General features: G+C 43.9%; 2 protein-coding genes across 2 annotated transcripts; one reads left to right on the top strand and one right to left on the bottom strand.

The window, feature by feature from the left end:
- The first annotated feature begins 21,076 nt into the window (after positions 1 to 21,076).
- Positions 21,077 to 108,899, top strand: LOC147885922 (uncharacterized). The gene is made up of 15 exons (XM_087396374.1): positions 21,077 to 21,153; positions 21,296 to 21,429; positions 27,993 to 28,141; positions 28,244 to 28,414; positions 30,059 to 30,186; positions 30,326 to 30,479; positions 31,184 to 31,458; positions 34,125 to 34,249; positions 35,325 to 35,368; positions 35,484 to 35,615; positions 35,711 to 35,788; positions 44,214 to 44,296; positions 44,429 to 44,551; positions 95,206 to 95,266; positions 108,497 to 108,899. Exons 1-15 carry the CDS (start codon positions 21,098 to 21,100, stop codon positions 108,677 to 108,679), a joined length of 1,896 nt encoding a protein of 631 aa, XP_087252500.1. The 5' UTR covers positions 21,077 to 21,097; the 3' UTR covers positions 108,680 to 108,899.
- LOC147885923 (uncharacterized) lies at positions 97,700 to 99,866 on the bottom strand. The gene has a single exon (XM_087396979.1). The coding sequence runs from the start codon at positions 98,894 to 98,896 to the stop codon at positions 97,700 to 97,702; it is 1,197 nt and encodes a 398-aa protein (XP_087253105.1). The 5' UTR covers positions 98,897 to 99,866.
- Positions 108,900 to 121,896: the final 12,997 nt, after the last annotated feature.

Genomic DNA, 121,896 nt, shown 5'->3' on the forward strand with positions numbered 1-121,896 from the left:
AAGAAATCAGGACCAAAGGCTAGAGGCTAAGCATGGCAACGCTCGAGGGCCATAGAGGAAAGGAGAATGTGAGGGCGAAACATTATCATGGGAGGGGAAAAGGAATTAGAAGGGGAGGGAATGAAGAGGGAGACTATGACACAAGGGGAAAGGGAGAGGGGGAAGAGAAGCATGTACATGATGGGAGGAGGAATGTAAAGATGGAGACATCAATGGAAGAGGACCATGCTTTATTTTAAAAGGAAGAGAAGGGAGAAATCAAAGTACTAGCTAGGTGGCTTTACAAGAATGAGCGTGTCTCATCAAGGAATAGCCCCCTCCTTTTATAGCCAAGAGAGGGGGTCTCTCCCAATAAATGGATCCTCCCACATGCATGGTGTATGTGGAAAAGTCTCCCATGTGGGCTAGGCGGTTACGCACTCTCAATTGTGTGTGACAACCCTTTGCCTCAATTTTCCACATAAATCAAGCCTCATATCTCAAGTCTATGATACTCCCTTGGTCTTTCCCCAATTTTATAATATGTTCAAACCTCTAGGAGGACAAGTGGAGGGTTGGCACAAGGAATCTTGCCACCTCATCCTACTTTACCCATTATTTAACTTGCTCTCTTGGACCTTCTATACCTCCCCCACATGAGCCTATCCTATATGGAGGGAATAACCCAATATAATATCCATCTCCACCTATTTTATATTACTTCTCCCATGGACTTTGAGCCATATCTCACTAAATGCAGCCTAGGTGGAGAGGTGGCACATGGAGGAGCCATGCCACCTTACATTTTATAATATTACTACCATGGATTATGTACAACACACCTTATGGGTCCTCTTACGTGGAAGGGTGGCACATGGTCATGCCCTGCCACCTCAACCCTGGGCCCTATGCACACCATATATTATTATAATATTTCCACACATACAAACAGACACACATATTAATGCCTTTTTCCTTAGACAAATTTATCCATAACAGTACTAATCAATTGGAATTTCTATGTTAAATATGCTCAATGCCCCACCCTGCTGGTAGCCAGTAGTGGTCCAAGGTGCTCAAGTTGTAAGGCCCCCATATGAGGAGAAGCCATGTGTGAGCTCGAGACACTGGATGTGGATCCTGACTTGCATGTCAGATGAGGTCTATTAATGAGACCGTTGATGGTAGAAAGGTGATTGTGTGGGAGCCCCTTATTCTTGTTGGGGCCTAGTGGGGGCCAGTTGGCCCCTAGCTGGGGGGTCCCAGGGGGGCCAACGGCCCCCTTGGTGGGGGTTTGGGGGCAAAAGTCCCCGAGGTGATGATATAGGGAATATTCCTTTAATATTCCATGGATGACTGGTCGGTTCCACCGACTAGGTTGATTAGTTGGCTCCACCGACTAGGTTGACTGGTCCAACTACATTGATCTGACTATCGCTCTCATAGCTATAAAGAGGAGACCTCCCTAGTCCATTGTATCAAATTTCAATTCACCATACATCAACAATAATGATAATGTAAAATAGATCAGCACAACAGATAGGATTTACATGATGGATTCCATTTAAGGAATGTGATCTACTTTGGATTACTATTTGGAAAGTCCAATTACATGGTATAGCTGCACATTTACTAGTTATCGTTTTGCATACAAGTGTTCTCACAGAGTACGCACATGGATTCAAATTGTGTAAAATGTTTTGATATATTATACATTTCTAGAGTTTTTTTAAGTATTCTTGTAAGAGTTTTCCTAGAGGCATATGGTCAACGCGTGTTCTGTATGTACTTGCAACATTCGGATGTCTGTTTCATGTGCTTTGGAGTAGTCTCACAAGGGATTCCTCAAGTGGGACATGGAAGTAGTCCATGGGGTTTGCATACAAGTTTTCTTACATGAATTTTATCTCTGTGTGGTGATAATTTGATGTAGACTCTTCATATATTTGTAGAGTTTGTATATGCATGCCATGTGTTCCATGTATATTCCATGTGATTGGCAACAAGCTATAAGTGAAAATAGCAAATGATGTGGGTTGAAGTTTGTGTGAGTTGATTTTAAATGACACATCGAATTTATATGATGAGTGTTTCTTGGAACATGTAAGTCTACTTTGAATTATTCGACAATAACATCACCCATTTATGGCTCCACTATTAATAAATACATTGGTAGCAAAGATGGTACAATTAGAGAGGAGTGCTTTTGATTACATGCTTGGTAATGTCATTTGCATAGATGCCAATGATGAAGAGAGAATAGAACTATGTAAGAAACTTGGTTTGCATAATATGTAGAGACAATAGAGTTTATTGAGCATAGATAAAAAGCTTTAACCATTGATGTCTACTCAGCTTATATGGATGAGTTTGTCGTTGTTTCTCTTAACGGTGCATTAAGACTACTATAGCTGGTGCAATTTTGTGTAGCTTTTATACAAACAATGTCAAATTTGAATGTACTAAAATAAAATTCGCTTCCCAATAATATTGGAATTTCCTACTAGTATATAGTGGCTCTTGATTTGAAATGTTGCAAACTACAATATATTTACTATTGAGATGTTGTAAATAATTTGTTTTGATTTACATGAGTGACAATTCTATGTCACTATTAGTAATTGATGTGAATTTATTATTAGTGAAACTTCACATGTTACTTATATAAGTAACACTACATTTAAAGGAAACATATTAGAAATTGACTTGCAATAATACTATTAATATATCCTTGCTAATATATAGTGAATTTTTTGGTGGAGTGTTGTAGGCTTAATTTTCTTTATTCAATAGACATTAACTGTTGAAATGCTGCAAAAAAATTATATTTGTGTAGTACTCAAACATATCTACTAGTGAGAAACAAATATCAGACATAGCAGCAGAGAAAAGAACAACAACTAGTTTGGAAAAGATAGCTACTCAAACATCAAGTTTTGAGTCACCCACTAGCGTAAGAGGAGAAAGCAGTTATACAATACCAAGTAGCAAGTTGCAAGTTATAATGATTAAGGAAATAATTCTAAACATGCAAAGAGTCATATTTGAGGGACTAATTTTAAATCATTATGACACGTACAACAACAATAAGAATTCATCATATATCAACATAAATGGTCTTACAACAATTACACTGCAACTCGATAAGACCTCATTACTAAACACGAGGAACTAATTAGGCCAAGAAACTATGTGAGAATTCAAAGCTTCTTGATTGCTAAGAAAAAAGCTGAATGGGATAAAGGTGATTTATGCTTAACATTGAAATTAACTGGAAGCACAATTATTACACTGTTGTTGCTAGGACATACGATTTACTTGAGCTTCTAAGAAAACACGGCAATAGAAAATATATTACAAAACTCCAGATCCATATCCAACTACCACAGTTGCAGTTGCAATTTTAGAAGATGTTGGAACACATGAGAGTGAAAGTATTTCAACCCACTGCTTAAAAGTTGCTAAAGGAACAAGTGTAGATGAATGCATGATTGTAAGTACTTATTCTACAACATTGTTTTTCTCCCCCCTTCTTCTCTCCTCCCCCCTATAATTAATAAACAAGAATTCCAATTACTTTTGCTTCTTCTTTTCAGCCCCCTCATTTTCCTATTTTGCATGTAGTTAACATTTTACAATGACCATGATCACATCAAGGATGAAATGCTTTCTGTATTAAATGATGGGCGACCTTCCCTATACATGATAAAGAATGTGAGAATAAGGAAGTATACCACAAAGATGCAATTGCAATTTGTAAGCTACTAAATAGCAACCTTAGTAAATAACTCTTTCAGCTACAGTAAAGCGATTGATTGAAGTTTACCAATATTACATAGGTTAAGAAAGAAACATCAAATATGTAAGGGGACAATAGAACACAAATTTTTGTCCTACCTAGTGATCTAAAGTACACATACATCCCTTTTTTACACCCACCATGTAAATCCTATATGTTACTTGAAATCAACACACGAATTTCAACCCATGTCAATGTCTATTTCCACCTACAGCTCCAACATCAGTTGCTACTTTCACATCGATTTCTATTTCCATCCAAAACAATGTACCTTTTGAGAAAACCCTTTGATTTTACATCGATGTCTATTTCCATCCAAAATAATGTGCCTTTTGAGAAAACCCTTTGCAAGAATACCCAAAGCACATGGAATGCATAGGTACAAATTTTGAAACTTCAACAGTGTAAACAATGCACACTGACCCCATGCTTAAAGCAACACTTTTTGTGTAGTTTCTATGTCCCTTTGAGCAAACTCTTTCAAGACTACCTCAGAGAACAAAAAAATTCCCAATGTGAATAGTTTAAATAAATGTGAGTGTGAATGTGTGTAGCATTAGTAGCATAAAATAGAGTGTGCAAGGGCCCAAGGTTGAGGTGGCAGGGCAAGTCCACATGCCACCCTTCCATCTAAAAGGACCCATAAGGGTTGGTGAGCATCTTGGTGAGCATCTTTTGTTGAGCTTGCCCAAAAATGGTGAGCATACTCTCTCTCTTCTCTCTTTGAATGTCTACTTCCCTCTCTCTAATTGTGCATGTACTATATCTTCTTCTCGACTCCCCTCTATCCATTCTATCCACTAGTCCACTCTTTTTCTCAACTCCCCTCCATCCACTCTATCCACTCGTCCAATCTTTTTCTCAACTCCCCTCTATCCACTCGTCCCTCAATTCAACCCCCCCTTCTCTCTCTCTCTCTCTCTCTCTCTCTCTCTCTCTCTCTCTCTCTCTCTCTCCCTCCCTCCCTCCCTCCCTCCCTCCCTCCCTCCCCTCTCTCCCCTGCCCCCTCCCCCCCGCTCTCTCTCTCTCTCTCTCTCTCTCTCTCTCTCTCTCTCTCTCTCTCTCTTTGAATGTCTACTTTTCTCGCTCTCATCTCACATGTACTCTTTCTTCTTCTCAACTCCCCTCTATCTCCTCGTCCCCTTTCACACCCTCACTCTCCACACCCTCTCCCTCCATGACTCTATCCCTCCACCTCTCTCTCTCTCTCTCTCTCTCTCTCTCTCTCTCACTCACTCACTCACTCACACACACACACTCTCTTTGAATAAACTCCCCGTTATCTCCTCACCCCTTTCACACCCTCTCTCTCTCTCTCTCTCTCTCTCTCTCTCTCTCTCTCACACACACACACACACACACACATAATGTGGGTTGCTTTTGCACTTCTTGGGAGCTGCCATGTGCCCTCCCTAAAGCAGATGTACTAGAGGGTTTCTTTTTGTCCCAAAGACCTTTTGGTCTCTAGTGGACGTTAATAGACTCTCTCTCTCTCTCTCTCTCTCTCTCTCTCTCTCTCTCATGCATAATTGCAAGAGAAGGGTGCAAGAAAGCTCTTGAATATTTTTGTTGTGAAGTAGGTCAAGGTCTAACTATGGATATATATAAAAGATGAAAATAATCATATGGAGAAACATAGAGATTGGAATGGTTTATAAGTAAGATGTTGATCAATTATGCTAGTAGGCATTGTTGGAGGTGGTGGCCTTCACCCCTCAATTGAGCTAAGTGGAGCATGGTTTATTAGCAGATGTCATGCTGTCGGACTTCTAAGGGACTCCTGGCATTGGTGGGATTTAGCCTCAAATGCATTAATGTGGCCTTGATGGCCTTGGATATATTGGCTTGATTACCTGTCTCTCTCTCATCCCTCCTGGGACCTTTTGGGGGCAAATAGAGGTATGTGTGGCTAGGAGGCAGGGCATCGGGACCCCCTACAGTTGACGATGTCCCTGGGACATGTGGCAACCATGCATGCTACCAACATGATATCAAATTAGGTGTTCCCTTCCGCCACAGGACTGTGGTAGATTTTTGTGCAAAGAATTGGAAGTAATAGGAGATTCTATACTTATTATAAAGCAAATGCAAGGGCATTACAAGACAAGGAGTCCTCATACGTGAGCGACACATGTCAATTGCACGACTATGGCAGATGTGCTATCATGTTTTGGGGTATGACCTTAAAGTGCGACTCAATTTGTGTTTCTCAGCAACGATGATAGCTCTTGATGACTCCCTGACACGTGTGTTCCCTCGTGTGTCCTTTGGCAAATGTGCTAACCATGTGGCATTTGGTGGTCGAAACTTGGATTGAGGCGCTCCAAAAAGGAAAATTACTCAAAATTTTAAGATCTTTCTGCTCATGTTATTAGATTTGATATTTGAAATTAAACAAGAGGTCCTTTTTAAACTATTATTGGCCACATATGTGGCCCAAAAATCACACCATGTAGAGGGGGTTCCCAATCCCACTTCCTCCTAGCCATTGCCTCTCTCACTTACCAAAAATGCCAGTGAGATTATGAGAGATGATCCATAAGTACTTTTAACTATACTGAAGCACCCCATGCTTATGGGATTAGTCTTTCCTTTATCCACATGTTATATAGTGCCTCGTCGAGGCATTATTCCTTCAAATAGTTGCCTTACCTTATTAGCCACACATATATTTACTTATTCCTTGTGAAGGGGTTTGTGCCACACAACCCATATTCCAACCTCCCCCCCCTCCCCTTATGGTTCAAACACTTGAAACAACATCCTGGCCTTGAAATACCGGATCTTGGCACAACAAACTGAACTCCCCACAAAGGTCAACCCATCACATGGATACAAGATCCGAGCAACAAATATAGCCGCTCTTGCCAACACACGTGGACTACACAGTCCATCAATCCTATGTTAGCCACCTTAAAAGTTATGCCAATCAATGCTGCCTCAAACTGCCTTTCTATTGCGAACAAAATCAGCCCATAATCCTACTCTGATGCAAACACATCTATTTACAAACGTATCTACTTTGTTCTTTTAAGAGTGATGGGTCTTCATCAAAATAAGCACATGTTCATCCATCAACCTATGCTCTCAATGAAAGAGGTGGTTATGGCGCTATGCTCTCAATGATAGAGGTGGCTATGGCACTATCTTGTGAGCGAACATACCCATGACTAAGTGTGAATGATAATAGAAAATCACAATGTAATTCAAGGAGAGTTTTTGGAATGTGAAGTTGTGACTTTCATATCTATGCAAGACTCCATAGTCTAATATCTTAAGAAATACAAGTTCTCTTACATTTCAATTTCTACTCTATACCACATCGTTCATGTCTGAAGTTTGCTTCAATATAAGTTATCTCAAGTTTCAACTATAAGTCAAATACATATTTTTAAGTGATAAATTTTCAAGATTCATTACAATCCTTAAATGTGAAGGTGAGATTTAATAAAATCATGTGTTTGGAAGAGAGGACAAAGACATGGAGAGTGCTAAGAGAATAACATAGTGCAATAACATTGACAAAGAAGACTAATAATTTCTTTCTATGGGATGTGATAGCGAGAGAGAAAGAGAGAGCGCAATAAAATGACAAGAAAGGCTAATTATTTTTTTCAATGGAAAGGTCACACACACACACACAACACAATAACAATGACAAGAAAAACTAATAATTTATTTCAATAGAAAGGGGGTAAAGAGAGAGAGAGAAATCCTGATACAATGAGCTGTGGTAGTGGAGCTACTAAATGAGCATCCATACCAATGCAAAATGCGCAGAATGGCAATACTAAGTCCTAAGTACAACATCGTCATGTCGATGGTTGACTATATATCAATCTTAGCATCATCATCAACATCATCATCATCAGCAGCAGTAGCAGGATATCAAGATGGATGAGGCAGTGGAGGCATGAAGTCGACAATAGAGTACTGTCGGCCACTCAAAGGTGCAGTCCTGGCATGTCTCCTAGTTGTAGCTCTGCGTCTGACCAGGGCTACTGTGAGCCCCTTTGGTCGAGAACTCCGACTCTAAACAAGGGGATGTCCCCAAGTGTGATCTGTGTGAGGACCCTCTGTCTCAGCTGTCGGGTCACAGGCTCCGAGTCACGATCATGTCAAGGCATTATCTCGTGGGGGTCCATGTGATCTGGTTGAAAGAACTCTGTGATAGAGCTCTGAGAGGGATCAATCGAGGAAGAAGCTTGCACCTCATGAATGAAACTTGCCAATCATCGCTGGTCTCGTTAGGAGAGGAAACGGGCCAAAATCCCATAGCTATCTCTGAAGAGGCAGTAGAAACACCCTTAAATCTCATAGTAAATAGGACACCTGCAGATGAAATGATCCTCTATCTCAACCTCTTGCATGTCACATAGTGTGCATATGCGCCTCTCCTTGGGTAGTTTCTCTACTCTGCCGCTCTTGATGCGAAGTCTGTGTGAAGAGACTCGGAACTGCCCAAAAGAGATCCTCGAGTGGGGTAGGTGAATCTGCATGTATCAATGAAACCCTCCACTGTGATATGTAAGAAGTGATCTTTGTAGGAGCTAAGCTTCACTAGGAGGTCACTCAGTCCCAACCAGGTCTAAAATGTGTGTAGCTATAGTAGATGCTCACGGATAACCTAGTTGACCTCGTGTGATAGGAGGGGAGAAAATGGAGCATTCATGATGTACTAGAAGGGAGGTAGTCTATCCATGTGGGGCCCCAATTTCTCAAACCATCTCTTTGTACATGCATACCAGCACCTCTGGTCCCCTCCTGCTGCAAGTGCCATAGAAGAGGATAGAGCTGCGTGCTATGCCCCGAGGTGTAATCCCCATAGTCCTTAACTCGGTACAGATACGTGATGACCTAAAATGCAGCATCTAGTTGTAAAGGGGGCGACCCAAACTTAGCCTGAATGATCTAGTGAGGAGTGGATAGCTTACCATGAATCATCCATGATAATATGAGAACCTATAGCCACTCCACACAGGCCCACTCTGTATCCGACAAGTCTAGCCCCCAACATGGGCTGTCATACATCCCCGCTAGGCAAACCAAGAAGTCAAAAAGCAACCCCTTGGTGCGTGGATCCTGAAAGTGCAAGCGGAAGCATTTCCTCTCTAGTCTGGCCAGTGAAGCATACCCTCTACTCAAGCATGCCTGCATCGCAGGTCTCATAGTGAAGCTGGGTCCGAAGAAGATAGCCCCAAGATAAGTGTATGTTGAAACTATCTCAACAGGTGACCCCTCAAATGTGAACTGCTCCAAATGCATGATGGCTCGAGATGTATTGAAGATCATGACCTTGGTTTTACCCCGGTTGACCTTCAAATCATGAGACTCACAAAAGGATTGTAGTGCGTCTAGGTGTCTTTGGAGCCCCTCAGCCGAGGAAGACAAGAGAGCCACATCATCTGCATAGAGCAATATTTGGATCAACCTGCCTGCAAGAGAGCAACCTACACCCCCCTGTATCTGCATCACTGTCTCAAGCTCATCAATGTAGAGTCCAAACAATGTAGGCGATAAAGGACACCCTTGTTTGACCTCGATAGTGCTCATGATCTCGTTTATCCACCCAAATCATCTTGCCTGAACTCTGCCTGAAACTCTCTCATAAAGTGCCATGATAGCCCAAATGATCTCCTGATCATAACCCAAGTCCTGTAGGCACCGTATGAGGTGGGATCTCAGAACTATGTCAAATGCCTTGCGGAAATCCACAAAGCAACAATAAACCCTCTGCTTCCATGCCCTCGCCTCCTCAATGATACATCTGAGCATGAGAATGTGGTCCATGGTTCCATGATCACTCCGAAATCTGGCCTGTTCTATTGCTCTAAGTCCTCAACACTCTGCAAATTTCATAACCTCACAGTCAAGTACTGATGCATAAACCTTGGACATGACATGTCCAATCATAATGGTCCTATAGGTCTCCGAGCTCATGGAATCCCCTGCCTTGTGGATGGGTGAGATAGTGTTAATGGTCCAGGTGCACAGAAACCCTAGACAAACAACATCATTAAAAAGCTTTGCTAAGATTGGGGCTAGGAGGTTAATCCCATATGCAATGAACTCAGTGCATAACCCCTCATGATCCTTCGCTCGAACATTATGAGGTTTCATTATGGCATCCTTACCTTTCCTCTAGTGAAGAGGGTGCAGGATGTGGGGCGGGGCATGTGTGAGAGATTAGGGACTAGCTGATTTGGGACGTCATAAAGTGTGCGTGCATAATCAAACCAAATTTGGGTGTCAGTGAGTGGTGAGGGGGACCATCCTTTTAGAAATCTTCGCCAAAAGTCCTTACAGTTGTTACTAAACAAAATGTTCAATAGCTCCTCCTCGTTCCGATGAACGAAGTCTAGTTTCTTCCTCCGTACCAGTCTACAATACTCGCGTAGCAAGTTTGGTGTGCTCAGAAGACTGTTTTTGGTTTTGAATCTGAGCTGCTAGCATAAAGCCTTACACTCATCATCGTACCAACTATTATAGGGTACGGTCCCAGGGGTGGTGGGTAGGTGGAGCGGGTGGTGTGGGGGAAAGAGTGAATGGCAGCCTCGTGTCAAGGGCAACACGATCCTCTAAAAGGGGTATGAAGTCAATATAAGCGAGAAGTATGTGCAGATGGCCAGAGTAAGAAGGTGAGTGTTCCCGATCAAAGCGTATATCATGGTAGGTGGAGTAAGAGGGAGGGAGGGAGGGAAGGAGGGAGGGAGGGAGTCATAGTGCAATAAAAATTACAAGAAGAAAATTGATTTCTATGGAAATGTGACAAAGGGACAAACGGAGAGAGAGAGAGAGAGAGAGAGAGAGAGAGAGAGAGAGAGAGAGAGAGAGAGAGAGAGGAGAGAGACACAGACAGAGACAGAGACAAAGAGAAACGTAGAGAGAGAGAGAGAGAGAGAGAGTAAGCTCATCATTTTTGAAACACTCACCAAAACATGGTCACCAAAAAAATGCACCCCTATCATGTGCATGAGGTTCATGATGGTGCTTCTTTAATTAGTGTGTTAGTCCAAATGTGGTCCAATGGTGTTTCATGTTTCTTTGACTTCCACCATCATTTGTTGTAGGGTTCATTGTGTTTAACATGTCAACATTAAATTCACTTACTAATATACTTTGTTTTTTAAGTTATTGTGAAAAAATTGAATGAATGTTTTGTAGTATTTTGTTGTGGGCTATACATATTAACATTATCAATCTTTCACTTTGTGTTCAACAATATTTTTCAAATATATTTTTCTTCCATTAATAATATTTTTCAAATACATTTTTTTGTTTGTCTCTAGAATATCTTTTGAAGCTAGATCACTTTATGTTGTCTAAAATCTTCTATTATTGACATTGTTTTCAAATGTACATGGGTAAATAAACGTTTCATGACAAACAACATTGTTTTTCTTGATCTTGTGCAACATCCTTGCCTTATAATAATTGATATCTGATGTCATTATTTGCATGGTGTATTTCAAATTTAAAGTCAAATGTTTCAATAAGCATGTAAACATATAAGGGGATCAATAGGAGAGAGAGGATACTCCTATTGGGCTGTTCTTTGGAAGAATCACCCACCTTTCTGCTATGTTGGCCACCGAGGATCACTCCAGATGGCCTTGCTGAGCCTCTAAGTGTAGTCTTAAGTATCTTGATGTGAGCCAATCGCCTTTGGAAAATCAGTAAACATCATGATCTTTAATATCTCTATGGCAATATACATCTTGGCCTCTTGTTGGCCAAGGCCTCTCCCGGGGTTGAGCAATTGATAAGGCAAGCATTCAGCTCACAATAATCATTGATATATGAGAGACCCTTCTTCACACAGCCATAGTTCCTATGGTGGTTCTATGCTGAAGCCAAAGAACCAACATTATTACTTGCTTCTTCGAGATCATCCAAACTTTCCTCTTCCATGTGCATGACTAAAGGCTTAAAACACACTAGCAAGGTCAGACATCAAAGGCCATGATTAAGAAGTGGTCTTATGAAGAAGTCTAGCCTATGAAATAATAAGATCATAGAGGAGCCGATATTAGCATGTTAAATTTATGCTATCAGCTCCTATAGTGGAAGTTTGATGCCCGTAACCTTTGTGGGATCTTGTGGGAGGATAATTTAGTAAAAAAGGGTAGTTCATGTGCAAGAAAGGATTGCACATTGTAATTATTGATCAATCTAATATACTCAAGGTACTCCAGTTTGGATCTATAGTAGATCCCCACACTACATGAGTGATGATATGCATTTTAGCCACTAGCACACTAGAAAAATACTATGTACATGTGACTACATACATACTAGCCACTAGTACACATGAAAACTATTATCAGCAAAGCATAAAGACACATATAATCACTAGTACACAAGAAAACTATTCTCAGCAAGCATAAACACACATATAATTAGATATTGCAATACATGTGAAGTAAGGGAACAAAGGATTATGCTCTCTAGATTCAGGCAAGACCATTGTATTGACTTAATCCTCCACATCAACAAAGATAATGAAAAAGAGATCATAGAAGGTAATCTATTATTAGTATTTTGAAACAAGCACATTGCAAATATGAAAATATGAGAGTGCATTATTCACTAGCATTTAATCGGATCTTTGTATTGCCTAACTCATGAGAACTACATGAGTGTGGAAAGCAAAAATCTTAGGAGAAACTATAGAATTCATGAATGTGAAATGCACATAGAGAAAAGACCTCGGGAGCAATGTAACAGTAATCCATTGCAAACTCTCTCTCTCTCTCTCTCTCTCTCTCTCTCTCTCTCTCTCTCTCTCTCTCTCGTCATGAAAAATGATAGTGAGACATGAGTTGTCATTTGCAACAGGCTATTTTGAATTTTCACTAGTCTTGAATATTGATAAATTTAATAATCTTTTGGAGACAGTAATGATGATTATTTTTACAACTTTTACAAAATAAGCATAGTTTCAAACTTCTTTTAATCATATGTGTACACAAAGGTACCCGACAATGAAATTAGTCAAAGGCAAGAAGCGACGGGCAAGATTGTGCAGTTTTTAGAATATTTCAAGATTATGTCTACTTTTGGTTGTTGTAATGATTATCAAGACATTGTGTAATATATCATCTTGCAGTTCACTAGGTGTTTATCTTATTTAAATGATCTACATTTTGGTGAGGTCTCCTAGAATTTGGGTGCCATGTCACCCCACCACATCATTAAGGTTAACGATTTGGATAGGTGTAAGGTTTTGAATTTATGGTGCATCCTTCATCTATTTCTCACATGGTTGAGTGCGATTGGTTTGAGCTTCTCTATCCTCTTTTTGCTCTCACAAACACAATTTTATTGCCCATCTCCCTTTGTCTCATTATTGATTTCCATTGGAATGAGAAAGAGATCAATTCTCACCTTACCTATAACAAAAGTAAACACGTTACACGATTGCAAAGTCCGTGTTGGCATAGGGAATTTGTCTAGTTGGTGGTGTTGTATAATAATGGAATGTTGCTCTCTTTTCCAGTAGTAGCCACACAGTTTGGTTTGGGGTAGCACTATTGACCCTTATGGCATTAACTTTCTCAAATGATTTGTAGATTCCAACCTGTCCCTACACTGGAAATCTTCCACCATCTCAAGGATTGGGCATTTTTTTCGGATGATCTTGCCCGTCGCTTCTTGCCTTTGACTGATTTCATTGTCGAGTGCATGATTTCTTTGATCATAATCTTTGTTGAGTGCATGATTTCATTATGTTGCCATAGTGGTGAGTTACATAGAGTGCATTGATAATGTCTTCCCAGCTAGATACTTTATAGAATTGTTACAAGCTGCCAAATAAATGGATTAGTTACCTTTTTGTTGGGTTGTAGAGGAGACACCTCAACAATGATTGTGGATCATTGTTGCCTTGTGCCATATGATGATTTTGATTGCATATCCAGTAGATTGTTCATTTTGTATTATCAGTGAGAAATTTGAAGCTGTGAGAGTGAAATTCTCTATTTCCACGGAGAAGTAGAGAGCAAGTCTCGTGATGCAATTACAAGGACTATTTTCCCTAATCCTCTAACATAGAAAAGTAGGACTTGGTATACGTAAGTTTTCTTTTTCCTTTTGGACCATCTTAGAAGAATATACCATTGTCACATTTTGCCATGATGAATACAATTTATTTGAATATGTTTACTCATTGATGATTAAGTGCATGACACACTCTTATGGCTTTGTTATGTAGGAAACTATGATCGAGTTATGCATTGAAGAATTACCTAACTCTTCATTAGGTAGGAAACTATGATCTAGTTGTGCATTGAAGAATTGCTACTTGTTGGAGACTTGGAGTTGGCATTCCATGAAATTCAAAAGGGACCTAATTTTAGCACGTAGGAAGGTTTCTATTTCTAACAGTGCTTGTTGTGTACATATGCCAATGTTGTCATGACAATGTTTGTTGAATGATATCTTTAGGCATTGGAAGTTTGCCGTAACCCTGGGGGGGTCACTCATAAACATGTAACATAGCACGTTAGTGCACGTAGGGGCATTTTTTTAATAGGGGGACTTACATGCCATTTACATACATGAGGGGATTTATAAAATAGGGACTTAGTGTACTTCATATGTGTATATTTATGGAGGGGTGTCTAAATTTTAAGATGGAAAAATGTATACATGCAAGAGGGGGCTAATCAATTACATGAAGAAATGTAAAAATTAAAGAATAGGGGTATTTTAATAGATGCTTTCTCGCATGTGCTATGTGGGTTTTATGAAGAGTGACCCCCCCCCCCGAGGCCCCGTAACGCAAGCAGGTCCTCAGGATTACAAAAGATGAGTATTGTTCCAAATAGCAATCATTGGTACTGCAATGCCTTGAGCATGACATTATTTATCTTCTTCTAGTAATCCTCTTGCCAAGCATGTGGATTGAAATGATGAATAAGTGATGTCACGAAAGGCTCTCAAATCTTCATAAAATGCACCACCAAAATTGACATTCTCAACTAGTAATGTTCACCCCCCTACATTCAATTTAAAAATAAATAAAATTTGATGGTGGGATGAAGTTGGGCCACTTCACATGGTTTCCATTTTCTATCACCTAGAAGCCAAACCCAATTGATCAAAAACTACTTTGTCAATGTGATATGATATATATAAAATTTCATATTCACAATGGCTTAAACATCATTATTGTTAGAAACATTAAATATTTGTTGGTTTCATAAGTATGCTTATAACCTTTGGATATTTGGATTTTCATCGTGCAAGTGAAAGTCAATATATGCCACCATGAGATAAAGGGTCCATCAAGATATCATTGGATCTCATTCATTGACTCTATATATATGTAATCATTGGCTCATTGTATGTGTGTCATAATTTTTCATTGTAGTTGGATAATTGCAAGATCAATACCTATTTATATATGTATATAAATCTCTCTCTCTCTCTCTCTCTCTCTCTCTCTCTCTTTCTCTGTGACTAATTTGCATTGATACTTTTACATCCTATGTCACCCTTCTTTTTTAGCATTATGCTAAAACATATGTCGTACCTTCTACATGATTCATCACTTTTCTTTTGAGCATTATGCTAAAATATATTAGCATTGACCTAAGTATTTTTGTATGCCATACATTCTAGATCAGTTATTTTCCCTCTTTGAAGTTGATTTCTCTTGGTATGTTTATTCCTATGAAAGAATACATAGAAAATAGATAAAACGTAATGGAAGGGAAGAATTTGTACCTCCATGTCATGAAGAGATCCCTTATGCTTGTGATTAAGAAGACTTTTCCTTCTATTACTATCACTCACCTTCGTGCTTATGCTAGTACAAGGAGACAAAGAGATGTCCAGATTGTGGCACAAGAGGTCTAGACATATTGGATACTCAGCTATGTGAAAAGAAGATATGGTGGATGGACTTCCACAATTTGCAAGTAAACAAGAGGTTTGATGAGTTGCATGGAAGGCAAGTGACACTGGGAACTCTTTCCCTTGGCCCGATTTTGGCCATTATGCAACTCAATCAGATGCCTTGTATCCCTCAACCTAATAAAGTCATCATATTGATGAGGATCAAGGCAAGAAGATTTGTCAAATGTTTGTGAATGGCTACAATTTATATGAAACTATTCAAATTTCAAATTTTGAATTATTAATCCAAGACTCTCCCAAAGAAGAACCATTAACCAGTCACGGTGAAAGTAGCCTCTTCTATTTTAATCATTTGTTATTGAGAGGAAAGGGTATGCTTACTTTATTAGCACTAGGGTAGCAAGGACAAATTTGTGACATGTAACCCTTGGACCAATTTTGGACATCACCCAACCCAATCTAATTGCCAAGGATTGCTCAACCCAACCACATTGCCATAGTGATGATTGATCCATATAAGGCCCAAATTGTGAATATTTTTGGAACTCCATGTTCCATATTCCATTTTTGGAACTCCATGTTCCATTTCTAAGTGGAATACAAGTGGCACCCCCCCCTCCCCATTCTCATGCAAATGAGCCCATACAAAATGATGGGGTGTGACCTTTTCCCCCCCTTCCCTACATCTCCATTTATTGCTTGCCCTCTATCTCTCTCTGCACTAGTACACATCATGGAAAGAAGTTGGATTTAAAATCAACACTGAGTGATTCCTTGGCAATATCTTATTTCTCATTTCTTCTATCTTCCACTACAAGGAGCATTGGTTGTAGGAAGCAACCTCCACCACTCTATCTTTTTCTAACATGGTGAGAATCTTGGAAAAGAAGATCTCAGTGCAAGCTTGTAGAAATCATTTGCTATGTCAAAAGGATAGGTTCCCTTGAAAGAAGAAGGGTGACTCAGCTTTGAACAGATGTACACTTAGACCTGCATTTCCTTGTCATGTGATAAATAATGAGCAAACCACCAACCTAGTCAACATGTCATGGGGATTTTGAGGTGTCACCGAAGAAGAGCTCACCTTCTCCTAACCCTCATTTCAGAGCATACACTTCACAATGCCATCCATGGATGTCACCTCCGTATCTCCCAAATTGCATCTCACAATTTTCTCCACAAGAAAAGAACACGAGGAAGAGCGAGAGGAGAGAGCATGAACGTTGTGAATGGCGAAGGGAATGAAGGCATGGAAGCAACAAGGAGGAGCAGACACAAGACACCAAAGCTTGGAAGCAAGAGAGCTTGTATTTCCACAATGCAGAATGAGCTCCAAAGCCAAAAACTTGTCATTTATACATGACCCTGGTAGCCAAGATATTCCATGTGACACCTCAATCGATACCCTCACACTCTTTACAAATATTGGCCCATTTGTATGAACGTAGTCTTAAAAGATTGTTATAATTCTTAATTCCACTCGATCGAAACATTTTAGCATATCCATTCCTTTGTTTCCACCAACTCATCTGCACTCAAGCTTCCAATCATGTCAATAACAATCAATTGAATGAACCATCATATCCCAACACAAGTAAGCTTGATATACAAACATCAAGATGTACAACCAACAAATAGATCAAATTGCACATCAATCACACTAGCAATATTACTATTAACATGAAATTACCCACAGTACCAACTATCTAGCCTAGCAAAACATAGATTCAATTAAGCATCCTCAATTAAACCTTGCAAAATGCATCCTTTGAAACCCTACAACGTCTTGTGTGGTTCTATGGATCACTATGCAATTAAAAATGATAACAAAAATGGATTTTTGTAACATCCCTCTTGCTTAGGGTGCAATTGACCTTCGTTGTGTGTTTGACTTTATGAGTCACTAAGTGAAAGACAAGATGTGAAGACCAACTTGGATATCCATCAAGTATCATCACTGTGATGATAAAAAAGTTATTTTTTGAGATCTTCATCAATCAATACATGATGATATCTCCTAATTGGAACGCATGAAAGATCTCTAAATTGGAAATTATGAACTATCAGATAGAGGATTATGAAAGATCTCTAAACTAGTATTATTATCATATTGTATCAACAAAAAATTCCTATACTACATCAATCATGGTTAATTTGGTATACGTCCAAGCAGTGTTATTGTTGAGTTCCTTAGCATCTATATCATTCCATGCCCATATGGCATTGACAAAACAACAAAGACAAAGCTTAATTTTTGACTATTACCCTTATAATGCGACTATAATAAATGGCATATATTAATTTTTGGACAATAAAAAATATATGTATATAATCATACTTCAAGCCTAATATGTCAAATTAATGTCTTGCTAGTTAATAACTAGGGGGAGTCACTCATAAATATGTAACATAGCATGTTAGTGCACAGAGGTAAGTTTTTAATAGAGGGACTTACACAACATTGACATGCATGAGGGGATTTATGAAATAGCAACCTAACGTAATTTATAGGTGTAGGTTTAAGGAGGGGTGTCCAAATTTTAACATTGAAAAATGTATACATGCAAGATGGGTTTAATCAATTATATGTAAAATTATAAAAATGAAAGAATAGGGGTATTTTTCATACATAATCGCTCGCACATGCTGTCTGGGATCGATGAAGAGTGACCCCCCCTAGGGCTAATAGCAATTCGACATTCATGTTCTTTTTCAACTAGTAAATGCATATAAGCTATTATTGAGCACAACCATCCTTAACATGTTCTTGAATCTTTGTCAACAATATTCATATATGCAATGTCATAAGGAAGCATTTGAAAGCTATGCTTTAATGTAACATTCATGTCTCCCACTCTTGCTCAATTTGAATCATTCATATGGTTTTCTTCTCTTCATTTTTGTACAAACCTCATTCGGTTCTATTCAGTATAATGAATTCCGTGAAACATACTATATGTAACCGACAATGGAAATAATAGTAAACTTTCTCATCTCAAACAATTGAGGATTACAAAGTTGGCATCTACTCACACAAACTATGCGTACAAAAATTTAGTAGGTACATCATCTTAGAAATACCACAATATAGATTTAATGCTCTTCAAAAGGTATATAATGTGCTCACATATGTTTTCTTAAGTGTAAAAGGATTTTCAAGTTTCAATGAAACTCAACGATGGCTTTGAATTATCCAAATTTCTAAAATCATCAATCCTATCATTTGGATTTTTTCATCTCTATCAATAGTCTTGTGTTTGATTTTCTTCATGCTCCATCAATCTTTGCAAAACAATACAACTTCAATAACCAATGATCCTATCATTTGGATTTTGTCACCTTTATCATTAATCCTATGATTAATCCTATCATTCGGATTTTTTCGTCTTGATCCTACTATTTAATCATTAATCCTATCGTTTGGATTTTATCATCTTTATCCTAATCATTAATCCTATCATTTGAATTTTTTCATCTTTGTCAATAGTCTTGTGTTTGATATTCTTCATGCTTGATCAATCTTGTTAAAACAATACAACTTCAATACTATTGGTTCACCTAGAGAGTCCTATGTCCTTTATACATTATCATATATTATTCTTCTTCTCATATATCTTGTAGAGCCATATCTTATTCATGCTCAATCAATCTTGGCAAAACAATACAAGTTCAATATCATCGCTCCACCTAGAAAACCCTATGTCTTTTATAGATCATCATATCTTATTTTCTTCTCGGATCTTGTAGAGTCCTTCTTCCATAACCACCTTGTTTGCATCTTTGGACTTAATGTTCACGTTGTCCTCATTGAAGATGACCCTTATGTTGCTTTTAGCTAGCCGATTGACAAAAAATCAATCACTACAAAATCAATACATTGCAATACTTTTGTCAAAAGCGCCACAAAGTTGGCCCTACTATCCTAGAGCTAATAAAGTGAGGGACTTATTTCATGGAGGGAAAAAATATTATTAATTTCCCTTATGTTGTGCAAAATGGGGGAAATAGAAGAAAATGACACTCCATGCTCCGGATCGCCTTGTGCTATATTTGATGTGACACTTGTAGAGCCCTCTCTCATTGATGTGACATTTCTCTAATTTTCCCTTTGATATTATGTGATGCACCTAGGGAAAACCTCCAACATCTATGCTCTTCCAAGGGAAAAACATCCAAATAAACCATCTTGACTTCCCCTCTCTTTCCTCTCCATGACATAAGGGGACATAAGCTCATAAAGATACCCTCTCCTCTTCATAACAATCATTTAATAAAAGCAAAGGTCGCTTTTTGCTTCAATAGTTAATGTGTTTTATTTTGGGAGGGTCTTGGATGACAATAATTTGGGTCCTTAAACTAGATAAAAGAGTAACTCAACACGTATAAATAAGAATCGAGCATGGTTTGTCAAATTGAAATATAAAATTTTAAAGAAATTTCATGCTCTATTAAAACAACTTGTTGACATTATATGAAAGTATATTGGATGAAACATATTTTGAGAAATGATTGTACTAATAAGAATGACTAGAATATGGTTGTCCCATTATGTGCTACATAATGGGTCTTCGTTCTTCTCTAATTCATCCCTAGAGTATACAATGCCAATTGCGATCAAGCCAATGACAATTGTTTACTAATTTTCCAAAGAAAATTGAGAATGACAAACACACCTCCCATAGCACTAACCTAATTACACACGAACTTAACCACAATTGATCTCACTTGAACAAACCCAATCAACTCTAGGTAAACTATACAGCCAACATTAAAACCCACTCCAAATACAAAACGCACAAGAAAATCAAAAATAAAATTGCACACAAACACAATAATGTCCACACACATGGCTCATCAAACACACATGTATAGACTGCCCTTGTTCGCATCAAACATGCACAAATGACACGGGGGAGCATCTTAGTTTACTTAGTTTCATAAAGTATCTTTTCCACATTAATACATTTTCTTAAAGGGTGTTGGAATACTAATATGCAATTTTTGTAGGATGATCTCCGTAAGTGGCAGTTTTGAGGCACATAACTTGAAAAATTAACATGGAAATTCACAAAAGAGTTTCAATCCCCCACTCTAGTACTACCTTTAAGGAGGCATGCAAATAAATTTTATAGAGTATCTTTTTCCCACTTTAATACATTTTTCAAATCTAAAAAATAAAGTGTAGTCATTCACAGACCATCTATGAGCTCCCTCAATTCTAGGCAATTTTTATAGGATGATCTCCATAAATGGCAATTTGAGACACTAAGAAAATCACACTTGGAAATTCACAAGAGTTTCAATCCTCCATCAAAGGCTGGGGTCGCGCGTAAGATCTGAGCCATTAGATTAAACCTTTTTACGAATGGTAATTGTGAAGCTGCCCAAAGTAGCTACCAAATTCAGAATATCACACGTGGAGTGCTCCCCACGCCTTTGACGGCCGCTCGCCATTTTATGAGGGGGAAAGGCATCCCCCCTCCCTTTCTCTACTCAATTCTAGCACTACCAAGGTAGTGCAAGTAAATTTTTCTAGAGTATCTTTTCCGCTTTAATACATTTTTGAATTCTTTATTGGTTTCGAAAATTCTGAGGGTGTCGTATAAAAGGTAGACATTCGTCGTCCATCTTATTTGAGCTTTCTCAATTCTGAAGCATGAGGCGAGTCGTTCGTAGTTGGCGCTCCGCTGCCAATTTATGCAAGCTCAGGTTCTCTCCCTCCTCTGGCTTAGCCGGTGAGCGAGTGTATTCGCTGGATAATCTTTGGAAAGACAACAGTTTCTGGAAAAGTACGTTTCCGTTTTCCTTTTTATTCAACTTATAAGTTCAGATATCATAGTCGACGAAAGCTCCTCATAGTATCATGTAAACATGATACTTGGAGCGATAAATTGACAATCATTTCCATTGTGCATCTTCGATTATTTTCTGTACTTAAAGTACAATACCATGTACTGTGGACTGGCTATACCCTCTCATGTTAAAGTGGCGTCTTTCAAGATTAGACTGTGTTGGTAATCCATAACGTCGGTACAACAAGGCAGGATTCATCATACGATAGCAAGTCAGACCAGAGTTCGGCATATTTGAAAGTGAAGATGGATGAGGTTTTACGCCTTTTGACTTGTGACTACTACTTGGCAAAATTGAAAATAAAAGCCTGGAAATTCAAGACTCGAAATTAGACAACTTCAGGATCAGCACCACACGAGCTTCAGCTTACCAACGCGGAAAAAAGTCTCTTTCAATGTGAAATGAGTCTGTAACGCCATGTGGTATATATCACAATACTTATGGTTTTTACAGTAATGACGTGTTGTAGGGTTGTATGTCTAGTTGGCATTCTTATGTGACAAGCTATTGTGCATGCCCTGTATTCATAAGTCCAAAGAGGTCGATGGGCTTGGCTGTAGGGCCTGTAATGGACAATATTTTGGAGATTCCGGAATCTTTTGAAACCCAGATGGTAGTTTATTCTTGGGTACTGATGAGAACACAAGCTTAGCTATGCTTACTCGATTATTTTGATTTTAATTTTTTTCATTTACTCATAATTTTGTTTAAAGTCGCTTACAAACTTCGTTCTTTCCTTAGTTCTTTCACTTGTTTCAAAATTCAAGTTGTAAGATTGGAAGGTATATATATAATATTTTGGAGAAGCAAACTTTTAATATCTAGGCCATGTGCTCATACTAATATCTTTTGTACACAGTCAACTATAGTTTGATGATGCTTGCCATTTGGATGGTGGAGAGTTTTTTGAATTAGAGAGATACATAACTAATTTAGATGTATTGCAAAACTTCCAACATGCCGGAGAGCTCCCCTTTAGAAAGGGCTTGCTCAAATTGACCAGAAAAAGCCTAAAGACTTTTATACAAGCATTATATGTGGAAGGCGTAAACCTAAAAACCTGACCCTAAGACCAACCTCTGTTCAATGTATTTGTCTAATATCTATATACTAGTGGCGTTTAAGAATACATAAAAAACCTAAACAAGACCTAACATCTCATTTGAATATTTTAAAACCTTCATCGAGATGTTATATAATATGACATGACCTACATGACTGATGACCTGGATGAAGCTTACAAGATAACTCATAGTAATCACGTTCTAAGCATGCTAACCAAGCATCATGGGCTAAAATACCAAGGCTCACCCCCAAGGCGCAGTGTGAAGGTTTTAGAAACTAACAAAAGTGTGTGAAAACTCTAGTGGGTATGACAATCTTACGAATGTGCAAAGCATCTCATTCCTGTATGGCATGCTGGATTAAATGGAGGTTGATCCGGTAAAATTGAATGAGCTATACAAGCTGAAATAATTCGTGAGATCCACCTCATGTACTAGTATCCAACATCCTCTCTCTTAATGTGACTGGTTGAACACTGTAAAAAGCGTCTGTGGCTAACTTCACAAAAGGTGTCACCATTGTAGCTTGATGGTGTTGTCTCCTCTTTGTACCTGATTGAAGGCTAAAGTGTTGGATTTGTTGAAGGTAAAGGGCCAGAGTGTGAAGTTCTGTAACAAGAACTCACACAGAAATGGTGTTGTCTCCTCTTTGTACTTGATTGAAGGCTAAAGTGTTGGATTTGTTGAAGGTAAAGGGCCAGAGTGTGAAGTTCTGTAACAAGAACTCACACAGAAACTCACACATCATAATAAACAAATGATTTGAAAATGAAAGCATATATATTGTAAGATTTATTTGTCACTTTGTTTTCATGGGATGTTGCATCCTTGATCTTATCACTGTGACAGTCAAAGTCAAATATTGAAGAGTCCTTTGTTGATCTCATCCCTGTTTTGATACATTCGTAGAACCATTTGTAACATTAATTGTTTCACAAGCAAAGTCAAATGCCGAATAGTCCTTTGTTGATCTCATCCCTACTTTTGATACAATCGTAGAACCATTTGTCACAATGGCGATAGAGTGTTCATAATGATCTTCAAACTCATCTATTCTTGAGAGAACATCACTCATTGATGCACCTTCTATGGATTTCATAACTCCATAGTCTTAAAACTCCTCTACTCCTGAGAGAACATCACTCATTATACAATTGTGCATGATTTCCATAATTCCATGGTTACTTGGTTTGACTCCAATCGAAGGTCTTAGGTTTCTTTCTTTGCAAAAAAAAGAAAAGAAAAGAAATCGAAGGTCTGTTACGTCATCCATTGGTATGATACGCACAATTAATCGTGCTGTCTTCTCTTTGTACCTGATTGAAGGCTAAAGTGTTGGATTTGTTGGAGGTAAAAGGCCAGAGTGTGAAGGCTTGTAACAAGAACGCACACAGAAACTCACACATGTGATCAATAGGCATGTACACACATAATAAACAAATGATTTGAAAATTAAAGAATATATAACTTTGAAATCGAAGGTCTCAAGTTCCTTTCTTTGCAAAAAGAAAGAAAGAAAAGAAATCGAAGGGCTGTTACATCATCCGTTGGTATGATACGCACAATTAATCATTAAAAAATAAATGATCCAAAAAGGCTAAAATGTATAACCTTGCAAATGAAGGTTTGTTACATCATCGATTGGTACAACAGAAAAATATCTCGTGAATTGATTGAGCTAAAGGGCAAGCCCTGAGGGATCTGTCTTGCTGTCATACCTTTCAAAAGTGAGATTCCCTAGAAATGAAGCCTTTGGTAGTGGCTGTTGAGGCAGTCCACAAGTCTCTTTGGCTTTGTTGTGGACGAGAGGCATGCGCAACTCTCAATCTTGAGCTTTTTTGATTTCCCATGCAGGGCATTCTATATCTTCTTTGGTCTCCTTGTCAAAGGGACCTCTTTCTTCTCTGCCCTATGCTCATCTGCGATGCAAGCATCATAAAGGTTCTTTTGCTCAAGCTAGAGTTAAATGACCTGCTGGATCATCTGATTGTTGGTCTTGAATCCGCATCATGGCCATTATATCAGATGGGGTAAAGATGCCTTGAGTGTGGAGCTGGCCCTCCCATGGGAAAAGACAACTCCTCCTAAGCCTTGCTAGTGCTTAAAATCTTTGAAGGATCCACAATTGTCTTTTGGAGCATTTTGACACTGGATCTACTGAATCTTCCACTAACGCAGAAGGAAGGAGAGTAGGCTATCCTGCTAGAAGACATTTGGGGTGTCATGGTTCCAACTCCAGAACCTCACTTTGCTCCTCATATGTCGAGGAAAAACTAATATTGAAGTTCTGATACCAATGTAACGAACATGTAAGCTAAGATATTCTCTCACAAGTGTGTCCATGCTAACATCTTGAGTGCAGAAGAACGAAATCTAACTGAATATAAGAGAGAGAATTAACAATTGCATGCATCATACCTAGTATGTCATACACACATGTACTACTGCTCATACTAGAAGGCTTGAGTATGCCAACTACACCTTATTGCCTGTGACCCTGTACATCACCACCATTGTGAGGCTTCCTCAGGGCTCTGATACCATGTTAGAAAACAGAGGTGGACAGTGCTTGCTACAGCCTATGCTCCCTGCACTGGAAGATAAACAAAGACGTAGCCCAGGAATCACACAGTACTAATTTCAAGTCCAACTTCTTTCCTTAGTGTGTACTATTGTAGAGAGAGAGAAAAATGTGCAGACAGTAATTTAACAATGCTGACGAGAGAGTAGAAACAGTAATATATCCCTAAGATGGACCAAACCGTATACAAAATGTGTTCACAGTGTGCCACCATCTATCAGCAGGGTGCTGCCTAGATGTGGACCCCTGTGACTCCAAAACTGCTCTCGTGGTACCTTCAAGACACTTTCAGCCTGTGTGCTCTCCTAGAGCTTCTGTGGGCTACGTAGAGGTGCTCCATGGACACTTCTTGCTGCTGCTCTTCTCAGAGAAGACTTGTAGACCAGTGCTCCACTGTTTGCTGCTCAGCCAACCTCTGAGAACCTGTAAACCCTAATTGCAGGGTACGGCTGTAGGTGATCTGTGCTGCAAAGCTTCTGCCATCAGCCTCCCTGCTGCCCTGGTAGACAGCCAGCACTGGTGGCTTGATAGAATAGATAGGATAGAATGGCCCCAAGGCTGGGGGCCTTTTATAGAGCCCGGGAAAACCAACTGACCAGTTTGTAGACTGGCCGCCAGTCTACATATTGGCCCGATTTTGTTGCAGACTTTTAGTGACCCAAAAACAGGTGTCTGAGCGCTGTGCGGTATGCCTCCAACTGGATACTCCGCCCCAACCAGCTCTTGCATGGCTCCAAACAGTCCCTGGGTGCTGTGCAGTCTGTTGCTACTAGTTGCGCAGGTCCAATGCTGCCCATATTTGAGCAGCCTTTGCTGCTAGTCCAGGTCATAGCCCTTGCTCCAAGTGTGGGCAGAAGATGCCCACTGTTCAGAGATTTTCCTGCCCTCCAATAGCAGCAAGGTGATGCTGCCTATGCTGCCCATGGCCATGTGGCAGCGCTGCAAATGCTCTCAGTTCTGCCCCCATGGCTGTGCACATGGCATCGCTGAACCCTAGGTGTTATGCCTCCCCTATGCTCTCCTGATTGGGGGGACTCACACTTGGAAATGGATAGCCTGTGTGGGCTATCCACCATCCAAACCCTTGAGAAATGATAGCTTAAAATGGGCAACCATGCCCTAAATTTGATGGAGAAAATTAGCCATAATATCATAAAATGGTTATTTCCCTAAGCATAGAGTTATTAAATGGTGCAACAAACACAATATTCATGTAAATCATGCGTTGCCATTTAATTTGATATGTGACATGACCCCATTTGAATTTGGCAATCAAACGATATGAGCTGCCAAAGTTTGGCTATCTTTTGGCGATCGATACACATTTTTATTTTTTGGAATGCCGTGGTTGGCCAATTTTTTGCCCCAAACCCAAACGACTGGCAAAGATGCTCAAAGAAAAAATGTTGATACCAACTTGTTGCAGGATTGTCAATTACACATTGGCTTATGGTAGACTTAAGGATGTTGAGTTTAATTACGATAGTTGCTTGCAGTTATTCATGCTTGGTCTTTTTGGAAGCATCACCTTCTAAGTGTTGATTAGTTGAGTCAGATGGATCATCAGAGGGTACAATATTTCCTTACACAGCTATTGGTAAGGGAAAAGCATACGAGTTTATAAAGCATATCTCTGTTTACTGCGGGATCCCAAAGACTAATGTTTTTGATTGCGATAGCAAGTTCAAAAGAACTTTTGATGGAGATTGTTCGATAGTTTGGGCGGCTTGAGGTTTTATATATTTCTTGTCCAGAGAGCGGTGAGGCAGTAAATAGGTGTTGCTGGAATTGTTGTCCTTGATCACTATCAGTTATGGGAGGAGTATGTTCCAATGATAGACTCCGTTTAGAACAATACCATTCACTTATCCACCGGTAAGGCTTCATACGAGGTTATTTGTGGGAAGCTTGTATTACATAGTTATGTGCTCAGAGGATGAGTACTTGCAGCTGATCAGTTCATAGAAGATAAAAAATAGGCTTATAAGTATGTAAAAAGCACATCACTCAATCACAGAAGTGACAGGAGACTCCGCTAATAAGCGACAAAGACCAGCTGTGTTCAAAAAGGCAATTCGGTGTTGTTGAGGTTCAACAAAGCAAGATGTAAGGCGAATGTTGATAATCATGTTAAACTTGCTTTGTGACTTTTTGGACGGTTTATGATTGAGGATAATCTTAATGTTGTATATTTTTGCTTGCGCCTACCTCCGCATTGAACAGACCCATAATATTTTCCATGTTGGTTTACTTGAGCTTTGTGGACCAAGCTTGCACGATCATTAACAACTTGTCCCAACGAATATGTTCTTGATCACCTATGCATACAATTCAAAAGAAAAATTGTGACTTTTCTGCATGTGCAAGGTTAGTTTATCGTATGTGTTTGTATGTTCACGCATGATTTAAGCACAAAATAGCTGGAAAGTTATTCCAACTGTGCTGAAATTTTTCTAATACTCTCTGGCTATACTGTCCCAAAGATCATTATGGATCTGTGGTAGACATTGATAGAGCCTCTCATTTCATGCTTGTTTTTCTCGTTAGTTTGTGTTGCCTTTGGACCCTTTCTTTGTTTTTCATTTCTAAAATAAGCATTCGGTCCATCAAGAGCATTCGAAATTGTGTGAAACACAAATAGATTATAGGAGTTGTGCTTTGGTTGAAGTGCTTTACTTGCAAGCTCACCACCTTTTTTTGCTTGGGTCAATCCCTCCACTAAGTTTTCAAATTGTAACCTTTTTGATTTGTGCATAAACTTGTTTTATTACATTTTCCTGAAGTACTCATCTAGGTATCTTTCTGTCAATCGTAGTTTGAATTTCTCATGTGCATGGTGTGTCTATGCTTGCAGAATCACATATCTATGGATTTGGAGGCAAGAATGATAGAAATTCGTCACATACATTTTGGAATTCAGCATTATGTGTGGCTTTTGGCTCTGCTCTTTACATTGGGTCTAGCAGGTTGTCAGAACCAGCAATAAGTGAGGCTGGCCCTGTGGTAAGATCAGAATAGTGTTAATGCAGGTTTCAGTTTAGTTTCAAGGAAGAGGTTGCAAAATTTAGGTCTAATGGAAGTTTTTTTTGCGCATTTTTTGTATAGGATCTCGGTGTTGATAGTGCTGTTGTGGGCGGGATTGCGTCTGATGATGATTTTATAAATCCTGAAAGAGTCATGGAGCAGGTTAAGGTTGGCATAGAGGACAGATTGAAGTCCCTTAACTTATCAAGCTCTAATCTTTCTCCTTTTACAATATCTGCCAAAGGACAACAGGTTTGTATTTTTTGCGGTCTAAGCTTGTTCTATAAGAGAGAGACAAACAAAAGAAGCACGAAACAAAGAACTTGCATAAAGGAAACCTAGAGAGACATTTTATGTTTTGCTCTCTAGAACTGTTTATGAAAGGCAGTTGGGACTCTAAAGACGTCTAGGACAGCTAAGATATTTGATATTGTCATAAGCTAGTAGGAACTCCTAGGAAAGACTAACCCACCACTTGCTTTGCATGCACCAACCCACTACCATGTGGCGTAGGTAGGCATGCATGTGTGTGACATGATAACACATGGTAGTGGTAGGTGAAGTTATGGGGATTGCCATGGCCTATAAATGTTGGCATGAGGACCTTAAGAGGTATGTTAGGAAAATAATCTCTTCATGAGTAGACTTGCTATGATGTCACCCTCATCTTTGAAGACCTATGGTATGGGACACATGTTCTTCCTATAGAGAGCTACCTGGCTGGAGGTATTGTGGAGGCTTGATGTACAAAGCCTATGGTTGGGATAGTAGATATGCTAAAAATTTGATATGTGTGTTTTGTTCCTGTATATACTATATATGGATCCTTCCAAAAGTGACGTGCCATTTTATCGATTGATTTATGCCATCAGCAGTATGATGATTTGTACCAGTATCCCTTTTCTATGCGTCACGTAGCATGATAGAATCCTCAACAAAGTTGACCATTTGGGCTTAACTCTCGTGTTATAGTCTCCTAATAAGAGGACTTCACATTGTTGGGATAATATGAAGCATTAGGTTAGAACAAGTATAAATTAGTGCCTTATCTCAAATCGGACATGAAGCATATTGCGGCATTCCTAGTGGAACGCAATAGTCTGTGAGATCCAAACGCTATAAAGGCTCACCCCTTTCATATAAAATTAGCTCATGGGGTGGTGTACATATCCAACAGATATCTGCCATACTGTGTGATCCTATATCTGCCGATGTACAGCTAAAACTTGCACCATTGGGGTCTACGTATGGCAAGATCATGGCATCATCACACAAATGTAGTAGCTCTACCTATTATGTCCAGGCATTGAAGTCTCCCAAAAGTAGGACTTTCCATTCCCTTGAGTGCTGTTTGTCTAGGTACAATGCCATAAAAGGTGATGTTGCTCCTGGTGTAACAGGTTATGTATAGGGCAAATTCTCGGGGGGCGGAAAGGGGGGGGGGGGTAAAACATTGGTGGTTACACTTTGCCTAATGTGTACCTACATGTATATTCCATGTGCATTTCTTCATACCATTATAATGTATGGCTGTATAGCAATATCTTGTGAATCTCTTATCCTTCCGATGTACAAGTCTCGTGGTGGTGTTTGGGAATCCATGTGTAACATATGCTGTTGGGAGGCCTTTCGGGGCTCTGATGTATCTCAATATAAAAGATGATATTCTTTCCCTAGGTCTCAGCAAAGTTGTCCGGTACCATTGCATCCCCTAGACAATTTTAGCTTGCCCTTGCCAATTCCTATACTAAGAAACTCAAGAACTAGATATGATATGATACGATTGTATTAAAGTCCTCTTGAGACCCTTCGGGGAGAGAGAGAGAGAGAGAGAGAGAGAGAGAGAGATAGAGAGAGAGAGAGAGAGTGGGCCCTCTTAATAATGGGGTGGTGCAGGTTTCGGTTAAGATCCCGGTGTCTCCTCTTTGTGACCTTTGGTGCTTAATTGTGGATGTGATATCGCATGTGGGTAGGCTTACCAATGGCCTTGGTGATGGGAAAATGGTTGTTTCTGCATGGGAAAGGTTTGAATTTTCTTTGTCGAAGCCAATATTTTTAATGAGGGTGTATCTTAATCAGCTTGTATCCAGAACATGTATTATTGGATTTTTTTCACGTGAGATAGTGGTCTCCAAACTTTTGATTTACAAACTCTGTAAACAGTGCGGTGGCACAGATACTGACAATAGAGCACGCAGAACAACCACATACAAAAACATCCATGGATTCTCAAAGAGATTCGAACAGTGAAGCTGCTCTGTCCTCCAACACATTGTGCATATGGGTATTTGAACCCCTTATTGGCGAAAAGTTTCCTGTAAGTTTACTCAAGCGTCGACTACTCCACCTTGGTTTTAGTCTCATTTCTTGTTGTTCTGACTCTCTTTGAAACCCTGCTGCAGCTTGTGCTGCATTGCTAAGGAGATAGGAGTACTTCTAGTTAAATTTTCTATTTTGTTGCGTATCCTTTATGGCATAGGAGTGAACCAAGATAATGAGCTAGATGGGTTGGAAAGCAATGTAAGTGATCAGAAAGCCATGTACAGACATGAATAAATAAAGATACTGAAGATACGAAAGGGAGGGCAGGTCAACAATAGAAAATTTGAGTTACGAGGGTTTATGCAAAGACTGTCAAAGGGTATATAGAGGCGAACAAACATTAGATATTATAAAATTACATTATGATTTGGCATTGTGTATTAACCACTATGTATGTGAGTAACTTAGAAAGAATAGAAGCTACTACAGAGCAACTTTGGCCGTGTAGCAAACAAACCGTCTGAGATCACACAATGTTAGAAGTGTCTTGTTCCTGTCATTACAATCTGAAGTTTTTGTTTATTGTGTAAACATGTTTTGTTATTTTTGAAGTTCTAGAGACGCTGCACTCTGGTGCTTTTTTTGTTTGGCTTTTTTCTAGCGTCGCGAATCATGTTTGATTTAGTTGTGTGATACAAACTCATGCTTACACGTCTGCAGAGCTAAATTTTAGTGTTTGACTTGTTTTGTAAATGGGAGGAAATCGAATTCTTGAAGAAAGGTTACTACTCTGAAGAGGAGCTTGATTTGGTGGTGAGCACATTACGTTTCGCCAGCAGTGAGAAATCAAGGGAAACGCCTAGACAAAGCTACAAGAAAGCACATGAAAGGAGGATCCACAATGGAACCAACAAGACCATGTTAGATACCTTGGAGGCTATGGGGGTAAAAGTTTATGGGCAGGATAATACCGGCAGGTCTGATAGAGAAGTCATCTCATGGGACAATATCGCTGGTTATCATGAACAGAAGAGGTCCGTGACGCATTTTGGAAATCTCCTTTGTTCTGCAAGCTTTTTCGTTAGTTGCTAAATAAACAAAAGCGTTTTGCATTTGGCTAAGTAGATGCGCAAAAGGCTCAAAACCTACCTTCAATAATCTTAACTTGGTGGTAAGACTTGAAATTGAAGGTTGCTACCTTAACCTAGTAGTGAAATTGCACAAAATGCCAAAGATGGTAGACTAAATTTTCTAAATGGCCACTGCCACACTTTTTGTAAATACCCCTTCATTCCAGATAATGATACAACTTTAAGAGACTCCAGAATCTTCATATTTACATAGTGTGTCCTTGTTACAAAGTAGCAGAAAAATCAAGATGCTTTGAATGATTTCATTAACTGTCACTTGCTGTACAAAAGGGCAGATTATTCAATGGCATTTGGATTTTTCAGAAATGCTTAATCCATTTTAAGTTGAGCAGATGGGCATTTTTAACTAAATTTTCTTGCAATGAGTGCTTCCATGTGAAATTTCTCATCTTGCAGGAGCTTCTCTAAGTGGCTACTAAAACTGGAGCATGAATTTCTGCGTCCTAGATGTTTATCATTTGAAGAGGACATTTGAAGAGGATCCATAGACGATCGCTTCTAAAGTTTGCCAACACAATATAAAGGAAATGGAATTGTATTTTAAGGAGGCAAGCCACGAGGACCAAGCAAGCAAAGTTATTAGCATTTAATAAAGAGAGTATCATGTAAAGTTGTGTGTCGGCAAGCTGTTTTCGATTGAGCATCTCACTTGAGCTGGAGGAGAGCGCAGAAATTCTCCTCCCATGCTTGTAACTTGAGAGTCTTTATCCTCTTGAATTTCTTGTGCTCCCCCTCACAGTTGATCATCTTGAGGTTCTAGAAATTTTCACAGGGGTGGTTGTGCCGATTTGATGAGTGGTGGAAGGCAAAAAGTGCCAGCCACAATCAGCATCACATAGGAATTATGGTGGCCAACCACTGTAAACGTTATACAGCTGTTGCTAGCATAGGTGGCATAGTACCTTGCAGTGCATTTTGCTTGGAGACACAGTCCCATTTGATAGACGATATTTTTCCAGATGACTTGATGTGATTGGCAACCCCCCAATGCGTAATATTTTCTTATTCTGCACAATAGGTTCCTGCTCTTTTAGTTCTCCATAGAGGTCTGCTTTATTAATTTTGTTGTTGGCCACAATGGCCATCTCTATATATGTATATTCGTGTTTGTGTGTGTGTGTGTGTAAAGTTGACGTTTTCATTATTGGTATATTTAAGACACTGCATTTATTCCATAGTTGTGATATATTTGTTGTATTCTTTAGCATTTACATTTTCAGATGCCGTGCATATGTGTAAGGTTCACATTTCCATTCTTAGCATATTTTAGACCCTACATTATTGTATGGCTTGTGCACTTGTTACTAATTTTAAGTACAATTCCTTGTTTTAGGACTCTACATGACCATGGTTACTAGTTTCAGTTTAATGCATGATGTTCATTGATGAGCTAGGCTATTGCATGTGGTGTATCACTTGATGAGCGATTAACGCTATATAGAGTTGTATGGAGACTTAACGAATTCATTGTACAAAGACCTTAGCATGATCACCCTCGACCCACTTGATGACTATACCAACTTGCACATTAGAGAGACGGGGCCTAGTCAGTACATCATTCTTAAACAGCTTGGTGGATGAGCCTTGGTAATGATGGGGGAGATTCAAAGGCGATGAGGCAAATCGAGACCATTAGTGTTGATGAGTTGTAATTGCATATGGGTATCGAGGACAAATTTGGCTGAGTGAAATTGTAGGGGACTGTGAGCACTGGCACATGATAGGATTCTCTTGGACAAAGTTCTTGTAAATTTTGAGATCTCTAGTGTTAATTATAAGCCTTACACCTTAGAAAGTTGGTCAGCTCTAAGGTCTTATTAATGTACACACTTTGAAAGAAGATTAGCTTTTCAACTTTCGCTTTCTTTGTTCTGGGCTAACCTTGACAGGTGACCTAGCTTCCTTCTCTCTTTCATCCTCACTCTGCTTCTTCTCCTCCACCTTGCTCTTGCACTCATTCTTCTCCATACAAGCTTTCCTTCTCCATGATGGAGTTCTCTGTGTATTTTTCCTAAACCGAATTTACAGAGGTGATAGGAGGCTGATTTTCATCTTGCTTGTGCAAAGATCATTAGAATGACTTGGTTTATGCTAGACTTGGCACAAGTTTTGTGTGTGGCTCCACTTGGTTTTGGGTATTCTACTACTACCAGAGGGGATCATTATCGGATACTACTTGTGCCTATTTATGTGTAGCATGTTTACTAGGGTTTTGAAGATAGAAGTCTGAGATACAACTTCATATCTCCTTATTTACTCGTGAAATAAGGAGGAAATAAGGAGATACGACTTCATATCTCCTTACTTACTCCTTATTTACTATTTAATGTTGTTTTTGTTTCATTTGTTCTTTGTTTCCAAGTCAGTGTGAAAATTTATCGATTTTGTTTTTTAACGTTTGGATGGAGATGCTATTTTGATAGCGCTCTTAATATCTTAAAATGAAAATTTATCTTCTTTGCAAATGTTTAGGCTTGGTTGAGGTAGTTAATCTGAATGACTAGCTTGGAAAGTCTATAACTAAGCTTTAGATAGCCTTGCTTCTTCAGGGAGATAGAGGATACAGTGCTTCTTGCTTTGCGGTGCCCAGAAATTTACGATAGTATTGCACGAGGGACCAGACAGAAGTTTGAGTCCAATCGCCCTCGAGCTGTTCTATTTGAGGGTCCCCCAGGTAAAACTGTCTTATTCTGACAAGTTTCTATTTCTGTCAGTTTGAACGCTCTTTCTTCGAAGCTTTTTGAGTATATGCTAGCATTTCTGATTTTCCCTTTCTAGAACTTAGTAATTTTTCCGTGGGAGATTAACTAACTAGATGCTCAACTATAGACAGACAGACAGAATAGATAATGAGCCTGTGTCTGAGCACAGTTGCATGTATGATAGAAAATGAAGCCAGATTCAATGAAAGAATGTGATGCAAGGTGAAGGGTATCATATTCAGCAATGTAAAAGAGAATTCCCTTCCATGAAAGTAAAAAAGTAATACAAACCTACGGGCAAGAACCCCTTGAATATAACAAGCAGTTCCAAGCGCAAAACCTTAAGGAAATCTGTAGACAACAGGCCGCTCGAGTTTTCGAGAGAGCAGTTTGTTTTTCTCTCTAAAGATGAAGATCCCATTTCTTACTAAGCATAACTTAGTGAATACATTTTGGGATTTTTTCCAATTAGTATTTCTCCCATAAATTTTGGAGTGCAGGTGCATTGAATTTGACACGCGGTTAAGTTACAAATATATCATGTTCTTCGCTAACCCTGTTACTTTCTTAACAACCCTTGTCCTCTTGGTTTAATCCCCTAGGTTTTGATAAACTGAGAAATTAATTAGCCAAGGCTGTTTAAATTGTTTGTGACGTCATTGATGGAGTTCCAGTGCTTGGAATGAATGTTGCAATCTTAGAAGTATTAGCCCAAGGAGTGACATTATGCAAATGTAATGCTGTTTAGAAGTTGTAGCTTATTCACTTACGAACAATTGCTAGCATGCTGCTGGCATTGTTACAAAGATCCTGTGTTACTTAAAAGAGTATAGGTATGCATATTTTTTTGATTCAAGAACCATAATGAAATTCAATCAAGACACTTAGAAAATTAGAGTATCTTTTGGGTTTCTCACTTCAAATTTGCCAGAAGAATGGACACATTTTTTGGTATGCATCATCTCTCATTACAGGTTATTTTGTGCAACAGTTGGAGAGTCAGTTCTGTATATAGGAGTAGCATTAAAGGTAATTGTGATCTTGCAGGCACAGGAAAGACATCTTCTGCACGAGTCATAGCCAGTCAAGCGGTAAACTGCTGTACTTATGCTTGACTTTGTGCATCAATATGGTATTATTATTTTTAAATATTTATTCAAAAGTCACTTTTAAAAATCCGTGTTATATTTCTATTGTGTTTAACAGGGTGTTCCATTATTGTATGTGCCTTTGGAAGCAGTGATGTCCAAGTATTATGGTGAGAGTGAAAGAATGCTAGGGAAAGTTTTTGATACTGCCAACGAACTTTCAAATGGTGCAATCATTTTCTTGGATGAGGTGATTGTCTTGAAAATTGTGGTTTAAGCTGCTTGAATCAAACAAATCGGTGCCAATGTTACATTCGAACTGGTGCAATATATATGTTTCTGCAGATTGATTCTTTGGCAATGACCCGTGACAATGAGATGCATGAAGCTACTCGCCGCATGCTTTCTGTCCTTCTCAGACAGGTGACGAAATGAAGCTCAATATTTGATAAATTGGTTTTATGCTTATTGAATGTAGTTGACAATAAGTGTATTCAATGGGGAACGTGTATGCATCTGCCTGACTAATTGATATATATATATATATATAGAGAGAGAGAGAGAGAGAGAGAGAGAGAGAGAGAGAGAGAAAGAAAGAAAGAAAGTTTATTAAAGTCTTCGGGAGACCGTGAAGGTCTATGAGACTAAAGATAACTGATACAATGAGCATAACGGTGGCGGTCTCAAAACGGGCCAGCCAACCGTTTCTACAAAAAGAGGTTATGAAGGACGGTGTGTCTAGTCCTGATACAAAAATATGTGTCTACCTCCAGAGAGAGAGAGAGAGAGAGAGAGAGAGAGAGAGAGGTGCATCATGTGACTGAGACCCCCGATGACCTGGGAAAATAGGGATGCCTAACGCATAGTGGAAACCATAATACAGTGAATCTGTGTACACTGTGGAGGAATGGATGAGAAAGAAAGAAAGCAAGCTTTATTAATGTTTGTGGAAGACGAAAAACATATATGGGACCAATAAGTTGCTTTTACATTAAATTCCCAAAATATCAGCAAGCTTGAGTATATGATAAAGAGCTGATTGCTGTCATTCATGCTCTCAAGATTTGGAAGCCTTTCTTGTTTGGTGACTATTGACCATGCCATCCGCTCAGTGGTCGAACCAACAAGTTAGATGAATTTATACTGTCTAGTAAATTGGGGGGATGATTGAGTTTGTCCCAACATCACAGAACGTGGTTGCATGGTGTTTGCAGTTCACAAGCCCACCTTCCTCGACATCAAGGCCAAGAACCATGACTCCCAAATGTTCTAGCAATCTTAGTATCGTTGATGTTGACGAACAGACCCGATAACTGGTGGTTGTTGCAAAGGCACACCTTACGTCCCTTCTCAGTTCCAACCAACTTCAGCTCATGATTCTAATGGTTGGCAGACATTGTAGGGTACGTCGTAGGAGTCAAAAAGGTTGTTTCTAAAGCCGGATCTTTTGAGTGATGTGCATCGATCTGTCTCTCTTTGCCAGGTGTGTTAGCATTTGAAGGTTCCTCAAAAAATTTGCCTGATTAGCTCTAGTCCCTTGAGATTCTGGACTAACCCTTCGAGCAGATTAGTATGGTCTTTGTCATGGGATTGCTACCAGCTATAGAACAGGACATTGTGAAAGACATGAAGCCTAGAAGACAGCAAGCAGTCTACAGGTGTCGTGTGACCCAGGTTAGAGAACCTGTGAGCTTCGAAGTGGTAGTACAGTCCAGGGAATGGGTATGCTATTGAAGGCGAATATAATGGGATTTTAATAGAACGATGTTTCGGACTTGATAGAACCACCCAAGGGAAAGAATGTCATTGGCTACAATTGGGTCTACAAGGTCAAGCACAAGGCCGACCGAAGGCAAGTATAGGGCAATAGTAGTTGCAAATGGATTTCCTTGGTAGGAGGGCATTGACATTGAAGAAACCTTTGCAGTGGCAACCAAGACGTAGAACATCCGGTTGATACTTTGTCTTGCAAAGGTTTACACTTGCATCAAATGTGATGTCAAGTCTGCATTTTTGAATGGAGAACTGCAAGAGGAGGTTTACAGAGAAAAGATCTGAACATTTATTATGCTATTTAAAGAAAGCACTATATGGTCTAAAGTAGGCTCCGCAGGCTTGGTACTGTAAGATTGACTTATTTCAAGCAGCAAGGGTTTACAAGAAACTTGATCGTGGAGTGTATGTGAAGAGAAATATAGATGCTCTTACAATTATAGCACTTGATGATTGCAAGCAGAAGGTCAATCTTTGGAAACGGTTTGAATGCATGATCTAGGATTCCTACATTACATCCTAGGTGCCGAGATAGAACTTATAGAAAAAGGGCACATTTTTTTAGTCAAACGAGATACATAGACTCCCATGTTGGACTAGTTTAGAATGTTGGATGCCATGCCTCCGAGTATACATATTGAGACTAAGCATATATGCAAAAGTTGGTGATCTATTTTTCCGAGCCTACATTATACTGACAAGCAGTTGATTAGCGACTGGGATCATACCCACACTGGATGAATGTGCCATTCATATTCCCTTGTATTAATGGAAGATATTGCTTCCATCGGAACCATGTCTCATTGACAACATTGGGGTATGTCAGAAGCGAGCTGATTATTATAAATCTGTATTTGGCAATGTGACCGAGGATGAATCACTGAATAAATTTCACTGCGTATCAAAGTTATTGAATAGAAGCCACAAGTGAACTTGGAGTCTCAATCCAACTCCTTAACTTTGGCGATACCACACATGGGATACTAATATTTGTGAGTCTTTTTCCTTGACATGAATAACACTTTTGCAGACTACCTTCGGCTTGCTCCCCGCTCCTACACACGCTAGGTCAAATATTCCAGATTTTGAGGATATCTGCAATCCTGTATCTCTGACATTGTTCTCTACCTATTGTCAGTTTGCTCTTCCATGAAATTCTTCATAACTATATTGGCATATAGCTTGCTTTACTTTCTCATCAAACACCACATCCGCAGAGGCAAACATTCTGTGAGCTGTAGGATTGTACAGCTTATGAGCTTTATGTTCCTTTGAATTCCCAATCATGATGCACTTCTCACTCTTGGTATTAAACTTAGCATTTTGGCATCTGATACAGAACGACGCTACTTCTTTTTTTTGAGGGGGGAACCAGTTGCACCCATTGCTTGTGCATTCGTGAGATAAGTCTTAGCAAGCTAGTAGTTAAGTCACGTGCCTTTTTCACCCCACATCAAAAAAGAGAGAAAAGAATGTCTTATTCTTCATTGTCCTCAAGCCTGAAAAAAGAGGTGGAATCGCTTGAGATTGGTGAGGAGAGAACAAGGTGGTGCTGTAGTAGAGTAGCTAGGATGAAAGAGGGCTGAGAGAGCAATCTATTGCAGCAGAGATGAGGCAATTTGGAGAAGTATAGATGCAATTATGGGCATGGGAAGGAGGCTGAAATAGAGGCTGGATGGGTTGTGCAAAGTGTGCGAAAAGTGATGCCATGCGTGGGCTGCATATGGATCTAGGCTGCATGAAAAGGGTGTGGCAACGCAAGCCATGACTTTCCCTTCCTTTTAGAACTTTCCCTAAAAGGGTTGGTGTCCTCAAAATTACTTTAGAAGGTACCTTTCCAACTCAAACTTTGCTTTGTGAAAAGTAAAGTAATCTTTGCTTTGCGGAAAGTAAAGTAAACTTTGTTTTGCAAATAGTACAGTAAAGAAATTTAGTTCTAAAGGCATACTTTTGGAAAGTACACAAACATGCATCCATGCATGTAGACATTTGTCCACTTTGGAACTCATGTGGCAGTCCCACGTTAGTTTGATTTTTTAAATAAAAGGCATGCATGTACACACAGTGCTTGCATGGCACGTAACTAAATTGAAAAGTAGAGACTTCTAGCAGTTACCACTGCTAAAGTCACCTTCCAAGGCATGCAATCCCAGAAAGTATGTGCATGTCACACATACACCCGTACTTTTCTAAAAAAGTCGGACTTTCCTGAATGTCCAAAATTCTGACTCAACTTTTCATAAAGCAAGCTTGCATGCAGCCTCCAGGGGTCCACAATCAATCCTAAAGCATCCAGGCCCCAGGGCAAGCTGCCCTACAGCCTGTTTTTTAAAATTCACAGGTGCCCTTCTCTTCCAGCCTGCAATTCGCAGCCTTGGAACAGTGTAACAAGTGTTCCAGGCTGCACCAGGCCTCCAAAATCAGGCAAATGAGCCTGCACATGATTCGCCAGCCCTGGAACAGAAGCATGCCTATTCCAGGCTGCTATGCAACTTGAAATTTGCGGATTGTACCCTGCATGGCACCATTCCAGCCCAAAACTTGCAAGTCCAGAAAGTAAGTGACATGCACACGTACTTTTCCAAAAAGGCAGGATTGGCCTGCATGTCCAAAGTTTTAACTCAACTTTTTAGAAAGCAAGCTTGCATGCAGCCTCTAGAGGTCCACAACAATCCTGAAGCATTCTGGCCCATGGGCGAGCTGCCCTACACTTGATGTGAGCTCTTGACATTACATTGCGGTGACTCCTTCACGTGACTACTCCAAACTTTGTTGAAGACTTCCCGAGCTAGATGTGAGTTCTCCAATACTACTCCGACACACTCCACTACAGTGATCTCTGTGATTAGTGCATTACATCGATCAACAAGTGACTTCTTCAACATTGCTTATTCGATCGGTGCCTGAGGTACTTCGCATTGATTGACTTCCCGATTGGTCGTGGTACCTGAGGCTTCGACATTGGTGACTCTCCTTCCGGCATTTTGAGAGTCATCATGTGAGTGCTCCATGTAGCTACTCCATGGACTTCACCGACACATATTTTGGGACATTCCTACCTAGCGCGCTTCATCGACATCGTCATGGACTCGCAGGGATGTGCACACATGTGCAGTGGCTACTTGGAGGACATCTTTTATCATAAGAGATCTATTTTTTTTATTACTACATGCTTGATGTTATTTTGGGGTCCTCTGCCCTGGTAGTCTCCCTAAAATGATATGTATTGAGTCGTCGGTTTTCATTGAGTCTAAAGGTCCTCTACCTTGGATAGTCCTCCTAAAAAGATATATTGGTTTTCCTATTTTGGGGTGTGGCTTCCTAACATGTCTTGTTATGAAGCCAAGGGGGGATGTACTGTGGGAGCCATGTATTGGCTTTGATAGGTTTAGAGGGGGATGTTTTGTGGGAGCCATATGTATTGATTGGCTTTGATAGGTCTTGTTATCAGGCCTGGCGGAGTTCTAGGATGTTGGTGTATTCCTAGACCTATGAGCTGGTCATGTAGCCATGCTATAACGTGAGCCTCTGAGCATGTTGAGTCTGAAGCCATGAGAGTGCTTGGATCAACCTTTGAACACGCTCAGACTTTAGCCTTTGAGTTACATAGGGTGCACAGTTTGATGACCGTCATTGTCATGTTCTGTTCTTGGTTCCGTTTCAATAGTCCCTCACCTTAGACCGTCATTGTCATGTTTTGTTCTTGGTTCCATTCCAGTAGTCTCTCACCGTGCCTTCATGGGAGGGTGTTGGAATATGAAGCCAAAGTGAGTCTAAAATGAGTGTTCTAGGTGGTCTAGGAGTGGTTTTATAGTGTAGTGAGTCCTAGACATGCCACGTGTCATATTGGGAGATATCCCATAGACATTGTGACTTTCTAGAGTCTAGTGGCATACTATATATTGTTGTACTTGTCTATTGTCTATTACATCAGTCAACATCAAGCTATCAATACATTGTGAGTATTTTGGTTATTGCCTTGCACTTGTACTTTCTTTCCTTTCCATACTGCCTTTCATTATGCTTTTCATATTTCCATTCCGTTCCTAGCTAGCTACCATGCCTTTTCATGCAAGGCGTGCCACATGGCACCTGGATGTGAGCCGGGTGCCGGGTCCCTAGACTTGTCCCATAGCCGCCCACAAAGCTCCACAGCCCCCCAAAAACCGGGAGGGGATTGCTGTGGAGGGCTCAAGAGGCCATTATATCCAAGGTCTTCCAAGGTGACAAGTGCTTTATGGGATCCAACTCCCCTCATGTACATGTGTCAGTATAGCGGGGGCTTTCCCCCTCCTTTGTATTTTTCCATGCACACGAGGGTGAAGGCCATCACCTCCAACAGATCCTGCAAATTGCAGCCCTGGAACGGTGTAGTGACCGTTCTAGGCTTCACCAGGCCTCCAAAAATGAGGCAAAACAGCCTGCACATGAGTCACCAGCCCTAGATTAGTAGCGCACGTGTGCTAAGCTGCTGTGCAACTAGAAATTTGCAGGATTCTGCTGTGTTTGGCGCTGTTTCAGCCCAAAACTTGCAGCAAACTGTTTCAAACAGATTCACCTGCCTTCAAACAAATCGGCTTCACAGAAAACACTTTCTTCTTGCTGCGAATTCTCTCCCTCGACCTTCCTCTCTGCTTGCAAAGTGTACCAAACTTGCAAAGATAGGCAGGGAAATTCAAAACAAAATTCACCCAACAGCTCATATTCTCTATTGCTGCCCAAAACTCCAAGCAAATCCTCAAGATTCAAGTGCTACGAATTCTCTAATCCATCCTCTAGCACACAATCACACACAAGCTATTGCCATAGGCAAACAAAACTTAGAACCTAGAGTTCGCTCTATTACCAAATGAAACAACCCCTAAGTTGGAATCCAGGATCTCCTCTGTCTCCGTGCTAATATGCAAGCATAGACCAATATCAGAATACATGTGGTATTGGCTAGTGCGTCACCACCCAACCCTCAGATGACCTCCGAGCTAGAGGTCAAGCAACCTCCAACCGCAGTCCATCCTAGGTAAGGCTTCGTGTCCCATACCACGCAGCCCCATCTGCGCACATATGTCGTTAGGGAGACACAGGCCTGGACAGGCAGTCAACCTAGCTGGGTATTCTCGAGAGGCCCCACTCCCAAGGGTGCCCCAAGTGAGCAATGGCTCTCACTTCTATAGATGCAGGGTGTCTCAAGCCTAAGACTCCCCTAGGTGTACCAAAGGTCCCACACATCCTAACTGTCCCAAGGTTTAGGACACATGACCGTAGGTTAACCTGACCTCCATAACACTAGCCTAGTTATGTCAGTGCTTGGACATAACATCGATTAACATCAGTGCTCTATCATGGGTATTATCCCTCCGTTGGTGCTGAGCCCCATCAGAGCCTCTGTCCGCTAAGACCTCCTATCCATTCTCAGCTGCCTAGTGGATCTGGTTCCTTAGACAGCATACAGAGGACTGCCATAGTGATACCACATCGTACATCTATTTTGGGTTTTTTGTCTCATAGACACTTCGAGTCGAAGACTTTAATAAACTTTCTTTCTTCCTTTCTTTCTGCCTAAACGTACCCGTGGCTACTATTCTGGACTAGTCTTGTTCCATTAATGAGTCATCAGACTTGTACTTCATCTTGAAGACTCATTTGGTTCCACTGACCTTGTTTTCAAACCTGGCCATTTTATCCCAGCTATGATTGTAAAGTATGGAGTCAATCGTAGCTTTCATGGCTTTCTCCCACTTTGGTTATGCTTCGCGTCTTCAAATGTCTTTGCTTCCTGAATGTCTATCATGGCATAATCTACCCAGTTGTCTTGGTCTTCCTGATGTGTGTTGAAATAAGTGTCACCTTTTAATGTAGACTCCTGCATAGTCGGCATGTACAATTGTGATCAAAGTCTGATGTAAATGCTCTTGAAAATATGACACTGTCTATCTTGGTATCGGTGAAGACTGAGAATGCATCTGCATCCTACTCTTGCAATGCCTGCAAAAATGCTGCATTCAGTGGTATTACTATGGCACCCATACCCTTGCCTGGGGTTTTCGGAAGGGACCAAGATATTGAAGGTGATCTATTTTGGTGGCTCATTCTTTTGGTGCTTGAAGCAAAGGAATTTGCATCTATCTCCCGTTCGTGCAAGTGTCGACACCATAGCTGAATTTTCTTTACTAGCATTGAAGGTCTTTGTCCTTGTCCCTTTGATACATCCGGATTCTTTTGTGTATAGATTGATCTCTCTTGCATAGCTTGTGCCTATGCCATTTGGCATGCCTACACATTCATGAACAACGGTCAACGTCCACCGTTAGGCTCTGATATCTTGGTGGGGATGTTGTCGTCACTACTGCTTGCTATGCATGATGGACTTGATGGCATTTTTCCTTGTTGACTTTCATGAGGTAAAGCTGCACTCGTCTTGTTGTAAGTTGAGTTTGGGCACTCTCTCTCTCTCTCTCTCTCTCTCTTTCTAAGATAAAATTAGTAGCTAGTTTAATTCAGTTATGCATCGAAATAAACTGGGGCCGAGCTGATATACTCCCCCAAAGACTCTTAGTCTCTAACTGATGTTGATGTTTTTGGTGTTTGTTTTTTTGTCCCATAGACCTGTGAGGTCTCTTGTGGACGTTAATCTCTCTCTCTCTCTCTCTCGCGCGCGCATGCGCGGCCCGCTCGCACACACATTGCTGTGTATATACTTGCATGCATTGGATAAGTGAAAGAGAATACCGTTAGATGAGCTCAATGTGGACTTGCAGAGGAAGATGACAGATTTTTAAAGGGTCAAGGGCTTTTACTTTTTGCATATCATGAAGCTAAGAGATTGATCACAAGGTGCAGCCATGTTAGGAGTACCTTTGAGATCATGTTGCGGATAGGAAGATGTAAAATAAACAATTTTCTTGGAGTCAGGATTATCTTTCTCATTGTCTGGTATTTCCATACATGTAAATGAAGGGAAGGGTCTCATTGATGCATGGTATTTTGGGCTTGACAGTCAATTTTTAGAGAGACAACTGTTATATTATTTTCCGGAATATATCTAACTGACTAAGCCTTTTGAGTATGCTTGGTCTAGATAGATGGATTCGAACAGGACACTAGAGTTGTTGTTATTGCTGCTACGAATAGAAAGGAGGACTTGGACCCAGCATTAATCAGGTACATCATTGCAATTTTTCTTAGTCATTCTGTACGTGAATGCGCTTTGGGATAAGATGCGACTCAAAACTGTCATATCACTAGAGGAGCTTCTATGTATGGTCGTGCTTAAATTTGTGTTTGGTTTTGCAGTCGGTTTGATTCTTCCATCTTTTTCAATCTGCCTGACCAAGAAACCCGTGAGGAGATAACAGCTCAGTATGCACGTCATTTAACTTCATCTGAATTGTCTGGAGTTGCTGCTGCCAGTGAAGGGTTAGTTCAAATAAGCCTGGGCTTTTTGAATAATTTACATTACATTGAAGGTCTCAAAAAAATTAAACACCCTGTTTTTCAAATTATTGCTTTAATCTGTTTTGGATAAACTTGGATCTCCCTGATCAAGGCTTCTCCAGGAAAGTTTGATTGCGGGGACGAAAGAACAGGGAAACGTCTCAGAAATCATGTTCTTTTCCAGTGTAACCAAAAAACGTGTTTCTAGCATGTGAAACACCAGCCGAGACGGGTGAAACGTCCTAGGACAGGGTGTTACCTGTGTCTTGACTCTTTTGAGAGTGTTTGATGTGTATATGTGTATTTGAGAGCTCTTTTCAGAGAAAGAAAGAAAGAAAGAAAGAGAGTTTATTAGCGTCCTCGGGGGGCCAAAAACGACCCATGGGACCCGTCTCGATACAATGTAAAAAGAGTCTCCTCAAGGAGAGAGGTCAGGTCTATGAGTTCCTGACGACATGTAAAAAGACGAGTGACAAAAGATCCCAATGCTGCCGGAGAGGCAGTGGAGAGAACTGATGTCAACTTAGCGGAGTCCCCCAGTATCTGCTGGTAGTCCTCCCTGATATGTGCATATCGGGGGCACTGTAGAGCTACATGTGCCTCCGTCTCAACTGTCTGCATGTCACAAAGGGTACAGACTCTAGCATGTCTAGGCTGGTGTATCCAAGCTCCCTGCTCAATGGCAAATGTATGAGATCTGGTACGGAACCTGGCGATGTTTTTGCGATATAGAAGGGGGATAGGTGTGCTAATATAAGACTGAGCATGAGTCTCTATGGACATGTATGTAGACCAACATGTGCGATTTATGTTGTCTTGGTAATATTCCAGCTTTACCCTCTTTTCACTTGTCAACTAGTGATTCCGCAAAGTGCTCAGTAAAGATAGTTGAAACTCTTGCATGTTGACCTTTTCAGGCGGCATGATCAAATATGCTTCCACTTTCCATCTGCTGAACCATTTTCTTATGTCGGTTGCCCATCCTGTGCAGATGACCTTACTTTTGTAGTTCTTTTGAAGCTTTGTGCTGGCATTCCATGCTTTAATTATTTATGTTTAATATATAATTCATATACAATACATTTTAAAACCCGTTTCTAGACGAAACATCTAGCAAAATCTAGAAACGTGTTTTAGAAACGTTTCTTGTGACACTGCTCTTTTCTCATACAGACTGGGTTAATTCTGGCTGACTTCCTAACATGGACAATTAACGTCCTTTTTAATCTGGAAATCCATTTTACAATCGTTGCGTAGTCTAGATCATTTACCATATTAGTTCCAGTGCCCTCAGATGTAGCTCAGTGTACACATACATACATGTGGCTAATCACCCAATATCTTGGTAGTAGGCACTTCATCATATCAAAGATTTGTGACACTTGGTAGTGGTCTCTACTTTCTTGGGATCTACACGAATACCTTCAGCTAAAACAATGTGACCAAGATATTCAATTTCTGTGCTGGGACAATTATCTATAGTCTGAATATAGTTTCCCTATATTTTGACTGGATAATGGAAAGAGATAATCATACTGAGTTTCTCTGAAAATGGTACGTAATATGCCCCCGCGAAACGCTCACCCATTAATGGCTGGTCAAGGAACTTCATGTTTAGGTTCATGGTTCATGTAGTTCAAACTTCATGGTCTACGGAGGGAGGGAGGGAGGAGGTCTCCTGAAGACATTAATACACCTTTCTTTCTTTCTCTCTCTCTCTCTCTCTGTCTCTCTCTTTCCCATGTCTCCCTCTCTCTCTCCCTCCCTCCCTCCCTCCGCCGACCAGCTCCTTCCTCTTGCTGCCCTGCTGCTGCTGCGCCTCCTGCAGTCCCTCCCCGTCGCTTGACTCCTCCCTACCTCCCTCCCTCCCTCCCTCCCGCCGCCGACCAGCTCCTTCCTCCCGCCGCCCTGCTGCTGCTGTGCCTCCTGCAGCCCCTCCCCGTCGCTTGACTCCTCCCTCCCTCCACCGCCGCCCTACTGCTGCTGCTCCGCCTGCAGCCTTTCTCCCCCTCGTCGCCCTGCTGCTCCACCTCTTGCAGCTCCATCCCCGCTCAGCTCCTCCCCGCCAGCTCACCTCCTCCGCTGCCTGCTCCTCGCCGGCCAGTACCTCCTCCGCGGCCTGCTCCTCCCTGTCAGCTCCTCCCTGCCTTAGTCCTCCACCTCCTGCAGCCCTCTACCCCGCTGCAGCCCCTCCTCACTTCCAGCTCCCTCCACCCTACTTCGCCAGCTCAGCCTTGCCACCCTCCGGCTGACTGCCACGTGCCATGTGACCCCCACTTAGGCGTTGCCGATCTTCATGGGGCAGTCCCGAATAACTATGCCCACGTAAGGGGACCCCCCACTTGAAGAAAACAGCAAGAACAATTAGTTCTCTATCCGATGGGAAAGGAGGAAGGGGAAAAGATACTGAGAAGGAAAAGGACAAACCTCAGCAGGTGCACAACGAAGCTTGAGGATGTCAACTGACGCCTCAACCGGAGTAGACTTGGAGTGGACAGCCGAGCGATTCGTAAAGGGTCATCATCATCATCATCATCATCAGCAGCCACAGTCACATCTGCTTCCACAGGAGTTACTTCACTTACATCTACACCCTCACCTGTGTCGAGAGGGCTTGCTTCAGCCCTACCACCGAAGTCTACTTCAACTACGCCAATCAAGTCTACTGCTGGTATTGCGATAATTCTTTCTATCTTAAATGGTGCGTTGCCCTATCAACTAGATTTAGATGCCCGTTTGGGAGAGACTAAAATGAATCGTTTAGACTTCACAAGCAGTTGTAGCTTGAATGAAGAGATTTGGACTACTTTTTGATTAGCCTTCTCCTTTAGTGCTAGCCTTCGTCATGGTTGAGTTTGCCCTTCACCTCCGGAGTGCCGACAGAGACTCAGTATGAAGACTTTGTATAAATGGATGCTCAAGTATGTGTGGGTGTGTGGATTTGTATGTGTGAGAGCATATTTTTATACTATGGTCTACACCCACTGTTGGGCGCTGATGACGTCAGTGGGGATGTCATAGTAGCTAGTCCCTGCTATGCGTGATGGAGTTCATGGTTTTCAATCTTATGAGTGACTATCGTGAGATTGAAAGTGCACTATGTTGTGTTTTTAGAGGATGAGTTTGGGAATGTTCTTGGATTCATCTAGGTATATGCAGCTTTAGCCACCCCTTCCGTGACACCACTGCTTTGGAGACCCCCGCGGTTCCACCATCCATGTCACCCCCACAGGAGGTGATGCGCGCAAGGCCACTGTTCTCGACCTTTCCATCCCCTCTTCCTCTTAGTCAGCCACCACCCCCTCATACCACTGGGATTACTTTGCCACTAACTCAATGTTCCATCTCCTATCCGATTGGGACCATTGAGACACCCGTATCTGTACCTCAGGCATCCGCTCTCCTTACTACACGACCACCGCCTACTATCGTGCCACACCCTCCCACTGTTGTACCTCAGCTCTTTCAGTTTCAGCTCGGACAGGGTCTTTTCGATCCCCCGGATAGATGGGAGACTTTACTTGTGGAGGTACATAGTATACAAGCCAGAAGTGGAGCTGACCCGCTACGCACAGGAGCAGGCTAGGTTTACTCAGGACTTGGCTCGGATGGTTCAGGAGCAAGCTCGTCATATTCAGGAGCAGGCCAGTATCATCCAAGTACTGAGGCAGGACATGGTTTAGCTCAGGAAGTAGCTCTTCTCTACTCGTACAGTTATACGGAGCACACCGGTAGTAGAGGCCCACATTGCGAGCATGCAATCCGTGATTGATGAGGAGACGTCTAGATGGGTCGACCTGGCCAGACGGGAACCCGCAAGGGCAACTGTTTCGGCTACCCTTGTGGAGGAAGGAACTTCTCGGAATCCTATACAGGTCGTGACATAGTTTTTTACATAGAGACACATCAGAGTCCAGAGCGCCCACTACCAGTAGCCAATGGGTACACGTGGGAGTGTGCTTATAGAGATGAGACTAGGGACACAGGGGAGTACTTGGATTAGGAGTAGTAGCAGTTCTCTACAGATTCACCCTTTTGGGAACCATTTGAGTAGAGCAGAGAGATACACATTCTAGGTTTCTTTGGATCGGGATCCGACACATGGACAGCCGGGATCTGTTTGTTGCAGTATGCTACTTCCCTCCCGAGACCTCCCACTTTGCGAGAGATATTTGAGATGAGGCTGAGACATCTCCATTTGCAGCCCTATATCAGTCCATTGTTGATTTCTCGAGCCGCGGAGAAGTCCTCCTAGTTGGAGACTTCAACGCGAGGACAGGCGCTTGTCAGGTACCACTCCTTGACTTCAAGGATGATTCCATTCTACTGCTAGACGTTGACCTTGAGGATGCAGATATGATACGGGTTTCGGCTGACAGACGAGGGTCAATCACATCTTATGGGCAGTCCCTATTAGACCTTGGCAGGATGCATGATCTCATTATATATAATGGTCGCGACAGATGGCCCGCCTCGGGTGGTTTCACATGCTTCCCACATGGGGGAGGTTCTAGCGTTGTTGATTACATCATGGGATCCCCTGCCTTCACATCACACATCACCGATTTCAATGTAGCACCTCTTCCTCTAGGGGCTGATTACACTTACCTTTTCTTTAGCATTGCCACTCCTTGCCGTTGCATAGCACCTTCCACCCCATTGAGTTCTTACTCCACCTAACATGATATACGCTTCGACTGTGACCACTCACCTACCTACTTTGACCGTCTGTACGTACGCCTTGCTTACATTGACTTCATTTCCCTATTAGAGGACCGTGCTGCCCTGATCACCTGCTCACTACACGAGGCTGCCCTTCATGCTTTCCCACACACCACTCGCTCCACACGCCCACCACCTCCTGGGACCGTACCCTATAATAATTGGTACGATGAAGAGTGTAAGACTTTATGCCGTCGGCTCAGATTCGAAACCAAAAACAGCCTTCTGAGCGAACCAGAGACGCTACGTGAGTATCGTCGACTGGTACGTAGAAAGAAATTAGATTTCTTTCGCTGGAACGAGGAGGAACTACTTAACATTTTGTTTAGTAACAACTCTAAAGACTTTTGGCGGAGATTTTTAGAGGGACGGCCCCCCTCACCACTCACCGACACTCAGGTCTGGTATAACTATGCACGCACATTTTATGACATCCAAAACCAGCCAGCCTCTGACCTCTCACATATGCCACGTCCCACATTCTGCACCCTCTTCACTGCGGGGGGAGTGAAGGATGCCGTAATGAAACTTCATAATGGCCGAGCGAAGGATCATGAGGGGCTATGCACTGAGTTCATTGAATATGGGATTAACCTCCTAGCCTCGATCTTAGCAAAGCTCTTTGATGAAGCTGTTTGTTTGGGGTTTTCATGCACCTGGAATATGTCCAAGATTCATGCATGAGTGCTTGATCTGAGGTCAGCAGATTTGCAGAGTGTCGAGGACTTAGAGCAGCAAGACAGGCTAGATTCCGACGTGATCATGGCACCATGGATCACATTCTCACGCTCAGGTGTATCATCGAGGAGGCGAGGGCACGGAAGCAGAGGGTTTGCTGTTGCTTTGTGGATTTTCGCAAGGCGTTTGAAACAGTCTCGAGAGCCCGCCTCATATAGCGCCTACATGATTTGGGTTATGACCAAGAGATCATTTGGGTTGTCATGGTACTTTACGAGAGAATCGCAGGCAGGGCCCGAGCAAGATCTGGGTGGATAGACGAGATCATGAGCACTATTGGGATCAAACAGGGGTGTCCTTTATCACCTACCCTATTTGGCCTTTACATAGATGAGCTTGAGACAGTGATGCAGACACTAGGAGGGGAGGGTTGCTCTCTTGCTGGCATGTTGATTCAGTTATTGCTTTATGCAGATGACGTGGCTCTTCTATCTTCCTCTGTAGAGGGACTCCACAGAGACCTCGACACACTTCAGTCTTTTTGTGAGTCTCATGATCTGAAGGTCAACCTAGGTAAAACCAAGGTTATGATCTTCAATACATCTCGAGCCATCATGCGACAGGAGCAGTTCACGTTTGATGGGTGACCTGTTGAGATAGTTTCATCATACACGTACCTTGGGGTTGTCTTCTCCGGACCCATCTTCACTGAGACCCGTGATGTAGACATGCTTGGGCAAAGGATACGCTTCATTGGCCAGACTAGAGAGGCGGTGCTTCTGCTTGCACTTTCAGGATCCACGGACCAAGGGGCTGCTGTTTGACTCCTTGGTCAGCCTAGTGGGAATGTATGGCAGCCCTTGTTGGGGGCCAGCTTATCGGATACAGAGTGGGGGCGGGTGGAACGGCTACAGGCTCTCATGCTATCACGGATGATTCGTAGTAAGCCATCCGTTCCTCAACAGATCATTCAGGGTGAGTTTGGGTCATCTCCATTACAACTAGATGCTGCATTTCAGGTTATCACATATTTGTACCGAGTTAGAGAGTATGGGGATTACTCTTCCGGACGCAACAGGCTGCCATGGCTAGCATTGTCTTTCTCTATGACACTCTCAACAAGGGGTGACCAGAGATGCTGGTATGCACGCACAGAGAGAGAGTTTAAGGGATTGGGGCTCCACATGGACAGACTCCCTTCCTTCCAGTACAGTATGAACGCTTTGTTTTCTCCCCTCATGTCACACGATGTCAACTAGGTAATCCGTAAGGATCTCTCAGCTACACACACTCCGGACCTGGTTGGGACCCATCAAACTCCCAGCGAAGCTTAGCTTCTATAGAGATCATTGTTTACATATCACAGAGGAGGGTTTCATTGATCCACTAGGATACACGCAGATCCACTTACCCCACTCACTGAGGATCTCTATTGGACAGTTCTAGGTCTCTTCACATAGAGTTCGTATTGAGAGCGGCAGAGTAGAGTGCCTACCCAGGGAGAGGCTCTTATGCACATTATGTGACATGCATGAGGTTGAGACAAAGGAGCACTTCATCTTCATGTGTCCCGTTTACTATGAGATCTAAGGGCGTTTCTATTGTCTCTTCAGAGATAGCTATGGGGTTTTGTCCCGATTCCTCTCCTATCCAGATCAGAGATGCTTGGCTGGCTTCATTCATGAGGTAGTCAGGCACCATGAGAGGATACTTCAATCATGGAGACAGGAGTAGACCTCTTCCTTGGCAGACCCCTCTCAAAGCTCTATCACATAGTTCTTTCAGCCATATCACCTGGACTCCCCCAAGACGAGACCTCGACATGATCGGGACCCAGAGCCAGAGTGACTCGACAGCTCAGACAAAGGACGGGCGCCAAGATCACACTTGGGGATATCCCCTCCATGTTTCGCGTCGGAGCTCGGCCGAAAGGGGTTACTGTAGCCCTTGTTAGGCGTAGAGCTATGACCAGGAGACGTCATAGGACCGCACCCTTGAGTGGTCGACAACACTCTATCGCTGACTTCATGCTTCTAGTGCCTCATCCACCCCTGATGTCTTGATGATGATGATGCTGATGATCATGATGTGACTGATATGTAGTCGACCACCTACATGACTATGTTTTACTCAGTACTTAGTACTACCATTCTGCAATTTTTTGCATTCTGCATTGGTGTGAATGCTCGTTTAGTAGCTCCACCCTCACAGCTCGCTTGTATCAGATTCTCATAGTCTCATAGACCCATCGGTCTTTCGAAGACTTTAATAAACTTTCTTTCTTTCTTTCTTTCTTTCTTTCCTCCAGGTTTTCTTCCTCTTATTGCCCTTATTTCCTGTTCGGCAGCTCCCTCATCTTGAGCTGCTGTTTAGGGTGCAGCCTGGGCTTTTCGCTTCTCCTCTTCATCTTGCTGCATCTCCTCTCTCCCATCTCTCAACATGCATGGAACTAGAATCCATGCAGCTTATTGACAATAGCGAAAGCATAACTTAAACTTTAAAGAAGCATCCATCATGTGTGTTCCTATTAATAATGTTATTACAAATGCTGCTCATTTACAATGCCCGATAACATCCTCATCCTGGGGCTCTAAGCCAAAGGGGGATGCTCATAATGCCACAGCTACAGCTCATAGGCTGCTATCTTATTCTCCTCAAGACGGGCTCAAGGATACTTTAAATGTTACAATTACTGCTCATAGGCTTCTCTCTCACTCTCCTCAAGAGGGGCTGAAGGCCATGTAGAGAAGAAGGAATGAGGCTTCTGCGAGGCTTTGTGTTGGCCCTTCCCTTCACCAAAAGTATGTTGTTTTTTCTGACCTGTTTTGATGCATGGCCCTTCTGTGACGCTTCCTTGATGATGCTGTTTTGGCTGCATTTGGAGCGCCTTTGATTGTATGGCAGTCCAAAGGCTGCTTCTAGGCCATGTGGATAGCCACATTCCTCTTTGGCTGTTCTAGGAGTATGTGGCAGCTTGGCTGCCTACACTCTCTTCCTTGCCCTTGTTTACTTTGCTGTTGCAAGCCTCACGAAATGCAAATCTAATTTATGGCTTCCACCCTCCAATGGTCTCATAAGTACAGGCAAAAAGATGGAGGTTGAGTCTGCTATGTGGTGTGTTCTAGTTATTCCACTGCATCCATAGGATGGAGGATGCGCGTTAACATTTGTAAATCTTATCTATGCCTTCTACCCCCAGGTGTCCTCATGATTACAGGCTCACAGATGGAGGTGGTGTCTATGCAACCTGATGGTGGGTCTAGGTCAAGGATGAATTGTGTCTGGTAGAGATCTTGATGCTTTTTGCTTGAACATTCTGCTTAATATCTAGAGTAATCTTATCTTTTCTTTCACAATTTTGGTGATGATTTTGAGGCCAGAATCTCCCTGTTCATAAAGAAACTTTTGCTCTTACAGTTTTATGGACTCCTCTTAGTAGAGGGCTTGAGTGGCAGCCCACCTAGGCTGGTTTCCAGACAGCAAGGTGGAGAGGATCGTTCTGGACGGAAAGTCTACAGACGCTCGAGGTGGAGCACGCGGGCTCGAGTCTAGAGATAGCCAGTACATAGGAGAAGGACCTTGTGGTTAGATCAGAGGACCACACCATTGGTGGGACTCTGGATCTATCTATTTTGTATTGTGTCCATAGTTTTGGACGGAAATATATTTTGGTGGTTTCTCTATCTGGCTGGTTCATTGTCTATTGATGAGTCTGCACATCTATTGAATGCACATAAGTAAAGAAGTTTGTGATTCCACACCCCCACACCACACTGTGTGAGCTCCTGGGCATTACTATAAGTCTTCCGCTGTGTGTACCGTCTGTTGGGTCATTTCTAACAGTTGGATCCACCCGTACAGGCTATGGAGGTGCCTAGGGAGTCGGCCCTGAGCAGCCCCCTGCAGGGCTGCTCCTTTTATAGGGCAGAGGTGGGTCAGCCCACCCCCCTTTGAGCTGGCATGCTGGTCTGTGGGGTCGGCCACCTTGCAGGCTGGTCTGCCAGTCTGCCCTATCCGACTAGGGAGGGGCTGGGGGGCTATATATATGCCCTCTTTGCATCATCTTGTGGAGCAGCAGATCAGTCCATTCCAGGGCCTGGCATAGGAGCCGAGCCTGCCCAGTCTTGCATCTTGTGGAGCAGGGTAGTGGAGCAGTTCATCCACTCCCTTGTGCTCCCTTCCTTTGCTTGTTGAGCTGTGTGTTCTGAAAGAAAGAAAGAAAGAAAATTTATTAAAGTCTTCGGAAGACCAATGGGTCTATGAGACTGTGAAAATCCTGATACAACAAGCTGTGGTAGTGGAGCTACTAAACGAGCATCCATACCAATGCAAAATGCAAAAATGCAGAATGGCAGTACTAAGTCCTAAGTACAACATAGTCATGTCGATGGTGGACTATATATCAATCTCAGCATCATCATCAATATCATCATCATCATCGCCAGCAGCAAGATATCAAGATGGATGAGGAAGTGGAGGCACGAGTCAACAATAGAGTGCTGTCGGCCACTCAAAGGTGCGGTCCTGGCACGTCTTCTGGTCGTAGCTGTGCGTCTGACCAGGGCTACTGTGACCCCCGTTGGTCGGGCTCCGACTCTAAACAAGGAGGGGATGTCTCTAAGTGTGATCTGTGTGTTGACCCTCTGTCTGAGCTGTCGGGTCACAGGCTCCGGGTCACGGTCATGTCGAGGCCTCGTCTCGTGGGGGTCCATGTGATCTAGTTGAAAGAACTCTGTGATAGAAAGAAAGAAAGAAAGAAAGAATGAAAGTTTATTAAAGTCTTCGGAAGACCGATGGGTCTATGAGACTGTGAAAATCCTGATACAACAAGCTGTGGTAGTGGAGCTACTAAACGAGCGTCCATACCAATGCAAAATGCAAAATGCAAAAAATGCAAAAATGCAGAATGGCAGTACTAAGTCCTAAGTACAACATAGTCATGTCGATGGTCGACTATATATACATCTCAGCATCATCATCAATATCATCATCATCCCCAGCAACAGTAAGATATCAGGATGGATGAGGTAGTAGAGGCATGAAGTCGGCAATAGAGTGCTGTCGGCCACTCAGAGGTGCGGTCCTGGCACGTCTCCTGGTCGTAGCTCTGCATCTAACCAGGGCTACTGTGATCCCCGTCGGTCGGGCTCCGACTCTTATATCTCTTGTGTAGTCCCATTCTCCAAGACAACCATTTGGCAACCCCCCCATGCGTAGGATCAGTTTGTCATTTACTCCTCCTCCTCTCGAGGGATAGGAGAGATTTTGCTCACCTGCCTCTCCCCCCGCTCCTCCGCTCCGCTCCGCTCAGCCTCCCTTCGCTCAGCCTACCTACCCACCCTGCTCTGCCCCTCCGTTGGCGCTGCTCCTCCCGCTCCAGCTCCTCCCTGGGCACTGCTGCAGCTACCCGCACCCCCCTTCTCACTCCTCGCTCCCGCTCCCGCTCAGCCCCCCGCTCCCCTCAGCCACCGCTCAGCCCGCTCAGCCCCCCGCCCCTCGCTCCCGCTCAGCCCCCCTTCTCGCTACCCGCCCCCCCCCTTCTCGCTCCTCGCTCCCGCTCAGCCCCCCTTCTCGCTACCCGCACCCCCCTTTCCTGCCCCTCGCTCGCGCCTCGCTCCCCTCAACCACCCCTCACTCCCCTCAATCACCCCTCGCTCCCCGCTACCCCCCGCTCAGCCCCTCGCTCCCCTCAGCCACCCCTCGCTCCCCGCTACCCCCTCACTCAGCCACCTCCCTCCCTCCTTTTCCGCTCATCCCCCCCCCCCCACCCCCCTTCCTTCTCTGCTCCCCTCGCCACTCTTTTTTTTTTTTTTGGGGGGGGGGAAGCAAACCACAACCACCTTTAAAAAAAAATAAATAAAAAAAAATCCTCGCCATCTTAGCCTCTCCTCCTTCTCCACCTCCTGGCTGCCTCTCCACTTCAGGCTTCCGCACTACCTCTCCACCACCTCGCACTGGACGTGCCTCCCATTATGGGGGGGAAACCGGTGCTCCCGCTTCCGGTTGAACATTAACACTAAGATCTGCACCCGCACCCCAAGAGAATGGGGGACAAAGCCAAGAAAGACGAAAATAACAACAACTGAATTTGGAGGATGTGAACACACGTTACAACCGAAGTGGACTCAGGGTAAACAGCAAGGCAAAGGTAGGACCTGCCTCAGCTTCTTCAGCCTCTATCTCTACCTCAACCTCAACCTCAACCTCAACCTCAACTCCCGCTACAGTGTCAGTTTCGTTTTCAGCTCCAACCTCAGCTCCCTCTATCTCTATCTCTATCTCTACTTCGACTTCAGTCTCCGCTTCAGGCTCTAGTTCTAGTCTCAGCTCCATCTACATCTACGATCAGTGACATACTCATGCCCATGGCGCCGGTTGTTGTTCCCTTTCCCTCTTCTCCTGTTACAGCTCTCGCACAGCTTATGCCCCTACTTCGGAGGTGTCATACACTGTGCCTCATTACGCTTCACTCTCCCCTCTCCCTCTCAGTCAGCCCACCATCCCACACCCCGTTGGGACTGCCTCATCCATTCCACTGTCATCTCCGTTCCTCACTCAGCCACCGTCAAGTTTTCGGACTCAGTCCCACTCTTTCATGCCACAGTCACCACAGTTTCAGCATGGACATGGGTGGATTGACACACCAGAGGCCCGTGAGACCCTACTCACGGAGATACATAGTTTTCGTGAGCGTGAGATGGAGCTGGCTCGCTTCGCACGGGAGCAGGTCCGCTTCAACCAGGAGCAGAGCCGCATCATACAAGAGTAGGCTAGGGCCATTCGGGAGCAGGCGGGTCTTGTTCAGGGACTCATACATGATATCATGCAGCTCCGACAGGAGGTCACAACCATACACACTGCCCCAGGGAGTACCCCGGTGGTCGAGGCACATATTGCGAGCATGCAATCTGCTATTGAGGAGACTTCCAAATGGGTTGACGTGGCTAAACGGGAATCCGCAAGGGTCACTGTTTCGGCTACCCTCATGGAGCAGCAGCAGAGAGCCAGTAAGGCTCTCAACATCAGAGTACGCGGGATCCCACGCACTGAGGCTACACCGATGGTAGATGCGACTGCGTTCGTGATCGCTACCCTGGGTGTGGCTGAGCACAGGATAGAGAGGGCATGGCGGGTGGGGAGAGATCCCAATCGAGAGCAACCCTTGATCATACGATTTCATGACACTCAGGCACGACTTTCAGCTCTACGACGCAGGTCAGTCCTTCGAGATCAGCCAGCGATCTCTATGGATGAGGACCTCACACCTCTACAGGTTGAGGAGAGGTGCTCTTTGCTGCAGTAGCGGGATCAGGTCCGAAAGGAGGGGAAGTGGATAGTGGTACGAGAGGGACGACTTCTTCCAGGCCCCAGTAGGACACCTGCCCCCTCCCCTACATAGGGAGGCGGGGCCTATGAGACTCAGATATCCGAGACCTTGTCCTGCACCATTTGGAATTGTAATGGTACCTTATGGTCAGAACCAGGGAACTTCTCGGAATCCTATACAGGCCACGACATAGTCTTCTATACAGAGACACATTAGAGTCCAGAGCGCCCTCTCCCAATAGTTAGCGGATATACATGGGAGTCTGCCTACAGATCCACAGTTTGGGGGATCATTTCAGTAGAGCAGAGAGATACACATTCCAGATTTCTTTGGATCCGGATACGACACATGGCCAGCCAGGATCTGTTTGTCGCAGTTTACATATGGACAGCCAGGATCTGTTTGTCGCAGTTTGCTACTTCCCCCCGGAGACCTCCCACTTTGCCAGAGATATTGGAGGTGATGATGAGACATCCCCATTTGCTGCCCTTTATCAGTCCATCGTTGACTTTTCTAGCCGCGGAGAAGTCCTTCTAGTGGGGGACTTCAATGCGAGGACAAGGGCCCGTCAGGTATCACTTCTTGATTTCAGAGATGATTCCACTCTACTGGCAGATGGTGACCTTGAGGAGGCAGGTATGCTACCGGTTTCGGCTGACAGGCGAGGTCCACTCTCATCCTATGGGCAGGCCCTATTAGACCTAGGCAGAATACATGATCTCATTATCTATAATGGTCTTGACAGATGGCCCGCTTCAGGTGGTTTCACATGCTATCCACATGGGGGGGGCTTCAGTGTTGTTGATTACATCATGGGATCCCTTGTCTTCACATGTCGCAATTACTGACTTCACTGTAGCACCTCTCCCCCCAGGGGCTGATCATACATATCTTTTGTTTCGCATCTCCACCTCCCTTCGCACAGCACCTTCCACCCCACTCAGTGCTTACTCCACCTACCACGATATACGCTTTGATCGGGATCACTCACCTACTACACGAGGCTGCCATTCACGCTTTTTCCCACACCACCCGCTCCACCCGTGTCACCACAATGTAAATATCCTAAGTCAAAGTACAGTTGACCATTTATTTGGTCTTAATTAAAGAATGTTATATGTGTTAATTACGGTCAAAGAGTCATTTTAATGGTCAAAGGATTGACTACGGTCAAAGATACTTGACTCCAGTCAAGTAAACCTGACTACGGTCAGAGAATGTTGACTTTGGTCAACAAGACTTGGCCTGCGCCAAGAGGGTTAACCCCGGTTAACCAAGATGTGCCAACCTCGGTTGGAGAGACTTGGCTATAATTAAAGCGCCTTGACCTTTGGTCGAAGCTCTTTAATTATAATCAAGAGTGTTGACCTCGGTCAACCAGAGAAAATATATATATATATTTATTTATATATATATTTGTTTAGATGTGCACATGTGTTCAGTGGGGACGCCCATCGTGACTAGGATTAGTCCACAGTGTGTTATTTGCATGCAAAGCGCTAACAATTAATGGGTACCATGGTGGTGCGCTTTAATTAATTGTTGCAGGTACTAGGAAGGATTATTTTTCCTAAGCGAAATGGGAGCCTGACAAGCACCTAGGAAGCGGTTCGTGTGACCGAGAGCCTGGAAGACTCCAGAATGGCCCTAAGTGGCTTGTAATAAGAGTTAGTCTAGATTTTAGACAAGTGGCAAGTTGCCAATTTGAATGGGGCTTGAAGCTCTTGTAAGTCAGGAAATTCTTTTCAGGTTTTATGAGAGACTTACGTGACAGCTCATGCTGAACTTCTGTAACAGAATTTCTGAAAAGTAATAAAGACCTTCGGGGGGGTCCAGCCCGACAATTTGTCCTGGGCCCTAGTGTTTGTTCAGAGAGAGGGAGAGAGAGAGAGAGCTTTGGAGAAGGGTATGAGTTGTGGACAGTTTGAATTCCGTCGTTGACGTGAAGCCATAGTTGTTGTATTCCCCTCCAGCTCGGTTTTATTAAGCCATAGTAGTTGTATTCCCCTCCAGCTCGGTTTTATTGGTATCAGAGCGTAGGCTCACAGCCTCTCAAGGCTGTGACGATTCTAGCAAAGGACAGGAGCTAGCTGGGAGGCCTGGAGTCTGCAACGAGACAAAGTAAGGATGCGCCTGACGGAGAGCATATGGCGGGAAAGTCGTCATCGATGCTTAGTTAGGCAAGAAGCAAAGTGATGTCGTGTTCTTTCGGGAATATGAAAGACTTCATATGCAATTTGTATTGCCTTCCAAAGATGCTTATAGAGATCGCCGTACAATACTTGTACGCTTACGGACGACCGACGGAATGCCTATATTAAAGTCACTAATGAAAAAAGGCAGTCGGACAGACGGGAGCGACAGGGTGAAGGTGTTCTTTCGTCGAATTCCCTGCACGGACGTAGGTGTTGTAAAGATCATCAGGATGCAGGCGCGACGCGCGATGACTCCTGCATAGCCAAGGTTTGAAACCTTTGGCTGTGCTGACGTGGCCAGGGTGCCACCTAGGCAGACACGTGGCGCTGACGCGATGCTGACGTGGCAGCCAGCAGGTACACAGTGCACCAGATGACGTGGCAGTGACACGTGGCACAGGACACGTGGCGCTGACGTGGCGCAGTACAGGTGGCAGACAGCTCAGATGCTGACATGGCACTGACACGTGGCAGCCAGCCTGGCAGACCAGTGGTTAAGTTAAACCCTGGTTGGTTGACCCGTGGTTAGTGAAACCCTGGTTAAGTCAACCGCAGTCAGTTAACTCTGGTTAGTTGAACCAGTATCCAGTTAGTTCAACTTTGGTTCAGTTAAGCTGGCCTAACCAGACCAGTTTGGTTGGTGTAACCAGTCCAGTTAGTCTAGTTGCAGACTAACCAGACCAGAACCAGACAGTCGGTTAGAGTAACCAGTAGTTACTTATCTGGTTACTGTTTTCAACAAAAAAAAAAAAAAAAAAAAAGAGACAGTTGCAGAGACAGTTTTGGTTATTAATTTTCACCTGCCTGTCAGACTTTTACTGTCAGAAAAGTAGCAGAAAACCAGAGAAAAGCAGAGAAAACAGAGATTTGCAGAAAAAGGAGAATGCATGCCTTTGAACAGTAAAAAGAGGGAAAAACAGATGCCTTTTGAAGCCATCTGCAGCAGCCAGAAAAGGGCAACATAGTTGATGATGCTTTGGCAACTGTGTGGGTACATGCCTTGAACTGACAGCCAGTACTGGCATAGATTGTGAATGCAAAACACCTCTTGTTGAGGTACCCTTTTCTGTTGGAAAAGCAAAGGTAGTGTGCATTAGTTACTTGCACTGTGTGAGAAAATCTGCAGATCTCAGAATATGGATCAATCACCTATCGAGTGGGATTCTCAAGATAGGGATGTGCATCCAAGACAGAGGAATGTGCCACAAACTCAACAAGAATTTGAACAAATGGTACGCACTCGTATACAAGAGCTGGAAAATCTTAAAAGGGATCCCAGGGCTCAGCATTTGTTTCCAGCAGAGACTATGCCTAATCCAGTATATGACGTGCCAATGCCAGAGGCACACTCCCGTGTACAGTCTGAGAGAGAGAGATCTCATAGATCTCATAGGAGACGGTCCCATAGTAAAAAGAGATCGAGGCATCGTCACCGATCTCCTAGTCCATCACCGTCTACCTCGAGTTCGACTTCTGTGTCTTCTTCTTCCTTATCAGATAAACCATCCAGGAAAAGAAGGAAACACGAGAAGTCTGGGAAGAGAAAGTCTTCCAAAGCGACCAGGGAATTTAAAGAGGGAGGAAAATCTGTCAAGTTTATGACCTACAATGGACAGTATGGTCATACAGACAAAGCATTGCAGTTTATCAGACAGTTTGATGCTGCATTTGGTACAGAGAAATTTTCAGAATCCTCCAAATTAAGAATGGTCAGCTTACACTTAACAGCAACGGCTAGTGCATGGTGGAGTGCACTGACTACAGATGGGTCAGCCCCAAGAAAGTGGAAGGGCTTCAAGAAAGCCTTCTACCAGCAGTTCATGCCTAAACAGTTCAGAGACCATGTTCTTCAAGACTGGGACAGCTTGCACATGGATGCAGGAGAGACAGTGGATGGGTACAACCAAAAGTTCTGGGATGCTTATTTGCAGGTTGCACCGTTCAGAAAGATCTCCAAAGGTACCCAGATGAGGAAGTACAGAGCAGGTCTCACTCCAAGAATTCAGGCAGTAGTGAATGCTTTGGGGGCAAAGAATATTCAAGATCTTATGCATTCAGCCTCAGTAGCGAGTCTTGTACCGCTACAAGATCCATCTACAGTGCCATCCTTGCATGCAGGACGTGCTGATAAAAAGAAATCTGATTTTATAAAATCAGAAAAGAAAGAGTCCCCTAAGGCTGAAAAGAAAGGGTTTCAGCCTCAGAAGCCGAGGGGTACTCAGTTCTCAAAGACCTATAAAGGCAAATCTACTTTTACCCCTGAACAGATAGCGGAATTCCGTAGAGATGGGAAATGCTTCAGGTGCGGTAAAGAGGGGCATGTGGCTGCCCAGTGCCCAGAAAAGCCTTCATCATCGAAGGGAAAAGAGGCAGAGAAGCCACGAGGACCGCAAAAGCCAATGGCGGGGGGTATTCCTGATATACTGGGTCATGCTTTGAACCCAGAAGAACGAGAATTGCTGCTATCATGGGGCAAAGTTAGAGACCAGCAAGCGCTAATTTTATTTGATCCAGGGGCTACTGATAATTTCATATCAGAGGATCTAGCCCTGAGGCTGGGAATAAAGACGGAAGAATTAGGCAGGGCTTTGGATGCCGATCAAATGTTTTGTGGGAACCCTGTGCCAGTTACTCCCTTGATAGGGAAACTCCGTCTACATGTTCAAAGTTATGTGGATCAGGAAGACTTCTTTATTTCTCCACTGAAACATTATGATGTAGTTTTGGGGATGCCTTGGTTTCACCGCAAGGCAGTGAAGTTGACTCTTCCTGAAAGAGTGCTGGAATTTGTACATAGGGGGAAAAATCAGCGTGTAATTGCCAGGAATAAAGGGGACACTATCCCCATTGTATCTGATGTTTCATGCAGTAAAGCAATAAAGTCTGCAATTTCTGCGTACATGGTTTTTGTGAAAGAAAAAGAGACTGATATGCATGCTGAAATGAATGATGCAGACAAAGATAAGTTTCAGTTTTTAGTAAACTTTAAAGATTGCTTTTCTGATGTTCTGCCAGGGGAGTTACCCCCAGAGAGACCAGAAGATCATCAGATAGAGTTAATGCCTGGTAGTGAGCCACCAAACAGACCCCCTTATAGAGTCAGTGCGACTCAGAGAGAGGAGATTATGGCTCAAGTACAGGACTTGCTGTCCAAAGGCTTGATTCAGCCCAGTTCGTCTCCTTTTTGTTCCCCTGTACTGTTAGTACAGAAGAAAGATGGTTCATTCCGTATGTGTGTTGATTATCGCGCACTGAACAAAATGACCATCAAGAATAGATTCCCTATTCCGCGTATTGATGATGTCTTGGATCAGTTAAATGGAGCTTCAGTTTTCAGCAGGATAGACTTGAAGAGTGGCTACCACCAAGTGAGGATACAGCCTCAGGATGTGCATAAGACAGCATTCCGCACAACATTCGGGTTGTATGAATACTTAGTGATGCCTTTTGGATTGACAAATGCTCCGGCCACATTTAACAGAATGATGGATCGTATCTTCCGGAAGTACAGGCATTTTACCGGTACCTTCTTTGATAATATCTTAGTTTTCTCTAAGACAGAGGAAGACCACAGAGAACATCTTGCTATAGTGTTTCAAGAGCTAAGAAATCATCAGCTCTATGCAAACAGCAAGAAAAGTGAGTTCTTCTTGGAAGAAATCCACTATTTGGGGCATATAATATCCAAGAACGGGATACAAATGGATCCAGCGAAGATCCGTGCCATTCAAGAATGGCCAGAGCTGAAAACTGTGCATGAAGTTCGAAGCTTTTTAGGCTTGTGTTCTTACTACAGAAGGTTTATCAGACATTTTGCTGATATCGCAGCTCCATTACATGACCTCACTAAGAAAAATGCAGCCTTCACATGGGGATTATCACAGAAGAAAGCATTCAATACACTCAAGGAAAAGTTGACTACAGAGCCTATTCTGGTAGTTCCGGATCTGTATCAGTCTTTTGATGTGGATTGTGATGCTTGTGGAGAATGTGTTGGGGCTGCATTGCATCAGAATGGTCATGTAGTAGCCTATGAAAGCAGACGACTTCGGGATGCGGAAAGATATTTAGGAATCTATGAGAAAGAGTTATTGGCTGTAATTCATGCCATCCATACATGGAAACATTATCTTTTGGGTGCAGATTTTACTGTCAAAACAGATCACCAAAGTCTGAAATACTTTTTGACTCAGACCAAGCTTTCAGAGAAGCATATGAAATGGGCAAACATGCTGTCAATGTATCATTTTCAGATTGTCCATACTCCAGGAATTCGGAACAGAGTGGCAGATGCCTTGTCCCGAAGACCCCAGGTCAATAATGTAACTATTGCTTATCATCAGGACCTGGAAGGCATGAGGGAACAATATGTTCATGATTCTGATTTTGGTGAAATTTTACAGCAGATGCAAGAAGGGCAATCCACCAGTCACTATTCCCTGAAAGATGGGTATTTAATGAAAGATGATTGCCTATGCATCACCCAGGAGATGAGAAAAAAGATTTTGGGGGAATGCCATGCACCTCCCTATGCTGGACACAGAGGAATTACAGCAACAACTCTAGCACTAGAGAGGTATTTCTTTTGGCCAGGAATGCGGAAAGATATACATCAGTTTGTTACTGAATGCCTTACGTGTCAGAAAATGAAGTATGATAGACAGAAGGCACCTGGCCTACTTATGCCTCTTCCCGTGCCTCAGGCACCATGGGAAAATATTACAATGGACTTTATTTTTGATTTGCCGAGATCAAAGTCAGGGAATGATGGGATTTGGACTATCATTGATAGATTCAGCAAGCAAGCTCATTTCATTCCGGTTCGCAAAACCATAAAGGCAGATCATATGGCTAAGCTGTTCATGGCACAGATCTTTAAACATCATGGTATGCCTAAGTCCATTGTTAGTGATCGAGATCCCAGAATGACCAGTCTATTCTGGAGAGCTTTATTTGATAACATGGGGACGAATCTGAATTTTTCTTCTTCTTTCCATCCCCAGACAGATGGTCAAAGTGAAGTAGCAAATTCTACCATTTTGGATATGCTGAAATGCTACGTGGGTGACCAAAGTTCAGATTGGGAAAAGTACCTACCGTTAGTAGAGTTTGCTTACAATAATACAGTACATAGCTCTACAGGGAAAGCCCCTTTTGAAGTCATATATGGGAAGGTGATTTTGCCACCTATATTGAGGACTAAAGATGAAATATTTGCAGCTGATCAGTTTGTAAGAGACCTCCAGACAGCTTACAGCCAAGTCCGGACAGCAATTGAAAGGTCTCAAGAGAAACATAAAAGGGCTGCAGATAAACATAGGAGACAGTTGGATCTCAAGGAAGGGGACTGGGTACTTTTAAAGTTTGAAAAAGCTAGGCTCCGCAAGTTTAAAGGCAAACAGAAAGTGTATGCAAAGTTATCTCCCAGATACTATGGCCCTTTCAGGGTTACAGAAAGAATAAATGAGGTTGCATACAGATTAGCATTGCCAGAGCATTGGAGGATTCACAATGCATTCCATGTGAGTCTTCTAAAGAAATTTCAAGGACCAGAGCCTACAGAACCAGTATCAGAGGATCCACCAGAAGTGGATGAGCTGGAGGAAGTCCTTCAGCCAGAGCAAATTGTGTACCATACTGTACGTAAAGGCCCTCAGGGTAAGGAATTTTACAGGTATCTTGTAAAATTCAAGAATTATACGGCATTAGATGCCAAGTGGATGGACGAAAACATGTTATCCGATCATCCACAGCTTTTGGATGTTTACAAGGAAGCTTTTCAGTTGAGGTCAACTGAATAGAAGCCGAGGGGATGTCACCACAATGTAAATATCCTAAGTCAAAGTACAGTTGACCATTTATTTGATCTTAATTAAAGAATGTTATATGTGTTAATTACGGTCAAAGAGTCATTTTAATGGTCAAAGGATTGACTACGGTCAAAGATACTTGACTCCAGTCAAGTAAACCTGACTACGGTCAGAGAATGTTGACTTTGGTCAACAAGACTTGGCCTGCGCCAAGAGGGTTAACCCCGGTTAACCAAGATGTGCCAACCTCGGTTGGAGAGACTTGGCTATAATTAAAGCGCCTTGACCTTTGGTCGAAGCTCTTTAATTATAATCAAGAGTGTTGACCTCGGTCAACCAGAGAAAATATATATATATATTTATTTATATATATATTTGTTTAGATGTGCACATGTGTTCAGTGGGGACGCCCATCGTGACTAGGATTAGTCCACAGTGTGTTATTTGCATGCAAAGCGCTAACAATTAATGGGTACCATGGTGGTGCGCTTTAATTAATTGTTGCAGGTACTAGGAAGGATTATTTTTCCTAAGCGAAATGGGAGCCTGACAAGCACCTAGGAAGCGGTTCGTGTGACCGAGAGCCTGGAAGACTCCAGAATGGCCCTAAGTGGCTTGTAATAAGAGTTAGTCTAGATTTTAGACAAGTGGCAAGTTGCCAATTTGAATGGGGCTTGAAGCTCTTGTAAGTCAGGAAATTCTTTTCAGGTTTTATGAGAGACTTACGTGACAGCTCATGCTGAACTTCTGTAACAGAATTTCTGAAAAGTAATAAAGACCTTCGGGGGGGTCCAGCCCGACAATTTGTCCTGGGCCCTAGTGTTTGTTCAGAGAGAGGGAGAGAGAGAGAGAGCTTTGGAGAAGGGTATGAGTTGTGGACAGTTTGAATTCCGTCGTTGACGTGAAGCCATAGTTGTTGTATTCCCCTCCAGCTCGGTTTTATTAAGCCATAGTAGTTGTATTCCCCTCCAGCTCGGTTTTATTGGTATCAGAGCGTAGGCTCACAGCCTCTCAAGGCTGTGACGATTCTAGCAAAGGACAGGAGCTAGCTGGGAGGCCTGGAGTCTGCAACGAGACAAAGTAAGGATGCGCCTGACGGAGAGCATATGGCGGGAAAGTCGTCATCGATGCTTAGTTAGGCATGCTTAGTTAGGCAAGAAGCAAAGTGATGTCGTGTTCTTTCGGGAATATGAAAGACTTCATATGCAATTTGTATTGCCTTCCAAAGATGCTCATAGAGATCGCCGTACAATACTTGTACGCTTACGGACGACCGACGGAATGCCTATATTAAAGTCACTAATGAAAAAAGGCAGTCGGACAGACGGGAGCGACAGGGTGAAGGTGTTCTTTCGTCGAATTCCCTGCACGGACGTAGGTGCTGTAAAGATCATCAGGATGCAGGCGCGACGCGCGATGACTCCTGCATAGCCAAGGTTTGAAAGAGAGAGCTTTGGAGAAGGGTATGAGTTGTGGACAGTTTGAATTCCGTCGTTGACGTGAAGCCATAGTTGTTGTATTCCCCTCCAGCTCGGTTTTATTAAGCCATAGTAGTTGTATTCCCCTCCAGCTCGGTTTTAACCCGCCCACCACCCCCTGGAACCGTACGTTGTAATAGTTGGTACGATGATGAGTGTAAGGCCTTACGCCATCAACTCAGATTTGAAACAAAAAACAGTGTTCCGAGCGCACCAGATACGCTACGTGAATACCGTAGACTGGTACGGAGGAAGAAACTAGACTTCGCTCGTCGAAACGAGGAGGAGCTACTGAACATTTTGTTTAGTAACAACTCTAAGGACTTCTGGCGGAGATTTCTACGGTCCCCTCGGCCACTCATTGACACCGAGATCTGGTTTGATTATGCACGCACACTTTATGACATCCCAAATCATCCAGTCCCTAGTCTATCACACATGCCTTGTCCCACATCCTGCACCCTCTTCACTAGAGGAGGGGTAAAGGATGCTGTAATGAAACTTCATAATGGCCGAGTGAAGGATCATGAGGGACTATGCACTGAGTTCATCACTGAGTTCATTGCATATGGCATTAACCTCCTAGCCCCGATCTTAGCAAAGCTTTTTAATGAAGCGGTTTGTTTGGGATTTCCACACACTTGGACCATTAACACTATCTCACCCATCCACAAGGCAGGGGATCCCATGAGCCCGGAGAACTACAGGACCATTATGATTGGACATGTCATGTCCAAGATTTATGCATCAGTACTTGACTCCGAGGTTAGCAGACTCGCAGAGTGTTGAGGACTTAGAGCAGCAGGACAGGCCGGATTCCGGCGTGATCATGGAACCATGGACCACATTCTGACGCTCAGATGTATCATCGAGGAGGCGAGGTCACGAAAGCAGAGGATTTATTGTTGCTTTGTGGATTTTCGCAAGGCATTTGACACGGTCCTGCGTCTACAAGACTTGGGTTATGACCAGGAGATCATTTGGGCTGTCATGGCACTTTACGAGAGAGTTTCTGGCAGAGTTCGGGTAGGATTCGGGTGGACATACGAGATCATGAGTACCATCGGGGTTAAACAAGGGTGTCCTTTGTCGCCTACCTTGTTTGGCCTCTACATTGACGAGCTTGAGACAGTGATGTAGACACAGGGGGGTGTAGGTTGCTCTCTTGCGGGCACGCTGATCCAGATTTTGCTCTATGCAGATGACGTGGCTCTCTTGTCTTCCTCAGCAGAGGGGCTTCAGAGACACCTAGACGCACTACAGTCCTTTTGTGAGTCTCATGATTTGAAGGTCAACTTGGGTAAAACCAAGGTCATGATCTTCAATACATCTCGAGCCATCATGTGTCAGGAGCAGTTCACATTTGCGGGGTCATCTGTTGAGATAGTTTCATCATACACTTATGTTGGGGTTAACTTCTCCGGACCGAGCTTCACTATGAGACCCGCGATGCAGGCACGCTTGAGTAGAGGGTATGCCTCATTGGCCAGGCTAGAGAGGCAGTGCTTCCGCTCACACTTTCAAGATCCACGCACCAAGGGGTTGCTTTTTGACTCCTTGGCTCGCCCAGCGGGGATGTACGGCAGTCCTTGTTGGGGGCCAGACTTGTCGGATACAGAGTGGGCCTGTGTGGAGCGGCTACAAGTTCTCATGCTATCACATTTGATTCGTGGTAAGTGTGATCTGTGTGTCGACCCTCTGTCTGAGCTGTCGGGTCACGGGCTCCGGGTCACGGTAATATCGAGGCCTCGTCTCGTTGGGGTCCATGTGATCTAGCTGAAAGAACTCCGTGATAGAGCTATGAGAGGGATCAACTGAGGAAGAAGTCTGCTCCTGCCTCCGTGCTCGGAGTATCCTCTCGCGGTGTCTAAGTGCCTCATGAATGAAACCTGCCAAACACTGCTGGTCTGGGTAGGAGAGGAAATGTGCTAAAATCCCATAACTATCTCTAAAGAGCCAGTGGAAACGTCCTCGGATCTCATAGTACACAGGACACCTGAAGATGAAATGCTCCTTTGTCTCAATCTCCTGTATGTCACATAGTGTGCATATGCGCCGCTCCCTGGGTAGTCGCTCTGCTCTGCCGCTCTCGATGCGAAGTCTGTGTGAAGAGACCCGGAACTGCCCAAGAGAGATCCTCATCGAGTGGGGTAGGTGAATCTGTGTGTATCCTAGTGGGTCAATGAAACCCTCCGCTGTGATATGTAATAAGAAGTGATCTCTGTAGAAGCTAAGCTTCATTGGGAGTTCACTCGGTTCCAACCAGGTCCGAAAAGTGTGTAGCTGTAGTAGATCCTCACGGATAACCTGGTTGATCTTGTGTGATAAGAGGGGAGAGAACGCAGCATCCATGCTATACTGGAAGAAAGGTAGTCTATCCAAGTAGAGCCCTAGTCGCTCAAACCATCTCTCTGTACGTGCATACCAGCACCTCTGATCTCCTCCTGCTGCAAGTGCCATAGAAGAGGATAGAGCTATCCATGGTAGCTTGCTACACCCCAAGGTATAATCCCCATATTCCCTAACGTGGTACAGATATGTGATGACCTGAAATGCAGCATCTAGCTGTAAAGGGGGTGACCCAAACTCAGCCTGAATGATCTGGTGAGGAACGGATGACTTACCACGAATCATCCGTGATAGCATGAGAACTTGTAGCCGCTCCACATGGGCCCACTCTGTATCCGACAAGTCTGGCCCCCAACAAGGACTGTCGTACATCCCCGTTGGGCGAGCCAAGGAGTCAAAAAGCAACCCCTTGGTGCGTGGATCTTGAAAGTGTGAGCGGAAGCACTGCCTCTCTAGCCTGGCCAATGAGGCATACCCTCTACTCAAGCGTGCCTGCATCATGGGTCTCATAGTGAAGCTCGGTCCGGAGAAGATAACCCCAAGATAAGTGTATGATGAAACTATCTCAACAGATGACCCCGCAAATGTGAACTGCTCCTGATGCATGATGGCTCGAGATGTATTGAAGATCATGACCTTGGTTTTACCCAGGTTGACCTTCAAATCATGAGACTCACAAAAGGACTGTAGTGCGTCTAGGTGTCTCTGAAGCCCCTCTGTTGAGGAAGACAAGAGAGCCACGTCATCTGCATAGAGCAAAATCTGGATCAGCGTGCCCGCAAGAGAGCAACCTACATCCCCCTGTGTCTGCATCACTGTCTCAAGCTCGTGAATGTAGAGGCCAAACAAAGTAGACGACAAAGGACACTCTTGTTTGACCCCGATGGTACTCATGATCTCGTCTGCCCACCCGGATCCTGCCGGAACTCTGCCAGAAACTCTCTCGTAAAGTGCCATGACAGCCCAAATGATCTCTTGGTCATAACCCAAGTCCTGTAGGCGTCGTATGAGGCGGGCTCTCGGGACCGTGTCAAATGCCTTGCGGAAATCCACAAAGCAACAATAAACCCTCTGCTTCCGTGACCTCGCCTCCTCGATGATACATCTGAGCGTCAGAATGTGGTCCATGGCTCCATGATAACGCCGGAATCCGGCCTGTCCTGTTGCTCTGAGTCCTCGCACTCTGCAAGTTTGCTAACCTCGGAGTCAAGTACTGATGCATAAATCTTAAACATGACATGTCCAATCATAATGGTCGTGTAGTTCTCCGGGCTCATGGGATCCCCTGCCTTGTGGATGGGTGAGATAGTGTTAATGGTCCAAGTGTGTGGAAATCCCAAACAAACCGCTTCATTAAAAAGCTTTGCTAAGATCGGGGCTAGGAGGTTAATGCCATATGCAATGAACTCAGTGCATAGTCCCTCATGATCCTTCGCTTGGCCATTATGAAGTTTCATTACATCATCCTTTACCCCTCTTCTAGTGAAGAGGGTGCAGAATGTGGGACGAGGCATGTTTGAGAGGCTGGGGACTGGCTGATTTGGGATGTCATAAAGTGTGCGTGCATAATCAAACCAGATCTGGGTGTCAGTGAGTGGCGGAGGGGATCGTGCTTCTAGAAATCTCCGCCAGAAGTCCTTAGAGTTGTTACTAAACAAAATGTTCAGTAGCTACTCCTCGTTTTGACGAACGAAGTCTAATTTCTTCCTCCGTACCAGTCTACGTATTCACGTAGCGTATCTGGTACGCTCGGAAGACTGTTTTTGGTTTCGAATCTGAGTTGAGGGCGTAAGGCCTCACACTCATCATCGTACCAACTATTACAGGGTACGGTTCTAGGGGGTGGTGGGCGGGTGGAGCGGGTGGTGTGGGGAAAAGCGTGAGTGGCAGTCTCATGTAGTGAGCGGGTGACAAGGGCAGCACGATCCTCCAAAAAGGGTATGAAGTCAATATAAGCGAGAAGTATGTACAGACGGCCAGAGTAAGAAGGTGAGTGATCCCGATCAAAGCGTATATCGTGGTAGGTGGAATAAGCACCGAGTGGGGTGGAAGGTGCTGTGCGAAGGGAGGTGGAGATGCGAAAGAAAAGGTATGTATGATCAGCCCCTTGGGGGAGAGGTGCTACAGTGAAGTTAGTAATGCGAGATGTGAAGACAGGGGATCCCATGATGTTATCAACAACACTGGAGCCCCCCCCATGTGAAAAGCATGTGAAACCACCTGAAGCGGGCCATCTGTGAAGATCATTATAGATAATGAGATCATGTATCCTACCTAGGTCCTATAGGGCCTGCCCATAGGATGAGAATGGACCTCGCTTGTCAGCCGAAACCCGTAGCATACCTACCTCCTCAAGGTCAACATCTGCCAGTAGAGTGGAATCATCTCTGAAATGAAGAAGTGGTACCTGACGGGCCCTTGTCCTCGCGTTGAAGTCCCCCTCTAAAAGGACTTCTCCGCGGCTAGAAAAGTCAACGATGGACTGATAAAGGGCACCAAATGGGGATGTCTCATCATCACCTCGAATATCTCTGGCAAAGTGGGAGGTCTCCGGGGGGAAGTAGCAAACTGCGACAAACAGATCCTGGCTGTCCATGTGTCATATCCGGATCCAAAGAAATCTGGAATGTGTATCTCTCTGCTCTACTGAAATGATCCCCCGAAGTGTGGATCTGAAAAGGACTGCAACTCGACCTGAACCTCGAACTCCTCTTGTACCCCTCGTATGATCTCTGTAGGCAGACTCCCATGTATATCCGCTGACTATTGGAAGAGGGCGCTTTGGACTCTGATGTTGCTCTGTATAGAAGACTATGTCGTGGCCTTTATAGGATTCCGAGAAGTTCTCTGGTTCTGACCATAAGGTACCATTACAGTTGCAGGACAGGGTCTCGGATATCTGAGTCTCATAGACCCTGCTTCCCTATGTAGGGGAGGGGGCAGGTGTCCTACGGGGGCCTGTAAGAAGTCGTCCCTCTCGTACCACTGCCCACTTCCCCTCCTTCTGGGCCTGATTCCGCTGTTGCAGCAAAGAGCGCCTCTCCTCAACTTGTAGAGGTGTGAGGTCCTCATCCATAGAGATCGCTGGCTGATCTCGAAGGACTGACCTACGTCATAGAGCTGAAAGTCGTGCCTGAGTGCCATGAAATCGTATGATCAGGGGTTGCTCTTGGTTGGGATCTCTCCCCACCCGCCATGACCTCTCTATCCTGTGCTTAGCCACACCCAGGGTAGCGGTCACGAACGCAGTCGCATCTACCATCGGTGTAGCCTCAGTGTGTGGGATCCCGCGTACTCTGATGTTGAGATCCTTATTGGGTCTCTGCTGCTGCTTCATGAGGGTAGTCGAAATGGTGACCCTTGCGGGTTTCCGTTTGGCCATGTCAACCCATCTGGAAGTCTCCTCAATAGCAGATTGCATGCTCGCAATCTGTGCCTCGACCACCGGGGTACTCCCTGGGGCAGTGTGTATGGCTGTGACCTCTTGTCGGAGCTGCATGATATCCTGTCTGAGTCCCTGAACAAGACCCGCCTGCTCCCGAATGGCCCTAGCCTGCTCCTATATGATGCGGCTCTGCTCCTGGTTGAATCGGACCTGCTCCCGTGCGAAGCGAGCCAGCTCCATCTCTCGCTCACGGAAAGTATGTATCTCCGTGAGTAGGGTCTCACGGGCCTTTGGTGTATGAGTCCACCCATGTCCATGTTGAAACTGTGGTGACTGTGGCATGAAAGAGTGGGAATGAGTCCGGAAACTGGACGGTGGCTGAGTGAGGAACGGAGATGACAGTGGAATGGATGAGGCAGTCCCAACGGGGTGTGGGATGGTGGGCTGACTGAGAGGGAGAGGGGAGAGTGAAGCGTAATGCGGCATAGTGTATGACACCTCCGAAGTAGGGGTCATAAGCTGTGCGAGAGCTGTAACAGGAGAAGAGGGAAAGGGAACAACAACCGGCGCCATGGGCATGAGTCTGTCACTGAATCGATGTAGATGGAGCTGAGATTGGAACTAGAGTTGGGCCTGAAGCGGGGACTGAAGTCGAAGTAGAGACAGAGATAGAGGGAGCTGAGGTTGGAGCTGAAAACGAAACTGACACTGTAGCGGGAGTTGAGGTTCAGGTTGAGGTTGAGGTAGAGATGGAGGCTGAAGAAGCTGAGGCGGGTCCTACCTTTGCCTTGCTGTCTACCCCGAGTCCACTTCGGTTGTAACGTGTGTTCACATCCTCCAAATTCAGTTGTGTCGTTTGCTTTTTTTTGTTGTTGTTATTTTCGTCTTTCTTGGCTTTGTCCCCCATTTCTCTTGGGGTGCGGGTGTAGATCTTAGTGTTAGTGTTCAGCCGGGAACGGGAGCACCGGTTCCCCCCCATAATGGGAGGCACGTCCAGTGCGAGGTGGTGGAGAGAGAGGGCGGAAGCCTGAAGTGGAGAGGCAGCCAAGAGGTGGAGAAGGAGGAGAGGCTAAGATAACGAGGATTGAAAAAAAAAAATGAAGGGGTGGTTGTGGTTTCTTTTTTTTTTTTTTTTTGGGAAGTTCCCAAAAAAAAAAAAAAAGGGGTGGCGAGGGGAGCAGAGAAGGGGGGGGCAGTGCATGAGCGGAAAAGGAGGGAGGGAGGTGGCTGAGTGAGGGGGTAGCGGGGAGCGAGGGGTGGTTGAGGGGAGCGAGGGGCGGAGCGGGGGGTAGCGGGGAGCGAGGGGTGGTTGAGGGGAGTGAGGCGTTAGCGGGGAGCGAGGGGCTGAGAGCTGCGGGGGAGAGCTGAGCGGAGGAGAGCTGAGCGGAAGAGGGTGAGCGTAGAGGCAGTGAGGGAGCGTGAGCGAGGGAGCTGAGCGTGAGCGAGGGGGTTGAGCATGTGTGTGAGCGAGGGGTTGAGCGAGGGAGGTGAGCGTGAGCGTGAGCGAGGGAGGGAGCATGAGCGTGAGCGAGGGAGCTGAGCGTGAGTGAGGGGCAAGGGAGCGGGGAGCGAGGGGCTGAGCGTGAGCGAGGGAGCAGGGAGCGGGAGCTCTAAGAGGGATCAACCGAGGAAGAAGTTTGCTCCTGTATCCGTGCTCGGAGTATCCTCTTGCGGTGTCTAAGTGCCTCATGAATGAAACCTGCTAAACACCGCTAGTCTGGGTAGGAGAGGAAACGGGCCAAAATCCCATAACTATCCCTGAAGAGGCTATGGAAATGCCCTTGGATCTGATAGTACACAGGACACCTGAAGATGAAATGCTCCTCTGTCTCAACCTCTTGCATATCACACACTGTGCATATGCGCCCATGTATATCCGTTGACTATTCTAAGAGGGCGCTCTGGACTCTGATGTGTCTCTGTATAAAAGACTATGTCATGGCTTGTATAGGATTCCTAGAAGTTCCTTGTTTCTGACCATAAGGTACCATTATAGTTCCAAATGGTGCAGGACAGGGTCTCGGATATCTGGGTCTCATAGACCCCACGTCCCTATGTAGGGGAGGGGATAGGTGTCCTACGGGGGCCTGTAAGCAGTCTTCCCTCTCGTACCACTGCCCACTTTCCCTCTTGAAGTTGAGAGCCTTACTGGCTCTCTGTTGCTGCTCTATGAGGGTAGCCGAAACGGTTACCCTTGCAGGTTCCCGTTTGGCCACGTCAACCCATTTGGAAGTCTCCTCAATAGCAGATTGCATGCTCGCAATCTGTGCCTCGACCACCGGGGTACTCCCTGGGACAGTGTGTATGGCTGTGACCTCCTGTCGGAGCTGCATGATATCCTGTTTGAGTCCCCGAATAAGACCCGCTTGCTCCCGAATGGCCTTAGCTTGCTCCTGTATGATGCGGCTCTGCTCCTGGTTGAAGTGGATCTGCTCCCGTGTGAATCAAGTCAGCTCCATCTCACGCTCACGGAAACTATGTATCTCCATGAGCAAGGTCTCACAGGCCTTTGGTGTATCAGCCCACCCATGTCCATGCTGAAACTGTGATGACTGTGGCATGAAAGTGTGGGACTGAGTCCGGAAACTGGACAGTGACTGGGTGAACTGGGTGAGGAACGGAGATGACAGTGGAATGGATGAGGCAGTCCCAACGGGGTGTGGGAGCGTGGGCTGACTGAGAGGGAGAGGGGAGAGTGAAGCATAATGCGGAACAGTGTATGACACCTCCGAAGTAGGGGTCATAAGCGGTGCGAGAGTTGTAACAGGAGAGGAGGGGAAGGGAACAACCGGTGCCATGGGCATGAGTATGTCACTGATCGTAGATGTAGAGGGAGCTGAGACTGGAATTGGAGCTGAGCCTGAAGCGGGGGCTGAAGTCGAAGTAGAGATAGAGATAGAGGGAGCTGAGGCTGGAGCTGAAACTGAAACTGTAGCGGGAGCTGAGGTCGAGTTAGAGATAGAGGCTGAAGAAGCTGAGGCGGGTCCTGCCTTTGCCTTTTGTTGTTGTCATCTTTCTTGGCTTTGTCCCCTGTTTCTCTTGAGCAGCCCGTTGTTTCCGATGTTTTCCCCTAATTGTAGCGGGCTTTTTTCCAGAGATGACTTGCAGTTCTCTTGTGTTTTTCTCTTCTTTCTCCACCTGTTGGCTGCCTCTCCACCTTAGGCTTCCGCCCTGCCTCTCGACCACCTCGCATTGGACGTGCCTCCCATTATGGGGGGGGGAACCGGTGCTCCTGCTTCCGATCGAACACTAAGATGTGCACCTGCACCCCAAGAGAAATGGGGGACAGCGCCAAGAAAGACGACAATAACAACACCACCAAAAAAAAGCAAACGACACAACCGAAATTGGAGGATGTGAACACACGTTACAACCGAAGTGGACTCGGGGTAGACAGCAAGGCAAAGGTAGGACCCGCCTCAGCTTCTTCAGCCTCTATCTCTACCTCAACCTCAACTCCCGCTACAGTGTCAGTTTCGTTTTCAGGTCCAGCCTCAACTCCCTCTATCTCTATCTCTATCTCTACTTCGACTTCAGTCCCCGCCTCAGGCCCAGCTCTAGTTCCAGTCTCAGCTCCCTCTACATCTACAATCAGTGACATACTCATGCCCATGGCGCCGGTTGTTGTTCCCTTCCCCTCTTCTCCTGTTACAGCTCTCGCACAACTTATGACCCCTACTTCGGAGGTGTCATACACTGTGCCGCATTACGCTTCACTCTCCCCTCTCCCTCTCAGTCCCAAGAAAGTGGACTATGGTTCCATCAAATTTTGCTGATCACAATGGGACTCGCATGTGTGAGTGGGGGCTGTTTTGTCGAGAACAATAGGTCAATTTGAAAGATTGCACCTTCTTCTCTAGTCTAACAATAAGATCAAGGCAAGTACTCAAAGAGTAAGGGCTTCAAGCATACCAATCTCCTCTAAATCAGAAGATAGAGTGCTTTCCATTTTGGGCTTGCTAAAAGTGGCAGGAGCATTACAATTCAAGAATGGGAAAACTTAAGAAAGGCCTCTCCCCTTTGGTAGATTCTTCATCTCATGCACTCTTGTTACGATTCCTAAACAAGAGGGCTCTCTCTCTGCTCATTCCTCCCAACCGCGATTACTAGAGAGCTCCCAAGTGCTTCCTACGTGAACTCTCTTTGAGTTCCCTTAGTTTTCTTCCTTTATGGAGCCTGTCTCTAGAAATCTCCCCTGAATCCAGTGCATGACATGTGGATCCCTTTTATGCCAAGTGTCCTTTCAAAGGACCTTAATCTTTTAACCCCTCTTGGCATCCTTCTATAATGCTAGGCATTAATTTGCGTGTCCATCGTTGCACTGTCAAGCCCTCTGGCTTCCCACTTCACCATATCCACACTCCCGGGATTATGGCTGATGTAACATTCCCTCCCCCTTAAGAATGGTTTATGTCCTCAAAAACAAAATTGACGTGCTTCGCACGGGAGCAGGTCTGCTTCAACCAGGAGCAGAGCGGCATCATACAGGAGCAGGCTAGGGCCATTCGGGAGTAGGTGGGTCTTATTCAGGGACTCAGACAGGATATCATGCAGCTCCGACAAGAGGTCACAGCCATACACACTGTCCCAGGGAGTACCCCGGTGGTTGAGGCACAGATTGCGAGCATGCAATCTGCTATTGAGGAGACTTCCAGATGGGTTGACGTGGCCAAACGGGAACCCGCAAGGGTAACCGTTTCGGCTACCCTCATGGAGCAGCAGCAGAGAGCCAGTAAGGCTCTCAACATCAGAGTACGCGGGATCCCACGCACTGAGACTACATCGATGGTAGATGCGACTATGTTCGTGGCTGCTACCCTGGGTGTGGCTGAGCACAAGATAGATAGGGCATGGTGGGTAGGGAGAGATCCCAACGGAGAGCAACCCTTGATCGTACGATTCCATGACACTCATGCACGACTTTCAGCTCTACGACGCAGGTCAGTCCTTCGAGATCAGCCATCGATCTCTATGGATGAGGACCTCACACCTCTATAGGTTGAGGAGAGGCGCTCTTTGCTGCAGCAGCGGGATCAGGCTCAGAAGGAGGGGAAGTGGGCAGTGGTACGAGAGGCACGACTTCTTACAGGCCCCCGTAGGGCACCTGTCCCCTTTGCTACATAGGGAAGCGGGGTCTATAAGACTTAGATATTCGAGACCTTGTCCTGCACCATTTGGAACTGTAATGGTACCTTATGGTCAGAACCAAGGAACTTCTCGGAATCCTATACAGGCCACGACATAGTCTTCTATATAGAGACACATCAGAGTCCAGAGCGCCCTCTTCCAATAGTCAGCGGATATACATGGGAGTCTACCTACAGAGATGAGACGAGGGGTACAGGAGTTCAAGGTTCAGGTGGAGTTGCAGTCCTTTTCAGATCCACACTTCGGGGGATCATTTCAGTAGAGCAGAGAGATACACATTTCAGATTTCTTTGGATCCGGATACGACACATGGACAGCCGGGATCTGTTTGTCGCAATTTGCTACTTTCCCCCGGAGACCTCCCACTTTGCCAGAGATATTTGAGGTGATGATGAGACATCCCCATTTGCTGCCCTTTATCAGTCCATCGTTGACTTTTCTAGCCGCGGAGAAGTCCTTCTAGTGGGGGACTTAAATGCGAGGACAAGGGCCCGTCACGTACCACTTCTTGACTTCAGAGGTGATTCCAGAGGAGGCAGGTATGCTACGGGTTTCGGCTGACAGGCAAGGTCCATTCTCATCTTATGGGCATGCCCTATTAGACCTAGGTAGGATACATGATCTCATTATCTATAATGGTCTTGACAGATGGCCCGCTTCAGGTGGTTTCACATGCTTTCGACATGGGGGGGGCTCCAGTGTTGTTGATTACATCATGGGATCCCCTGTCTTCACATCTAGCATTACTGACTTCACTGTAGCACCTCTCCCCCCAGGGCTGATCATACATACCTTTTCTTTCGCATCTCCACCTCCCTTCGGACAACATCTTCCACCCCACTCAGTGCTTACTCCACCTACCACGATATATGCTTTGATCGGGATCACTGACCTTCTTACTTTGGCCGTCTGTACATACTTCTCGCTTATATTGACTTCATACCCCTTCTAGAGGATTATGCTGCCATTGTCACCCGCTCACTACACGAGATTGCCATTCACGCTTTTTCCCACACCACCTGCTCCACCCGCCCACCATCCCCTGGAACTGTACCCTGTAATAGTTGGTACGATGATGAGTGTAAGGCTTTATGCCGTCAACTCAGATTCAGAACTAAAAACAGTCTTCCAAGTGCACCGGATACGCTACGTGAATACCATAGATTGGTACGGAGGAAGAAACTAGACTTCGTTCGTCGAAACGAGGAGGAGCTACTGAACATTTTGTTTAGTAACAACTCTAAGGACTTCTGGCGGAGATTTCTAGAAGCACGGTCCCCTCCGCCACTCACTGACACCCAGATCTGGTTTAATTATGCACGCACACTTTATGACAGTCCAAATCAGCCAGTCCCTAACCTCTCACATATGCCTCGTTCCACATCTTGCACCCTCTTCACTAGAGGAGGGGTAAAGGATGCCGTAATGAAATTTCATAATGGCCGAGCGAAGGATCATGAGGGGCTATGCACTGAGTTCATTGCATATGGGATTAACCTCCTAGTCCCGATCTTAGCAAAGCTTTTTATGAAGCGGTTTGTTTGGGATTTCCACACACTTGGACCATTAACACTATCTCACCCATCCACAAGGCAGGGGATCCCATGAGCCTGGAGAACTACAGGACCATTATGATTGGACATGTCATGTCCAAGATTTATGCATCAGTACTTGACTCCGAGGTTAGCAGACTTGCAAAGTGTCGAGGACTTAGAGCAGCAGGACAGGCCCGATTCTGGCGTGATCATGGAACCATGGATCACATTCTCACGCTCAGATGTATCATCGAGGAGGCGAGATCATGGAAGCAGAGGGTTTATTGTTGCTTTGTGGATTTTCGCAAGGCATTTGACACGGTCCCGAGAGCTCGCCTCATACGGCGCCTACAGGACTTGGGTTATGACCAGGAGATCATTTGGGCTGTCATGGCACTGTTGAAAATGGGGAGAAGGTGAGAGACACATGATTGAAGACGAGCTGAGGCACAAACTGATGTGGATTGATTGATGGGTTAAAATCACAGCAAGTACATAGCCTCTTTTATAGGCTGGGCAAGCCTTATCTTCTCACATAGACACCTCATAGATGAGGTCACACACAAGAGAATCTAGATCCTATAATCTAGGTGAGGAATCACATCTACCACATGAGGTGGCACAAGTGGCCTCAAGACTCTTCACACTCACACAACTATAGGACACTCCTAGGACTCTAGGACCACACACACTAGGACTCTATTCGTCCTCACTCTGCTCCGCAACCAGATTGGCATGTTCTTTGGCTTGTACCTTTGCCATTTTCTTGAAGCAACGATCCTCTGGATGGCCAAGTTTCTGACAGTAATTACATTTAAGAGGTTTTCCGTTCTTCTTGGGCTTATTCTTGAGAAAGAATGCTTTGCCAGATTCGAAGGAAGATTCTGCTTTCTCTGTAAGCCTACGGTCCTCATCAATGAGATGCGCTACCATATCCTTAAAGCTCATATTGCGGCTGACTCTTAGGACAGCAAGGATCTCATTGTACTTGGAAATGTCTTCAATACTGGAGAGAAGTACAGCAACTTGATCATCATCTTCAACAATGGCTCGGATGGCAAATAATTGTTGGAGAATTGACCCAAGATTGCTCAAGTGTTCATTGAGGGTTTCAGTTTCCTTCATCTTGAGCTTGAAGAGTTTTTGTTTGAGAAATACTTTGGAATTATTGATCTTAACAAATTCTCTAACTTTTCCCAAACGTCGTTTGCTGTCTTATCAAAATCCACATGGTGGATAAGGTTGTCAGCTAAAGCTAGGCCAATGATAGCCATTGCTTTATCATTTTGGTTCTCCCACCAACTGATTCTAGCATCATCTCTTTGCGGTTTTGGCTCCTTGCCATTGGTGATATTCCATATGCCTTCTCGCATAAGAAGAAGCCGGAGTTTTGTCTTCCAAGTTGGGAAATTGCTCCTTGAGAATTTCTCGATGAACGAGGAGTTTTTTATGCTATCCATTGGTGGGAAGGTCTTAGCTGTTATTATAGCCAGTGTCTAAATCCCTTACAATGTTTACTCAAATTTCAAGAAAGGCCCAAATTTTACATGGTAGAAGCTTCAATTATGCCAAAGGAAGACATAGGACAGAAAAGCCCTAAATTTTTGGGTCAGGGTTGTACGGAAGATTGTATGCTGCAGGTACAGTCGTACGGCAGGCAAGCTGTACAGGCTGTACGGCTGATTTGCAGTGGGCTGTGCGATCTTCTTGTAGGTCGATGAAGGGGCTTCTGGGCTGACTAAAGGATTGGCCGTTGGTGAGGCATTTGGAGCGGGGAGAGGAGAATCAGGGCAGTAGCATCCAAGTGGCGCAGATTTCGAGGCTGTTTGGTACGGGCTTGTTGTACGGCAAATCGTACGTCAGTATGGTAGATCGTACGGCAGTACGGCATATTGTATGGCATATCATACAACAGCTGCAGAGGTCAGGTTGTACGGCGCAACAGTCCAGCCGTAGCACATGTCGATGTAGATCAGCTCCTTCATGCAGTTGCGGGCATCTTCTCAGCCAGCAACTCACCATGCTTCCGCTGGAGGTAGTGTAAACTGAAGGTCCGGAGTTCGAGGCACCATCAGCGTTGAGCGAGGGAGCAGTTGCGAGAGAGGCTAAAGGTAGCGGGCAGAATGGCACAGTGTAGGAGATAGCGGGCAGAATGGCGCAGCGTAGAGCAGAAGCGGTTAGCGGAGGAGATAGTGGGCAGAATGGCGCAGCGTAGAGCAGAAGCGGGAGCAGCAGCGTGGGCTAGTAGAAGAGCGCATAGAGGCGGTAGCAGAGTGGAGACATGGCAGCGAAGGATGGGCAGGATGCTTCAGCATGGCTCTGATACCAACTGTTGAAAATGGGGAGAAGGTGAGAGACACATGATTGGAGACGAGCTGAGGCACAAACTGATGTGGATTGATTGATGGGTCAAAATCACAGCAAGTACATAGCCTCTTTTATAGGCTGGGCAAGCCTTATCTTCTCACACAGAAACCTCATAGATGAGGTCACACACAAGAGAATCTAGATCCTATAGTCTAGGTGAGGAATCACATCTACCTCATGAGGTGGCACAAGTGGCCTCAAGACTCTTCACACTCACACAACTATAGGACACTCCTAGTACTCTAGGACCACACACACTAGGACTCCGATTCCAACAGGCACTTTACGAGAGAGTTTTTGGCAAAGTTCTGGCAGGATCCGGGTGGACAGACGAGATCATGAGTACCATCGGGGTCAAACAAGGGTGTCCTTTGTCGCCTACCTTGTTTGGCCTCTACATTGACGAGCTTGAGACAGTGATGCAAACACAGGGGGGTGTAGGTTGCTCTCTTGCGGGCACGCTGATCTAGATTTTGCTCTATGCAAATGATGTGGCTCTCTTGTCTTCCTCAGCAGAGGGGCTTCAGAGACACCTAGACGCACTACAGTCCTTTTGTGGGTCCCATGATTTGAAAGTCAACCTGGGTAAAACCAAGGTCATGATCTTCAATACATCTCGAGCCATCATGCGTCAGGAGCAGTTCACATTTGCGGGGTCATCTCTTGAGATAGTTTCATCATACACTTATGTTGGGGTTATCTTCTCCGGACCGAGCTTCACTATGAGACCCGCGATGCAGCCACACTTGAGTAGAGGGTATGCCTCACTGGTTAGGGCTAGGCTAGAGAGGCAGTGCTTCCGCTCGCACTTTCAGGATCCACACACCAAGGGGTTGCTTTTTGACTCCTTAGCTCGCCCAGCGGGGATGTACGGCAGCCCTTGTGGGGGGCCAGACTTGTCGGATACAGAGTGGGCCCGTGTGGAGCGGCTACAGGTTCTCATGTTATCACGGATGATTCGTGGTAAGTCATCCGTTCCTCACCAGATCATTCAGGCTGAGTTTGGGTCACCCCCTTTACAGCCAGATGCTGCATTTTAGGTCATCACATATCTGTACCGAGTTAGAGAATATGGGGATTATACCTCGGGACGTAGCAGGCTACCATGGATAGCTCTATCCTCTTTTATGGCACTTGCAACAAGAGGAGATCAGAGGTGTTGATATGCACGTACAGAGAGATGGTTTGAGCGACTGGGGCTCCACATGGATAGACTACCTCCCTTCCAGTATAGCATGGATGCTCTGTTCTCTCCGCTCTTATCACACGAGGTCAACCAGGTTATCCGTGAGGATCTACTACAGCTACACACTTTTCGGACTTGGTTGGAACCGACGAGTGAACTCCCAGTGAAGCTTAGCTTCTACAAAGATCACTTCTTACATATCACACCGGAGGGTTTCATTGATCCACCAGGATACACACAGATTCACCTACCCCACTCGCTGAGAATCTCTCTTGGGGCAGTTCCGGGTCTCTTCACACAGACTTCGCATCGAGAGCGGCAGAGCAGAGCGACTACCTAGGGAGCGGCGCATATGCACACTGTGTGACATACATGAGGTTGAGACAGAGGAGCATTTCATCTTCAGGTGTCTTGTGTACTATGAGTTCCGAGGACGTTTCGATTGCCTCTTCAGGGATAGTTATGGGATTTTAGCGCGTTTCCTCTCCTACCCAGACCAGCGGTGTTTGGCAAGTTTCATTCATGAGGCACTTAGACACCGCGAGAGGATACTCCGAGCACGGAGACAGGAGCAGACTTCTTCCTCGGTTGATCCCTCTCAGAGGTCTATCACGGAGTTCTTTCAGCTAGATCACATGGACCCCAACGAGACGAGGCCTCGACATGCCCGTGACCCGGAGCCCGTGACCCGATAGCTCAGTCTATGTGTAATAGGTATTAGCCAGTGTGGTTAATTCTCACAAGGCTAAGGACCGTTGGTCTAAACTTGTAAGAGTTGGGCTCAGGGTGGAGGCCAGATGTATCTAGAAATTCTAGGGACCTAGGGCTATCGTGAGGGTCATGGTGGCCTTGGGGTTTTAGAAGGTATCTTGCTAGTTTGTGGATCCTCTACGGGGCCTTCTTTGTGGCTTGCTTGAGGTGCTATTTTGTGTTTAGGTTCCTTTGAAGTATGCTGTAAATTCTTTCATTCCTTGGCTTGTATTTCAGGTCCTTAGCAACCCTTAGAAGGATTCTGTCGTGGATTACTTGTGCCAGGATGGCACACAGCAAGAAAACGTTTCAAGAAGTGTGGGTGTGTCGTGGGGTCACGGAAGCCCCCAAAGGGTCTTGACAGCTAGAGTGAGACGCTACAGATAGTTGCAGATGCTCTAGAAGGGCGATTGAGGGAGGAACCTAGTGAATGGGATGGGGGGATCTTGTTTGATTGGGGGAAAGAGAGGGCAGGTTGAGAGCAAGTGGTATGAGAGAGACTTATTAAAGTTTGTAGAAGACCAACTAGGTCTTTGAGACCAAGTTTGAAATGTATCATGATAATAAAACCCATGCTAGGAGAAGCAAAGATCTAATGGAAGCTAAAAATAAAACTTACAACAGAAATACACTTTGAATGTGTGTGTGTGTGTGTAAAAAGTGCGTTTCATACGTTACCATACACGTACGGCATACGGGTATGGAAGTATGATTGGAGTATGGATCAGCCCTTGGGGCTGAATCATATGTGACCCTAATTTTTTAAATTAAAAAAAGGGAAAATATACATTGTGCACATTTAATTGAGAGAGAGCTACAAAATTTTCAACTTCAAACTCATATCAATTTAAAAGTCAAGAAATTGATAAAAAATTGTTTTCGTAAAGGTCTAGGAACCCCGTTTCCCCCCTCAAAAAAAGCCAAGTATGATTGGCCGTACCATATGCATACGGGATAATTATTTCATACGCGTATGGTTCAGCCAACCATACACGTACAGACCCAACTATATGCGTGTGTGTGTGAGAGAGAAAGAAAGAAAGAAAGAAATTTTAATAGAGTCTTCGGAAGACCGATGGGTTCTATCATGCCCTATCAGTCCGTACGGCTTCTGTCAGTCGTGCGTTTCGCTTGCTTGCTGCTGTTCTCAGCCTCTCTCTCTTTTTCCTTTTGTCTTTCCCTTACAGCTTCTCCCCTTTTTACTCCTTTCCTATGGAAACTGTCTAGACCTACATGCACAAGAAGCAAAAACAGGACTCGGGTCAGGTTGTTACTCGATGCATGCCTCTCTTGAGGCCTAATTGGTTTTTCATGTTATGCATGAGGGCTTTGAGGACACGCGCTAGGATTGGAAGGACTCTGCTCCCACTATTGGGCTCATGGTGGAGGTGGATGACATTGTTGATCCCGTGCGTGATTACGCCAAGCATGCTATTATTACTTTTTTCTCGGGACGCATGCCTGTTGCAGCAGATGTGGGAAATTGGCTCACCAGGACTTTGGGAAATTGGCTCACCAGGACTTTGGGTGGTTGTTTTGTTCGGAAAGTGCATTATGCTGCTTGGGGGTTTCTTGAGGTTATTATGATAGATGAACTGCACAAACAGATGCTCTTTGAACACTCCCCTTTGTTTTATGGGCAGCAGATGGTGCATGTTTTTCCTTGGTTGCCCACCAAGGATTATCAGGCTTTAATTCGCCATTGCTGTCCGGTATGGGTGGAAGTGGTTGACTTCCCTCAGTGCTTGTCTTCTCTCTTACCCAAAATTGCAGCATCATTGGGTAAGGTGGTGTGCCCTCCGTGGCCAAATGGGAACTCCAACTGATTTTGTATTTTGTGGGATACAGATCATCCCACTCCTGACTCCTATTCTGTTACGGTGAATCAGGTGGATGTGGGCAGTGCCTTTTACAAGCTCAAAGTGGGGCCTGTTTGCAGGTGCATGTTTTGAATGTAAGAACTTTGGCCACATGGCTTCTCAGTGCCCTCTTGTTATGCATAAAAAGCCTTTGGAAAATATGCCTGCTCAGATGCCTACTAAAGAAATGATGGGTCAGCCCGTTCTCAAATAGAAGGGTGTCAAGCCTCTTACTCTAGCTTAGGAAAAAGGCAAGACACTTGTTGTGTCCAATGGGAATGCCTCTCCCTCTATGCCTTCCACCTCTCAGCCCAAAAGGAAAGACAAAACTTTGTAGGAGATTTGGCAGACTCTTAGGAAAATTGTCGCAGCTAGACGTCCTTTACCTTCTCGCACTTGGAATGGTGCATCCTCGACTGGTCGTACTCCTGAAGAAAATTCAGGAGTGGGTATTACATGGGCAGCGGTGACAGCCAGTCGGTCTCTCTTTCCCGAAGAAGATATAGTTGGTTTGCTGTCCACTTCACAACTGGATAGTTGGTTTGCTGTCCACTTCTCAACCAGTTGTGATACCTCAAGGCCGGGGTCCGGATCTTGAGGTTGATATGCAGGCCTGATTTCAGTTCTCCCTCTACTGTACATAATCTGTAAATATGCTGTCGAAACTCATAAGTTTGACACTTAATGTACAGGGTTTGTGTGACGCTTCTAAATGGAAGATAGTCTGGGGGTATCTCAATCAATTATAGCCAGATGTGGTAGCTTTGCAGGAACATAATCAGCATGTGTATGCTGGACAGCATGGTCATTTTTACGGTTATGAGATTTTCTATGTTGGACAGCATTCCTTTTCGGTGGTCTTTTTGATCAGGCATGATCTTCAGCCCTCTGTGGCCTTCAACGATTCACAAGGTAGATGGATGGCTATGCAATGCATTGTACAGGGTGATATCTTTGAATTTGCATCTATCTATGCTCCTCAATCCTCCCGTCATGGAGGACAGATTTGGGAAGATATGCAGAGGTATCCATGGAGGCAGTATGCTTTTCTTTGTGGTGACTTCAACAATGCTCCTCAGCCAGGGGATAATACATCTGGCCATACACATATGTTGGCCTTTGAGAGGCAGAGCTGGTCTAAATTGTTGCTTGATTTCAAACTTTCTGATCTTTGAACAGCATCTTATCCATTGCTGCCTGGGTTTACTTTCCAGCACAATGCTCAATCTACATACAAAGCTAGACTGGACAGGTGGTACAGAGTTGATCCTCAGCACTCTGATACTTTTACTACTACCTTGTCAGTTGATTATGCATTTGTGCATTCGGATCATGCACCTCTATGTTTGAGGATTTCTCTGCATGACATGCCGGATGATCAGCTTCCACACAGAAGGCTCCTCATGGTTAACAATAGCTATTTGGATCTGTAATAGAGGGTGACTTTTACTTAGGCTAAAAGTTAGTGGAAAGGCCTTTATTGGTTTGTACGTGTTTTCCCTTTCTTTAGGGGATACCATAAGTTGCCACGTGGCATCCTAGGAGGTAATCCCATATACAATATTGCTTTGTACTCACTTGGGCCATACCTATATAAGGGCCCTAGTTGTACTTGGCATTCATTCATGATTTGTACTCCATTACTGAAATAGAATACACAGCAAGAGTTCTATTACTCAGCTGAATTTTAATTGGGATTGATTCCTCTTGTCCTTGTGCAGTCCCTCACAAGTTTCTGTTGTAGGTCCAGCCCATGACCTTCCACTCCTACTTTTTGCTAATACATAAGGTACTTCACTACTCTAACTTTCCTGCCCTATTTCCATTATGTTCTACCAATTTAGTGGCGTTTACCTTCAGTTAGAAGCAATCCTGTTGCGTTGGTATTAGAGCACTTTTCTTGGGAATTCGTGGGAAATTTTTGCCCAATCACTTTGAAAATTGGAGCATCTACTCTTGAGCGTATGGCCTACCTCTGCGCAAAAATTCAGCACCAGAAGTGTTCTCTGTTGGCAGCTGCCATGTGGCAGGCTCTGGGAAACCCTAATTTTCGAAGTGTTCAGAATTTGGGGCTTCTTGCATCAGTGGAAAGCCCTTGCTTCCCTGATCATTTCTATGTATGAAAATCACAAATTGGTGGAGGATAGGTCGACATTGCAGGAGTTCCCTAATTTGGCGCAAGAAATTTACGATCTGCTGCTTTTCTGCACCAAATCGGGTCAGTTATGGCTTGAACTGTTCGCCCTAAAATCGAGTGTCTGCCCTCAAAGTTTGGTGGAGATCCGAGCTTGGATGGAGGAGTTACGAGGAAATTCGACTGGCTGGCTAAGAAGATCTGCGACGATCTAGGGTTTGAGAGTTCTGATTTCTGATTTGCCTTCCTCCAAGGAGTCGCCTCAGCCTCCTGAGCATATGGAACAAGTTTGAAGATGATTAAAGTCCCTTTTGCCTTGAAATCTGCTTGAAAAATCGGTTCACAGGTGACGCAGTTTGCAAATTCTCGTCAGAAATTTCAGATTATTTTGGGGCTTTTGATATAGATGCATTTATGGGATGTATGTCATGTGATCTATGCTGTTGTTAAGGAAATTGGTGGATTATAGGCACTATTTCTACCAAATTCAAAATTTCTGCAGTCTATCCTTGGACTAGCATACATTGGTTTTTTTCCCCTTTGTGTAGTATTGGGTATATACAAGGTTTGTATCCTCCCATTGATATAAACTGTGACTGCACTTTGTTTTCATTTCAAACTCCTCTAAAATTTGGGACTGCACAGTGTACAAGGCATAACTCTGTTGATATCCATTGGGAATTGAGTTATTATTGATCAAGGCTTAAGTGCATTTCCACTTGTTAAGATGCCTGCAAAGAGATCTACTGGCCAATCCAGTAAGCAGCTAATTGGAAATCTTGATTCCATCACAGAGAAGGAAGCAATTGATGACTCAATAAGGGTTGGTGGAATAGTCATGCTGGGCATTGGTTCTATTGAGGGAGATCAGGCTGTAATTTCTGAGCCCACTGAACCTCATGTTGGCAATATTCAAGGGGATTTTGAAGCTACTCCTCATGCACAAATGTCCCTTAACCAGGAGCAGATTATAAGGAGTTGTACGGATCCAAAGCTACAGATATTCAAGGAGTTAACCAATGAGATCAAGGCCAATAATCAGAGGATTGACCAAAGGATGCAGAACATGTCTACCACTCTTAATAAAAGGTTTGACCAGTTCAAGAGAAGCCAAATCTATGATGGGAAGAGACCTTTGGATTCCCAAATTGATGGAGACTTGGGTTCAGATGATGATGATAATGATCCTGTACATGTAGCTGACCCAGTTGGTTTTATGGCTTCTGCCCGAAGGACCTATCACTCTAGTGGAGTTACAGCTCATATGGATAAGGATTCAACACATGGTAAGGCTCCTAATAGTAACAGTTCAGCAGCAGAAGAGTTGTGTCAAAAATTCCATGAATATAAATTGGTACCAGTAGACCTTCGGCAACAATGACATTCCAGCAATATATACAAACAGTTAAATCTATTGAACCAAAAGGATCTTTTCATTAAGACAAAGATATGAAAGACAAGATTATACTTTCTAAGTTCAAAGGTGATTCTACCTCTCCTAATGAATCGGAGAAATGGCTCAACAAGATGGATGAATACTTCCTTGTATATCCAAAAGGTGATCAAGGTAAAATCAGATTTGTTGTTCTTCATCTTGAAGATTATGCCCACTCTTGGTGGAGGCATTTACAGCAAGAAGGGTCAACTTTTAATGCTTGGGATGAGTTCAAGGCTGAAATGTTTAAAACTTTTATATCTCCTTTTACTAGAGATCAATATATTTGTAAGTGGTATGATCTTACTCAGCAAGAATCAGTGAAAAATTATATCGAACAGTTTTGACTTCCTGCACCTGCTACAACTTCTTATGTTTCTAGGTTTCCCACAGTGTATGGCAGTGGCATGGGACAACCTAAGGTTTACAAGGCTACAGATGTAAAGCCATCATTTAAACCTACTCCAAAGGATGATCTGGGTGATAAAAGAAACAAGTTGGTTAAACAGTTATCTCAAGCAATTATTGATGATAGGAAGAAGAAGAATTTGTGCTACCTTTGTGGTGAGAAGGAATGTGTGCAAAGCTAAAACAGGAGAAAAGTTGAGCATGATTCTAGAGATTGATGATGATTTATCTCCTAATATTCCTGCAGCAGAATCTGAATTCCACGAATATCAGGAATGTGTGCATAAAGGCCTTGATGATGATGAGGATCATAGTTCAAAAAAGGGGACTACCTTTCACTTCGATCCAGGTGGTTTTTCCATGTGTGACACCATGCTTATGGGTGATAGTTTGCCAAAGTGCCCAAATAGTTCTAGACAATGGAACATTGAAGTTGTTGATAATTATGAGGATGAGATCAGAAATTCTGATGGAAATGATGCCGTTGATGATGATGAAGTGTATTGGGATACACAATCAGTTTTGTACAGCATATCTCCTGATGTTTTTATGGGCTGCAAGGGCTCTCAAACCCTCAGGTTAAAAGGAACAATCAATAATAGACTAGTCCACATTTAAGTTGACAGTGGGAGCACTCATAACTTCATTAATGCAAAGACACTTCAAACAGTGAGGTTATGCCCATCCACTTTGGATCATGGGATCAAAGTTGAGGTGGCTAATGGTCAGCATTCCCACAGTAAGCAATATTGTCAGGTTGCTCAAGTGCAACTTTACTTTTCATGGAGATCTAATTGTCTTGGAAATGGGACCTATTGACATTGTCCTTGGTTGTGAATGGTTGAGAACCTTGGGAGAATTCTCTATGGACCTTAATAGGTTGTATATGAAGTTTATGCATGAAGGTAAGCACATCACCTTGATGGGTCACCAATCTCCTAAGTTGTCCTTAATTTCTGCAAGAAGAATGGCCAGAGACCTCAAAAGTGTTTGTGGAGTCTATGCTATTCATTGACCAAGTCTCAAGAGGGTAATGGGTTGTTGGTGGAGGATAAAGACATGCAGTCCCTATTACAGCAATACTCTGATGTATTTGTTGATCTTCCCAACCATCTTCCTCCCATGAGAGATGTGGATCATGCAATTGTGTTGGAGCCAAGATCTAAGCCAATCAACAAAGCTCCATACAGACTTTCTAGAGCTGAAAGAGAAGAGGTGGCAAGGCAAATAAAGGAACTTCTTGACAAGGAATTTATTACACCCAGTCAGTCACCCTTTGCGTCTCCTATATTATTGGTTAAGAAGAAGGATGGCTCATTTAGAATGTGTATTGATTACAGGGATTTGAACAAAATGACAATTAAGAATAGGTTTCCTATCCCTAGAATTGAATGCTTAGAGGGGCAAAGTACTTCACAAAGATTGACTTAAGGTCAGGCTATCATCAAATAAGGATGAAGGAGGGAGATGAACATAAAATTGCCTTTAGGACAGAACGTGGGCTTTATCAATTCAAAGTGATGGCATTTGGTCTAACCAATGCACCTGTAACTTTTCAGGCCCTAATGAACAAGGTATTGTAGCCTTTCCTCTATAAATTTGTTTTGGTATTCTTTGATGATATATTGATCTACAACAAAATAAAAGAAGAGCATTTATTGCATGTCCAGCAAGTATTGGAAGTATTAAGGACACACCAGTTGTATGCCAAATCAAGTAAATGCACTTTCATGGCTGAAGAAGTGGAATATCTTGGTCATATTGTCAGCAGTAGTGGCATTAAGGTGGATCCCAGCAAGGTAAAGTGTGTAAAGGATTGGCCTATACCTCAGAATATCACCCAGCTGAGAGGTTTCCTTGGTCTAGCATCATTCTATAGAAGATTTATAAGGTATTTTGCCAAATTGGCAGCTCCTCTCACTGATCTTCTAAAAAAGAATGCTTTCCAATGGTCTAACAGTGCCAATAAGAGCTTTCAAGCATTAAAGGAGGCATTAACTTCAGCACCTATCTTGGTATGTCTTGATTTCTCTCAACCTTTTATAATTGAGGCTGATGCTAGTGGAAGGGGTATTGGAGCTGTTCTAAAGCAGAGTCATGGAGTTATTGCCTTTGAAAGTCGGAAATTGGATGACAAGGAGTCAAGTTTCCACATTTATGACCAAGAGATGTTGGCAATACTTCATGCAATCAAAAAGTGGCACCACTACATCTATGGCAGCCATTTCAAGGTCAAGACTGATCATAAGACTCTCAGATATTTTCTATCTCAGTCTTCTCTATCACCCAAGCAAAGGAGATGGCTATCCATTGTGCAAAACTGTGGCTTTGACATAGATTACAAGATGGGCAAAGAAAATATTGTGGCAGATTCTCTTTCTAGGATACGGGCTTGTACTTTGTCATCTAGTATTGAGGTTTATAAGGATTGGATGCATGGCATTCAAGAAGAGTATCTCAATGATCCTCAAGCAGCTGCTATGTTTCAAGACTTGCAAGATCTTGACTGTCAGCAATATCCCAATTTCAAGTTGCACAACGGGCTCTTGTGGTATAATGATAGAATATTTCTTACTGAAAAATCCTCCTATAAGCTTCTAATCTTGCAGGAATTTCACTCATCTCCTATGGCTGGGCATATAGGCCTCAACAATACGTATGATAAGGTAAAACAGGGTTTTTATTGGAAGGGGCTTTGGAAGGATGTTCTTGCTTATGTACAAAGCTGTAAGCCCCGTCAACAAAACAGGGAGTTGAATTTGAGGCTAGCTGGTCTACTACAACCTCTGCCTATACCTCAAGGTAAATGGACACATATCAGCATGGACTTTATTACAGGTCTACCAGTGACCTCTAAGGGTTGGAACGGCATCTTTGTAGTTGTTGACAGACTTACTAAAGCTGCCCACTTCATTCCTACTAAGACACAATTTACAGCTTCCAATGTGGCTAAGCAATTCATGGAGAATGTGTTTAAATAACATGGACTTCCTTAGGAGATTGTGAGTGATCGCGATGCTAAGTGCATGGGGCATTTTTAGCAAGAGCTTTTCAGTTCTATGGGAACACTTCTTACCCCAAGTACAACAGATCACCCTCAAACTGATGGGCAAACAGAGAGGGTTAACCACCGGTTGGAAGAGTATCTAAGGCATTTTTGTTTTGAGACCCAAGCATCTTGGGATCAATGGTTGCATCTAGCTGAATTTTGTTATAATACCACTAAGCACACTTCAATTGGTATGAGCTCTTTTGAAGCCATGTTTGGCGGTAAAGCTCATGTCCCATCAACCATTAGTGATCAAGCATTGACCAGCCAGCAAGCCAAGGAATATTTGGCTCACATGATTGCTCTATTACAGCAATGTAAAGATAATATGGTAAGGGCCAAAGCAAGGATGAAGGATTATGCTGATGAGCATAGGAGAGATCTTCATTTTGAAGAAGGGGATTATGTGTTTCTCAGATTATAGAAGTCTAGGCATGCTTCTTTGAAAGGTAATACCAATGTTAAACTTGCTCATAGGTATTATGGACCTTACAAGGTTTTGAGGAAAGTTGGGGAAGTGGCTTATGAGTTGGAGCTTCCATCATCCTCTAGAATACACAAAGTATTCCATGTGTCACTTCTCAAGAAATATTTGGGACTAAAGGAGCAAGTTATGGAAGAACTACCTCCTATGGATGAAGAGGGCCAAATTGAGTATATACCTGAGAAGATCCTTGGATTTAAAGATCACGTGTTGAGGAACAAGTCCTACATGGAATATTTTATCAAATGGAGAGGTCTACTTGATGAGGAGTCTTCTTGGCAGCCATGTACAATTGTGGAGCAGTACCCTCATTTGCTTAGCTGATTTCTATGGCCAAAATTGCATCTTTATGGGCAGATCTGATTTTCTTTTGCTATATGGCATATATGGATATGTTGCAGCCAGCATTCACTATTTTTTTCAGATCAGCATGTCTCTCACTGGATTATATGATCAGATCTGTTATATTGGACAGCATAGCTCTTCCACCCTGTTGCTTGGTCTCTTGGGAATATTATATGATCCATTTACAGGTCAGCATGCTTGCAGGGAGGTATTTGACTAAGAAACTTCATTGTTCAGCTGATATGACCAGAATTGAGCTATTCAGGTTTACAAGGAGAATTGTATATCCGGGTTACAGCCTTTTCAAATTTGAGGACAAATTTCTATTTGAGGAGGGAGGATTGTAATAGAGGGTGACTTGCGAGGATTGTAACAGAGGGTGAGTTTTACTTAGGCTAAAAGTTAGTGGAAAGGCCTTTAAGTGTTTTTCCTTTCTTTAGGGGATACCCTAAGTTGCCACGTGGCATCTTAGGAGGTAATCCCATATGCAATATTGCTTTGTACTCACTTGGGCCATACCTATATAAGGGACCCAGTTGTACTTGGCATTCATTCATGATTTGTACTCCATTACTGAAATAGAATACACAGCAAGAGTTCTATTACTCAGCTGAATTCTAATTGGGATTGATTCCTCCTTTCCTTGTGCAGCCCCTCACAAGTTTCTGTTGTAGGTCCAGCCCATGACCTTCCACTCCTACTTTTTCCTAATACATAAGGTACTTAAACTACCCTAACTTTCCTGCCCTATTTCCATTATGTTCTACCAATTTAGTGGCGTTTACCTTCAGTTAGAAGCAGTCCTGTTGTAGGATCATAATCATTTTAAGGCTATAGTGTATGATGCATGTCAACCTCTTTCACCTTAGAGTTTTATTGATACTGATTATGCCTGGGATGCATTTGTTGCTCGTATGCAATCAGTTATTTATTATGGCAAAAATTATCTCAAAACATTGAGGGATATGGTTGCTCGGGCAAAATCTACTTGTTAGTCTTTGACTGAACTCAGTCATTTTCGGTCTTTGTCTCTTGAAGAAAGCACATCTTTATGCCAAGCTAGACATTGTTTGCAAAGTAATGATCATAGAAAAATTGCCAAATGGGAGACAAGAGCTTTCTTGGATAAAGGTTGCTCGTCGAAGGGTTTTTTTAAAAGCTTACATCATAAGCGACAAGCTACCAATTTTTGTCGTACTCTGCTTTTTGATGGACATTGGACTTCCTCTCGAGCTCAACTTGCTGCAGCTTATGGTGACGGGGCATCTGGTGTATGTAGTCTCTTTATTTGGAGAGAGAGAGAGAGAGAGAGAGAGAGAGAGAGAGAGAGCATGCAGTATATATGGCTCTATTAGTAGAAAACTGTATAGAAAGAAAGAATAAAAGATGTATTAGAGCATTTTTTGAATTGCTGCATACATATCATACGTTGCTATTTTTATTAGGCATGGTTATACATTTAGGGCCTTGTGAATGAGACAGAAAAATAGTAGTGCCAATGGGCTGTATCTCAATTCTGATGCTATATATCTTGCACGAGGCCTGGGGAGGTTTTGTCAATGTGTTGTCAACCATGACCGGATACTCAAAAGCACTTGTGAATATAGATGATCACTCTTTTGGAGGTGCCTACAAGTTTATTAATATTAGCACAGCCTGTGCCCATTTTCGCAAGTGTAGAATTCTCTTTTTGAAGGGTAGCTCAATTCTTGCCCATGAAACATATGGTACTCAAGTCAAAGGATTCTGTTCCAATTGGACTTGGTGAAAGCTTCTCTTACAAATTTGTGGTAAAAAACTGCAACAAGAAGGCTTCCCCATTGTTTTTTATTACACCTGCAGACTTAGTCAGTCTGCTTATAGAAATTCTAAAATACTAGATATTCAAGTAGTGAGTGATACGGGGAGAGGAGGGAGAGACAAAATGAGATGTATGAAGTGTGTTTAAAAGGTCGAAAAATACAGTTCTTAGTTTGCTGCTCGTTGCTGCAGAATGTCAGGCCGCGATATACGGGACATATGTCAACAAGCTGAGCGCCATTGGGCATCAAAGGTTGGATCCTTTTATTCCTGCATGCATTAATGGGCCAGTTTTCCAGCTCTCTTTACAACACATAGATGCACATACACACACACTTTTTTGTTTAAATTTAGATTCATAGCTGTCCCAGAGTGGGACAGCTACTACTCACAACAAAATATTGACAACAAAAAGTAGAAAAGCTGCTCCAGGAAAGAACAGCTAGTACAAAAGAACTAAAAACACTAAAAAAACACATCTAGCTGGATTGCTGAAAGGTCTCCCCCCCCCCCCCCCCCCAACACACACACACACACACACACACACACACACACACACACACACACGCATGCGAACGCGCTCGCACGCACGCACGCACATGCACATGCATATACATATGTGTGTGTGGGGGGGGGGGGGCGGGAGAGAGAGAGAGAGAGAGAGAGAGAGAGAGAGAGAGAGAGATGTATTACCGTCTTCGGGAGGCCTTGTGGACCTATGAAAGAAAGTACAATCATAGAGTAACTTATAGATGGTACTGTGGGCTGATGTAGAGGGCTCGCTAAGGCCCTTTGCTGAGTACTTTACTAAACTAAGTTCAAAGCTCAAAGCTCGAAACTAGTACTAAATCTCAGAGTCAAAATATATAACCAAGTGCCATGGTGGCTCTCCCGTGAGCAGCGAAAATATCTCGTATCTGTGTGTGCCGGGTTCTCTCTCTCTGTGGCAGGGGGCATGGTCTTTGTGATCTCTGTATCTGGTGGGCCATGTCGAGAATGACGCCTCTGCTCGGGCGATCCCCTCCAAATGGCTGCACCTTAATTGTGTGTGCCCTAGTCCGTCTATGTCTTTGTGTGGTCCCTACGTCTCTAGTTGCATCCCTCCTTGTCGTCGTTTCATCCCACTGACCCATGATGCCTTCATATCTTCTATCTCCTTCTCTAATCCACCATGTCCGGGGAGCAGCCTCAAATGCTTAGAAATCTTTGTCGTTGAGCTTGGTCCATCTCCGTCTCCTATGGTTTTGTCCCCTCTTGTTCTCTGGTCTGACGCAATAGGGTCTCTTTGTGTCGTTGCATCTCCATTAGATAGAGGCCAACATTGACCTTATCTTGGAAGTGAATTAGATGAGAGAGAGGCCCAAAACCGTGCTCTTTCTGAAAGAGGCAGTGGTATCGTCCTCGGATCTCATAGTAAACTTAGCGACAAGTACACATGAAGTGCTCCTCTGTCTCCACCTCCCCAAGCGTGCATAGTCTGCAGATTTGCTCCTCTCTAGGCATACACGTGGCTCTTACTGCCTAAATCCTCACCTGATGGGACGAGACCCACATCTGTTCGATGGCAATCCTCAAGGCGTTTGAGACTCGCTTATCCTCCAAATACTGGGGTTTGATAATCACTCCATTCTCCAATACTCTCAAGAAGTATTCATGGTAGAACAGGATCTTGGCGGGGAACTCCTGGGCCCCTCCCAAAGTCTGTGAGGTGGTTTTTGCAAGAAATTGTAGATATACATAGGGGAGATGTTACAGCCAACTTTGTGAAAGAGCACTATGCTTTTTTGTCTTGCATTTCACACTCTAGACAGAGAGTCTACATACGCTCGAGGTGGAGCACGTGGGCTCAGAGATCTAGAAGTGCTTGACATCTAGTAGGAGAACCTTTTGGTATTGTATCCTGTCCTATTTTGTGGACGGACGGAAATATAAAGTGTTGCTTCTATATATGTCTCTGAGCATTGTCTATTTAGTGGCTTGCACATCTATGCACATTAAGTTAAGAAGTCTGTGATTCCACACCCCACACGCACACTGTGTGAGCTCCTAGGCAATACTATCAATCTTCCGCCGTGCGTACCCTCTGTTGGGTCATTTCTAACACAACCGTATATATGGTTGGACCTCATTTGTGAGACTAGGGTTCCACATCGATAGGATCATAGTTTTTTCCATACGTTACCATACGCATACGTCATAGGAGTATGGAAGTATGATTGGAGTATGGTTCAGCCCTTGGGGCTAAAACGTACGTGACCCTAGTTTTACCCAAAAAATTTCAGAAAAATATAGATTGATCATTGATCATTGTACACATTAAATTGACATAGAGGTATTAAACTGAAACTTGAAACTTGTATTAATTTTAAAGTCATCACTCATGAGTCATGAGTCGTGAATCGTGATTCATCATTCATGAAAGACTCTAGCCTCCAGAGACCGTAGTCATCTGGATTCTAGATTTTGATACATCATGATTCATACATAGTGTCCACTGTTAAATGATGGAATCATAGATCATAGATCAATAATCAATACTACACCAAAACATCATGATCAAAGGAAGTAGGTACTAGTAACTACACCAAAACATGAAAGGCAAAACATCATAAAGAAAACGCTGCCAGTGTGCCACAGCCAGGAAATAAAGCATGCATGACAATTCACAACCAATGAGGCTCAAGCCTCAAGCTGCATCTTCATTCTCATCCTCTTGCTCATCCTCATCCTCATCATCATCTGCATCAATGCCTGCACCCTCCTCATCCTCCTCCTCCTCCTCATCACTATCATCCTCATCTACCTCGCCATGGAACTCCAAAAGACTAGAGTTGCTTGAAGCTGCAGCAACATCCATCGTTCCTGTAAGTGTAACAATAGGGGCTGCAATGTCTTCTCCCTCTGTATCCGCTTGCCTCGCTAGCAGCCTATCATCATCCTTCTCCTTGTTGATCATTTCTAGGGTCACTTCTATCTTCTCAAATCCCCTTTCCTTGATTTTGGAAATGAGATGCAAATTAGTATGGATGTATACTAATTTCTCGGTATTCTTTGGAAGCAGCCTATTCCTTCTTTTAGTATGGATAAGAGAGAATGTGCTCCAATTTCTCTCACAAGGAGAAGCACATGTGTCTTGCGAGAGCACTCGAAGCGCTAACCGCTGCAAATTTGGTGTGTGAGTCCCAAATGTCTCCCACCATTTCACCCCTTGGTGCATTCTCTTTTCATCCTTTGCAATCGCATGAGCAAATGTGCCTGACATGGATTTGTAAATATCCAACTCATCACATAAGGTGCCTTGGCTGTCAACATCATACTTGGTGTACCGCTCTATGGCATCCATCCACCCATTGTGCACCTCCTTGTCACTATCTGGATTTTTCTCTCTCCAAATAGGATGGAGAACAAACGCTGCCACATGCAATGGAGAATGTATGATATTCCACATGTCAACACACAAGGCTCTAACATGAGCCAGCTTTGAGGATTCAATCCCATCAATAGTTACCATCTTCTCGACCATCCGATCAGTGAGTTCATATACAAGTCCCATGGGAGCCCCTTCCCTATCAGCCAGGCGAAGGATCTTCAAAATAGGTGCACAAAGCTTCACAATGAGTCTTGCATCTTGCCAAAATGAAGCACCCAATATAATGGAAGACACCTGTTGTGCTTTCACAGTGCGTGACACCTTCTTCTTGCAATACTCATCACTGACAACCATGCGGCGCAATCCATTGTATACCCTCTCATCCAACAAGTTTGCTAACATGATAAACATGTAAGCAAACCGTGTTTGTGCTGGCTTCACTAATTCCTTCTTGCTGAATTTTCCATTCATTGCTAACACGGTGTGTTTCCGGGTAATAAATGTCACAATCATGTTAGCATGTAACAACACTGGCTTCACCCATGCAAGCTTTCCAATGTCCTCAAACAAGAGGTCAAGGCAATGGCATATGCATCTAGTATAGAAAATGTGAGGCCAGCCACTCTTCCTTCACCAATTCTCCTACCTGCACACAGTTAGATGCATTGTCCATACACACCTGCACCACATTTTCAGCCCCAACATCAAGAATGGCATCTTTCATTATCCCAAAGATGTACTCCCCTGACTTATACTGCCCACTTGTGTCCACGGACTTCAAGAAGGCTGAACCAAATATGCATGAGACCATAATATTGATTATAGGCCGGCGTCGAGTGTCAGACCAACCATCACAAGTTATGGTGCAGCCATATTTTTTTCACTTATCCCGAAACTGTAGCATCTCTTGATCTATGCATACTGCTTCATTACTTAGCTCCGTTGTGCGCAAAACATTGTAGGATGGAGGCTTGAAGGTAGGCCCAACTTGGCCAATGACACGAACCATCTCCAAAAAATAAGGGCTCCTCACCTTCCAATGAGGAATATCCTCTGCAAAGAAAAAACGACGGAGAGTAATGTATGCATCCTTCCGTGCTTGTGACTCCCATGCCTTTTCCAAGGTTCCCTTTGACATCTTCAACTTTTGCTTTGGCTCATATGCACTGCCAGATGCATTTCCACTTGCAGTACTACTCATCGAGGCATCTCCCAAATCAGCCACATCTTCAACAAGCTGTTTTGCAGCAGTTTTTAGGGCCGCCTTTGCCTGCAATCTTCGACAAGTATCTTTCACATTTTCAAGAGGAGCGGTACACTTGTCAACCCCCAAGCGTGTGAGCCCAAGAAAATGTGCCCTTATACGGGTCGGTCCTCCATCCCATGAATGAGGGCAATATTTACATTTACAAGTGTATTGGCCCTTCCCCAAAGGCTTTAAGGCCTCTACAAATTCCCATTCTGGTCCTTTTTGTCTTCCCATTTGCAGATCTGCAAGCTGCAGATTTGCAAAAGAGGGCAAATAAGGCATTGGGCAAAGGAACAATTTCCAAAGAGGGCTTGAAGCCCTTGCAGGCTGCCCTGTTAGATGGCATCAACTAAAGAGAGAGCACTTGCTGCAAAACAGGAAAAAAGAGCAGCCATTGCAATTACCTTGACGCTTGGAGCAGGTAGAGCGTAGAGGCAAGCTGCGGGCTGCAACTGTACGGTGACCACTCACCTCCAAATCAAGTAGAAGAGGGCAAAGGGCTGCCTAAATAGAGGGCAGCAAGGTGCTGAAGAAGAGGGCAAACTGAAGAAGAGTGAAGGGCTGAGGGGACTCGGGAGTTGGGACTGAAGAAGAGGGCAAAGGGCTGCCTAAATAGGCTCTTGAGAAGAGGGCAAAGGGCTGCCTAAATAGAGGCCAAACGTCTGCCTAAATAGGCTCTTGAGGCAGCAAGGTCGGTGTGCAGGCAGAGAGTCGGTGATTGGAATTTGGGCATAGACTGTAGTACGTACGGCCTTTCTTGGGATTCGGGAGCCTTCACAAGGACGTCGTACGGATTAGAAAATAGGAGCCAAGCAATAATATAAGGTACGCATCCCGATCCCCCCCCCCCCCCCCCAAAAAAAAAGTCACGTACGAAAATACGTACGGACGTCCGTACGTACGGCCGTACGGAATCTGTACAGGAAAAAGGACCGTACGCATACGAATGCAACAGTGGATAGGATACCTCCTTTTCAGTACAATTTAGGTGCCCCTCCGGTACTCCCACCCACCATTCCGATCGGGCTACACACCAACTAGGTCATTCGAGAGGATCTCCTGCAGCTACATACCTTTAGGACTTGGTTGGAGCTGAGGGAGCTTCCAGTGAAGTTGAGTTTCTACAGAGATTACTGTCTTCATATTTCGGAGGAGGGATTCATCACACCACCGGGGTACACTGAGCTTCATATGCCTCATTCACTACGGATCTCATCGGACAGTTTCGGGTATCATCACACCGCCTCCGCATAGAGAGCGGCAGAGTAGAGGGGATTCCTAGGGAGCATCGCTTATGCATATTGTGCGACTGTCAGGAGGTTGAGTCGGAGGAGCATTTTATTTTTAGGTGTCCAGTGTACTACGAGATCCGAGGTCGCTACCACTGCCTCTTCAGAGACAGCTCCGGGCTCCTTTCCAGATTCCTCGCCTACCCAGATCAGAGATGCCTCGCGGTCTTCATTCACGAGGGGGTCCGAAACAGAGAGTACTTACTCAGGCGACGGGGCTTGGCCACATCATCAGACACATCTCAGAGCAGGATCACAGAGTTCTTTCCATCGAGTGACATTGATCGTCCAGTCTCTAGCCGCAGACGTGCCAGTGACCCCGACCCGACGATCGCAGCACGACACACGAGACATCGAGGGGACACACATCACTTTGGGGGACCTCCCATCATTGTTTAGACTCGGGATACGTCCCACAGGAGTCACGGTGGCTCTGGTTTTGCGTCGAGCCTCGTCTAGGAGATCGAGACACAGGGTACCCCTTGACGGGCGTCAGCGTCCCATCACCGGCTATGCACCAGCCAAGGCGACATGACATACGGAGGATTCTGCTCTGCTCTAGTCCTTTTCTTTTTCATTGTTACATCCAGATGTATTTGATTATATATGATCAGACTTAGGATTCAGCATGGGTGATGATGCTCGTTTCAGTAGCTCCACCCTTACTGTGATTTGTATCAGGTTTTCTTTCAGTCTCATAGACCCATCGGTCTTCCGAAGACTCTAATAAAATTTTTTTCTTTCTTTCTTTCTCCTTTCTTTGTGTGAGCTGCCGCCCATGTGGCAGCCCCCTCCCTCTTTCTTTTCCTAGGTTCACCCCCCCATGCTCTCCTCATATGGGGGCTTACAGATGGGGAGGTGACCATTCCAACACCCCCTCTCACTGACACATCTCGGCCCAATGCCAACACGTCGATGACGATGCTCCAGTGACTCCCTGGTTGTAGTCCTGTGGAACACTTGGATGTCGAAATTTTTTCTTGGTTTGTCATCCAGTGGTTCTTGTATTTGATTATGTATGATCAGACTTAGGATTCAGCACGGGTGATGATGCTCGTTTCAGTAGCTCCACCCTTACTGTGATTTGTATCAGGTTTTCTTTCAGTCTCATAGACCCATGGGTCTTCCGAAGACTAATAAAATTTATTTCTTTCTTTCTTTCTCCTTTCTTTGTGTGAGCTGCTGCCCATGTGGCAGCCCCCTCCCTCTTTCTTTTCCTAGGTTCACCCCCCCATGCTCTCCTCATATGGGGGCTTATAGATGGGGAGGTGACTATTCCAACACCCCCTCTCACTGACACATCTCAGCCCAATGCCAACAGGTCGATGACGATGCTCCAGTCGTAGTCCTGTGGAACACTTGGATGTCAAAATTTTTTCTTGGTTTTTCATCTAGTAGCTCTTGCTCCACCAGGTTTGGTTCCACTTCCGCATACCATCCTGGTACACAGGTCCATCTTTGGTAGCACCTCTTGGCACCACCTCCTTTAGTCACGTTCCCACCTTCGAAATTGAGCAATCTAGCCGTCACGATCTTCCAGTTGTCCCTCTCATAATGATTGAACAACTCCAAGCACCATGCTCTGAGGGTCTGTTTCAACCTGTCCTTCCTTTAGCAAGGTCCGCAACAAAAGAACATCTCCAGATAACCTGGACCGTGAACTCTAAACGTACTTGACTGAACCTGAGTCACCCTCCTCCTCGCAAGGGCACTGTCCTCCAGTTGTGGGAGTCAATTCCCAAGAGCTTCTAAATCAGGGTCGTCCTTGAGCAAGGTCCCTGCCTTCAGGCTCCCACACCTGTCAGCCTCCTACTTGGGCTCTGATACCAGGTTAGAAATGACCCAACAGAGGGTACGCACAGCGGAAGACTGATAGCATTGCCTAGGAGCTCACACAATGTGCGTGTGGGGTGTGGAATCACAGACTTCTTAACTTAATGTGCATAGATGTGCAAGCCAGTTAATAGACAATGCTCAGAGACAAATATAGAAGCAACACTTTATATTTCCGCCCGTCCACAAAGTAGGACAGGATACAATACCAAAAGGTTCTTCTACTAGATGTCAAGCACTTCTACATATCTGAGCCCACGTGGTCCACCTCGAGTATGTAGACTCTCTGTCTAGAGTGTTCTCCTCAACCTTGCTGCCCTGAATGTCAGCCTAGGTAGGCAGCCGTCCAAGCTCAGTCTGCAGCTCTTCCTTCTCTCCTGGTCCTGCGAGAATAGGCTCCAAGTGTAGGTCTCCTGTTGCTCCTGACTGCTGGTCTTTTATTGCTCGAGAAGATATATTGATCACAACACCTCGCTGCCCTAGAAGACAGCCAAGGTCCAGCCTTTAGGGAACTCAGTCTGCATCACACCTTCCACTCTCCTTCACTCCCAGTGTGAGGCCCAAGGGAGTGGCTTTTGGCTGCTCCTGTCTGCTCCTGCTCTTGCTGAATGTTGGATAAATTATGAGGCCCAGGGCCTCTCCTTTTATAGGCCCAAAGGCCCTGTCCCTGCGGCCAACTTGGTTGGCTGGCCCAACCCTAACCAGCCGACCTGCTCGTCGGCCTGGTTGGCTGGCTCAACCAGCCCTATATAAGGGCCCTAGCCAGGCCCTTTTGGGCTGCTGCTAGGCTGCCCTTTGTTGCTGCTGGAGACCTTTTTGCAGGCTATACACCTGCCCACAGACCCCCGCCATGCTGCGCCATTCTGCAGCCTTGCGCCATTTTGCAGCCCTTTGCCGGCACCACGTCCTGCCCGTACACTACCCTGCAGCTGCCCGTACAGTGGCTGATGTCATCGCGCATTCATTCCTTGATGTAGATGCTGCGTAGATCTGCTCTGCTCTGTGCTTGCCAGTCACCTGGCCATTCTCTGCCAAATCTGCCTGCCAGGTACTCTCCTTTCTTTGTGTGTGTTGCTGCCCATGTGGCAGCCCCATCCCTCTTTCTTTTCCTAGGTTCATCCCCCCCATGCTCTCCTCATATGGGGGCTTACAGATGGGGAGTTGACCATTCCAACAGGTTGATGCCCATGTGGCAGCCCCATCCCTCTTTCTTTTCCTAGGTTCACCCCCCCCATGCTCTCCTCATATGGGGGCTTACAGATGGGGAGTTGACCATTCCAACAGGTTGATCTCATCCTGTGGGAGCAAGGGATTAGGGGCTTCCAAGATATATTGAAAGAGGGGAGAGCGGGGGGGGGGGGGGACGGTCCATCTAAATACCGTGGTTGCGAAACCATCTAGATATGTGTGCGTACTAGGCTGTGCTAACCCTGCTTTGAGCTAGTCGTATTGGTTTTGTCAAGGTTGACTATCAAGTCTCTCTCTCTAAAACATAGGGTTTTAAAAAAATTACTTGTATATTTTTCTTTTTGTCTTTATTTTATACCATCAAATTAGGGTTTAGGGTTCGATCTTGTAGATGAATTCCGTATCAATAAACAAAAGCACCTCCAGGGCCTCTAGGTGTCTCTGTAAGCCTGCTGTTAAAGAGGATAGAAGGACTATGTCATCTGCATACAATAGTATCTGTATCATCAAATCAGCTAGCAACGATCCCTCACCTCCTAGGCGGTCAATAAAAGTTGTGATCCCATCAATAGTCGGCGAGAGAAGGCCTTCTGAAAGTCTACAAAGCAAGCGTAGACTTTCTGAGATCTTGATCTCGCCTCCTCGATGACTGCCCAAAGGGTGCCCACAAGGAAAAGATACGATCAAGAGGGGAATGCTGTCTCTGAAACCCAGCTTGTCCCAATGTCCGCTGCTCGTGTGTCTTTGTGTACGAGCTGATCTCTCTCTCTAGCTAGTAGTATTGACCCATAAATCTTGGATAGTGTATGACCAATCATGAAAAAGTGCGCTAGTTCGAGTATCCATGGGATGCCTTGCTTTGTGCATCGGCACAATGGTGGTGGTGCTCCAAGCAGGGGGGAAGCCATGGCATACAACGTGGTTGAACATCTATGCCAGGATTGGGGCCAAGACCTCTTGTCAATGTGCATAGTGCTTAGTACGTACCTCTGTAGCTCTTGGGCTCTTCGGTTGTAGAGCTGGCATAATGCAGCTCACATTCTATGTGGTTAATAAAATGGATGTGGTGGGTCTAGGAAGGGCGGACATATTAGGTGGCGTTTGAATTGGGATGGCATAAAGGGATGTGGCATACCATCTCTAGTAGGTGTTGGCCATATCCTATGACCTGTGCTGAGTGCCTCGCTATCTCAAGCTCTACTGGATCAATCTCCAGTACTCTGAGGGGGTCAGTGTCGAAGTCAAGTAGGCCAACCTGTCTGATCCACGTTCGCGCATTGAAGTCACCTAAGAGGAGAATCTCCCCGTGCCAAGAGAACTCCGTGATATCACCATATATCATCTTGTATGGGCTGCATTAAGTTGTCGGTTGGCAAAGTAGATGGGCAAATCAATCTTGTGGTCCTTGCTAGGCTGAGCCAGTATAGCACGAATGGCCCATCCACTAGCGTCGACATAAACATTAAAAATGATATCCCAATCTAGTTGTCTGAGAATTGGGGCCTTAACCAGGCGGTCCTTGAGATTATCAAATGCTAGTTGTTGAGGTGTGGACCAAACAAAAGATCGGTCTTGGTGGAGAAGTTATGTTAGTGCCACAGCGATGTCCGCATAGAAACGTATGAACCTCCAGTAATATCCCACATGCCCTAAAATGTACTTCACTTCTTTGGGTATATGAGGAATAGGCAAGGAGATTATCACCTCTACCTTAGCTGGATCGGTAGTCATCCCTTGAGCATAAACAATCTGACCAAGGAGAACACCTCTGAGTGCGAGAGAGACGCACTTGTTAGGATTCAAGCACAAGCAGACTTCTCTGCATTTATAAAAAACCCATCTTAACTTTTGTAGATGATCATTTGGTATGGCTGGATTTATGATTGGGATGATCGCTTCTCCCGAAGAGTGCAATGGTGAATATGAAGCCAGAGAAGGGCAGCCTGAACATTCTGTGCAGGAAACAAGTGACACGTAGTGGGCCTGGGCATAGAGGACATATCGGGTGATGTTTGACTCGGGACATCATAGAGGGAGCATGCATATGTGTGCCAAACAACTGGATCTGCGATGGGGATGGGCTTAAAAACATAGAACTAATCTAAAACGACCTCAAGAAACTTGCCAATATTCTCCTGGAAGAGTTTGGTGACAAGTTTTTGAAATGTTACGGGTTCATTACATAACCCAAAGGGCATCACTGACTCTTAACACTGTGCCAGAAGCATCTCCGATGGAAGGGAGGATGGGGCCGTATTCGAAGCATCACCGGGATAGGAGGCGCGTGATGTGTCGTGTCCATGTTCTTGATATGGTACCAGGGGATGAAGTAAACAAGGTGATTGCCAAGGAAGATGGGGCTTTGATCAACAAGGGCCTGGGTGCGTTAGGGAAACTCAGTTGCAAAAGAAAGAATCCTCCCGTAGATGGTAACCTCCTGAATGTGGTCACCCTCTAGAGCTAAAATCGTCTGAATTTAATGAAGCAGCTGACTCCTCCTGGGAGTGACTCCAAGGTTTCTGCCCACCATTGCTTTGTCCTGAAGTGACTGGACTGCATTCTTGACCTGCTGTTGTCTACTAGAGAAATTACAACCTTAACAGCTTGGGGAGTTGAGGGCCTCTAGGACACTGCCAGTTGAGCTGAAAGGAAACCACAGCCAGGCTTAGGAGAGCTCTAGGCAGTAGGGGCTGCACCCAAACCAGAAGAGGCGCTCACAAAGGTGCCTAAAAGACCCGAAATGCTCTCAAACCACCAAGGAAACTCCAGGAGCATCTTATGCACTGAAAGCAGCTTCAAAGAACCAGGTCGCTCTAGCTGGGCGCCTTGTAAAGAGCTTCCACAGCTGGCTCTAAACAAAAGGAACTACCTGGGACCATAAGTGAACCAATTGCCAGCAAGGAAAGTCATCAACCGGTGAGGCGCCTCCAAGAAAGGTGCACGGAGCTTCAAAGACCTCTCCAAACAGCACGACAAGCATCTGTGGGCGCCCGCAAGCTGCAAGTCCTCTCCACCAAACAGGAATGCCTTGAAAGAAGTAGCGAAATGACCCCCTAGTCTGCTCAACGCCTTGAAAGAAGTAGCCAAATGACCCCCTAATCTGCTCAAAACAGCAGCTGGAGGCCTGAGTACCAAACACAAGACGAGGACTGGCTCCTGGATCACACGGGTGGCAAAGCGGCAAAAATATGGAGGCACAAAAATCAGACAGCAAAAGGTGGCCGCGAGGAGAAGAAAGCAAGAAGCGGGGGGGAGGAAGAAAGGAAGCTGGAGAGAAGGGGCCAGGCGGAGGGGGGGAGGCAGCACACATGAGCAGGTTGGGGACTCGCTCTTGCCACTCCTGAGATTAGAGGATTGAATTTGCAATCTCTTATGGGAGAAGTTAGTGCATGAGCTACTTGAGCATGGGCTTGTTGATTCAAGTTTTTCTCTTTTTATTCATGTTTGTGGTGCATGGGTGTAGACTATGGTGTCCTAAACGAGATGACCATCAAGAATCACTTTCCCATTCCAGGTTGGTGGTCTTGAATTGTTATCCTTGAAACAGGTCTGAGAAGATAAAGGATGGGTAGCAGCTGTGTAGGCAAGATCAATTCTTTCTAATTCTGTTGGAGTCGTCAGCAGCAAGATGACACGTTGATGGATTTCTTAGTTCCAAGGGCAAAGGTGCCTGCATGAGGAAGGGTTCAAACAACAAATGTGGCTAATAAGTCTTACATGCAGAAGGGCATGCCACAAAGAGGCGCATCAGCTAATCATGCTTGCGAAGATAGGAGATTTGTACCTTTTGTTCCCCCCTTATATGGAGGGTTCAAGAAATCTTAATGAACACAAGCATACGAAGGTTGGATCACCACACCGTAGGAATGTTGAATCTCAGGTGCAGATCTACTTCACATTAAGAGGAGGTGTCATTAGATGTGTCTCTTCCTTGTAATTCAAATTGTCACCTGTATTTGACGGTCATATGCTATCTAAATAGCTGCAATCGAAAGTTAAAAAATTGTCTAGTGGTTCATTGAGAGCTTCATGGTGATATATATTTGCAATCTCCTTTAATCAGTCTTATATTATTGCATCTTAAGAGCTTGTGTGAGGAGCTTGTGTGAGTCACATGCACCAACATTGTCCATATCTGGATACCGAGAAATTTTGTTTAAACTATGATCGTGTGGCTTAATGCCCAGTTATATGTTCAGTCACATACATTGTAAGTGTGTGTCAGTCATGTGTCACTGTGTCCCATATCTAGATGCCCACAAATCAAGGTAAGGCTAGTGGGCTATTTTTATGCTTAGCTCTTAGGGGGCACAAGGGATGGTGTATGTCTGGCAAAAAATATCAGTTCATGCCAACAATCCGCAGCTTATCATGGCCTCTCTGTCCTCTTGCTGTTTGTGCTTCGATTTTTACCACATTGGAGTCTAGTGTGGATCACGCCCTTAATTTGTTTTATTGGCTTATTCTCTTGTCACAGCTAGCCAAATCATAAATTCAGTTAAATGTCAGAAAATGTTATTTCTGAAATGCCTCTTTTTTAATCTCTTTGAACAGCTCATCAGAAATCATGCCGGAAGTCCAATGATGTACGGTCTACCACCTGTTCAAGTGTACATAGATTGTGTTGAAAAGAGAAGACATGCCATCCAAACAGCTACACAGGAGCGTGGCAGGCAAATCAGGGGTGATCATGAAAGGAAAATACGTCCAACTTGGCCACCATCTGTTTTAGTTTGACATATTGTACCTACAAAATTATTTTTGCTTTTATGATTATTAATAGCCCCATGAAGGCTTAATCCGCATGTTGACATTCTAGACAAAACGATAATTAGAGTGGCAGATACAATTGTTTTGTATATAATGGGCTGGTTACTGCTTGCCTAATGAGCACATGATGAATTGGAAGTACAGATATATCCCATATGTACGAACAGTAATAAAAATCTACTATTTATTCGTGATAAACGACTACTTGGCAAGTTAAAACAGTTTTAGCACTGTAGGTATGCTTCATCCAAATACCCTAAAAAATGACTTCAATGACACAATGAACATATAGGAGCTTATTCTTTATCAGGCATGGGTTTCACCCATTCTTTACTAGCTAGGTGGCTTTACAAGAATGAGCGTGTTCCATCAAGGAATAGCCCCCTCCTTTTATAGCCAAGAGAGAGGGTCTCTCCCAATAAATGCATCCTCCCACATGCATGGTGTGTGTGAAAGAGTCTCCCATGTGGGTTAGGTGGGTACACACTCTCAATTGTGTGCGACAATCCTTTGTCTCATTTTTTCACATAAATCAAACCCCATATCCCAAGTCTAAGATACTCCTTTGGTCTCTCCCCAATTTTATAATACGTTCAAACATCTAGAAGGACAAGTGGAGGGTTGACACAAGGAGTCTTGCCACCTCATCCTACTTTCCCTATTATTTAACTTGCACTCTTGGACTATCTATACCTCTCCTACATTTGCCTATCCTACATGGAGGGAATAATCCAATATAATATCCATCTCCGCCTATTACATTATTTCTTCTGTGGTCATTGGCCATGTCTCACTAAATGCAGACATGGGACTGTCTAGGTGGAGGGGTGGCACATGGAGGAACCATGCTATCTTAACATTTTATAATACTACTACCATGGATTATGTACAATACACTCTATGGGTCCTCTTACGCGGAAGGGTGGTACATGGTCATGCCTTGTCACCTCAACCCTGGGCCCTATGCACACCATATTGTATTATACTATTGTCACACATACAAGTACACACATATATTTATGTCTCTTATCTTGGTTAAATTTAACAGTTTCTCCCTCCAGGAAGGGAATACACAGCATTTCCATGTCTGAGACCATCACAAACAAAGAAGGGCTTGAGATAACGCTGGTTGATCACCTTCTTGCCATATGGCTCATACAGCTCCTGTACTTGTACAGACTCTTGCTATGTTCCTTGATGACTTTGTATGGAGTGGTCCACAATAAAAGGAACTTTTTATCCATTTGGTGGTCCAATCTGTTATCAAAGCATAGCACAACATCCCCTCAGCAAAGTGTCTTTCCCATCCCTTGCGAATCTTAGCATCCAAGTGGGCCTTTTGTCGGTTCTTTTGGATCTCTGTTTGATGGAGTATAAGGCGTCGGGTTTCATCTAGCTTCTCAAGTTGTACCAACTTGGCGACTACATGTTCATCTTCTATCATTCTCTGTTCTTGTGCCAATGTCAAGGTCGGAATCTCTATCTCTAGTGGTAAAACTGTCTCAGTACCATACACCAACTCAAAAGGAGTGACCTGTAGACGTTTTATGGGTGATGTTGTAAGCCCACACGGCTTCAGTGATCTTCTGATCCCACTGGCTCCTGTTTCCTGTGGTTATTTTTTCCATGGATTTACAAAGGAGGCCATTGGTCTGCTCCGTTTGTCCCATGGATGCTGGATAATAGATGCTAGAAGTGCGATGATTAATACCCATGCGATCCATGAGCAACTCCATTGTTTCATTTAAGAATGGACTCCCATGGTCAGATACTATTTCCATGGGTGTCCCAAACCTTGTGTAGATACGTTTAAATATGAAATTTGAAATTGCCTTATCATTTGTAGCGGGGAGGGCGATAGCTTCAGTCCACTTAGTGACATACTGAGTGGCTACCAAAAGATACTTCTTTTTGCGGGCAGTCATGGGCAGGGGCTCGATAAAATCTATTCCCCACTTCTGAAACGGATGGATGGACATCATTGGATGATGTTGCTTAGGACTCAAATCCTTCCTACCAAAGAATTGGCATGGTTCACAAGTTTTGTAATACATAGTGACATCCTTGAACAAGGTCGGCCAATAGTACCCAGCATGTAAAATCTTTTTAGCTGTATAGTCACTGGCATAGTGGCCTCCACAAAATTCATCATGATAATGCTTCAATAGCTTAGGTACTTCATCTGCATCAATGGTCCGTCTTAGTATCCCATCCATGCCTTGACGGTATAACATTCCATCAAAGAGAGTGTAGCGCCTACTATCTCTACGGATCTTCTTTCTCTCATAGCTACTACTTTTCAGAGGAAAGGAGAAAGTGGTCAAAAACTTAGAGATATTACCATACCATGGACTCCTAACTTCTATGGCCGCTATAAGGGCACTCCTCTAAATCAATCAAAGCATTCTTCAAGTTGGAACAACTCCCTTTTACAAATTTGAAAGAAAAATCATATTCTTGTAAAATCGCCAACCATTTGGCCATCCGGCCCATGGGATTTGGTGATTGAAGAACCTGCTTTGTAAGACCATTGTTACAGATTATAATGAAGGACTTTACAGCCACATAATGCTTAAATTTCTCAATGCAGAACACCAAAGACAAGGCATGCTTGTCAGCCTCAGAGTAGCCTCGTTCAGTTTCGAGCAATTGTTGAGAAGCAAATCGAATAGGATACATGAACCAATCCTCTCCTTGTTGGAGAAGAATACCCGTCAGAGTGTGCTCACCAAACTCAGGATTGATATAGAAAGTCTTTGATCAATCAAGGTTGCGTAGAATGGGTTCTGAAGCCAGAGCACTCTTGATTTGTACAAACCCATGATCACAATTAACCCCATCTTTTAATAGCGTAGTCATGGGTCGCATTAAAGCAGCATATTGATAAATAAAGCGACGATAATATCCTGCTAGATTGACAAATGAACGTACCTGACGTTTGGTTGTTAGCGGGGAGAGCTTGAGGATAGCTTCTACCTTCTCGGTGTCAAGCTTGACGTCCTCGGATGAGACAATATGTCCCAGTAACCTCCCTTGAGTGGCCCCAATGGTGTATTTATCAGGGTTAAGACTGCCATTTGCATCATTGACTCTTTGGAAGGCCAACCTAACCTTCATGACATGCTCCTTCCGTGTCGAGAATATACAGAAATCATCTAAATATACCTCCAAGAAAACCCCCAAATAAGGAGCAAACACCATTTGCATAAATCTTTGAAAGGTAATAGGAGCATTGGTGAGGCCAAATGGCATTACTTTGAATGCAAACGTCCCCCAAGGTGTAACAAATGTGGTTTTAAGCACATCCTCCTCGGCAATTCTGATTTGATAAAACGCGGAGTAATCATCACAGAAAGTATACATCTCATGACCACTTACCTTCTCAAGAATGACGTCTTGAAAGGGAAGAGGATGATGGTCCCTCTTGGTGGCCGCATTGAGTTTCTTATAATCGATGCAGACCCGCCACTTATTGTTTTTCTTTGGGGTGACTACCACTGGTGAAACCCATTCAGTATTGTGGACCGGAATAATAAACCTAGCTTCTACAAGCTTCCGTAACTCTAAGCGCAAAGCGTCGGTTTGTAGGGGCCCTAACCTCCGATACTTTTGAGCCACTGGCTTATTATCAAGCTTTAGCTCTATCTTGTGTTCCATGGCAGTCACATGGCGAAGGTGGTGGTAGCTAGTTGCGAAGAGATCAGGGAAATCTTTGAATATTTCTAGGAACTCATCTTTCTCACTCGGAGTGAGGTTAAGGGAAAGCATAGATTCAAGCTGTTACCTTTTTCGGGGGTGACGGGGTCGGAGACACCCCCATCATGTAAACTTCTTCTTCTGAGAACTCCTCCCCCCCGTCTGAATCTTCCATTGACTCAGACACCTAGGATGAGCGAGTATCACTGTCCTGCTCCTCTTCTTTTGGTTCAGTGGTACCTGGTTGCACTTGGATCTTCTCCTTTGAAGCACCAAAAGACATGTGTCTTGTCTTCCAATAGTTGACTGCATCACTCTTTCTCAACCACGGTCCCTGAGTATGGCTGGCTAGCTCCTGCTTGTATCTTCAATGTCCACTATATAGAAATTGACGGTGGTAGTCAACCCATTGACAGTGATGGGCAAATCCTCAATGACTCCCAGGGTGGCGAGTCGTCGACCATCTGCTACCTTGATTCGAGAGGAGGAACGCCTTGTGGATTTCAAATTCAACTTCATGATACGAGGCACCATAATATTACGTGCAGCTCCCCCATTGACACACACTTTTGACACGGCAATTATCTATGATGACATCTACTGTATGCAGGTGTCGATCAGCTTCTTCAGAGATAGAAGAAATCTCTCGTACCTTTTCCTTCTTCTTACTCTTGCCCTTGCTGCAGCTCACGTCTCACCTTAGGACTTAATGCTATTAGTTGAGGAAGCGTGATGCTCAAAGACCGATGAGCAAGGTCCTAAACAACCGAATAGTCTTCTTGCCCTGAGTCGATGGGAAAATCCGAGGGTAACCACTTACTCTTGCGAGATCTTTTAGTCTTCTCTGTTGGTGGGTTTGCCATCTCAGCATCTGAGGGCTCTGAGAAGGACACCTTCTTCCTGGGGTGGCTCGGTCCACGGTTTGGGGAGGGGTCTGAGGTAGTTCGACTTCTCTTCCTGAGGTCAAGGACCTCTACGTCAGAATCCTCGGTGCTTGATCCACTTAGAAGATTCACCCTTGGAATATTGGGACATTCGGTGCGATAATGATCCTTCTGGTGGCACTCATAGCACACAATACTGGCACGTTCTCTTAGAGGGCGATTGGCTTGATTTTTTATGCCTACCACCTCAAGCCGAAGATCATTCAAGGCCTTGGCTAGGTCATTGACTGCGGGTTCTTTAGCAGGAGGGGTCGGGGGAGTAGGAAGGAGGAGGGCTCATGGGCGAGGCTGGGAAAATCTTCCAGGCGGAGGTTGAGGATATACTCCTTGTTGAGGGTAAGCATCTAAGGGAGGACCATACAATTGAGGTGGAGGCGGTGGATACATCCGTGATGGGGGGTGGGGATATGCCCCTGAGTTGGACCCCCCAAGTTCTTGCTGCAAGAATTGAGGGGGTTGCGGAGGGACAACCGTCTTCTTTGAAGTCAGATTGAACTTTATCAAACTTTCAAGCAATGTCATGTGCTAGCACCATGGTTTTTGGATTCTCCCATTTAAGCTTGAGGTGGAATTCGTCACTTGCTCCTGCTACAAGGTAGCCCAGCACATGCTGAGTCATTTCAGCTCGAAATCAGGCGTTGTCCTCTTGCGTGGCAATTAAATGGTCCAAGAGCACGGTCGCTCGATCCACATATTGACGCGCCGTCTCATCTTCTGACTGCTTCAGGTTTGCTACCTGCAGGTACACATTCTTCGGCTCCTCTTCTTTGCCGAAATACTCGATCATAGCTGCTGTCAACCTCGGCTAACTTTGGTGAACGTCTTTGGCGTGCTTCTCATACCACACTTGAGCCAAACCCTCTAGAAATGTGGGAAGAATCAACAACCATCTATCTTCAGTAAGAAAGTTCAGAGAAACACAACGGCGCTTGAAGGCCACAAGATACTCATTTGGATTTTCCTCAACTCGACCACAGAACACGGGAATGTCAGCCATGCTTGAAAAATGAAAAAGAGAGGCGAAATGAGGCTTATCTATTGGCAAACGATGGAAAGAGGTAGCTTGAACTGAAAATCAGGTGAAGATACATCCACAAAGCACACATAGGCAGGGTAGGGTGTGATTGGTGTATTGTGCATAGGAATCCAGAAGACGCGCGGGAACCCAGAAGATGCGCAACACAGAAACGGAGAACCGGGAGTAGATGTCACAGATTGAAAGCGCAGGAACGGAGAACCGCGCGTAGAAGATGCCGCAGAATCGCACAGTCGTAGGAATAACCGATGTTGATGGACGGATTGTATGCCACCACTAGCCGTGGAGACTTTGTATCCCAGCAGCCACACCACTTCTATTAACTATAAAAGAAATCAAGGCATGAGGTTAGGCGCTAGGCATGGCGACGCTCGAGAGCCATGAAGGAAAAGGGAACGTGAGGGGAGAAGTGTTAACATAGGTGAGAAAAAGGGATTAAGAGGGGTGGGAATGAAGAGGGGGACTATGGCACAAGGGGGAAGGAAGAGGGGGAAGAGGAGCATGTATATGATGGGAGGTGGAATGTAGAGATGGAGACATCAAGGGAAGAGAGTCATGCTTTATTTAAAAGGAAGGATGGGGGGGAAAGCAAAGTACTAGCTAGGTGGCTTTACAAGAATGAGCGTGTTCCATCAAGAAATAGCCCCCTCCTTTTATAGCCAAGAGAGGGGGTCTCTCCCAATAAATGCATCCTCCCACATGCATGGTGTGTGTGGAAGAGTCTCCCATGTGGGTTAGGTGGGTACGCACTCTCAATTGTGTGCGACAATCCTTTGCCTCATTTTTCTACATAAATCAAACCCCATATGCCAAGTCTAAGATACTCCCTTGATCTCTCCCCAATTTTATAATACGTTCAAACATCTAGAAGGACAAGTGGAGGGTTGGCACAAGGAGTCTTGCCACCTCATCCTACTTTTTCCATTTGGACTATCTATACCCCCCCCACATGGGCCTATTCTACATGGAGGGAATAATCTAATATAATATCCATCTCCACCTATTTTATATTACTTCTCCCATGGTCCTTGGGCCATGTCTCACTAAATGCAGGGATGGGACCGCCTAGGTGGAGGGGTGGCACATGGAAGAACCATGCCACCTTAACATTTTATAATACTACTACCATGGATTATGTACAACACACCTTATGGGTCCTCTTACGTGGAAGGGTGGCACATGGTCATGCCCTGCCACCTCAATCTTGGCCCTATGCACACCATATTGTATTATACTATTGCTACACATACAAGCACACACATATATTTATGCCTTTTGCCTTGGTCAAATTTATCCATAACAACACACATAAGGAAACAATTACTCTCATCACTTTCTTAATCAGTTAGTTAACGTTAATAATAGTAAAATAAGCGGGAGGGGAAAAACCAAACCCAAATAGCTACCTAAGAGTAGACGACCTTTAAAATTAGAACAAACATAAGAACTTAAAAAAAGGGGTTTGAAGCTCCCCACTTTGGATTGTGATTTTTATGTTAAAGGATCCTAAGCATACTTAGAACTGAACTCCAAAGATATAATGCGATTTGTTGAACTACAAACAAACAAAAATATTTAAAAATTAATGTGAAATTGGAAGGACCATAAAGTATTTGAATTATCATTTAAATATTTGCAATTTTGTAATAGTAATTCATATGGTCTAGGTTATAGGGTGTGATTTTAGGTATGGATTTTTGTAGGGCCAAGTTTAAACAAACATACAAAATGGGAGTGTGGAGTTTAGGCCTATGAGAAAAATGATGGTTTGAACTTCAAATGATAGAGTAGGCAGCTAGCCCACTATCTTAAAAGGCATCTATTCTATCTATTACGAGGAATGTTGGAGGATGATTGGAGCAATTGGGTTTGTTGGATCATAAAATTTTGGGAGATTGAATAATGTTTGGATGGTTAGGTAGTTGGATGAATTTTGTTGCGCTTAGGTGCAGAGAGGAGTTGAAGGTTGCACAATGTCTTTCATATGTCTTTTTTAAAGCTTGATTATTCTTGGATAGCATCAGATGAGTAAGTTCAATCTCTTCAGATTAAGTGATCTAGTATTGATGTTCAACACAAATTTGGCAAAGAGGCCATGTAAATTCAAACTTAGGTATGATGGCCCATTTAGAATAATGGAGGTGTTTAATCAAGGGACTTTCAAGATAGCTGACCTTCATAGCAATGTCTTTGACAAAGCAGTCAATGGATTTAGGCCTCTGTGGGGCTTGATCCATCAGTCAATGGATTTAGGCCTATGTGAAGCCCTATGTGGGGCTTGATCCATTAGCACCAAAGATAAATCTGGTGAGTAAACAAGGTTATACTAATATCTATCAAGATGTAATTGTAATCCATGTGATACAGGTACTAAAAGGAAGTTAAAACTGCATTCAACAGTTAGCCAACACTACGAAAGAGTAGAAAATTGAAGAAGATTTTCAATCTACTCCAAAATGGTACCAGCTAAGCTTCAACAAAATGAGCAGCAGCACAAGGATGAGCCTCATGACTAGATTCCCAACCAATACCGATCCGATTCTAAGAGATCGAAGAAGAAATGCAGTTTGACTACAAGAAGAAGTAGTTTGATAAGCAACAGAACCTCACCAATGACTCCGACACATCCAACAACAAGGAAAGTGAATCGGGAGCATAGCGCAACAGGTACAATGCAAGCATGAGAAGGTCAACAGACAATTGCTTCGAGAAGGTGGACCGGGCAAAGTATTCCGACTCGTAGCCACATTGCAAAAAGAAGGTGGATAGCTATCGGACAAGGAAGGAACACCATCGGTGAAAGAGAATAGTCAAAAACTCACAGCAAGCTAGTAAGCAGTAGGAAGGAGGTCAGTTGTACAATAGTGCAACCATCACGTGGAGACCAACCCGCCAACGAGACTATATAAAGGCCCACAATCCATCTACGCTCCACCAACAAAGAGTATGACCCAAGTTCAACTTTAAGTAAGAAAAGAAGGAGAGTGTCTAATGCCCATTTGCCCATCAACCAAGAAAACACAAGGAAAAGCTCAACGGTGCATCTGACTGTACTCTGACAAAACGGCATCTGACTTCTCCAAACGACTCCAATCAAAGGCAGAATGACTTCAATATCATCACCCACACCAATGCTCGTGTGGCATCAAATTGAACTTGTGATTGACAAGCAGTCTCGAATGACTTGGGCACACAAATCGTGCCTCCTTGCCACTCCAAATTCGCCACCCTCGGAGGCATGCAACGTTTGACTGGGTGAGGTGCCGACTACAACTCAAAGAAGTACTTCACCTCAGTTCACACAAGGTGATCTATAGTCCTCACTGACAAAATACTTGACTCTCAAAGATTCCACACGCAACTTCATGGTCCCCAAGCACTCACTTCTACTCGCACATTCATCGGCTGAAGGTGAAGAAAGCTTGCAATTAGCACTTCTTTACATTGCAATCGGTGTAGACACCATGGTGAAGATGAAAGGCTAGATACTTGTGTGAAAAAGCCCACGAAAGAAAGACATCACAGACCCAGATCCGATTGCAGTCGCATTGCCGAAAGAGGAAGAATCAGATGAAGAGGCATTTATGCCCCGAGCCAAGAAGCAAATGATTCAAGCGAGCTTCAAGGAATTTGGAGACTCACTGGACCTTAGTCGGCATAACAAGCGGATTAAAAAGGTAGGCTTACTTGGCTATGATATCTTGCCATGGAACATTTGGAAATCTCAGTCAAATGCGATGCAGCAATACGAGCATTTTCAAAGAATAGGTAGCATGATTGGACCAGGACTAATGGTCAATCCAACAGTCATTTCCCATGTCTTTAACCTCCCATTGATAGAATAGGGTATTCGTATGACAAAGATGTCGAGGCCAACATGAACAAAGAGTTTGGACCTACGGAGACAGCATAAAATTACTTCTTCATCAATATGCTATAAGACCCTCTCTCTCTCTCTCTCATCAAAGTTTTGGCCATTTAGCATTGGGGTGTTCCCAAGAGATTCTAGAATGTTTTAAAGCTCCGATGGTAGTTTATGGATGACTTTAAATGAAACTAAGGGTAATTAATAATTTAGTAAGGAAAGCTGTGTTTCTTACAAGTCCCTTATTCCATATTGAATATATTCATGTCTTATGAAGGTATATTTTTTTAATCTTTTGGTTACATTATTGAAAATTTCTCATTTTAAATAGGCTATGTACACACCACAAAGGGGATGTGAGTCGCATTGCCAGTGTGAAGCAAGGTGTCCTTCTGTTCTATGTCTAGATTGATGAGTTGGCAGCCTTATGTAGACACATTGGAGGCATTAGTAGAGATGCTTGTCTTTATGCAGACAATGTAGTATTGATTTCATGACGTAATAAAGAAGCTATAGGGTCATTGTGGACACATTAGAGGCATTAGTAGAGATGCTTGTCCCTATCTTGCTTTACGCAGACAATGTAGTCTTCATTTCATTACATAATAGAGGAGCTACAGGGTCATCTAGCTGCCTTGGATGTATTCTACAACATTGGGACATGGCCAATTTTAGCAAAGCCAAGATCATGATCTTCACCACTAGTTTCCGACATGAGTCTTTCATTTTTACAAGAGCATAGGTTGAGGGTTTGACATTGTCACATCTTATGTGTACTTAGGGTGCATTTTCATAGCACCCTAGTTCAATATGAATTCAACAGCTAGGTCGAAAGGTGTACTTCTTGATAATGGTTGAATCTCCTTGACCTAATTTGTTAGTCAAATGATTCATCTTCATTGAATCACTGATACTAAAATCCTCATGACATCTATCCATTCATGTTGTGCATCAATGTGAGTGTATGTGGATGCTTGCAGTTTTTTCAATTTCCTTTAAAACTCTTGGTGCGCACATGCAATGTTTTTACTTTGTGTTGAGGTGCATTCCTTGTGAAATATCTTGTGACACATTTCACCACAAGGCTAGCAATTGTTTGTCCATTGCACCATGTATCTCATCTTGAAGTTCATCCTGAAGTGCTCATCATAATTCCTGAACTGCTCATCATATTATGACACATTTTGTTGTGGTTCTCTCTAGATTCATGAGATGTGATGTTAGAACTATGGATGACAAGGTGGCTGATTGTAGAGTTTTAAAAGAGATGGATCTAGTTATGATGGAATGGCCGAGGCAACTACACACAAACATAGTTTCCACTTCAAAGGGGCAATGACAAATTTATTATCTTTAGTTTTCTTCTATTGAAGATTCCTATGATGATATCCATTTTGTGTGGTGTTTCACACTTGAGCAAGCATGGGCTTGCATAGCACTCCTCTATGGGCTTATGTTTACTAGAGTCAATTCACATTATTTGTGTGATATTGATATGCTATCAATGGAGTGAAACATGTTCATCATGACTTTTTAACCCCAAATTAAGACTTAATAGGAATGTCACTCAACTATGCCTATTTACCACTCCTTGTGTGTAAGCTCTTAGCATATGCACATAGTGTTGACAAATCATCCACGTACAGAATGATTACCACAATACTCTATCTCTCTTTGAGGATGTATAGACATGAATCTACTAATCAAATTTTGGAAATGAAGTCGGTGCAAAATAGGTGCATTTATTCGAATAGTCATTCTCTTGGTACTTGCTTTAATTCCTAAAGGATTTTAGGATTTTACATTCGGGGGATGTTTCTAAAGAGCATCAACAATGAGCGTGCACAATAATGGAGAGAACACTCTCTCTCCTCTTTTTGTATTCGCTCGTATCTCCACTCTCTTATCCCTTCATGACCCTTTCCTTCTCTCTGTCATCCCACATGTACTCTCTCCCCTCTTCTCCACTCTCCTCTATCCCCCAACTCCCCTTCTACTCTCTCTCTCTCTCTCTCTCTCTCTCACAACCAAATGACTATCGCTTTAAAAAAAAGCATAGAACACATTTCATCTTTAGAATTAACAACATTCATAAACACTATCTTCTACACATTGCTACATGCTTTTATCCAAATTAACATTGCTTTGGAAAAAGCATAGAATACCATTTACTCTTAATAATTAAGAACATTCATAAACGCTCCCATATGCGCATTACTACACAAAATGAAGTTTTCTATTTACTAAAGTTTAAATATACAAGTCTTAATACATAAGTTCCTATCTATGTGTTCCTTTGTGTCTATAATTATGCTATCCACATGGATGGTCATAGAGCAATGGCATACTTTTATCATGACACACGCACCGAATAAGATCCAAGTGCCACAATAGGTAGTTTTTGTGTGACTCTGAGTTGAGGAAATGCCACTAGAGGTTTGTGCATGCCCTTGCCATGCACCCAATATGACCTAGCGAGAAGGTCCACTCCGTATCACCTAGCATTGTGAATGTCTCTAATAGAAGCTGGTGGAAGAGAGTTATTCATGACAATTTTTTTTCAAAAAGAAAGGAACCTTCTATTAATGCTTGAAAGAATTCATACAAAACAGCAACCCCGAAGGTGCTAAGTATGGAAAATTTTGGAAAATGCTGAAAGAAAAATCGGCCTGTTCCAGAGAAACCCAACTCACTATACCATGCATTTATGTGTAGATTGTAATACCTTTTTTCAGAACAATTAGTTGAACTTATGTAGCCTATGTTATGTGTCCTTTACTCCATAGATCCAAACAAAGAGTCATGATAAGTGCACATGTAGGTATTATCGGCTACTGCACTAGTGTTTGTGAAACATCGACATTCACATTGACGTCACAAACGATCATAGTGTAGATAGATGCTTACTTGAGAAAGAGCGAGACGTGGGAAAAGACAACGTGCCATCCCACACCTATTTCAATAGGTAGATTACCACGTTTATAACCATCCAATTATGTCGGGAGGGGCAAGACGATTGGATGGTTGCTTTGTCTTGAGGTCTAGCAAACTTACATTATTTTTCAATGACATGTTAGTGACATTGTCGTGAATTGCTAAAAACATATTAATGATCTGGGATGGTTTATCTCTTTTACATGGACATCAAACAACCATGGCAAACAGAGAAGATAGGGTAGGATAACATCAACCACAGAATGAGGCTAATGGATGAGGGCAAAATGTTGCAAAACCACAGGATTTTGTTATAATGTTAGGTTAGCAGAAGTGGATGTGCAACTTTTGCAACCAATTCTTCATAGGATCTGCCTTGAGGATTAAAAAACATTTGATTGGCAATGAAGAAAAACTAATAAAGAGATGTGAGGGACCAAGTGTCGAATCTATTTGTTAGCATCCTACAAGACATTGACCATGTAGAAAGTAGAGTAACCCATGTACAAGCTGAAGATGTAAATGAGTGATCATTTAATAAGGTTTAGTCTAGAGTACATGGTGGAGAACTTGTCTCCCTTGTAGATCATGGAGGTTAAGAGTTGAGAAACTAAGGGTTTTGGGGGAGCATAGGAGTAGGAGAGGAAGAAGGTGTAAGAGCATGGGGGAAAGAAGAGAGAGGAGGGAGGAGGAGGAGGAGGAGGAGGAG

The sequence above is a fragment of the Dipteris shenzhenensis genome, chromosome 25, assembly GCF_047967505.1.
Source record: "Dipteris shenzhenensis isolate YYH24624 ecotype China chromosome 25, Dip_SZ_1.0, whole genome shotgun sequence".
Lineage (NCBI taxonomy): Eukaryota > Viridiplantae > Streptophyta > Polypodiopsida > Gleicheniales > Dipteridaceae > Dipteris > Dipteris shenzhenensis.

Excerpts from the sequence above, each read along its gene's own strand:
- LOC147885922 (XM_087396374.1), top strand. The coding sequence starts at position 21,098 with ATGAGGGGGAAAGGCATCCCCCCTCCCTTTCTCTACTCAATTCTAGCA. Across the intron at positions 44,297-44,428 it reads TTGGACCCAGCATTAATCAG|TCGGTTTGATTCTTCCATCT; the intron begins GTACATCATTGC and ends TTGGTTTTGCAG. Across the intron at positions 44,552-95,205 it reads GTTGCTGCTGCCAGTGAAGG|AATGTCAGGCCGCGATATAC; the intron begins GTTAGTTCAAAT and ends TCGTTGCTGCAG.
- LOC147885923 (XM_087396979.1), bottom strand. The coding sequence starts at position 98,896 with ATGATTGTGACATTTATTACCCGGAAACACACCGTGTTAGCAATGAAT.